The following is a 144,179-nucleotide window of genomic DNA, read 5'->3' as shown; positions in this document are numbered from 1 at the left end:
GGGTAGAAACATCAAGCAGTGGGAAATCAATTCATGGAGTCATAATGAGCATTTTCTAAATGAAATATGAACTACAACACCCTAGAATGTATCAGAGTGCATCCAAGTTACCAGGATATGAAATTAGAGTAAGTATTCTTTAGGGTAAATACTATGAATACACACAGATTATTACATGAAATATATATGTTAACAAATAAAATATGTTTGTATGTGTGTGTATATATCATATAGTGATTATGAGATATTTATGATATCATGAGACACATATATTTTACAGTCAGTATGTATTTTTCCCATGTCAATAAGCTACAGCCTTCCCTATGGGCTGCTTTCTTCACTTGGTTTTTATTGAACTCTGAGCAGCAGAGTCGAAGTCCATCTGGGAGAAGTAGGTCTTCTGTATTCTAACCTGTCAGCCCAGCTAGAACAGGAGTGACTCACATTTGTGAGAAGAGTGAAACAAAAACCAGAAGCTGAGCATAAGGTCAAAGACTTCAATAAGCTACCTAAAGACCTGCCCAAGAAGCCCCCTAAAAATAGATTTGGGGGTCCACCTAACACAGACATGAAATGAATAAGTATGGGTTCACCTCTGAACTGAGCAGTTCCTCTCCACTGAACACTTTCTCCCTCTCTTCCTCAACTCTACCTCCCCACCTGCTCAGGAACAAGCTGATCTTTGTGAACCCAGGGCCTGACAGCTGAGGCATCTATTCCCTGCCTTCTCCACCTAAGAAATGCCAATGTCTTAAGGCCAATCTGAATTTCTACCTCCTCCATGAAAACTTCCCAAAAGCACAGTGGAAGCTCCCTTATACATTTTGTTCTTTTCTACATTTTTTAGTTCATTATCATGATTTATCTTTTATGAATTCATGCATTCACTCAAAACAAATATTTACTAAGCACCTATTGTGTGTACATACTGTGATGGAAATTCATATGACTTAGAACTGCCAACACCACTTGGACGAATGACTTATATTGTTGGGCTAGAAGTCAAACAAAAACTGATAACTAATTGGCTATTAATATGCTTTTTACTGCCTAGCTATTTTTTTCCTTTTCTTTTTTTAACTTCAGTAATAATAGATGAGGTGACAGAACATGAAAGTTAAGAGCAAGCAGCAGTGTTCATTATCTTATAGCTTTACAATATAAGGTTGCTCTTGTGTAGATGTGGCCTTCTTAAATAATATTAAATCCAATTAAAAACACATCAGAAATGTTTCCAAGCATCACTTACCCTAAAAAAGCAAGTCCATTGAATAAATTATAAACTTTCATTTGTCTCAATTTGATCAACCTGACATTCTTAAATGAATACATAATACACTCATCTCCCTAGGAAATTCTTAAACCAAAAGAAAAGATTACTAGGTCCTTTCTTTGGTAAACAAGCTTTATGAATGACAATGTTGCCTTTGTGCATTTTCAAGCAATGAAATAAAAATTTTTTAAATCTTCATGGGATCAAAAAAAATTGTACTACGTTTCTGTGCTTGACTAGTTTGAAATAACTAGGAAGCTGGATCCATTAGCCCTCTGAACTACACAATGACACATATATTAGTGGCTGTAAAATTTCAAAACACAGCATGGAGAAAAAAAATATTTTGGCAGTGCTAAGGCCCAAACCCAAGGCCTTGTACATGCTAAGCAAGTGCTCTACCACTGAGCTACATGCTCAGCCCCTTAAGAAAAAAAAAATTTAATCACCTATAATCCTGTCACTTATGGAATAACATTTAGAATATATCCTTCTAGGTCTGACTTAAGAAGCATCTAGTCTATCCAAAATTTGTGTGAAGTCTTTGAATTTACTAGCCCTAAAGATAGGTCATAACGGTCTTCAAAATAATGGAAAAAATGTAAAATCAAATGGAAAAAAATAATATGGAACAGGCAGTCTGTTCAGAGAAAACTCATTATGTGCCTTTCTTAAATGCAACTATTAAAATGAGGGGAAAAAAGCTGTTAACAAAAGGTAACTTTTTTGCTAGAACAAGATATACTATTATTGCCTTAATAACCAAATTATTCTGTGATATTACTTTCACTCAAGACTGTTCTATGCTTAATAAGAAGTGCCAGGATGGGATGTGCTCAGCATTTTCACACTCATTTACTGCAATACCTCAGAGCATTATAGAATAGTCAATAGAAGTGTAATTTTCCAGCTAAGTTACAGCTCTGCAAAGGGTTAGGGAAACTTATACCAAAGATGTTGTTCTAGAGATTTTGAAATTTAGTTATCGTAACTATCTCACATGCCAAGGTAAACCCAACAGTGTTATATTACACTCATGGGAATGGGGCAAAACTACAACTACCAGCTTACAACTGACTTACAACCAGAAAAACACAGATTTTAACTGCTGCTTTAAAAGAGACATAGCTGATGTTAGGACTGGAAAGAAGAAAGCAACTTGATCCCTTCATATTAATGCCTGTATGCCAGTGCATATCCAACTACGGATGATAATATAAAAATGGGAAGAGGTCAGGATATCTGAGCATGGCTTTACATCTAGACCAAATTCAATCTGGTCGAAGACCAAAGGCAGCGTAACTACCAGTCTAACCGCTTTCCGTTTAGTTTAATTACATGTGTACTCAATTTATTTCCAAGAGCTCCAAGACAGCCTGGCTAATATACTGAAGATATTTTAAGAATCTAAGCCTATAATGGCATATTTGTAAGTAATTATATGCTGTGGGGTATATAACATGATTCTCTGATCTTTTGATAACACTAGGACCTGTTAAATGAGAACCTGAGTGAAAGCAGTAATTCAAAATTTCCTTCCTTTGTGATTTTTTTTGTCTTGATCTCACCATTACTTTTTCATTGTTTGGGCCTTATTGTATTAAAGGGCAGGGCTAGCCTGATAAGAGCAAAGGAAAGGCTTAACACAGTTTGGAGAAGGCAGCATGGATTTCCTCCAAAGTCAGCACAGGGACCCACCCTGAGGGCCTGGAACCATGGGAATTTCCTACTGAAAGATATACCAGCCTATAACTTAATTTACATCAAAAGATTGATGGAACCTGGACTATAGATCATTCTTGGACTCTAGGTAAAAATCAGATCCCATAAGTTAGAAGTTCAGGTGAATTTCTGTTTTATGGGTATCAACATATTGTCAAGGAGACTCCCAGATACACCAAGGAAGAGAAGAGGTTCTCTCCTGCAACTCCATTGAACTGTGAAGAATTGAAATTCTATGCCTGAGGACAGCAACCATATAAAGGCTCAGAAGGAAAAAAAAAAATCTTTGAAGTCACTTCTGAAAACGGATGAATGTCACATATTATGCTTACAGGATATCCTATCCAAAAGGATTTGCTTCTTTTCACTGTCAACTTGCAGCTGTGACTGTCACATTCTTGGGATGAAACTATGCTCCATGTCCACTTAAGCCTGATCTGCTTATGAAAGCTACCAACCACAAATATGCAGCCATTGGAGCATCCTGACTTCCCATCACTACCATAAACACATTGGATACTGCTTGGTTTGTTTACATGGTGAGTGATTCTACTAGAACAATGATTTTCAACATGGGGGTGGCCTTACCCCCCAGGAGACATTTGACAATGTCTGGAGCTTTTGATTGTCATAACTGGGTGGAGGGGGCAGATTGCTACTGGCATGCAGTGATGGGAAGAGGCCAGATTCATTGCTAAACATCCTACAAAGCATAGAACAGCCTCCCACAGCAAAAAATTGTCTTGCCCAACATTTCAATAGTGCTGAGGTTCAAATACTCTGAATTAGAGTAAATTTTCTTTACAACTGCTCTGTGGAAATGAGCATGTGTGTGGCTGGTTAAGGATGGGGTAGGGATGTACTTATTTGCTCTCATACATCTCTACCCCTCAACACCCGCCTCTCTATTTTTTTAAATAACCGATCTCCATTTTGCTTCCATCTAAATCCAGAAGTTTCTACCAAAATACATAAAGGATGACTTTTAGCACAAAACAACTGTTGCTCTTTTCCAGAGCTAAAATGGTTAAGTGCTAAGTTTTTAAGTGACTCCAACTGTTTTTGATGAACTGGGGTTCTTCTCTAGCTGGTGAGGGAAAACAACCCAGATAATGGTCTCAACAGCTGTCGGGAGGTTTGAGTTGTGTGTGTGTGTTTGTTTTTTGTTTTTTTTTTTTTTTTGGTCTAGATTAGCTGCCCTCACTACATCAGCTCATGCACTTGACCAAACAAAATGTGTCCTTCCTAAAATAGAGTAGTCAGAGAACCAGATCAACCCAGAAGGAAACAAACCATGGGAAAAAAGATAAGGCTGACCACCTAATCATCTTTTTTCAGAAAAATCATAAAATGCTAAGACCACCTGTTATATTCCAAAGGGGTAGAAACTGGATGAAGATGAAAATGCTAATGAAGATGAAAAGATGGGCTACTAGACATAGAGTTGTGGGGCAGAGGAGGCTACAATTCTTTTCCATGCCTACCTCCTAACCATTCCCTAAAATACCGGCATTGCCTGACTTCTTTTAAAAGTGTCAAAGAATAACTCACATCCTCCCTTGGTTGCACATCACTGAACTTGCAGCCCTATTCTAATCAAAAGGTAGCAATTTCCAGAGATGTTTGAGTCTGGAAGCAGGGTGATCTAAATAACCTGATAAGCCCTTATCTGGTGTCATCCTTTAAAACCTTTGACATGTAGACTATTTTCATTCCATATGCCTGTGTTACAGAGAATGTAATGTGAGAGAAAGTGTCAAGCACTAACCAAAAACTATACCCTTATTTGGGGAGGGTATTTGAGCTTATAATTTAGGCAGAGTGACATAAATAAGGGCCTCTTGCTCAAAGTTCTCTACTGCCTATCACAATGCTTGAAGATTCACCATCACAAATCCAGTCCTCCTCGCTCCTTACAATCCAATTGCAATAGGAAGTATGTCAGGATTCTATTCCCTTTATCATGCTGTTCCCTCAGTGGAAAACATTCTGTCCCTCATTCTTATCCTCACTCATGTCTTCCTTTTCATTTGAGATTAGGCTCAGGCGTCAGTTCTAGAAAACTTCCCTTTTGATCCTACCTCCAGTTCTGTGCTTTCTAATAAATAACCAGTTCATAACATCATCACTACCCCTAAGATATTTCCACATTCATTCACATTTCCAGGGATTTCAAAACCTTAATGAGCAAAAGGTTCACTTGAGGAATTTCCTAAAAGTACAGATTTCCTTGCTCTATGCAAATTTGGATTCAGTAATTGTAGGGTGGGTCCAAAAGACTACATCTGTACATAAAATCTTCCCTAGTAATTCTTTTTTAATGATTTTTTTAGCTTCATTGAGGTAAGGTTGACATCTTAAAAACTGTATATACTTAAGGTGTACAATGTGGTATTTAGATATAAGTATACCTTGTGTAATGACTCCCACAATCAAGCTAATTAACACACCTCACATAGTTACTCATCACCTCACATAGTTACCTTTCTGGGTGTGTAATAAGAACATTTAACATCTACTCTGTTAGCAAATTTCTAGCACACAACATACTATTATTCATTATACTTACAAAGCTGTACATTAGGGCTCCAGAACATTTTTATCTTATAACTGCAGGGTGGTACCCTTTGATCAACATCTACCCATTTCCCTACTTCCTAGCCCCTGGTAACCACTATTCTCCTCTAAATTCAACTTTTTTAGAAACACATATAAGTGATATTATACAACATTTATCTTTCTGTGATCCCTAGTGATTCTGATGTTGGTGTCCACTAACTACAATGGAGATTGGCTGTGTCTATATTCCAAGCTCCTTGATGCTTCAGGTTAAAAGCCATCTTTAATTCATCTTCATATCCTCGGTTCTAGTCCAGGACCAAGCACAGAGAAACTCTATGCTTCATGAAAGTTGTTCAGTGAATGAGTCCTGAAAGAATTCTGAATGAAAAACAAACTTCAGAGCTGGAAGCAAGGCTCAGGTGGTAGAATGCCTACCTCACAAGCATGTACCCTTGAAGCCTTGAGTTCAAACCCCAGTACTACCCAAAGAAAGCCAAACTTCAAATTCTTAATGTGAAGTAGCTAAAAGTACATGTGCAGGAAAAGAAATTAGAAAGCAAGGGTGATAGAAAATTCCTGAAGTCAAATCCAGTTGCTTTACTTTTTTCTCCCCTGTACTAGGGTTTGAACTCAGGGCCTTGCACTTGATAGGCAGACACTCTGCCACTTGAGCCATAACCCCAGCCCATCTACATTTTGCTAAGAAATAGTATGCAATTCCCTCCTTCACTTTCCAATACTAAGCTTCCCTCTGCTCACCATGCCTCAGGCTACACCAATCAGCTACCTTTGGGCTTTTATATCCTTTTTATCCTACAGCTCATACCCTTCTAGAATTGCAATCAGGAAGGTGTGCTTTGTGCTTTGTGTTAGATGCCTTCCTGTACTTTATCATCATCCTTTTTTTATATATTTTTAGCTTTGAGACATAATTTATACACAAAAGAAGTGTCTGAATGTCTACTCTTGATGAGTTCGGACATACGCATCTATCTATACGATCACCACAAAGGTACTAAATATATCCAACAAATCCAAAATGTTTCTTGTGTTTTCTTTTTGTTGTTTGTTTAGGTAAGAACACTTAACATGAAATTTATCCTCTTAACCTATTTTAAAGTGCACAATACAGTATTACTAACTGTAGGTACTACTGTATAGCAGAGAGCCCTAGAGACAACTTAGTCCTTAGTCCTTATCTATTCTTGATAATTGATAGTGCTTAGCCTGAAATATCATAGTACTTGTAGACAAAATACAACAGTTCAGACAAATGTAAAGGAAAGTGTGTATTCGTTCACTAATAAAATCAGTAACAGAATACAGAGAGTGAGAGAATGTGTGTGTGTGTGTGTGTGTGTGTGTGTGTGTGTTTAAACGTGAGCTAGCCAAGAATTTTCTGGTTTCCTATTAGAACAAAATGTGTTTGATTCTTTGTCCTGGTGTGTTTCCATCCTGATTCAGTGTAAGCAGAAAAGATTCTTCTTCCCAACCCTCAAGGTCAGAGTTCTGGAATGCTATTTTGTTTCCAGGCTTTGTGATATTAATGGCTTGATTACCAATATAGTGGTATAGCGAGGAGTTTCATTTTAGGAGGTCTTAGTACCATACCTCAACAATACTAAGAAAACAAACATTCCTTCATGTCTCCAACACACACATCAAACTCTGACCTACCCACCTCCCCCATAATAAATCCTTTCCAAACATTCCATCTAAAAAACTTTCCACTTGAATACTTTTTAAAAATAAGCTTTTTATTTTGGAATAATCTTAAGATTTACAGAAAAGTTGCAAGGGGAGTTACACAGAGTTTTTGTATGCCCTTCATCAATTTCTCCTAATGTTACATAACCTTGGTCCATTTGTCCAAACCAAGGGATGAAAAACTGCAGCAGCCTGCAGACCAAATCCAGCCTGTTGTCTGGTTTTGTAGGGCATGAAAGCTAAGGGTACAGTAGTCTCACCTTATCCATACTTTCAATTACTGGTGGTCAACCATAGTGTGAGAATATTAAATGGAAAATTCCAGAAATAAGTAATTCATAAGTTTTACATTGCATACTGGTATATTCTGAGTAGCATGATAAAACCTCAAGCCATCCCAGTCCCATCTTAACCACCACAGGAATTATCCCTTTGTCCAGCATATCTACACTATATAGACAGTCAGCTAATAGCCCTCAAGGGTACCAGATGAACGCATGGTATCAAAGAACTTTTGTTCAAGTGGCACGTATTTTACCTATTAGTGGCCTCCAAGCACACTGGCAATAATTTTGGCAGTTTTATCACAGTATATTGTTAGAACTGTTCTATTTTTTAGTTATTATTAATCTCTTATTGTGCCTAATTTATAAGTGAAACTTTATCATAAGTATGTATTGGAAAAATCAAAGTACAGAGTTTGGTAATCATCCAGACATTACTGGATAAGAAGAAACTACTGTGTTCATATATTTAAATAGTTGAAAAATCAAAAGAAGACTATAATTCAAGACACGTGAGAATTAGACGACATGCAAATTTCAGTTTCCACAAATAAAGTTTTATTGAAACACAATCATGCCCATTCTTTTACATAGTCTGGTTGCCTTAGTTCTATGATGGCAGAGTTGAATAGACACATCAGAGACATCTGGCCCACAAAACTTAAAAGTATTTACCACCTAATCCTAAGCAGAAAATGTGCTGACTCCTGTTGTAAACTAACAAATGAACATTGTTACATTACTGTTAACCAAACTATTGGCTTCGTCTAACTAGTTTTTCCACTAATGTTCACAATGAGATCCCAGAACCACATTGCATTTAACAACTGCTTTTGTATAGTAAGCCTGTTTACCCACCAGGTGCATTAGTCCTCCTTTGGAAAATATTCCTGCCTGACAAATGAATTTCAGCTGGCCACCTGAACTGCATATGATTTTGTTGTTTGTTAGGGGTTGTTTACAAGCTTTACACAATAGGCAGACAATGGAATACAACATCTGGGCTAAGAACGCCGTGACTGAAGTGGAGAAAGGGCTATATTTGTTCAAGGAGTCTTCAACGCTGGGCCAGGGCAAGGTACCAACTCAGAACCTTGAGAAAAGGGGGCTCCCAAGGCCTCTCCTCGTAGGGTGCGAGGCCTTCCTTTGGCCCCACGCAGTCCCTGCTGCAGTGTCCCTGTCCTTTGTTTCCTTCCGCCCCAGCCTGGCCTGTGAACGCCGCGCCCGGGCTTTCACGCGGCCACTCGGCTTTCAGTGGGCTCTGCGGGCGCGGGCGGGCGGCGTCCGGTTGCCGGGCAACGGCCTGACAGGCAGCTCGCAGTGCCGCCAGCGCCGAGACACATCCGCACCAGCCAGTCTGCGCCGCGAGCCTGTAGCCTGGTTTCTCCCGTTCTATTGTTGCAACTAACACAAAAGGCTGCGCGGCCCGTGTGCCACCGCGCCTGCGCTGGAATACTCAGCAGGCCATTCTTTGCGCCTTTGTGAGCTGGATGCACAGCCCACCCCCATCCCCGGACCAGAACTCCCCGCCTGTCACTTGCGTTGGGAGTGACCTCCCTCCTACATCCATCTACCGCCTGTGTTCCTTTCAGCTGGCGACCAGGTCTCGCTTGCCTTTTGGCTGGTATGAGATCACTCTAATGGCAGGCTCCCCATTCAAGTCCTTGACTCTCAAATTAAGCGTCCACATCAAATCCCAAATCCATTCAGTCATCTTTTCTTACCTCTTTCTCAACCATTTCCCCTCCCCGCCCGCATCCCTCTCAAGTTTCCTAGGCTGCCGTTGCCATGAAACTCAAAACAACTCGAGGGCTGAAGGAAGGTTTTCTATGGCGTCTGCCAACCCCCCAAAACTCACTCAGAGGATGAAGTCTGTGCCAGGTCCTTGGGATTCTCCAACGTCTCCTTAACTCTCAGTCTGTAGAGAGAGTTACATTTAACTTGTCACCCTCAATTCCATGACCCAGTATTCGACATCGTGTTTGGATTCTGGGAAGTTCAGTGGTGAATTGAGAAAAGGGCTTTTTAAAGTCATGCCTAAAAGCAATTGCATGTAAAACCTGAAAGGGTCTTTCCTCCAAAAGAAAATCATCCCCAGGTGTGAGTTCATTTTTCTTCAACAGTGTAACCTGGACAAGGGCATTGTTACTTCAGCTATTTAAAATCACTTCTTATTGCTGAGGGAGAAGTGCATGCAGGTAACACTGTTACCTGGCCTTTTTCCATACAATTATTAATGTGAAATGCCTGTTCATCTAGGGTTCCCAAGTGTGGGCTTTGGCCACAGAGCCATCTGCAGACCAGGGGTGGGAGCATAGGTTTGCCCTACATCTCAGCACCGGTTACTGCCAGGGTGGGAACCCATGTGTACCACTCTTTGCAACTGTACTGCCATCTCTGTTTCTCATTATTCCCACTACCCTCCCCAGAACACGCTGTTAAACCCTTAGCTCAATGAAGTTAGGCAGGTCACAAGTGAGATTCAAAGTGTACAGTCGTAACTTAATAAATACCAAACCCATATTATAGAGGAGACAGGGTGAGAGCAAAAGGCGTTCATCTGTTTTAACTTTTTTTTAACTGGTCTACATGAAACTCCAGTTGCCATAAATCAGTCAAGCAGGGATAATGTGCAAATATTTGTTAGAGATATGGTACGCACTCCATCAGAACAGCTACCCTTCCTTTGGGAATGAACCCTGGCCAGTAGCCTGCAGGAGAGTGAATGGGTACATCACTGCTCCAAGCCCATTGGGATCACAGCCCCATGCTAGGCAAGGGAGCCCCAGAAAACAAAGTATTCTTTCCTCATGACATTTACTATTACTATTTAAATAAAAAATAGCATACATGAAATGATCCAAGTAATAGAAGACAACAAAATTAACTCTCCTATAGCTTGGAATTTTTCTCAATAATAACAGCTAAACTTTCACAGCAATCCTATAAAATTATTGATATCATTATTAGTACTATTATCATTCCTGTTTTACCTAATAAGAAACTGAATCATTAGATACTTCTTTGTCCATCTTTTTAATTAGTATATTATAGTTGTACAGGAGGGTACATTGTGACATTTACATAAGTGGTTACAATATATTTTAATTAGCTTCACCCCCTCCACCTTCTCCTTTATCCTTCTTATCCCCTTTATTCAGCTTTTTTTTTTTTTTTTTGGTTTGTTTGTTTTGGTTTAGTGTTTGAGGCAGGGTCTCATTACAATGGCCCAGGCTGGCCTCAAGCTCACCATCCTCCTGCCTCAGCCTCTCAAGTGCTGAAACTATACATATGAACCACCACACCCAGCATCATCCAGCTTTTATATGTGTAGGATAGACAGAAAAAGAAGGAGGCATTTATTAATTGCCCATAGTGTTTCAGGTGTAGTTCCAGGCAAACTGGGTCATGCATGCAAATGATCACACTTTAGAAACAGGGATTGATTGAGTAGCCATGTTTAGCCAAATAGGAAGAAGAGAAGCTGTAACAAAGAGCACTGATTTGAGTCTAGGCCATAGTTTATAGGAAGGCACTAGAGTAATGATAGAACTAGCTTCAGTTACCTAGCAAACTTGGAGAAGCAAAATCAGAATAATGGTGTGTTGCAGAAAAAGGAAAAAGAAGCTGGTCACAGTGGCTCATGCCCGTAATCCTAGCTGCTGGGGAGGCTCAGATGAGGAGATCCAGAGGATGTCAGTTCAAGACCAGCCCAGGCAAAAAGTTCATGAGACCCCCATTTCAATTAATAAAAGCTGGATGTGCCAGACCATCCCAGCTACAGGAGAGGCACAAATAGGAGGATCCAGGTTCAAGCCAACCTAAGCATAAACGGTGAGAACCTATTAAAAAAATACCTAAAGCAAAAGGGCTAGGGTTGTAGCTCAAGTGGTAAAGCACCTGCCTAGCAAGCACAAGGTCCTGAGTTCAAACCACAGAACCGCCAAGAAAAAGAGAAAAGAATGTCAAGGTTATGGGGGATCTTTAGGAGGAAGGGCTCCAAGTCTTAACCACAGACCAGAGGTTGGCAATTGAGTAATAGGGCCTTTCAGACAAGCAGATGAAGAAAGAAAAGAAGTGATGTAAGAGGCACTTAGGAAAGAATCTTGGCCACCATTGTATGTGGGGAATGTGAAACAGCAGAGTCAAAAGTGATGGAGGTTTCAAATGTGCAAAGGTTTGTCATAATAAAAAATTTTCAAGTGGTCTTCAAGGGTTATCTTAACAGTACAAATGCCTAACTCACCCCTGAGTAGTTTACTGACAGAGAATCTAAACAAATAAATAAATATTAAATTACTTTACATTATGTAAAGCAATAGGCACACAGTAGAAGCTAATTGAGTATTCATTGATTTACTAAAGATCTGCGCAAATCCTAAGCTGTCCTTCAAATTGCTGTTTTCAGCTTCTGCCCTGGTGATTACAGATATTCACTGCATGGAGGAATATTAGCAAGAAGCAAGAGACTTGGGTTTGTATCCTGGTTCTGTCTGTAACTTGGATGTCATGCTTTAAGGTCATTTAGTTCCCCTATACTTGGGCATCTTTGTCTGTTAATTGTAGAGATTAGACTAAATAATCTAAACAACAAAAGTACAAGTTTTATAAATATATATCAACCCAAAGTACTTAAAGAAAACTAAACAAAGCATTTTTTACTGAACTCAACTTGACAATTTTCTCCAAAGGTAATAGAAATGCATCCTGCTAAATGGTAAAGGAGATCTCATGGTATTTCTAGGCCCTCTTCCTATAAGAATCCTGGCAATTTGCACAAGTCTGGAGGGACTTTCCCATCAATTTTGATTCCCATGATTTCACACTCATGGAAATTTCTTCAGAAAAGCAGTTTCTTTGGCAACTTCATGCTCACGATCATCTCAATATCAATAGGAGTTACATGTCAGCAGGAGAAAAGGCCTCTTCTGGGCAAAGGGGAAAAGAAGCTGTCTCCTTTTATTACTGCAAAATAAATACAGGAAACACAAAAGATTTTTACTACACTTGTCACATATGGTAGAATAAATTGAAGATAAAACTGAACTCTCCATAAAACAAAAGGTTTTGTGTACATTTCAAAGGCATTTAGTGATGCATGTTACAGAATTAGCTCCAGCTCTTTGAGTATTACATATATATTCTAAAATGACATATATTCAATTCTTCCAGAAAAATAGAATACCATTTTAAAAAGAAGAAGGAGGAGGAGGACGAGGAGGAGGAGGAGAAGGAGAAGGAGAAGAAGAAAGGCTAAAAGGAGACACTGTGGAGATCTTAGAAACAATGAAATGCCTTAAGTAATGAACAGTCCCTAGCAAGTTGGACCAGTGGTCAAACTCCTTGTGATTCAGCTTAGTATCTGTTGTACTTCTAAAATCTAGACTTAGCTTTGGTTCACCATGCCCTTTTGGGTATAGTCCATGGGTCAGTAGCAACAGCATCACCTAGGAATTAGGTAACATGCATAATCTCCAGCCCTACCCAGACCCACAGCACCAGACCTGCATTTTAACATGATCCCCAGGTAACTTTTACATTACCACTGGAGAAAGTCTGCTCCAATCTATAGCATCCATCCTGTAGAATTTGATGTTCAGAAGTGATTTGCTTATCTTGAAATGGCAATTTTCCTTTCAGGGAAAAAAATTGTAGAGATTAATAGCTACATCTGTCAAAAATGGACTACATTCTCTCAAATGAGAAGGAATAATAAAATACAGCATGAGAAGATGCCAGGGGAGGCCTATAATCAGTGAGGCTTGCATTTGGGGGCAAATTTAGAAATCCTCCTACCACATTCTCTTGACCTATCCTTCTTGTGACCAAACTCTCATTTCTGCAAGATGGCTGAGGTTAAGAGTGCAATCTGGTCACAGAAAGGAAAAAAGCTCACTGACCCATGCTGATCTCTAACACTGGCCTCATTAGCTAACCAAATGGGTTAACCAGCCATGGACATCAGATAACATTATATGCTGATCAAGCCAAGGCATAAGAAGAACCAGCAAAAGATCAGTTGTACAGGTGGCTCTACAATGATCGCCCTTATTTATTAAACATAACATGAGCAGAACTTACATTCTCTTCCACCTTCCATCTCTTTTTCCCATTACACTGAGATCAGGGACTTGAAGACGACAAAAGGGTCTTCTTTTTCATAGCTCTCTGGTCTTTCCTTTCTAAGTAAGATATATTGTTACTATAAATTTATTTGGGGGTTATTATTTTATGATAATCTCTACTACAAAACTCCCTAAAGGCAGAGAACTTCTCTCTCTGGTTTGCTATCTATACCCAACATTTAGTGAGATCCCCAGTGCCTAGTAGAAGGTCAAGAAACATTTGTTGAGTTGGTGGTCATGGTGGCACACACCTATAATCCCAAGAACTGGGAAAGATGATGCAAAAAGATCACAAGTTCAAAGCCAGCCTGGGATACACAGTGAGACCCCGTCAATGAAAGAAAGAGAGAGAGAGAGAGAGAGAGAGAGAGAGAGAGAGGGAGAGAGAGAGAGAGAGAAAAGAAACCAAGACTTGTTGAGTGGCTGACTACATGGATGTTTAGAGGACCATAGCTCTAAATCAAAGCTATGTAAACAATTATGTCACATTCAATGGACATTGACTCTTCTATTATTATTAGAGATTTGATAGAAAATTTTGCCCCACCCTTTAGAATCTCACATTCTATGGAAAAGATAGACTTACAATAATACTAATTGCTAACATAATTAATAGTCACTTTTCTGGGTATATTACCCATATTATCACATTAAGTTCAACAGTCACTCTCAGAGGTAGATATTATGAGCATATCCATTGTGAAGATGTGGAAATTGAGGCACAGAGAAGTGAAGTAACTTGTCCAAGGCCACAAGTCTACTACCAGGTAGACCTGTATATGAGCACAAGCAGTCTGATTCCAGAAGCCATACTTTTTAAAAAATTTTGTGGTCCAGAGATCAAACCCAGGGCCTTGCATGTGCTAGGAAAGCACTCTACCACTCAACTATATCCAGCCCAGGCTGTTCTTGAATTCATGATCTTCCCAGATCCACCTCTCAAGTGCTGAGCAGAAGCCATCATCTTAATATAGCACTTTGGTAACTTGCCCTCTGATAAACCAGCATGAACCTGATGCTATGAAAAGTGATCAGATAGGTCTACACAGGATTGAAGGAAGCAGGGAGGGAACAACTGGTCCCAGACCCATCCTATGCTCACTTCAAACAAATAGCCAAAAGTCAGCGCTGGCTACTGGTGGAGAATTCCCTGGGAAGGTCGGTATAGCAGTTACAGAGAACAACACAGTGGTTCCCTGTGGATTAGAATCAATCTCATCTTCCCTAAGATTGCTTTTTTCAACTCCGGTAGCAATAGACATCCCAGTCTAATAAAAACACATATTAACCTTCACTGTGAGCTTGATGCAGGAACCAAGCTCTGACTTCAATGGTTTTATAGATTCAGAGGAAGTTGGAACAGGATATCAATGACATCCAGATTCAGAATATAGGATCAACAGGATAATCACTTACCCAGGCACAATACACACAACTGTTTCCCATCTTGTTCATCTCTCTATTCTCCCTTTCTCCCCGCTCCAGGGAGGAAGGGACCCATCTCATCCAGTTTTGACATACATTAGGGTCTTTTAAGTGGAATCACTTCCTTTAACTCCTGATAGGTTATGAGTGTGACCTCTGGTTCCGCTTCATGTGTTTCAAGCTGAGATACCAGCACAACTCACATTTCCCTTACAGGGCTCCATAAATTACTCTAATGTGTACATTACATTAAAAATGTACTCTCAGTTCCTTGAGGTAGTTCAATAGGACTTGGAATTGAAGGGAAATTGTACATTCTGGAGCAATATTTAAATGACTTGATTAGACCAGTTAAGTTTGAAAGGAGAAGATGACATTTAATTTAAGTCTTCTCAGAAGAGGTTATCTTTAGTCAATAAACCTGGGATCTTTTTCTAAGAGATAAGTTATAAGAAGTAAAATCAATGAAACCTTCCACTAAATTAAAAGTTACTTGATAGGAGCTTTATACATTTTGTCTTTTTCATCTTTCTGCTACCACTTCTAGATAACTATGCCTTTCAACATGTGTTCTTTTGTTTCTCCCTCCTTGTTCCTTTTGTAGTTAGGAGGTTCCTGATTTTTTTTTATTTAAAAGAAAATCACTTCTTACGGGGATTCCACTTATCCCTTGAGGATTGGTTGCACTTCCCTCTTCCCACTTTTTTCCTCCGATCCCTCCCAAATTCTTTTTTTCCTATTTGCTTGCATCTCCCTTCACCACAGTTGATTCTCATTCTCTCTCTCTCTAAAAACAAGTAGCACAAGGTGAAGATATTTTTGTATGTGCCATTACATTTATTTGAATTCTTTCCTTTCTATGGATACTATAGAACTTGGTCATTCTTTGGAAAATTGCAACTCAATATTAATAATCTCCTCAATCCCCATTTGTAGCTATATCAAATGGAACTGATGGTCAGTGTGAAGGCTAGAAAGTGCTAAATGTCCTCTCTTCCTTGTCTAGCACCATTCCTTGGAGTAGCCTGGGTGAAAGCAGTCATGTAAGGGCCCACTGAGTAGGAATGGACTAGAGGTGCCATTCTTATTAAAAACCATTTAGCTTCTCTCATTTGCTCTAAATGGCCTATCAGCAGAAACTTAGAGCTTTACACTGATGTGAATAAACATTTACTTATGATTTCCTATCTATGTCTACTTTCTGCGTAACTGAAATACTTTTCTGTTCCTGGTTTCAGTACACACACACACAAAAATGTGCAAGCTTAATGAAGTTTGGTAGGAATATAAGTGCAGTTACATAATGTTTCATTGTTAACTTCGTGTCCTATGACACGGTTCAAATGCACTTAATACTTGGGCAGCCACTTCTTAAATTTAACATTTAACTAGTGCTTGCTAATAAGAATAATCCTAAATTAACTGAAAGTTTCATGACCTTCCTAATTTACACTCTTGTCACCATGGCTTAATTCTTCAGCTCACAAAAGTTATAAACAAGAGTATCTAGCAATTTTACTTTCAGTGTGAAATATTAAGTTCATTTACATTCAAAGGAAGTATGGATGAAATAAGTACAATTGAATGATTGGACTGAAATGGTATGTAGCTTATTACATCAAGTTTTTCCTACTAATAGTGCTTCTAAACCTATTACCTTATTAATACAAAATATGATTGATGATTTGCTATGCATGTTGTAACAATAGAAATCAAAGTAGAAGCTCATTTCTTTCACAGTTCTTCTGCACTGTCACTGTTCAAAACAAAGTCTCTTTCAACAAAATGCCCACATCCGAGGAGTGATGTTGAAATGCTAAGTGATTTGTAATTCCTAATAACTTTTGTTTTGCTAAATCCCTTTCTAATGCTAATGGTAGCATCCTTCAAAGCCTTAATGATCCTTCTAATTAAATTACAACTCAGAATGAGAACACTCTAAGATATATAATAATAGAAATATAGACTTTGTTTTACAATCAAAACAATAAAATTTAAAGACAAATGGCTAGAGACATTGATTGGGGAGCCTGGGACTGAAACAAAAAGTGTTCCTTATAAAAGTGAGTTGAAGATGTGTGAGAGGCAGAGAGCCACACCCCAGGGGCCAAAGTCAAGATTAATTCACTTTTTAACTAAGACAGATGAGAATCATTGCACAGGAGCCCAAGGAGATGAGGGCCATGCATCAAGTCCTGATGCCTATGGATCTCAAATGCTAGGAACCACTCCTGAAAACTCATCAATTCTGTTTCAGAGGGGCAGTTTTAATGACCAGGGATTCAGGCTTCATGCAATCACATAGTTTAGACTGGGGGCAATATCTGCCCAAGGAGTAAGAGCTGCTAGATTCCTGCTAGAAAAAGAACTATAAAGGAAACAGGAAAAAAAAAAAAAGTAAAGCTGGGATTCATCATCATAGCAAACAAGTTGCTATTTTGTTGCTTAAAAGCAAAATGGCACAACTGCCTTTTGATAAGGTCCCACTGTCCTCAGAGAAAAAAGGGAATGTCAGACAGAAGCACGACAATTTTCTCAATCTGGGTTCACCACTGTCATATTTTTTAAAAGGTGAAGAAAATGTTAAGGTCTGAAGTGAGTGTAAGTATGTGTGTGTGTGCGCACTCAACTCCATGCTAAATATATTTTGAGATTTCTTATTGCTCAACAAAGCAAATGAGCCATACTCTTCTAGATGGTCAGAGGACAAAGGAAAGACCTCACCCTCGTCCCACTCCACCTCTCACACAGGCAAGGAGAAAATGTCTTCTAGCTGTTGTGGCTCAGGAGGCATGGGAGAGGATGCTAAGCCTGGTCAGACCCTTGCTAGCACAGCACATCTCTTAGAATTTCTAGACTAATCCTCAACGTTTGCTCCCCAGACACTTAATTTAACATACCTACCAACAGCACTCAGAATCTATTGATATTACATGTTATCCACAAATCAAAATAGTTGGCCATACAACATATGGCCATATATAAACTGCTAGCTCCACCTAGCAGTTTCTACTATAGCTCAATCTAGTCCATTATCTGCAATGCAAAGAATGCATATTATTTTGGAATTATAAATAGATAGCCAAAATTCAGATTAAACAGGGATTGCCATTCAGGTTTCTCTTTCTACCCCTGAGAGATACTTACCATATCTTTCTTATACTCTTTTAATCCTAACATCTGTAATGACAACAGTTCATATACTATGGCACTTACAAATTATTAGAGACCTGATACCTACCACCTTCGGTGAATTGGGAGAATCCATAAGGGGGATAAGTAACAATTCACAAATACCAGCTCCATTTTGTTTGATTTATGTTACCCTTGATTACCTGCATTTAAGCCATATGAGGTCATCTCTCTTTGACTAAAAGCCCAGTCTAAATTATGTGGTTTTTTTTTTTTCTTATGATGATAGTGCTGCTCTCAAATGGTCTTCCAAGATGAGCTATGTACTAGACTTTCTGAGAATTCCTAAAAGCCAGGACCCTGAAATTGCAGACCTATCTGTTGTCTAATTCTTTGGCATCCAAACCTTTCAGTGCTTTTTCTATACACCTCCTACATGTCTTCCCTCACTTCAATAGGGAGACATTCAACTTCATGTTAAATATTTTTTAGCATTCAAAAGGAAGAGCTGGAAACAAGAGTGTGGGATAAGGTAGGAAAGCCTTGCTGGATGTGCCTAAAGGAGCCTGGAAAAAAAGAAAAATCTTTCTGTAAAGCAGAACCCCAGGGCAGGACTACCCTGCGTTCACAATACCTACTGAACAGGATCCTAAGTAGAAAGGCTTTTTAAAATAACAGTTTTGTATGTATGAGACCACCATGTGATACTTACTGTAGGGAAAAGTCAAGTGCATAGACAAATATTCTGTATATTCTAAATGCTCCAATTAAAGATTCCCAATGCAACTTGTTTGTCTTATATTTTATACACAGGAATTGGGGACAATATAACTCCTTCCTTTAAAAACAAGCAGTTTTCCCTTCTGGCCACCACAACATAACACAATTGTAACCCTGGCGTGCCTGATGGGTCCTTTTGAGTCTGCAGCCTCCCCTTCCTCACTGCTCTGGGAGCTTCCTCCCCACATGGTGTCTGCTCTAAGAGTTCACTTTGACTCTGCCTGTTTATAGCACTGGGGAGGAAGAAACAAAGCAATTGTAAAGCTTGTTAAGAGGCTGTTCATATGATATTAAAGGTGACCTTGCCACTTCCAGTTCTATTTATTCCACTTCCTTCCAAACCGGGGCAAATCCTTCCTTTCAAGGCAAGAGCACCGCTCTGTGGATACATTCTGTGGGAACGGAGAAAAGTTCAAGCCCTCAGAGGTTACCCGAGCCTGGAAATATAGCATTTCCCATTCACTCACATGTTGAGTCTGTAAATCTCTGCTACTTGGCAGAAGGAGAGGAACTTTAGTAAAAAGCAGTTTTTATTGTTGTTTCCTACAAAAAAAAAAATTGCTTTTCAATGTGGTTTAATTTTACCATACTAGAGAACTTAAAAAAAAAAAAAAAAACCTAGAAATCCCCAAACCTCCCAGTAATGATGTATATTTGGAGGAATTTACAATACAAACATAGAAGAATCCATTCTCCATGTTTCCGTAAAAATTTCTTTTATGAACTTGGCCATAACACTGCCTGGAGTATTATTAATTACCCAAGTACCCAACCCTGTCACGAAGGAGGCCGCAGGTCACAGTTTGGTATCAGGTGGTGGTGGTTGCTGTTGTAATGTGTTGCATTCTTCAGGAAGCAAAGGCATTTCCTGAAGGACCTCAAAAGCCAGCAGGTGCATTGGTAAGTATAATAGGATATACAGGTAGGGGTCGTGCCAGGTGGGGACAGAAAATGCCTTAGTAAGACTTACCCTTGATTATTTTGAACAGCAGTTCAGCTGTTCAGCTTAATAACTTCCTCATTGACAGGGTTAAGGCATCTGCACCATTAACATGAATGGTGTGTTTGCTGTATATTGATTCTGGCAAAGTATAAGTCATTGTGCGTTGTTAAAACTCTTTCAAATTCTTTTTTTTTTTTTTTTTTCTCCACTGAAATCATTGTATGTTGCCCCTCACACTTTCTGGATAATTTTCATCTCTTCATTTTGTGAATAAATGTGCTGTATTTTACACTTGCTGATTAAAATGGATGTTGCTGAGACAGTAAAAGGACTGAAAACTGATCATCAGTGCTTACTTCTTTGCAAAGGTTTTCATCAAGCCCCTTTTTGGGGGGCAAGGGCACCTTTAATATATGGACAGCTGGGGTGTTTTTGTTTTTGTTTTTGGCAGTCCTGGGTTTTGATCTTAGGGTCTCACACTTTCTAGGCAGGCGCTTTACCTCTTGAGCCACTCTGCCAGCCCTTTTTTGTGTTGGGTATTTTTGAGAGAGGATCTTCTCAAACTATTTGCCAGGGCTGGCTTTGAATCACAGTCCTGATCTCTGCCTCCCAAGTAGCTAGGATTGCAGGCATGAGCCACCGATGGCGAGCATATGGTCAGCTCTTAACAAGCTTTATAATTGCTTTGTTTCTTCCTCCCAAGTGTTGATTACAACTCTAATCTAGCTAGAAGGAATAGGTTCTAATGTTCCATTGCACAGTGGGGTGATTATAGTTAATAAAAATCTATTATATATTTTATCAAGAACTAGAAGAGGGGAGCACAAAGACTCCAAACATAAAGAAATAATAAGGAAATGGGAATGCTAAACTGATTTGATCAATGCATGTGTTGAAATATCACCCTATAAATATGTATAATTATTACATTAATAAAAAAATTCTAATCTCCCTTCTTCCACTAAATGTTTGAGATAAGAAGGATGAAAATTATCTAGACTACACTAATCTTCCCCTCTCAGATCCACTCCCTCTCAGTCTTGGTCTTCCCAATTCCCTTCTCCAGGCATGGCTCAGATGAGAAGTTTCAGCCTGAGTCCTCATGCCACACAAACATCAAAGAGCATCCTTAGCATTTTTCCAGTTCATTCTCTGTCTGCAGAATATAAGCATTCAAATGCACTTCTGCATTTACTTGCTCATTCATTCATTCAGTTAACAACCATTTAACTCACATGTTTCATAACTATGGGGATATAAATCTGAACAAGATTGGTTCTGGCTCTTAAGTTGTTCAGAATAGGGAACATAAAAATATATTCAAATAATTCTGATACAGGACAGAGGGTGAGAAAAGTCACAGAAGATAAACAAATTGCTATGGTGGTACAGAGAAGTGGGCAAGCACGTTTGATTGAGTGATGAAGAAAACATGATAACAACATGTATAGTGGCTTAAAAAATCTGAATCCTGAAGAGGTGAGACCCCAGTAATCCCAGTGGTAAAGGAAAGGCATTCAGACAATGGAGAAAGCATAAGAAAAGGCAGAAAAGCAAGAAAGTATCAGCTCAAGGCACAAATAAAAAGGGATCCTATTTGGCAGGAGCACACATGATCTGAAGAGAAGAAAATAGGAAGAAGGGGTGATTAGCCCTGAGAAGAAGTGACTAACTTACACTTAAACACTCAGGAAGACTTGTTTTTCCACATTGCCAAGCATTGTTTCTAGGTATAGTGGACCATGACAGTTCCCTTCCTGGTAGAACATCTTTTTTATTTGTTAATCTATTGTTGGGCGTTTATTTCTTTACTCATTCTTCCCAAGAATAAAGCTAATTTCTAAAGAACATTTTGTACAGAATTTTTTGCACATATCCATACTATTTCCTTGGAATATATTCCTAGAAGGAGACTTGATTACCTAGATATGATGGCACTTAGTAGTAATCACAGCTACTAGGAAGACTGAGGCAGGAGGATCAAGAGTTTAAGGAAGGCCAAGCAAAGATAGTGGTGAGAACAAATAAAAACAAAAGGTCTGGGGGCACAAAGCAAGTGGTAGAGCACTTGCCTAGCATGTGCAAGGCCCTGAGTTCAATCCCCGGCACAGCAAAAAAATAAGTGGTGGGGGGTGCTGGCAGAGTGCCTCAAGTGATAGAACACCTGCCTAGCAAGTGTTAAATAAAAAAAGAAGACTTGGTAAGCCATGGTGAAACAAGGGATACTTCCTAGGCAGAAGGCCTGCTCCTCCTAACCTCCCCAACACTTGGATCATTTTAAATATTTATCTATCTGATGGACCAAAAACAATGATTGCATTCTTATTCTGTTATTTATTTGATTACTAATGGGCTAAACATTTTAAACCAAATATAAGTAGCTATTTAGCCAACATACAAGAGCCTTTAAATTGGGTTTTATTAGTAAGAAGTGAACTAAAAAGAACATATCAGATTCATTCTCATTTTGCTTCCTGAAATGAGATTGTAAAACTATTGATCCCAAAACCACATCTCCAGGAAAATGGGAAAGAGTGTCCTGATTTGCCTATTGATTGCACCTACCCTCGTCTTTGGTCTTCATTTGACTGGGAACAGCTGGCCTTTGAAAATTGGCCATGCAGTAATGTATTGTACCAGAACTCCAGTTCTACGCATTATCTTGAGGTCTTTGAACCTTGACCTGTTCTTCTTTCTGCTCTTTGAAGCCTCATTAAAATTTATTCCTCTCTGAAGGCATGTGTAATATTTTTGCTTTAAATAGGTATTTATCCTTCCTTTCTACTAAGTTTCTTTGAGAGCACTTTGTCACACCAAGTTATCTCCTATGGCTAATATGAGGCCTCCAGTATTTTTTAGTGGAAATAAGTGTTTTTAAAAGTCTTTCTTTTTTCTTCTTTAAAACAATTCTATTTTGTCATCATTAGCATCTCTCATTCTTAGAAGAACTCCCCAAAATGAAAACAAAATCTCAAAAAAAATAACCCAATTAGCACAATGAATTAAATACTGCCCTTCCTAGATGGGAAACACACAAAGAGGATATTTTCTTCCCTTCCAGAAACTCTCCCCTCACAGGCCAGCTGTTGTCGAATAATTACATTATTTGTATTCTACTACTAGAACACAAATAAGAACATGCTTTCAGCACAGTATAGGTATTATGGAAATACCACAATGAAACCCATTAGTGTGTACAATTAATATGATTGAGTAATTAGAATTTAAAAAATAACATGTCAAAGTAAATTAAATGTGGTTTGATTCTTAGACATATTTTTTCTTTTGATTCACACATAAATTCAGATCTTTTACATATTTAAGGAATATTTATTGTAAAACCTCAGATTAAAGTATTTTCTAATTTGTATTTCTCCATTGAAAAGCTTCATCTCTATTGAGCACAGGACTTCTGAAACAAAACCTTAATAGCATACTTAGCAAAGGAATAGTTGCCAGCTGACTAGCTATTGATTTAATGTTCCATCATTTCCGTGGTTCAATCATACCTACCATGGTGAATCAGTTGGAGCATCCTCAATGAACCAATAAATGAGCAATTTCCCCCACTGAAGGGACATGTTTCATGTGTGGCAGAGGCACACATAACTTATCACAAACAATGTGAGGACCCAGTGCTGCATTGATTTACTCTGAGTCATCTAGCCTTCTGTTTTCAGTAATGGTTTATTCCTGTAATTGGTACGCACCACACACCAGCTTTTGTTTAAATATTTGGGTATGTGATCTATCTCTGCCTGAGGTCAGGAACCATTTTTTATAAATGTACTTTATCATTTTCGAGGACATCTATTAGGTGGTCAACATACATTTGTCAAATGAAAAGCATATGCTAACACAGAACAGGGCTAGAGTTTGTTACATGCCCTTGGCTCTCAATCCTGGATGGCCATCATCTGGGAATCTTTGTTAAACACACCCAGGCCTCATCCCCAGAACCGCAGACTTAATTGGGTCTGAGGTAGGATCTGGGCATTCCACTGAGACTCCATGTTTTAAAAGCTTCACAGGTAAATCTAATGGACATACACTGATGAAAATGACAGACAAGCAGATGTTCATAAGTACTATCATTTTGCTTTCTCTAAGAACAGAGGTTCTCAGAGTGTGATCCCTTGATCAGCAGTATCAGCATCAACCAGCCTCTTGTTAGAAACGCAATTCTTATACCCCTCACCAACCTAGAGAATCAAAAACTGTAGGTGAGGTCCAAAAATCTGTATTTGAACAAATGAATCTGATGTCTGCTAAAATTTAGGAACCATTTCAGTAGAGAAATCTATATTGAACTCTAAATGGCAAGGCTGTGAATATCTTATAGAAACTAACTTGAAGTATTTTGAACTCAAAACATAAAATAGGTTATGCTTCATGAAACAACTCTCAAGACCTAGTCATTCTTAGTGCTATCTTTTTGGCACTTGATAGAAAGCAAATTTCAGCATATAAAAAATGACCCTGTTAAGTGTTAAGAACAGGCAGTGACTGACTGCAGTTGGCATTCCCTGCTCAGAAAAATTTGGTCTAGAGGAGGGACCAACCACAAGTCATCAGCTCCTGCTCTATGCTTTGTGGTAGCCCTTACTGCTTGGGCAAGAGACTTGTTACTCAACTTTACTCTCCACTCATTGTAAAATCAAACGTGGCAGGAACTTCAAACCACGAGCCCAACTTTCTAACCTGCTTTGCAGACATTCTTAAGAAACCAGAGTCAGGATTGGGTGCTCCTTTGCTGTGAGATATGGAATTGTGACTGTAGAGTGGGGACACTTTCATCCATCTTCCTAAATGGCTTCTTCCTTAAGTGCTCAACGCTAGATCTGACTCAGCTTTGATGGGTGAGGACAGCAGGGTAGTGGCAGTTGGTGGTGGCAAGGAGGAAGTGATAAAGGGAAACTTGGAGGTTGGTGGCAACAGCAGAAGTGGTGACTGGCAACACATTATGTGGAGAGGGTGAGATACCGTGACTGTCATACCCAGAGTGACAGGCGCCGTGTTCACCACACCTTTATTTGGGATCCATTCAAGAGACAGCTGGTTTAAATATGATCGAACGCTTAACATAAAGTAAGATTGGTAATGAAGACCTGAGAACAAATTTCTCCAAGTTCAGCCCCTGTACTACCTGCATTAGAATCACCAGGGTACTTGCTAAGGCTGCAGCCTCCTGGACCCCACCCCAAATCTACTGAATCAGCATTTCTGAAGGTGGAAGGTACAGTGTGCACCTTCCAAGGTGCTGATACAGATGGCCCTTAAGGTCTTACTTTTAGAAATCTGCACCAAATCTATTGATTTGGAATTATTTGTCATTCAACATTGACTTAATTCAAGGAACTGTAAAGGATGCAGACGTTTTTAGCTATAGTCCCTTACAAAGAGATATTGGCTATAGGTAAGTGTAGTAACAGGGAAGCAGCGATAAATAAATACAGGTCAAACTGTAACGAATTAGAAGACGTAGGAAAGACAGCAAGGGAGGTTTGTGGGCAAATAAGGATGGTTAAATCTCTGGGTTTAGGACAGGCCTTAGAAAGGAGATGGCACTTCAGAGTTTTTAAATAACCTTTTTCTTAAAAACAAGAATACATGTACAGCAGTAGCTTATGTTCCTTGTAAGTATGTGAGATCGTTCTTGGAGGAATTCAAAAGGTGGAATGGAGAGGGAAAGAGCAGGATTCCAGGAAGAGGGAACAGCACGAGCAATGATGTGTGTTGACCAGGATTCCTGCCATCTCTGGAGTTTGCTCTTGGTAAGAATCCTCAAGAGCCTTGGAGGCAGGACCTAAGAAAACTGGGTCCTCTTTCAGGCCAATTGGTGCCAATTTATAATTATTGGGTCCAGTGATTTCCTCTGTAATCTTTTAGTGTTCCATAATATATATGTAAAAATGAGGTATTAAATAATCAAACAAACACTGCTGCTTTAAGGGAAGAAATACAAACATCAGCAGTTTGCTCTGAAACGCATCCAAAACTTAAGGTAGAATATAATATAGAGAAGACTAGATAGATGAATAGATAAATGAGTCTACTGAAATGTTCACAGTAGAATCCAGGAATTGGGTATGTGGATCATCCATTAAAATTCTTTCAACTTTGCTGTATATTTGAGTTTCTCCATAATAAAATGGAAGAGAAATGTTCTGCTTCTACAGGTCCTGTGGCCTTAAGCGAGTTACCACTTACCTTGTCTGGGTTTCGTTTTGCTCAGCTATTAAGGGAGTGGAACTAGCTAATTGCCAAGGTCCCTTCTGGTTTCCAAATGCTCTTACTCCCTCTTCTTCTCTGACAGGGAACACAAGGGTGACCACCAGAGAGAGCAGTCATCTAACCCCCCCGTGATTTAGCTCTGCTAACAGAGGTAGTTAATCTTCCTTTCAGTTGGCCAGGGATGACCCAACTCAGACCAGACAGAATTACACTGCTGTCTGTGGCTCTAGAGCAGGTGCCGGCGAGTCAGACCTTGAAATTTGTTTTGAAACCCACCACCTGTTGCTGTAATTGTGTGGCTGTTTTCCTGGCTTATGGGATTTTACTTCAGCTGTTGTTCTCAGGCAAGAGTTTGTTTCCTCTAGGAATCACCCAATACACTCGCCCTAAACTTAGCATTTGTGGGTAGGGATCTTCCGGACACTGAGTCAACTATGCAAATCTGAATAAGTCTGTCAAAGATCTTGAAGTTGCCTACAGATCTGAGTAATAGATTTTTTAAAGGGAACAGTGATTATCCTCTTTGAAGGCTTTTGTTACAGATAATCATCTCTTTGAATTTTTGCTTCAGGAGAAAGAGCTAAAGGATCAGATTCATAGCTGCTCCTATGTATTTTTTTTTTTAAAAAAAACTCTACTTAAAGAGATTGTGAGTCAGTTCTGGGCATTGTGCTGAGTCAGCACTTCCCTGGCATTTGCTGCTTCTCTTAAAATTCTGCCCAAGGGAGGGACAGTGAATATGATCAAAGTATGTTACATACAAATATGAAAATGTCACAATGAAACCCACTATTTTGTACAATTAATAAAATGTATGCTAATAAAAATGTTTTAAAAATTTTTTGTGCCTACAAAATTTTATTGCAAGTTAAAACTAACCAGGCAAAGACTCAATTTTTTTCCCTAATAGTTTGAAAGGAATGTGAGATTTTGTAAGTAGAATGGACATTAGTGATTAACTAGTCCAACCTTTCATTTTAGCATTGAAGCAAGTAAAGCTCAGTGACATTATTATAAAGAGACTTGAGCAAGGTCATAAACCTTGTCAAGTACTGACCTAGAAATCTTTTTGTATTGCAAAGTGTGCTCATATAAAGGGAAAATAATAAAAGAAGCCTCAAAAAGTATAGGAACATCAGGTCATTTTCTTTTTAAAAGAAGAAAAGTCACAGTGTTCTAGTTTCCTATTGCTGCCTAACAAAAACTTAGAGGCTTAAAACAACCATTTATTGGGCTGCAGGAGTGACTCAAGAGGTGGAGCGCCTGCCTAACAAGCATAAGGTCTGTTGTAGCCCTGTGAGAGCGAATAATACTAGATTCCCCTGGGTGAGCCTCATTTGGGGTTTCTTATTCAGTTGCTGTCACATGGTACTGGGGCTGGACATCAAAGATGGCTCTTCATTCACACATCTAGTGCCTGAGCTGGGATGGCTGGGACAGTCAGAGGCTAGCCAGATGTCTCTCTATGTGGACGACCTGGGTTTCTTCACAATATGATGGTGCCAGAGGCAGCTGTCTTCCTCCACAGCAACTGTCTCAGGTGGACATTGTAAGGCTTTTTAGGACTCAGCTTCGAAGTTCAGCAGCATTACCTCTGCTACATGCTATTGGCTGCACAGAACCAGCCTGGGTAGGAGGGAGAAGGATTATTAAAAAAAAAAAAAGGCATGAATACTAGGAAGCATGGCTCAATTGGGGACCATCTTTGGAAACTACCTACCATTCATATCATCATTACTCTTTAGAGATTAACTATTTTAGCACTTTGCACAGTAAGTATGGGCAATGATTCTAAAACCTATGACTTCTGCTAGGAGTCAACATGGATTGAAGAGAAGAATGTGGAATTTGGAGGGTAAAAAGGAAATCCCATCTAAGAAAGAACATTTCTTTACAGAGTTGTGTCATATCATTCCTTGGGCCCTCTGCTAGAAAAGTAGAATCAAGTCTCAAATAATGCTTCTTTAATTGTATTCTCTAATGTTATAGTTGCAAGACAGTACTGAATCACAGCTCTGTGAATGCAAAATATCTTGAACCTGCTTGATGATCACGCAGCAACCATGCTTTGTCAGTGCTGTTTTTAATGATGTTACTCTAGATTTTCTTTCCAGATGATGATGGAGAAGCTAATTTTAAAAAATGGGATCATTGTGGACTTCCCTTTCTGAGATGACCCATTTCACCCCTGAAAGTGTCTCTAGTGTAATAAACCTTACTATGATATTGTCAATCTCATCCTAATGATGATCTGCTTTCAGTCTATTGAAAGTGTACTCCTTTCTAGTAAACCTGGGTTCAATCTCCAACACCACAAAAATAAGTAAATAAAAATAGCAATGCGCCATAGTTGTGGAGAGAGAAAAATTAACAGAGCCAAATTAGTATATGTAAAAGCACAGCAACATAAATCATCATTAAGAAGTTAAAGCAGCTGGCAAAGTGGCTCAAGTGGTAGAGTGCCTGCCTCACAAGTCTGAGGCCTGAGTTCAAACCCCAATACCCCCCACACACACATGCACATGCACACATGAAGTTAAAGCAGATTTAGATCAAAAAATTCCAAAATTGGGGGTGGGATGCAGTGGGGTGATAGAGTTAATCCTGACTAAGAGGAAAATATCATTGACAATTTTAAGGGAAATAATGCTCCTAAAAGGATACCGTCATTGAATGAACTTCCCCTTCATTGTTTGAAATGTAACAGTTCTGGAAGATTTTATGTTTGAACCTGAGTTTTGCATAAATGTTTATAAATGGTTAACTAAAACACAAAAGCATGTATTCTTCATTTTGGAAAATATAGAGATGTAGCAGGATATGAACCATAGGAAGTTTCACTTTGAATGAACTCCTCCACACATTACTACCGTGGAAAGATAGACTCTCTATGGTGTTCCGGTATCCAGGGAATCTACATGAGTTAAAGTCTCTGTTAATGCAGAACAATCTCTCTCGAGGCAGACCCTCAACATCCTACCTCTCCACAAGAGGGGTTATAAAGATGAGAAAGGTATGAATTCAAAGCCCAAATAAACAGAAAGACCAATATGCAAGTGCCAGACAAGCAGGGAGTATTAGAGGTCTCCAATGATGTGGGAGCCAAAATATTTACAGACTGAAGCTTCCACTGGGCAACAACTTAACTTCATGAAGCTCTCTTCTCCTTTTGATCTGAACTTTGCACTTCTAAGAGAAAGTACACCTTACAAAGATAATGGAAACTCACAGAACAGGTATTGATATAGATATGGGTGTTCGCAGCCGCCGCCGCCGCTCTCTAACGCCAGCGCCGCCTCTCGCTCGCTGAGCTCCAGCCGAAGGAGAAGGGGGGGTAAGTAAGGAGCGCTCTGTGCCATGGCTCGTACTAAGCAGACCGCCCGCAAATCCACCGGTGGTAAAGCGCCCAGGAAACAACTGGCTACAAAAGCCGCTCGCAAGAGCGCGCCCTCTACCGGAGGGGTGAAGAAACCTCATCGTTACAGGCCTGGTACTGTGGCACTCCGTGAAATTAGACGCTATCAGAAGTCCACCGAACTTCTGATTCGCAAACTCCCCTTCCAACGTCTGGTGCGAGAAATTGCTCAGGACTTCAAAACAGATCTGCGCTTCCAGAGTGCAGCTATTGGTGCTTTGCAGGAGGCAAGTGAGGCCTATCTGGTTGGCCTTTTTGAAGATACCAACCTGTGTGCTATCCATGCCAAACGTGTGACAATTATGCCAAAAGACATCCAGCTAGCACGCCGCATACGTGGAGAGCGTGCTTAAGAACCACCAGGGTGGGAAACATTTCATTCTTTAAACAATTTTTTTTTTCTCTTCTTCCTGTTACTGGTAGTTTTGAATGTTAGATCTTTTTTTCCCATGGGGTCAAAAGGTACCTAAGTATATGATTGCAAGTGGAAAAATAGGGGACAGAAATCAGGTATTGGCAGTTTTTCCATTTTCATTTGTGTGTGGATTTTTAATATAAATGCGGGGATGTGTAAAGCATTAATGCAAGTCAAATGTTTCAGTGAACAAGTTTCAGCAGTTCAACTTTATAACAATTATAAATAAACCTGTTAAATTTAAAAAAAAAAATAGATATGTAATAGGTCTCAGAAATTAAAAATGGAAAACTTTTTAGAAGAAGTAAATGCACTTTGGTAGAGCTGAAGCATAGGGTGAGAAGCAAGGAAGCATGAATGAAGTCATCCAGAAGCACAAACATGTGTCACTTTGGAACCCATTGTTGTGTCCTAAAGCAAGAGATGATGAGGGCTTGAGGTAGACCTGAGGAGTGGTGAAGAGCAGGGAAGGGAGCAGAGAGAGATATAAGGAGTAAAGTGAAAGGATGAGTTGGCTTGCCAGAGGAAGAATGGAAAGAATCCAAAGACAATGCTTATATTTCTGGCTAAGATGATGTGGTAGATGGTACATTCATTAGCTTATAGAATTAATTCAGAAGGAAGAATGGATGGGACTGGAGAAGAGGGTGATGAATTGGGTTTGGAAACAGCAAAATTAAGATGTCTGCAGAACTTCTAGAAGGTTGTTCTACATACAATTAAATTTATACATCTGGAGTTTGGGGGAGTTGGTTGGCAAGAAAGAGATTTGGGGGTTACCTGCCAATTTGGAGCAGTCTTTTTTATTAAAAGTTAATATTTTAATTGATATTACTTTACCTGGCTACAGATCTTGCAGGCCTTGGGGACCACATCTGTGTCCCCAAGGGACATAGGCAGTGGATTTAAAGATTTTTTCTCTTTTTCTAAAATTTTCTTTTTAATTAGAAGATGTAAGCAAAGTAAAGCAAGTACAGCAGCTAGAAAGGGACTGTCAGGATACAGCAAACAGACCAAATATCTCACAGTTCCTTGCAGGAAAAATTAAAATTCCTGTATCAAAAACTAAGACACAGAACCTCCCAAAGCTTAGTTGATGGCTTCTATGGTTTGGATCATGAGTGTCCCTCAAAGACTCATGTGTTAAAGCCTTGATCCCCAGGTTGGTGCTATTGGAAGGTGGTAGAAACTAGGTGGTGGGACCTACTGGGGGTCCTTGGGAATGTACCCTTGAAGGGAATTGTGGGACCCTAGTCCCTTCCTCTTCTTCTCTTTCACTTCCTAGACATAAGATGAGCAGTTGTGTTCCAACTTGCACTCCTGCCATGATGTGCTGCCTCACCATAGGCCCAAAGCAATAGGGTCAATCAATCACGGACTGAAACCTCTAAAACTGTGAGCCAAAATAAACCACTTCTATTTATAAGTTGATTATTTGTCATACTGATGGAAAACTGATTAATACCTTGCCCGTGTAGTTAATGCCACAATAATCACAACTAAATTATATACAAAAACCAGCCAATTGTTAAGGAACTTGGTTCTAGTTAGCAAATAGAGTTAGTATCTAATACAGGTGATGAAACTACTGAGAGTTTGACTGTTTTCATTAACGATCATTTGTACCTTAAGCTTCTCAAGAGCTTCTACAAGCGTGCATTAAGAATGAGGGGCCATGAGTTCTTTCTTATTCCTTTCCATCGTCGAACTTTTAGAAGTTTCAAAATCTCCTAGGAAACTTTTTTTAATCTAAATTTAGAGCACCAGCCCTAATGATTCTGATTCAGTAAGTCTGTGGTAGATCTCTGATATCTGTAATTTTGACAAGAATCCCAAATAATTCTAATAAAACTGTATGACATAGGCCAACCAAATCATTTCTTTATCTATAAAGTGGGAATAATGACACTTACTTTGCTTACTTCTCACGGTGTTTTTTAAGTCCAGACTACAGTGATACATGTGTAAGGACTTTGAATACTATAAGTTCTCTATACAGCTAAGATGGAAGGCTCATTAAAACACAGACTGCTGAGGGCTGGGTGGAGTGGCTTAAGTGGTAGAGCACCTGCCTAGCAAGTGCAAGGCCATAAAAAAAAAAAAAAAAAACCCACAGACTGTTAAAATCCATTGCCAGGGTTTCTGATTCAGTGAGTTTCAAGTGGGACCTGAGAATTTGCCTTTCTATCAAGTTTCCAGGGGATCCTGAGGCTGCAGGTCAGGGGATCAGGCTTTGAAGACTACTGATCTGAGGTTCAAATGCATTGACCTTTTTAAGTCAGTTAACAGAAAGCTGCTGGGTTAGTCCAGAGGGCACCAGTTCTTACCTTAGAATTGCCTGGACTAGGTGCTCATAGTTCCTGATCTCCAAACCTGATTTATTTATTTAATAAATATTTGCTGATCACCTTTGACCTGTCAGGTAGTGTTCTGTGGACTGAAAATACAACCCTGAATAAAACAGACCCCTCCAAATGAAATAATAAAATGATTTCAGATAATAATAAGTGTCATAAAAACTAGAAATCAGAGCAATGGGATAGAGAGGCTGGGTTGGGAGTGGTTCTTCATATAGAACGGTCAGGAAAGGTTCCTTTAAGGAAGTAACATTTAAGCTGAAACCACAAGAAAGCAAAGGAGCACTACAGGAGGAGTACAAAGCTTCGGAGGCTGGAACAAGCAAGGTAAGCGGGGCTGGAACTAGTAAAGAAGTAGAGAAGTGAGGTATGAGGCTAAAGAAGTGGGCAGGCCAGGAAATGTAGGGTCTGGAGGCCTAGGGATCATGGCTTATGAGTCTGATCTATAGATCATGTCTGTGTGCAACAGCTCTTACCAAACCTTAACGTGCATACAAATCACCAAGGATCCTCTTCAAATGCCAATTCTTATTCAGTAGTAATAGGGTGGGACCTGCAACATTTCTCACAAGCAAGAAGCTGGGATCTGGGCCACACTTTGAGTAAGAAAAGCCATAGAAGAAAATGCTAGGAGATAGATCCTACCTGCCTTCAATTAAAGAGACATGTGCATGGAAGTTAAAGAGAATGAGGGAAGATCAGGATTAAGGAGAAATCATGATGGCGGGGAATCATGGGAAAAATATTATTCCGGATGACATGGAATGTTTATTTTAGCATACAGACCAAAAAATTAAAAGATTGTCACAAAAAACAAAAAAGGAATCTAAACTAAGTAACAATTCTGTTGGTAATTTATTTAGAAATAGCTGGTACAGATTTCCAAGGTAAGTTTTCTTGCAGATTAGTGCTGTTGCTTTATCACTGTACTCCAGTGACCTTGCTCGCAAAAGTAACATCAATTTCTACAGCCTCTTTAATCTTCTATGGCTCCCTATGGCTATTGCCTTCCATTGACCCCCCCCTTAACTATTCTCTCCAATCCTACTAACCAGTGCTTCAGGTCTTTCTCCCTCCCCTATCTTAAATAAGGGCCCAGGACTTGGGCAGCTGAAAGGAGAAACAGAGGCCTGAGGATAGCAGGAGGAGATTTACAGTTCTGCCTGGAATGCAGCCATGAAAATATAGCCAGAATCTGATTCCCTTCCTCCATGCTCTTCTGGAGGGGGGTGGAGGGCAGGAATGGAGTAGTTAGGTTAGAAGCCATATGGCTTTTTCTTTTAAGGAATGGTCTTCCTAGAATGCCTCCAGAAGCCCAGCACAGTCCAAAAAAATCTTAAATAAAATGCGGTGCCTCTTTGCATAAACTTCTAGACCACACGACAGATCCCTTGTTTGTTATCATGAGCACGTGTTTCCCCAAAATTTCCTGTTTTTTTAGATAATTGGTGAATTGAAAATTTTGTCAGTGGAAGGAAAGTCACATTATTGAAGCTGTAAACAATAGAATGACTATGGCTTTAATCCTTTGAATAAGGCTTTGTTTCCCATTGACTGAAAACTTCCTCAAGGAAGGAAAGCAAGCTAGAAACATTCAGGAAAGACTTGTATTTTATTTTACAACAGCTTTGTGAGAGGGAAAATCATTTGGAAGCCTTAGATTCCCTTTCCGGGTTGATGAGCATCAGAACACGAAGCCAGCTGCAGGCAGTGGCTCCCAGCACCCCTCCACCCACCAAAGACTTCCATACCCCAATGCCAGCTTGTTTTGTTAGTGTCACACTGACGATCTTCCTGTGCTGGAGAGTCACATGTTCTTGGACATGACTAGGAACAGGTGCACCCACGGTTTATCTCAATTATTTCCATGAGTCAAATATACCCCATGAGGCTTATATTGTATTCTCCTTAATTCATGAATTATCTATTAATTAAAGAGATGTAATAATAATAATTGCAAAAAATAGTCATTATCCATTGAACTATTAAATTGCTTTCAATCACACTTTCTTCCTTTGCTCCTAGTGAATTTTTATTTACTTTACACAGCAACAATAATTTTCTTTAAAAATCAGATGAAGTCAATGAGCTGAATCCTCCTTACAATTTGGGGGAAGGGGCTTGTGGCTAAGAGAAGCTGGCTTTAAATCCCCAAATGCTGAGGTAGCCATTCCTGCTTTGGGTAGATTCTGTCAGCACAGGCATAAGTTAAGGGGCTGCCAGGCCCCACTGCAGAAGTCAAAAGGGCCTCTTGGACACCTGCTCCTTCCAAGATCCTGAGTGATATCCTCCTCGTTTATTAATCCCCAATGAATGGAGAATACCACATGCACACCCTTCTAGCCATGAACCCTTAGGGCCTTGCCTCAGGTACATGTCTGGGGACATAATTTAGATATTCGTCATTCTGAGAGTTATGTTTCAGGTACAAATCCTAATTACTCCATAAGTGACTTCCCAGAGACAGAAGGTGCAGCTGAGCTTGGGCTTTGGTCTTTGTTAGCCATAATTAAAGCAGGCAGCACCTCTTCACCCACGTGACTCCATCTTTACAGCATTACCTGTTCCAGCGGAGGCTACCAGACTTCCCAGTTCGTTAGGGATGCACTGGGAGAAAGAGACAGGTCCTTGGCTAAAACTGACAGGATCCATTTCCAAGGTTTTCTAAAACTGGGTCTGCTTGATCTTAAGTCAGGGAAGTTCTCCAAATTACTTTCAGTAGAAGAAGAATTAAAAGGATGTTTTTATATTAGGGATTTTAGCATTTTGACCAAACATGTTGCCTTTGAGAGTCTATTGATAATTATGGATCATCTCCTCTCAAAAATGCACGTACATGTAGACACAAACTTTGCTGCATGAACCCCTGGAAATTTTAACCTCAGGTTAAGAGTATTTGGTCTTGGTAGTTTTTAGACTTATAAAAGTCCATATCATACCATATCTCCAAAGCATTTAAAGAGTGAAACTAATATAAGAAGTGCAAAGAGTTAAAAATATAGTAGTTTTCTAAAATAAATTGTGATGGCTGTCTTTTTTCTGAGGAAACATTGTATAAGTGGAACAGGAAACACCAGCTTTGCCCTTGGCAGCTTACAGTCTAAGGCCTTAGTAATCCTATAGATACAGAATATACGCTGTATATGTAAATAATAGCTACCCTGATGGTTGCTTGGTATATATGAGGCCAAGGGCTTTTTATTTGTCCATAGGATTTTTTTGTTCTCCAAAACAAGCACACAAAGTAAACATCGCTAAAGACATTGAGGCTCAGAGAAGAAAGCAACTTTTCCAAAGCCACACTGCAATTAAGCAGAAGTGCTGTGGCTCTGACTCAGGGCTGTCCATCGCCAAAGGCCTTGATCTTAATACACCTTGAGGATGCAGGCCTACTGATGTTATAATTAACCCTTTTATGGCCTTCAAAGTCCTTGAGCTAGTTGTCAGGCAGATAGGAAGCATGCTTACTGGAAGCAGCGCAGGCTCTAGAACCTTGAAGGCTAGTACCATTGGGAAGTGTTGAATGCCCACTTAGAACTGCAATCGTGTAGCAAGTACAGAGACTGTGCCGCAGATCTGACTGACATGGCTTTGACTGCATGGCCCTTGTTACATTTAAAAAGAAAAATTTTTTTTAAACAGCTGCCTCCTTCAGTGGTGGGACTTGGAACTAGCTCCTCCCTGGCTGCTGGAGCTCCTCCCATTCTGCACCTCAGAAGCTGCACCCCTGTACCCTTACTGCCTGCTGTCACTCTGCTGCTCTCTGTGGTGGCCAGGTACCATAAATTAAAGAAGTAGCATTCCACTCACCTAAACCTCTTTAGGACTAACCTGTTCAGCCTGCGGAAGTCAGTGACTACTCATGTGGCTTTGGGGTGTGATGTCTGGGTTCTGATTTTCTTCTTTTTTGTTGTTTTTTGTTTTCTGACAGGGTATTGAGAGTCCAGACTGGCCTTGAACTCACAATCCTTCTGCCATCACCTCCCAAGTATTGAAATTATAGGTATGCACCACTGTGCTTGACCTGTACAAGTTATTTCTGACTCTCTGTACCTTAGTGTTCTCATCTGTAAAATGGGGGTAATAATAGTACCTATTTCAAAAAGTTGTTCTAGCTGGGGATGTAGCTCAGTGGTAGAGCATTCACAGGCTCTGAGTTCAATCCCTAGCACCACAAAAGAGTTAATAAATATAATACACTGATAATAGTGGCTGGTTGATTACAAGCATTAAAATCGTGTTAACTAGTATTCTGATTGTTATTTGGCCATTGTCATGTCACTGGAGGATGAGTCACTTTGTGCATACAGCCAAAGGTGATTTCAAAGATCCAGAAAGTAGGTTTTTCCTCCTTACAGAGGTCTGAGGGTGATGAGGTGAGCGGGTGAACTTGGTACACAACCTCAAGAACAAGAAGTGTGAAGCCCCAGTGTTCTACTCACAAATGACTGCATTGCAAATCATGTCAAAATGTAGTGGCTTAAAACAACAACAATTTGTTATTTCTTATGATTCTACAGGTTGATCAGTTCTTTCACATGGGGTATTGGTTAAGGCTCTGAGTCAGCTGGAATATCAAGTGACCTTATTCACATTTCATCTAGGAGCTCCGCTGAGATTGTTAGCCAAGCTCCTTGGTTATCCTCCATGAAGTCTTTTCATGTAGCTTGTTGAGCTTCCTCACAGCAGGACGGCTTGTTTCAAGAAAAAATATTCCATGACATAAAGGCCCAGCCTTTGTGATTGCATTGTGTCAATCAAAAGGTCATGGACCAGTCTGGAGTCAAAGGGAGTGAAAATAGACTCTGCTTGTTGATAAGGGAATGGCACAGTCACACTGCAAAGGAACATATGGGACGGGAGCTATTGTTGCAGCCATCTTTGGAAACACGATCTATCACAGCTAAGGGATTAGTTAGTAACTAGATTTTCTTAACAATGTTTACATGAGTGACTCAATTAGGAAGAACAACCTGAATTAGAATCATAGAGTTAACTACTAATGAAGAAGTAAATGGAAGGAAATGTTTTTAATTTAGCATAACATACTTATACATTACTTATATAAGACTATTCTTTTTCCCCCATCTTTCAGGAGCATCAATTTTATTATGAGATACATGAGAAACAAATTTATTAAGAGCCATCTCATTTATCCCCAAAAACATGAAAGAAAGGATAAGCAGCAGGAAAGGAGGAAGTGTCCCAAGAAAAACAGTCTGAGGGAGTGAAGGAAGGAGGGGAGGGGATGGGGGTCTCCTCTCCAAGCAGCTTTTGGTGACCTATCAGCTCACCCTGCCTCCTGCACAGGATGCTTTGCAGAGGTCTGAGGGTGATGAGGTGAGCAAGTGAACTTGGTACACGACCTGAAGAACAAGAAGTGTGAAGCCCCAGTGTTCTAGTCACAAATGGCTGTATTGCAAACCACCTCAGTGAGGTACCAATGCCCCTTGACTAGAATCCAGTGTGGAGGGGCCCATGGTGGTTTGTACAACTCCCTCCTGTGCTGGACAGAGGCCTCTGGTCTGGGCATGCTGGGCACAGAGCAGTGTGAACTTTCTGCCTGGCTTCCTCCTAGCTATTTCAGCCCACACCTGGCTAACCTCCCCACACCATGCTGTCAGTATCTGCAAAGCCCAGGGCCTCTGGCTCCCCACTGATTTTGTCTCCTTCTCTGCTATCCACCACTCTCATTGGAGCCACTTTGAATCCTGGGCATGTGTTTTGGGCCAGCAGACAGCAGCATATTCTTAAAACACAGGTGACAAACCTCTTAGTCACCTTCTTCCAAACCCAGCTTGTCACAGATAGAGCCTGTGGTCACACTACCTGGTTGCCCAGTAGGAAGTACATTTTATTCTAAGGACAAACCCTCAGAGAACTTGCTGCTCTCTGTTTCTGCAGTGCTGCTCTTGCAGGAGGAACAGCAGGGGGCACCCACAGGAACATGCTGGGGAGCTGTGCTGGGAGTGGGGGTCCTCCTCTGCAGGCTGCCCAGGAGAATGGAAAACACAAGGCTCCTCTGCCACCCTCTGCTTAAATTGCTCATCATCCTTGGACAGCTGATGTTCAGAAGGAAAGAGGGTGAAGGAGTGAAGAAAAGCAGATGCACCAGCTTTTCTCTGTGTTGGGGAGAAGAAAAATGGAAGGATCCGTGGGGGATGGGCAAGGTGTCACCCCTAGATGCACAGGCTTAACTTGGACTGTTCAGCAAAAATGTCATGTGGGTTGTAACTCATGTCAGGGTGGGTGGTTGGTGAATGTCTCGCTAGAAGACTTGATGAATTTTCCCGACCTTGGTTGAGTCAAAAGTGTCCCATGATGTGCTCTAGCATGGGACCCTGGGGTCCATGGTTGGTAACTGAATGATGTTTCCCCTTCTGCAGAATCTGAGATAAATGTCATACCTGGCATTCAGGACATGCTGCTATTCCTGCAGAAAGGTCCTCCCCTTATGGAACTAGAGGACATCATTCCGAGTGAGGTTAGCCAGGCTCAGAAGACCAAAAGTCACATGTTCTCCCTCATGTGTGGACTTTAGGTCTAGGGAAAATACAGCAATGTGATTGGACTTGGGTCACATGACAAGGGGAGAGCAGACACGGGAGGTATGGGGATAGGTAGAAAACCCTAAAAACATGATAGTATTTGAGGTCCTCACTGCCGAGGAACTAATACAGAAGCTTTAACGCAACAGAGATCAATATGAGAAGGGGATCAGGAACTAGAGAAAAGGTCAGTTCCAGAAGAATCAACTTAGAACTTAACACATTTGTACATGGAAGCAATGCTAGGAATCTCCCTGTATAGATATCCTTATCTCAACTAGCAAAAATGCTTTGTCTTTCTTATTATTCTTTATGCTCTCTCTTCGACAAAATTAGAGATAAGGGCAGAACAGATTCTGCCTGAAAGTGAGGGAGCCGGGGTGGGGGGGAAGTGGGAGAAATGGCCCAAACAATGTATGCACATATGAATAAATGAGAAAAAAAAAAAAAAAGGTCCTCCCCTTAAATGGGAAGGTTCTTATGACCATGAAATACAGAAGGACACCAAGGTACCAGGTGTCCACCTTGGGGCTGTCGTATTTTTTGCACTGGAAGATTTGGAGGACACAGAATGAGAAAGTGCTACACACCTCCCATCAACTCCTGCCCTGCCATGAACATGGGGCTCAAGCCAAAGCTGAGCTTGATGTTGCCTCGGGCACCCAGGAGGATATAACTGGGCTTTAGATCCCTTTGTGTGATACCAGTGGTGCATGGCACAGAGGTCTGCTTGAGTACTCTCTGGGCTCATCCTCCCACAGGTGGCAGGCCTGTTGAGTATATTGCAGGAACTTCCCCTTCTCTCATGTAGACATTGTCCACTGTTTTGATCACATGGACACTCGATGGTGTTCGGGTGAACAATCTTCATTATATCTACTTCACATGGAGTGTGGGAGTTCTCCCTCTTCTGCAGCGCTTTCACCCACCTGGATCACCACGAGGTGGCCTATGGTCCCTAGGACCTTATGCTGAGCCATGAAAATTTCATCAGAGGAGCTGGCCGCCAGCAGTGCTGTGCTGCCAGCTCCTTGATATGCTCACTGCACTTTGGACGGCAAAATTAAATTTGGGTCAGGCACTGGTGGCTCATGCTTGTAATCTTAGCTACTCAGCATGCAGTGGGCAGAAAGGTTGAGATTCAAAGCCTGAAGCAAGGTTTTTCTCGCTCCCTTGTTACTACTGAACCTAATTGGGCCTAACTGAGGGCGACAGGAGATGCAGAAAGTACAAACAATAGATAGACAGACAGACTTGCAGAAAGTTGAGGCCAGGTGTGTTGGGCACTCGGGTGGAGATGCACAACACCCTCACTGCTTCTTATCTCTATTATTCTCTTCATTTACCCTGCTTCTTTTCTCTGTCTTTATTCTTTAAGGCCTTACTCCTTTATAGTTCTTTAAAACCTTTCTTCTAAAGTCTTCTTTAAAACCTTACTTCACTATTCTTTAAAACCTCTTTTCTTAGACTCACCGTGTCCCGTGTTTTCTCTTAGCTGTTCTTTAGCATAATCTCTCTTAAAGTCTTTGCCCCCAGACTTGCACTGTCCCATGCTCTCTCTTTAGCTTTAGCAATTCCCCTTTAGCAGTTCCCCTTCAGCAATTCTTTTCCCTTCAGCAATCCTCCCTTCAGCAATTCATTTTCTCCCATCAGCAATCTCCCTCCAGCAATTTCTCTTCAGCCAAAAAAAACCCATCAAAAAGCCTCCCCTTCATATAAAAAGCCTCCCATCCAAAAGCCTCCTATCATCAAAAAGCCTCCCTTCATCAAAAGCCTTGCTTCATCCAAAATCCTCCTTTTACCCAAAATCCTGCCCTTCATAAAAAAGTCTCACGTCCTTCTTCAGCAATTCTTTTATACCCAGTGGTAAACAAGGAGGAGAAGCAGAGTTCTCAGAGAGGGGTGTGACATTGTAACAAGAGGAACCTACATTCCTGCTTCTCTGAACAACTTAGGAAAAGCAGCTGAGCTACATCTCACCTTCTCACTCTCTTCTGTGGCTGTGGCTGTGCCAAATCTCAGCCTACAGATTATTTGACATAAACATCTTAGGAAAAGCATCTGCTCTGCCTCTTATGTCCTCATAGGCTTCTCCTACTCCACTCTCCACAAAAGCCAGCCTGGGCAAATAGTTCAAGAGACTATCTCAAAAAAACTCATCACAAAAAAGGAATAGTGGAGTGGCTCTGAGTTCAAACCCCAGTACTGCAAGAAAAAGGGGGGGGGAGGAAGGGAGGGAAGGTAGAATAAATTAGAAAAAAAAGAAGAAAAATTTAAAAATAAACAAAAGTAAAACCAAGCAAATGCTAATAAAAAGAGAAATAAGTTAGAAAACAAAAAAAATAGAAGGAAAAAAGTAAAGAAATCAGAACCTGTGGGGCACTGCAAATGTAGTCCTAAGAGGAAAGTTTATAGCCATGAGTGCATATATTAAAAGGACAGAAAGATTTCAAACAAACAACCTAATACTACATCTCAAACTCCTAGGAAAAAAGGAACAAGCAAATTCCAAAACAAACAAAAGGAGAGAAATAATAAAAATAAGGCCCAAAATTAATGAAATAGAAACCAAAAAAAAAACATACAAAGCATTAATGAAACAAAGAGCTGGTTCTTTGAAAAAATAAACAAGATTGACAAGCCCCTGGCAAATCTGACTAAAATGAGGACGGAAAAGACCCAAAATAGCAAAATCAGAAATGAAAAAGGAGCGATAACATCAAACACCAAAGAAATCCAGGGAATCATCATAGACTACTTTGAGAACCTATATTCCAATAAATTGGAAAATCTTAAAGAAATGGACAAATTTCTAGATACTTAATGACCATCCAAAACTGAACCAAAAAGATATTAACCACTTAAACAAGTAACACATAAAGAAATTGAAGCAGCAATAAAGAGTCTCCCCAAAAAGAAAAGTACAGGACATGATGGATTCTCTGCTAAATTCTACCAGAACTTTAAAGAAGAACTAATACCAACTTTTCCATGAAATAGAAAGGGAAGGAACACTGCCAAACTTATTCTATGAAGCCAGTATTATTACACTCCTCCCAAAACCAGACAAGGACACATCCAAAATGGAGAACTATAGGCCAATCTCCTTAATGAACATTCATGCAAAAATCCTAAATAAAATAATGGCAAACCGAATCCAACAACATATCAGAAAGATCATTCATCACAATAAAGTCAGCTTCATCCCAGGGTTGCAGGGGTGGTTCAACATACACAAATCTATAACTGTAACACAGCACATTAATAGAAGCAAAGACCAAAAACACTTGATCATCTCAATAGATGCAGAAAAAGCCTTTGATAAGATTCAACACCACTTCATGATAAAAGGGCTAAGAAAACTAGGAACAGAAGGAATGTACCTCAACATTATAAAGGCTCTATGTGACAAACCTATAGCCAACATCATACTTAATGGAAAAAAACTGAAACAATTTCCCCTAAAATCAGGAACCAGGCAAGGATGCCCACTCTCCCCACTCTTATTCAATAGTCTGGGAATTCCTAGCTAGAGCAATAAGGAAAGAAGAAGAAATAAAAGAAATACAAATAAGTAAAGAAATAGTCAAAGTATCCCTATTTGCAGATGATCCTATACCTCAAAGACCTGAAAAACTCCTAGACACTACAAACAGCTTCAGCAATGTAGCAGGCTACAAAATCAATTTACAAAAATCAGTAGCCTTTCTATACACCAACAATGAACAAATTGAGAAAGAATATAGGAAAACAATTCCATTTACAGTACCCTCAAAAAAAATCAAATGCCTAGGAATAAGCTTAAGAAAGGATGTGAATGACCTCTACAAGGAAAACTACAAACCACTGAAGAAAGAGATCGAAGAAGACAACCAAAGGTGGAAAGATCTCCCATGCTCATGGATTGGCAGAATCAACATAGTAAAAATGGCTATCCCACCACACGCAAGCCACATGTTCAACACAATTCCTATCAAAATCTCAATGACATTTATCAGAGATTGAAAACTCTACCCTAAAGTTCATTTGGAAACATGAAAGACCGCAATAACCAAGGCAATACTGAGCAAAAAGGGCAATACTGAGCAAAAAGGGCAATGTTGGAGGTATCACAATACCTGAATTCAATCTATATTACAAAGCAATAGCAACAAAAATAGACATGAAGACCAGTGGAACAGAATAGAGGACTCAGATATGAATCCACACAACTATGCCCACCTTATTTTTGACAAAGGTGCCAAAAGCATACAATGGAGAAAAGACAGCCTCTTTAACAAATGTTGCCGGGAAAAGTGGTTATCTGCCTGCAGAAAACTGAAACTAGATCCATGCCTATCACCCTGTACTAGTATCAACTCAAAGTGGATTTAGTACCTTAATATCAGATCCAAAACCTTGCAGTTAGTATAGGAAAGAGCAGGGAATACTCTGGAAACAATAGGTATAGGCAAGAACTTCCTCAGTAGAACTCCAGAAGCCCAGCAACTAAGAGAAAGGATGGACAAATTGGGACTAAATGAAATTAAAAAGCTTTTGCACATCAAAAAAAAATGGTCTCTAAACTGAAGAGACCACACACAGAGTGGGAGAAAATATTTGCCAGCTATACATCAGACAAAGGACTGATAACCAGAATACACAGGGAGCTCAAAAAACTAAACTCCCCAAAAATCAATGAACCAATAAAGAAGTGAGCAACTGAATTAAACAGAACTTTTTCAAAGGAAGACATCCAAATGACCCAAAAACACATGAAAAAATGCTCACCATGCCTGGCCATAAAGGAAATGCAAATCAAAACCACACTAAGATTGCACCTCACTCCTGTTAGAATGGCTAGCATCAAGAACACCACCAACAACAAAAATTGGCAAGGATGCGGGGGAAGAAGGAACCCTCATACACTGTTGGTAGAAATGTAAGCTAGTACAACCACTTTGGAAAACAACATGGAGGCTTAAAAAACTAAACATAGGTCTGTCATATGATCCAGCAATACCACTCCTAGTGATATTCCCGAAGGAATGTGACCCAGGTTACTGCAAAGGCACCTGTACACCCATGTTTATTGCAGCACTATTCACAATTGCCAAACTATGGAAACAGCCAAGCTGCTCCACTACCGATGAATGGATTAATAAAATGTGGTATTTATACACAATGGAATTTTATTCAGCCACAAAGAAGAATGAAATTTTGTCATTCACAAGTAAATGGGTAGAACTGGAGAACATCTTCTTAAGCAAAGTTAGCCAGGCTCAGAAGGCCAAAAATCGCATGTTCTCCCTTATATCCAGATTATAGACCTAAAACAAATGCAGTAATATTATTGGACATGGGTCACACACTAAGGGGATAAGACGCATGGGAGAAATAGGAAAAGAAAAGGAAACCTAAAACTGTGGTTGATATGAAACTAGAGAGGAGCAAAGTAATCTTAAATTGGCAGAGGCCACTATGGGAAGGGGATTAGGAAGTAGTGGAGAGGTCTGGTAGAGTGACCCAATGTGGGTTGCAATTCACAAGTGCATGGAAGGAGATTCCAAGATGGCGGCTAGAGGTAGGAAGCAGAAAGCGACCCTCCTATAGTGAAATCTTGGAGAGACGCTGGAGACACACTTTGCAGGCATAATCACTGAGAAAAGGCATAACTTTGACCCCTCCACATCTCCAGCCGGTGCAGAGAATCTCCACTTCACGTTAAACGGAGAAACGAGGAGGGCCCCCGGGGCCGCCAGTGGCCGGCGCCCATACGGCTTGGGAAGACACGGACCAGGTGAGCTTTGCAGTACCGTGGTACCCCACAGACAAGCCTGGGCCAGAGCAGCATAGCCCCCTGGACAGACTGACCTCCACCCGGGATAAAAAGAGAAACGGAGTAATAATCAATAAGAACAGTTAAGACACGCTGGAAAGAGGGTGGGGCACCCTGAGCACTGAAGATTGGGGGAAGGGAATCCTTCCCGGGACTGTAAATAAACAAGCCAGGTGGGCCGGAGAGCCTCTGGCGGTCGCAGGGCGCGCACCCAGCAACCAGGAGCGGGGAAGCTTGTGAGAGGAGGGAAGACCCACTTCCCACGTGAACTGTAAACAAACATGGTGGCCAGCAGGAGCAGCAGCACCGCCCAGTAAGCAGGAGCAGGAAAGCTGCTGAAAGTGGCAGTGGGAGGAAAACTTCAGAGGAGAGGGGCTCCCACATGAACTGTAAATAAACACGCAGGCCTGACAACGCGGGGCAGTGTCACCTTTCCCAGTGCTTGGAAAGGGGAAAGCCTGTAGCAGAGGCTCCCGCACAGGAGAACTCTGAGCAAACAAAGCCTGTGGGACCAGGTGAGTGCTAGCTCACCCCAGAGATCTGCATAAATAATGCAGCCAGCTACAGGCTGAGAGCAGCAGGCAGGGAAGCCACAGTTGCAGATACCACTCTCAGAACTGTCTCCAGATGCTTTTTTTTCTTTTTCTCCCTACCTTTGATGAGAGAACAACCGAATTACACCTGCAAGCCGAAAAACTTACTGAAACTGTATTGCATTTGAACTGGGGACACTTGGTGGGGCTTTTTGTGTGTGTGTGTGTGTGTGTGTGTGTGTGTGTGTGTAGTTTTGTTCTACTTTATGCATACCCTTTGATGAGACAACTACAGAACAACATCTGAGGCACCAACTCCAGGACTGGAGATTGAGACGGACACCCAAATTATTAAGACTGAAACTGCATTGCATATAAACTTGGAAGTTTTTTGGTTTTGTTTTTTTTTTTTTTAATTTTCTATTTTACATTTTATTTTAATTCATTTTTATATAGAGATATTACTTTCATTTACTTATTTTTTATTTTTTTAATCTTTGATTTTCAATCCTCTCTCTGTCTCTCTAATGTCTGTTCAGCTTACTGTCGATTAGTACACTAACACTCCCTGTTTATACCTTTGAAACTCTCTTGTCAGATACCTTGTTCTGCTTTCTCCCTCTTGTCTGTATATTTGTTTTCCCCTTTTCTTTAACTTCTTGCTTTCCATCTCAGCTCACTCTTCCATTCTAAATATTACCATTGTTATTATTACAAGCTGGAAAATACTTAATTACACACAGTACAGGGACAGTAACAACACCAAGGACAATGACGGGAAGACAGAAAAAACAGGGAAACCAGTTTCCCCACAGCAAAAAATTAGTACAGGAACCAGAGGGGAATGAAGAGAACAGAAACTCAGATCCAGACTCCAACAAAATGAAGATAAACTATGCCAAAGGACCCAATGAAGCCCACAAGAATAATTTAAAAGAAGACATACTACAGGTACTCAATGAGAATTTTATAGAGATGATACTGGATAGGGTCAACCAAAATGTACAGGAGACACTCAAGAAATTCCAAGACAATAAAAATAGAGAATTTGAAAAAGCAAAAGAAGAAATAAAGAAAACCATAGAAGCACTGTATAAACACCAAAGTGAAAGAGAGAACACAATGAATTAATGGATAAATGAACTCAGGACAAAAATAGACAACAATAAAGAAGAAAACAGCCAGGATATGGAAAACCTCAGAAAAAAGAACGAAACAGAACTGCAAAACAAAATGGAAGGCCAATCCAGCAGAATAGAACAAACAGAAGACAGAATCTCAGAACTTGAAGATGAAATGGTAATTAAAGGAAAAACCGAAGAACTATTAATTAAACAACTCAAGACCTGTGAAAAGAAAATGCAAGAACTCACTGACTCCATCAAAAAACCAAACTTGAGAATCATGGGCATCGAAGAAGGAGAAGAGGTGCAAGCGAAGGGAATGTGTAATATATTCAACAAAATAATAATGGAAAATTTCCCAAATCTAGAGAAAGATATTCCCATACAGATGCAAGAGGCCTCCAGGACACCAAACAGACCAGATCAAAATAGAACTACCCCACGACATATCATCATTAAAACAACAAGTTCAGAAACTAAGGAAAGAATATTGAAGGCTGTAAGAGAGAAAGAACAAGTAACATACAAAGGTAAACCCATCAAAATCACAGCAGACTTCTCAACAGAAACATTAAAAGCAAGAAGAGCGTGGGGCGAGATCTTCCAGGCACTGAATGAAAATAACTTCAACTCCAGGATACTCTACCCAGCAAAACTATCATTCAAAATAAATGGAGCAATAAAAGTCTTCCATGATAAACAGAAACTAAAACAGTATGTGACCACAAAGTCACCACTACAAAAGATTCTGCAAGGGATTCTGCACACAGAAAGTGAAACCCAACATAACCATGAAAGGACAGGCAGCACCAAACCACAGGAAAAGAAAAAGCAAGACAGTAGAGAGTAACATCAAGTTAGGTACACACAATCAAACCTTCAAACAACTAAGACAACTAAATGACAGGAATCACCACATACCTATCAGTACTAATGCTTAATGTTAACAGACTTAATTCACCCATCAAAAGGCACCGCTTAATGAAATGGATTAAAAAGGAAGATCCAAAAATTTGTTGCTTACAGGAGACCCCCATCTCACCGACAGAAATAAGCATAGGCTAAGGATGAAAGGCTGGAAGAAGATTTACCAAGCCAATGGCCCCCGAAAACAGGCAGGAGTAGCAATACTTATCTCTGACAAAGTAGACTTCAAACCTACATTGATCAAATGAGATAAAGAAGGACATTCCATACTAATAAAAGGGGAAATAGACCAAAAGGAAATAACAATTATCAACCTGTATGCACCCAATGTCAACGCACCCAATTTCATCAAACATACCCTGAAAGACTAAAAGCATATATAAACGCAAACACAGTGGTTGTGGGAGACTTTAACACCCATTATCATCAATAGATAGGTCATCCAACAAAAAATCAATAAAGAAATCCAAGATCTAAAATATGCAATAGATCAAGTGGACCTAGTAGATGTCTACAGAACATTTCATCCAACTTCTACACAATATACATTCTTCTCAGCAGCCCATGGAACCTTCTCCAAAATAGATCATATCCTAGGGCACAAAGCAAGTCTCAGCAAATACAAGAAAATAGAAATTATACCGTGCATACTATCTGATCACAATGCAGTAAAAGTAGAACTCAACAACAAAAGTAAAGACAAAAAACATGCAAACAGATGGAAATTAAATAACTCATTACTTAATGAAGAATGGATCATTGATGAAATAAAAGAGGAAATTAAAAAGTTCCTGGAAGTCAATGAAAATGAAAACACAACCTACCGGAACCTATGGGACACAGCTAAGGCAGTCCTGAGAGGAAAGTTTATAGCCATGAGTGCATATATTAAAAAGATTGAAAGATCCCAAATCAATGACCTAATGATACATCTCAAACTCATAGAAAAACAAGAACAAGCAAATCCCAAAACAATCAGAAGGAGAGAAATAATAAAAATAAGACCTGAAATCAATGAAATAGAAACCAAAAAAACCATACAAAGAATTAATGAAACAAAAAGTTGGTTCTTTGAAAAAATAAACAAGATCGATAGATCCCTGGCAAACCTCACTAAAATGAGTAGAGAAAAAACCCAAATTAGTAGAATCAGGAATGCAAAAGTGGAAATAACAACAAACACCATGGAAGTCCAGGAAATCATCAGAGACTATTTTGAGAACCTTGATTCAAATAAATTTGAAAATTTTAATGAAATGGACAGATTTCTAGATACATATGATCATCCAAAACTGAACCAAGAGGAAAGTAATCACCTGAATAGATCTATAACAAAAATGAAATTGAAGCAGCAATCAAGAGTCTCCCAAAAAGAAAAGTCCAGGACCTGATGGATTCTCTGCTGAATTCTATCAGACCTTTAAAGAAGAACTGATACCAACCCTCCTTAAACTGTTCCATGAAATAGAAAGGGAAGGAAAACTGCCAAAAACATTTCATGAAGCCAGTATTACACTTATCCCAAAACCAGGCAAAGACACCTCCAAAAAGGAGAACTATAGGCCAATCTCCTTAATGAACATTGATGCAAAAATCCTCAACAAAATAATGGCAAACCGAATTCAACAACACATCAAAAAGATTATTCACCACGATCAAGTAGGCTTCATCTCAGGGATGCAGGGGTGGTTCAACATACGGAAATCAATAAACGTAATAAACCACATTAACAGAAGCAAAGACAAAAACCACTTGATCATCTCAATAGATGCAGAAAAAGCCTTTGATAAGATCCAACATCATTTCATGATAAAAGCTCTAAGAAAGCTAGGAATAGAAGGAAAGTACCTCAACATTATAAAAGCTATATATGACAAATGTACAGCCAGCATTATACTTAACAGAGAAAAACTGAAACCATTCCCTGTAAAATCAGGAACCAGACAAGGATGCCCACTATCTCCACTCCTATTCAACATAGTACTGGAATTCCTAGCCAGAGCAATTAGGCAAGAAGAAGGAATAAAAGGAATACAAATAGGTAAAGAAACTGTCAAAATATCCCTATTTGCAGACGACAGGATCCTATACCTTAAAGACCCAAAACACTCTACTCAGAAGCTTCTAGACATCATCAATAGCTATAGCAAGGTAGCAGGATATAAAATCAACATAGAAAAATCATTAGTATTTCTATACACTAATAATGAGCAAACTGAAAAAGAAATCATGAAAACAATTCCATTTACAATAGCCTCAAAAAAAATCAAATACCTAGGTGTAAACCTAACAAAAGATGTGAAAGACCTCTACAAGGAAAACTATACACTTCTGAAGAAAGAGATTGAGGAAGACTATAGAAAGTGGAGAGATCTCCCATGCTCATGGATTGGTAGAATCAACATAGTAAAAATGTCGATACTCCCTAAAGTAATCTACATGTTTAATGCAATTCCCATCAAAATTCCAATGACATTCATTAAAGATTGAAAAATCTACTGTTAAATTTATATGGAAACACAAGAGGCCACGAATAGCCAAGGCAATACTCAGTCAAAAGAACAATGCAGGAGGTATCACAATACCTGACTTCAAACTATATTACAAAGCAATAACAATAAAAACAGCATGGTACTGGCACAAAAACAGACATGAAGACCAGTGGAACAGAATAGAGGACCCAGATATATGAAGCCACACAACTATAACCAACTTGTCTTTGACAAAGGAGCTAAAAATATACGATGGAGAAATAGCAGCCTCTTCAACAAAAACTGCTGGGAAAACTGGTTAGCAGTCTGCAAAAAACTGAAACTAGATCCATGTATATCACCCTATACCAAGATTAACTCAAAATGGATCAAGGATCTTAATATCAGACCACAAACTCTAAAGTTGATACAGGAAAAAGTAGGAAATATTCTGGAGTTAGTAGGTATAGGTAAGAACTTTTTCAACGAAACCCCAGCAGCACAGCAACTAAGAGACAGCATAGATAAATGGGACCTCATAAAGCTAAAAAGCTTCTGTTCATCAAAAGAAATGGTCTCTAAACTGAAGAGAACACCCACAGAGTGGGAGAAAATATTTGCCAACTATAGATCAGACAAAGGACTGATAACCAGAATATATAGGGAACTTAAAAAACTAAATTCTCCCAAAACTAATGAACCAATAAAGAAATGGGTAAGTGAACTAAACAGAACTTTCTCAAAAGAAGAAATTCAAATGGCCAGAAAACACATGAAAAAATGCTCACCATCTCTAGCAATAAAGGAAATGCAAATTAAAACCACACTAGGATTCCACCTCACCCCTGTTAGAATAGCCATCATCAGCAACACCACCAACAGGTGTTGGAGAGGATGCGGGGGAAAAAGGAACCCTCTTACACTGTTGGTGGGAATGTAAACTAGTACAACCACTCTGGACATTGATCTACCATTTGATCCAGCAATACCACTCTTGGGGATATACTCAAAAGACTGTGACACGGGTTACTCCAGAGGCACCTGCACACCCATGTTTATTGCGGTACTATTCACAATAGCCTAGTTATGGAAACAGCCAAGATGCCCCACCACTGATGAATGGATTAAGAAAATGTGGTATCTATACACAATGGAATTTTATGCAGCCATGAAGAAGAACGAAATGTTATCATTCACTGGTAAATGGATGGAATTGGAGAACATCATTCTGAGTGAGGTTAGCCTGGCCCAAAAGACCAAAAATCGTATGTTCTCCCTCATATGTGGACATTAGATCAAGGGCAAACACAACAATGGGATTGGACTTTGAGCACATGATAAAAGCGAGAGCACACAAGGGAGGGGTGAAGATAGGTAAGACACCTAAAAAACTAGCTAGCATTTGTTGTCCTTAACGCAGAGAAACTAAAGCAGATACCTTAAAAGCAGCTGAGGCCAATAGGAAAAGGGGACCAGGAACTAGAGAAAAGGTTAGATCAAAAAGAATTAACCTAGAAGGTAACACACACGCACAGGAAATCAATGTGAGTCAATGCCCTGTATAGCTATCCTTATCTCAACCAGCAAAAACCCTTGTTCCTTCCTATTATTGCTTATACTCTCTCTACAACAAAATTAGAGATAAGGGCAAAATAGTTTCTGCTGGGTATTGAAGGGGTGAGGGGGAGAGGTAGGGGGCGGAGTGGGTGGTAAGGGAGGGGGTGAGGGCAGGGGAGAGAAATGACCCAAGCCTTGTATGCACATATGAATAATAAAATTTAAAAAAATAATTAAAAAAATACCATAATGTCCCCCCACCCACCACAACAATAAGAAGAAGAAAATAATGTGGTGTAATGTCCTTCACCCATGCTATTATAACAGAAAATTCCCTAAGACATCATGGGGCATGTTATTAATATCTATGGGGCTGAGAGAAAGAAAGCTTCACCATAATTTTCCCATAAGGTCTCCATCAGATTTCTCATCAGAAACCTTGGAACCCAGAAGGCAATAGGGTGATATATTCAAAGTGATAAAGGACAAAAACATCAGCTAAGAATCCTATAGCCTGAGAAAGTGTCCTTCTAATAGGAGTGAAAAATGGAGGCATTTCTGGGTGCCTCAGTCTCTTTGTGCTGCTGTAACAAAATACCTTAGACAGGGTAATTTGCAAACAACAGGATTTTACTTCCCACAGTTCTGTAGGCTGGCAAGTCCAAGATGAAACCATCAGGAAATTCGGTATGTGGTGAGAGCTTTCTTTCTGCCTCTAATGTACTACTTCATTACTGAGTCCTCACATGGTGGGAGGGTTAGAGACAGTCTTTAAAAGAAACCAATATAGACAAAGGGAGAAAGCCATCAGAAGAACAGATACAGAGATTGGAGTGATCCTCAAGTCTATGAACACCAAGGACTGCCACCAACCATCAGAATCAAGGAAGAGTAAACTAAGTAATGGCCACCTGGCCACCCAAGGTATCAAGTCCTAATCCCTGGAACCTTGAGCCAGAGTCAGACTTCCATGGAGTTTGAACATGCCCATGTCTGGAGAAGGGAAGAAAAATGTTCTCCTGCAGGAGGCCGCTGCTCTAACTGCCTAGGGACTACAGGAGCCTGGGGAGATGAACAGAGCAGTCATTTGCCTTATGTGTTGCAGGCATGAAGACAGTGCTTCTACCTGTGATCTTACATCAGAGTGTAAGCTTAAAATCATATATATATATGGGATGACAGACATTGTACCACCTCTGCCTTTTACCAACAGTACTGTTCAATAAATATTTATTGACTTAGAAAAAAAAGAAAACAATATAGCAGACACGTTATCATCTACCATCCAGATTTTAAAGATGGTATTTTACTTAATTTGCTTCAGATTTTTTCTTCTTTCCTCTTCCTCCCTTCTCCTCCTCCTCCTTCTCCTTCTCCTTCTTCTTTTCTTCCTTCTCGCCCTCCTCCTCCTCTCTCTCCTCCTTCCTCCTCTTCTTCTTCATCTTCTTCACCTTCTTCACTTTCTTTACCTTCTTCTGTTTTTATTTCTTTCCTTGGAGTGTTTTGTTTGTTTTTGTTTTTGAGACGTCTTACTGTGTAGCCCAGGCTGGCCTGGAACTCACTGTAATCCAGGGCCTGAAATTCACTGTATAGCCCACAGCCCAGGCTAGCCTTGAACTCAGCAATCCTACCTCAGCTTCTTGAGTGCTGGGGTTATGAGCATGTGATACTGTACCCAGCTCCATACCCCTCTTTTCTGATAACTTTTTTTTTTCTGTTAGAGATAAACATTTATGAATAGACACTTCTCTTTTTTTTTTAAGATTTTGAAGTATTCAGGGCAGGTGTGAAGGTTCATGCTTGTAATCCCAGAATCAAGGTCTGAGGCTAGCCATGGCAAAAGCATGCAAGCCTATCTTAAAACAAACTGAAGAAAAAGGGCTGGGGGTGTGACTCAGCTGGTAGAACACCAGTCTACAAAGTACAAAGCTCTGAATTAAAGCTCCAATACCACCAATAGGAAAAAAGATTTTGAAGTACCAAACATAAAGAATATTACAAAAAAATATGACAGGACTGGTGGTCCTCACCTGTAATCCCAACACTCAGGAGACTGAGGGAGGAGGATCATGAGGTTAAGGCCAGCCTACACTACACAGTGAGACTCTATCTCCAAGAATAATAAAAAAAATGATAAATCAAACTATGTTTTTTAAAATTGAGGGCTAGAGTGTGGTGCAGTAATAAAGTGCTTGCCTAGCATGTTCAAGGCCCTGGGTTTGATTCAACACCAAAAATTAAAAAGCACTTATGCCTGCAACATTCAGGATAGGGCTGGCAAACAAAGTGAGGCAGGACAGATAGATAAGGTGACTAGGAAATTAAAATAAAAAATTATGCATATCATAACTAAGCCAGGCTCAGGAATTAAAACAGAACAGGAAGTTGGGGCTGTTCTTTAGAATTTGGAGAATAGTTCCTTTGGGCCTAAATCATATCCAGAACCATTAATGAAAACAGATAAAGGATATTAGGTTAGAGAAAATAATTACTTGTTAAGTGCATTCCTAAAAGTAACAACTTTTCCTTAAAGTAAAGGTCAGTGTTAAAAATCACATACTCCCTGGTCAGTGACAATGGTGTTACAGTGAAAAACTGAAGGGTTCTCTGTTAAAATAAGCAAAGGAAAAAACAATAAAAAGGGAACCTGAATGATGAATAGGAAGAATCAGACCAGAGGCCATAGGGTTTTATAATTGGCTATTACCAAATTTTTTTATTTTTCCCTGCCTCCTCAGCCATGTACAATTCTTTCAAAAGTGTGATATACTTTATATTTGGCTTTCTATCTTAATTTACTAAGTGGACTTTTAAAGGCCTTTATGGAATTTCTGGATATGGTTGCAGCTGTTTATGAAATTACAAAATAATCTAGTCCAAGAAATTATTTTTACCCTCAATTCTCCAGTTCCCCACGAATCTAGAAGCTCTGGTCTTTGAGATAAGCTAGAGATGATAACATTGAAAAGGAAAAATGAGAAAGATTTTGATAGATAGTTGAATGTTGGAGAAAAGAGAAAGCAACAAGAAATTACTCCCAAGATTTGGGGCCTGGATGATAAATAAATGGCTTCCAAGAGTGATTAAAAAGTTAAGTGGGGGCTGGCAGAGTGGCTCAAGTAGTAGAGTGCCTGCCTAGCAATCCTAGCAAGTATTGAGGCCCTGAGTTCAAGCCCCAGTACCTCTAAAAAAAAAAAAAAAAAGGTAAGTGGAAGAGAAAAAGAATTATATACTGCAGGAGAAGATTACAAAAACAACAAATTTGGAACTGAAAGAATATTATAAGAGAAAGCCACAGTCATCCAGCATTTTCAGACATCCTGATATCCCTGGCTTACTTCTACTTGGGAAAGGGACCCCCTCATTCTCATTTTATGAGACTATAACTTTTTATTATTCATTTTACTCTTTGTCATTTATGGAGTTGTTTCTACCCAGTGTGTTTACAACTCACATTAAATACTGAAGACAATCAAATATGCAGAAACAAGGCTGGGAAATGCAACTTGCCCAGTGAAAATGTCATTAGTAGCTAGTGGCAGCTGCATACTGTAAAACAATTGGAGTCGCCTCAGATAGAAGACAGATGAAAAACAAGGAAAATGAGTATCTAGATGTCATGATGGAAAACTTTCTTAAATAGAAGATGGATTTAAATGGACCATCAGAGAGGGATGACAAGTTGTCCAAGTGAGAAACCAGGCAATCTATCAAGAATAGAATGCAAAAAGGAAACTAGTGGTATAGCTCAGTGTGTAGAATGAATGCCTAGTATGTGCAAGACCTGGGGTTCATCCCCAGTACCACAAAACAAAACAAAAAACCTGAATGCAAAGAGGAGAAAAAGGTGAAGTTCTCATGGGAACAGGATACAAAATTGATGACAATAGGCCTTCCTGGAGGATGAAGAGCAACATAACAATGTGTGCTATGTATTATTTGCATAAACTCCAAAGAACTTGGCACCATCTACATTTTTCAATCACAATCATAAACCAGGAAGTTAAAAAAATTATTTTAAGCTGCCAAAATAGAGATTGGAATAGTCAATGTTACTCCAGGGTCTCCTTGATTCCTCATTTACACAAATTCCAGTAGGCTTGGTGATCTGTTTTTACAAACTCAAACTCAAAACACTTAAGAGTTTCAGATTCAATATTTATATATTATCTACTATAATAAGATCTCAAACTTGTGGAGCATTCACTATGCACCAAGCTCTGTTGTACAATCCATCTAGATGATACATTTATTACTATAGCAACCTAAGAGGTAAGGATTAAAATTATCCTCCATTTTACAAATGAGGAAGCTGAAACACAGAAAGGTTTTTGAAGTACCCAATATTTACACAGCTAGTAATAGAGTCAGAATATGAACCCAAGTTGGTCAGGTTCCTACAGCCTTGACAACCAGACCAGCTCTTTGCAAACTTGAGTATTCATAAGAATCACATTATTGGGTAGTAGCCTGTACTCATAGTGGGACCCTGCCTCAAATAAAACAAAACAAAACAGTTAAAGGCCTTTTAAAACCCAGATTGCTGGGTTTCCCCCTCAGAATTTCTGACTCATTAGGTCTGGAATTGATCTAACAACTACATTTCTAACAAATTTCCCAAAGTATAAATTTACTAGAGTTGCCATAACAAAATACCACATTCTGGATAGCTTAAACAACAGAAATTTTTTCACAGTTCTGGAAGATAAAAGTCCAAGATCAAGGTATTGATAAGGTTTATTTCTTCTGAAGCCTCTCTCATTGTCTTATAGATAGCTGACTTCTTTTGTGTCTTCACGTTTTCCCTTCTGTGTGTATCTGTGTCCTAATTTCTTCTTGTTATAAGGACGTCAGTCATACTGGATTAAGTCCCACATCAATTATTTCATTTAATATAATTACCTCTTTTAAGAACCTATCTCTAAATACAGTCACATTCTGAGGTAGAGGGGTGGGAGAGAGACGGAGAGGACAACACATTCAACCCATAACACCAGTCAATGCTGGCATTGACACTGTTGGTCCAGGGACCATAATTTGAAACTGAACAATAAGCCATGGATTGTCCAGGATGTTTTTAATGTATATTTTCTTATTTCATAATATTTTTAAACTCTTACATAAAACAATACAGTAGACTCTTGGCATCCGCAGATGTGCGGTGCTGAAGATGCTTGATTCATTTTTCCCACAATGCTGCCCAACTTCTGCTAAAGACATGCCACCTTTCACTTTATCACTTAAAATAAGCACATTAACTTTCACCTTGCTTTTGGGACACCATTTGCTTTGGGGGAGGCAGATTTTCACAATATTAAGGGCAGGGAAACACTTTGCAGTTCACACAGTGATTTAAACATAACTGACAACACATAACTGACACAGCTTCTCTGCATCAACTAAGCTGTATAATGCATGTGTAGAAATTGAAAAGTTTTGTTTTTGAAATTTTTGATATTGATTTGACTGTGCTTGGTCAAAGCTGCAAGTAATAAGTCTACAAATAAGATGGACTTACTGTACCATTATCCTCACTTTCTTGAAAAAACCTGATTAGAGATGTTAAAGCGACTTTCCTCAAATCATACAGCTAATGTAGTAGCTGTGTTGCCCATCTACTCAGTATTCATTCTCTTCTTCCACTTTCTTAATAGAATCTGATTTTATTTAGGTGTCCATCCCATTTCCAATGCACCCATGTGTTGCAGAGGAGGCAAGAGCCTTATCCCATTGCCCCAGATCTTGGAGTAGGCCTGCTTAGCTTACTGATGCCATGTGATCCAATTCTGGCCAATGAGATGTAAAGGAAAGCTTGCTGCAGGGACTTTGAGGCAATGTTTCTTTGTCTAAGAGAGAGGCACAAGAGGGTAGAGGGTCCTTCGCCTTCCCTGATGTTGCCGTGACTGGATGTGATGCCTGAATTAACTGTAGCCACAAGAGGAGAAAAAAAAAATAGCTAAATTCAGCATGACAGCAAGGCTGGAGCCAGAATAAATTGGTAAGGCAAGTACTCAAAAAGCTTGGTGATTTAAAACAAATTAAAAACAGGACAAAATGCTATATGATTCCACTTATATGAAATGTCCAGAGCAGTCAAAATCATGAAAACAAAGTAGAATGGTGGCTGGGAGAAGGGGAAGTGAGGAGTTGTTCTATGATGTCTTAGTCTGTTTTGTTTTGTTAGACCTAAATGTCTGAGGCTGGGTGCTTTCTAAAGAAAAGAGGTTTACTTGGCTCATAATTTTGATAGTTGGAAAGTCCAAACACCATGGTATTTAATGTCTGGCTGCATCATTACATAACAGAGAAGAAGAAAGAAAATAGGCTGTGACAAAAGTAGAAACAAGGAAACAAGAAATGGGAAGGGGCCAGGTTCACTATTTATATATCTATTTTTGGCAGTACTGGGGTTTGAACTCAGGGCCTTATGCTTATTAGGCAGGCGCTCTACCACTCGAGCCATACCCCTGGCTTGCTCCTTTTTTTTTTTTTTTTTTTGGTGATGGTGGTGGTAATGAGGTTTGAACTCAGGAATTCATGTTTGCTAGGCAGGTGCTACTGCTTCAGCCATATCTCCAGCCCTATAACACCCTCTTCTTGAAGGAACTAACCCTGTCCTGTGAGAACTACTGAATCCTCCCTAGAGTGGTGCCCTCATAACCTAATTACTTTCCAGTAGGCCCCACCTCTCATAGGTTCCACCACTTAGACACACAACACTAGGACTAGCTTCCAACATGAGAATCTTTGGGGACAAACCAAATCCAAACCACAGCACATGAATATAAAATTTTAGCTTCCCAAGATGAAAAAGTTCTAGACATCTGTTACTCAACAATGTGAACAGAGTGAACACCACTGAACTGTACACTTGAAAGAGGTCAAGAGAGACCAGGTACGTATGGCTCACACCTGTAATCCCAGCTACTTGGAAGGCAGAGACCAAGGATCATGATCCAGGGTCAGCCCTGGCAAAAGTTAGTGAGACTCTATCTCAAAAACAAGCCGGGTATGGTGGCACACACCATAATCCTAGCTACTTGGGAGGGGGAGGTAGGAGAACTGTGGTTAGAGGCCATCCCAGGCAAAGTTACCAAGAGACCCTATTTGAAAAACAAATTAAAAGCAAAGGAACTAGCTAGAGCACTTGCCTAGCAAGTGTGAGGCTCTGAGTTCTAGTTCAATCCCCAGTACCACAAAAAAAAATGAATTTTGTTTTGCATGTTTTTTTAACCACATTTTTTTAGAGGCTTGGGAAAATGGAGTCATTTAAGATGGAGACCAAGAATCATGCACACTGCAGATGACTTGAAGACTTTATATGTAGAACATTGGCATCCTTATTCCTCCTACCTTACAGCCTTTGTATTGGCTATTCCCCTACCAATATATGTATACATGGCTACATCTTTCACTCCTTCAACTCTTCAAATGCCATCTTCTCAGCAAGGCCTACCCAGACCACCATATTTAATATTGCACCCCACCCTACTACTCCCAGTATTCCCCACCCCCTTGCCTCTCTACTTTTTCTCCCTATTTTATCATCACTTTCTAACATGTTTTGTAATTTACTTATTATTTATTATCTGCCTCCATCCTCTAGAACATAAGATCCACAAGAACAAGGATCCTCATTACTTTGTTCTCTGCTACACCCCGAATGCCTAGATTAATGCCTAGCACATACTTAGCATGCACTAAATCCTCACCAAGTAAATGAGGAATGGTGTTTATTATGATAAGAATTATCTGTTAGAAACCTGTATACACTGATATTATAAAATAAAACATAAAAACTCAGTTCTGCACCCACGCACAGGAAATCAATGTGAGTCAATGCCCTGTATAGCTATCCTTATCTCAACCAGCAAAAACCCTTGTTCCTTCCTATTATTGCTTATACTCTCTCTACAACAAAATTAGAAATAAGGGCAAAATAGTTTCTGCTGGGTATTGAGGGGGTGGGGGGGAGAGGGAGGGGGCGGAGTGGGTAGTAGGGAGGGGGTGGGGGCAGGGGGGAGAAATGACCCAAGCCTTGTATGCACATATGAATAATAAAAGAAAAAAGGAAAAAAAAGAAATATAATATGAGCCAGAAAAAAAAAAAAAACTCAGTTCTGTACTAAGATAGCAGATTTAATTCCCATTCCAAATCCCCTAAGAAGTACAACCAAAAGGATGGGAGAACAAGAGAAGAGACAGCATCTCCTGTCTTGTAGATAGACCAATGGTAACCTGCTTAGCAGGTGTGAAAAGCTAAATCCTAAGGTAGCCATCAGGAAGACTGAGAAGCAACCAAACTTACCACAGTATAGAATTCTCAAAAGACTCAGGACAAGCAGCACCAATTACTTCTGAAAATGGAGACAGGGAGCGAGTGTGATAATAGGAAATCTGGGGGGAAGTATTCATGAGAAGATGGATCTGCATTCTTCCCTACTCCACTCTTTTGGCAAGAGTCCTCTCCCACCTTTATCCTCTAAAGAGGATAAAGTGGCAAGTCCATTGACTTTAGGAACTAGGTACCATAACAAAACTAGGGAAATTCAGGGACCAAACACATGTTGAATTCTGAGTATTCCTGGAACACTGGCAATCAGAACTTTACTCATAAGACAGGAGATCAGAAGAGGTTTTGTTCCTAAACATTTTGACCAGCCAAACAGAAAGATCTAATGATACTGACACCTGAGATTGCTCATCAAATAGCTCAATTATATCATCATACAGTAAAACTCAAAATTGACAAACCCCATGCAAGTGTTCAGAGCTTCTAATCAGCTATTTATTTATTTATTTTATTGTTTATTTATTGGCAGTATAGCATTTGAACTTAGGGCTTTATGCTTGCTAGATAGGTGCTCTACTGCTTGAGCCATGCCTAACCAGCTCTTTTTGCTCTAGTTATTTTGGAAATAGGGTCTCACTTTTTGTCCAGGCTGGCCTGAACCACAATCCTCCTAATCTCAGTCTCCCAAGTAGCTTGGGATGATTGGAACACAACACCATGCCCAGCTGTTAGTTGAGATGGAATCTTGCTTTTTGCCCAAATTGGCCTTGAACCATGATCCTCCAACTCTCAGCTGATAGTGTGGCTCAAGTGGTAGAGTGCCTGCCTAGCAAGCATGAGTTCCGAGTTCAAACTCCAGTACCAAGAAAACAACAACAAAAACAAAATTATAAACCTGATGGCAGAAATGAGAAAACCTCAGCCTGGTGTGGTGGTACACACCTGCAATCCCAGCACTAGGAAGGCTAAGGCAGGAGGGTTGACAGTTCAAGGTCAACCTGAACTACCTAGCAAGACCCTGTACCCCAAAAGAGAGAAAGAGAACTTGGATGTAGCTCAGTGGTACAGTGCTTGTCTATCATGTGTAAGAACCTGGGTTTGATCTTCAGCAGAGAAAGAGAAAGAGAGAGAGAAAGAGAGAGAGAAAGGAAAAACTCAACTGAGAGATTAGAAGATAAAGTTGAAGAAATGTCCCAAAACCAGATCAAAAAGGCAGTAAATAGAAAATGGAGGGAAATGATATGAAAATTAGCAGGCCAGCTCAGAAAGGCCAATACTTGAATAATAAGACTTCAAGAAATGGAGGAGAGAGAGATGTGAGGGAAAGGGTCATCAAGAAAGTTTTTTCAAGAAAATACCCCCAAACTAAATTAGTTTCCAGGTTCAAAAGTCCACTGAAGGCCAGCACACTAATGAATTTAGACCCATAGGACAACATGAACTTCCAGAGCATGAAAAACAAAAAAAGAGACCAGTGGTAACCTACTTAGCAGATATCCTGTGAGCTTTTTTTCCAGAAAGAAAATAACTATATACAAAGAACTGAGAATCACAATGGTACTTCAAATCTCTCAATAGCAACATGTATAATAATGCACACAGAAGGTCATTTCCCTGGTCTGTAAAATGTGCAGTTTGGAATAGACCTATTGACAATTGACAGAACCCACATTGTTCCTGTCAAGACAGGAACACACAAAACAAGCAAGGCCAAGGTCAAAGTCTGACTAACTTGATCAGTAAAGCCACTTTTAGATGTAGACAGTTTATTACTTACACAGACAGTGAAAAGAAGCCTAAGAAGGGGCCAGTTCCCTTTGATCTTTGTTTCACACATCAAGAAAAAACAAAATGAGCTAAATGACTCTAACATGAGCTGTGGGACACCCTGCTGCTGATAAGTCACTTCTAGACTCCTGCTAAATAGTTTTATATTCTGCAGTCACATCAGGGAAAGAGGCAAGAAGTCCTACATCTCATTAGAACCCTGTTGCTGACTGGAAACATCCCATGACAGCCTCCCTGGGAGATTGCAAAATAAGTGGGAGATGGCCTCCTATCCTCCTATGTTCCAGAAGCATCACAAGGTGTTCTCTGAAGACTTAGATTACCTGCAAATCCTTCAAGTCCTTGCCTACCTGTAAGGTGGCAGGGGCAATATGGCAGGGCTATTCCCATATAGATCCTTGGTCTGTGGGATAAGGCTACCATTCTGCACAAGGCTATAAGGAAATCTCTAAAATCACTTCCCTAGCCCCAAGTAGGAAAACAAATCATAAACACAGTCATACCCCCAGGAGAAATGACAGAGATTAGTGCAACCCTTAAGGACCTGATGGGTTGATAAACTCTGTCATATTCCTATTTTTACCAGAATGGTGCATGCAAAGATCAGACAGATCGAGGAGGCTGGCAGTAGATTATTGCAAGGTCAACCAAATCATAGCCTCAGTTACTGATTCACAAGCCCTGGAAAACATAGTTATGTGGCCACTGATCTGGCAAATGCTTCTTTTCTATTACTATAAAGAAAGAGGGTCAGTAGCAATAGTATACATTTGCAGTGCTACTCCAAGGCTTTGACCTAAATAAAAATGCTCTATCAAGACAAAGGAACCAAAGTAAGGAAAAAGTACATGAAAAGGCCTCATGGACAAATGGAAAGATAAGATTCCCTACTCTAGCAAAGAGACAACAAATGGGATTTGTTTTCAGATTTCTGTCAATCAGTTCATATATTTGTACCATATCTAATTGAGGGAACTAAAGCTTTCAAAACTACCAAAATGAGGGCTGACAGAATGGCTCAAGTGGTAGAGCACCTGCCTGGCAAGTATGAAGCCCTGAGTTCAAACTCCAAACCAAAATGAAGCAATTTTACAGACTCTATCTGTGTTGGAATCCCATGAGCATAATGGAATACATTTTTAATGGAATGTATTATTATTTTTTTTGGTGGTACTAGAGTTTTAATTTAGGGCCTCACACTTGCTAGGCAGGCACTGTACAACTTGAAACACTCTACCAGCCCTATTTTCTTTTACATATTTTTGAGATAGGGTCTTGCCAACTATTTGCCTGATCTGGCTTTGAACTGCAATCCTCCTAATCTCTGCCTCCTAAATAGCTAGGATTACAGGTGTAAGCCACTGGCATCCAGCTTATTATTGGAATGTATTATTGATTACAAATATTCAATGTCACTTCCTAAGAAAAGAGTAAATTCTTCTGCCCTGTGGAATAAGGAGTGCCCACATGACTTATTTTGTTCAAATAGGAGCAAAATGTGAAATGTGGCCAGCATGTATCAGTATGTAACAACTAGTGCTGGAGATGTAGCTCAAGTGGTACAGCACCTGCCTAGCAAGTGCAAACTCCTGAATTCAAACCCCAATACCACCAAAACAAATTTAACACCTAAACATCTATCAACTTCAGTCCCAGTGCACTATTATGAATGGGAATCATCTTGAGGGCACAGTGGCTCACACCTGTAATCCTAACTATTTAGGAGGCTGAGATCTGGAGGATCACGGTTTGAGACCACCCTGGGCAAACAGTTTGAGATCCTCATCTCCAAAAATAACCAGAGCAATAAGAAAAGGCAGTGTGTTGGAGTGATGTGGCCATGAATTAAACAACACTAATAACTGGTAGATGTTAAAAGAGGCAAAGAATAAATTCTCCCCTAGAACATCCAGACAGAATCAGTCCTGCCAACACTTTGACTTGAGGCTAGTAAGACTGATTTGGACTTTTGACCTCCAAAACTATAATAAATTTATGATGTTTTGAGCCACTATTTTTTTAACAGCAGCAATAGGAAATGCAGGAGTTACATGCATTACCTAAAGGCCTACACAGTAACTAGAAATAAGCTGCAAATGGTGGATGATAGTCAAAGGTGGAATGCTTTCTTGTTTTCTTAAAATATGCAATGAAACTATTTCTCATTATTCAACTGTAAGGTTTTGGTGATACCCAACGTTTAGAATTGTTTCATATTACTGTTTAAAGTTCTGCAGATACACAAGTGCGCAATTGTTTCATATTACTGTTAAAGGTCATGAATACACGAGTGGGAAATTCTTCATAATCCTCTACTACATAAATTAATTTTAATAATGCCCCTGATGTAATTACATCTTATTGTCTTTATAAAATAAACTCCCATAATTGCAAAAAAACCAAAAATAACCAGAGGAAGTATAGCTCAAGCAGTAGAGAGCCTGCTTTGCAAGAGTGAAGCTCTGAATTCAAACCCCAGTCCCTTCACCCCCCAAAAGGGGATAGGTATCATTACTAATTATTTTTTTGCCAATACCTGATATAATTCTTAGCATAAAGTTGATGTTTATAATCATTGATCAATTAAATGGGGAACAAAATTTCAACCCACCTGCAATTAGATATTAAGCAGCACTAAGGCAGACACCATGTTTTTCCTCTCAGTACTGTATCCCAAGACCTGAATGAAGGTGCCACCAAAGATCTTTCCTTTGCACTGGGGTCTACCTGAATCCCATATATGACTGTGCCACTTTGTGCCAGGCTAAGACACTACAATGACAGTTAAAATCTTTTTTATCCTTTTTTGGCAGTCAAACTCAGGGCCTCCTGCTTGCTAGCAGGTGCTCTACCACTTATACCCACTCTGCCAGCCCTTTTTACCTTGGTTATTTTTGAGACAGGGTCCAGGTTTAGGCCATAGCCAGCCTGGATGGTGATCCTCCTACCCTGTGTAGCTGGGATTACAGGCTTGAGCCACCACGCTCAGTTAAGACAGCTGAAAAGTGATGGAATGCAAGTCTAGCGTAATTCTTCAAATTAGATTCGATGTCAATAATACTTAATGACTTTTTTTAAGAAAAAGCGTAACTTGAGAGATTCTTCCATTGACAAGCAGCACTATGCACTGCCTCTAGCAACGCAACAAGTCGAGGCAATCAGTGCAAATGTATGGGTTTTGTTACCATTGTGTCCCCATTTTACTTATCACTTAAGTACCCACACCCCATCCTGCCTTGGCAAGCCAACTGCCTGTAACCCAGCACTCTGTGTCCCAAAGATTTAACCAGAGGCCTCCTCTGCCTCAGAAGCACATCTCCCGCACCCCATCCTCATCCAAGTGAATGCGGCAATGTTTAAAAGAGGAAAAAACGAGGCCTAAGCTTGGGTAGGTGTTGATGACTACTGTGCGGTTAAAGCTGGGAGGAGCTGGAAGGACTGGAACGCGAACAATGCAGAGGTGACCATTGGGATCAAACCCAAGAAGAACGAATGAAGCTGGACCACCTGAGCAGCCCAACAGAGCACCGTAGGACGGGCTCGATCAGAGAAATCCCGCGATACTATATTCAATTCTCCGAGATTTAACTTTTTCAAGGGCGGGGCGAGGGGAGGAGCAGGCAACTGCGAGCCGCCGTTCGCTCTCAGCGCTCCGGGATCTCGAGAGAGTCGCGGCTCTCGCGATCTTTCGGAAGCCAACATTCCACGCGGAGCACGGGCGCCTGTGCAGAGACTAGAGGGTCGGGAGGGCGAAGGCTAAGCGGGAGGTTGCAACCCCTTGGCTCGTTCTACCGAAAACCTGCGAGGGAGGGTGGTGGCCACTCACCAATTCAGTCCCGATGCCCAGCGCCAGCGCCGGCCGCAAGAGTCAGGAGAAGCCGCGGGAGATCATGGACGCGGCGGAAGTGGGTCTCCTTCCCCGGGACTGGGAGGGCCGATCCGCGCTGAGGGAGGGAGTGGACCCTGCTCTTCGGGTCTCTTGTCAGCACTTTTCAGGCCGCGGGTCTGGGTTACGGGCGTCGAGGGGGCTTCTGGGGCCACGGCCAGACCAACTCTGGACCGCTTTTCCCAGGTGACCTGGGAGTTCTGGCCTAAAAGAAGCGAGCCCCGGGGATCGGATGGCACCGAAGCTCTTGACTGCGGCGGGATCACACTAATCCTATCTGGGTTGGGCATGTACTGCACACCCCCTACTCCATCCAGAACTGTTTTGACAACCACTAGTAATCGATAGGTTGCCACGCTTGTGTTCCTAATGTTCTGGCAAGTAATGACGGTACTTAACAAAACCATCTGCCAATATGTTTAGTGATCTTTTTGCATGTGTTAAGCCACATGTGTCATTTTAATTTCCTTTCTCTGACTCAATGACCCAGTGAAGTAGGTAAAAGTTTGCAGAGGATGAATTGAGATAAACACCCAGTGAACCTTCAATGCTTTTCAGAAATCAAAGTTTGAAACCTGCAGTAATAAGTAATACTGAGCCTTAATGTATGTCTGTTTTTCTGTTGAGGAATTCTGCATTTGTGGTAAGCTACACAAACCATCTCAGAATATTAAATGGAATAAGGGTTGATGTTCAAAAGTATTGGTAAACACGTAAAGGTCTTATTTTGGTATAGACAAAAAAATCCACTGTTTTACGTATCTGAAAGAGAATTACAACAGGTAGCTGTAGAGTGACAAAGTAATTGTTTCATACAGATCTTAAGTTACCTTGTAAAAAACTGGAGAAATTATTTTTGTGCATTGATAGCCCAGTTTACCTTTGCAAATAGCATAGGTCTAGCTGTAAGATAAACACTGGCAGTTACATTGTTTTATAGCTAGGAGCTTAAAAGATCATTTAGAGGTAAGGTAAGCCTCTTACCTTTTTGGTGAGTATTGTTTGTTAATAGCCTCGACCCTAGGTCTCCAATTTCTTGCTCCTAACTTTAGATCTATAATAGAAATTTGATAGTACTACATTGTCACTGTCTTCCCCTTGTAACCTGTTACCCTGAAGCTGGTTTTTTAGAAACAGGAAGCTGGTGGATTTTTTGGTGATGTTTTACAGAAAGAAAGTTGTAGTTAGCTTATATCCAACATCTCCAATTTCTGAAGACTGGACATCTGGTGTTCAGAAAGCTTACCCAAAGATACATTTCTCTTTGAACATCTCTTCCTGTAATAGGAAGTTAATATAAAACTGTGGTACTTCATCCTACTCCCTTCCCAGAGGAAATTTATACCCTTGCTTTGAAGTAGTTTAATCTTTTTGAGGAAGTTAGTTAAGATGTGTTGTACATGTACATAAATTTCTGAGAGCACTATTATGTATGGTATATCCATCCAGAATTGATCTGCAAAACAGCTACCAGTGCTTTACTTTTTTTTCTATAAATAACATATAAGTGCTAAATTTTCGTACTTTGAAACTTCTGACTGAGTTAATGACATGATCCTGAAAGTTGTTCATTTTTTGTCTAGTTATTTGTTTGAGTAAAAAGTCATAATGCAAAAACTTTTTTTCTAGGATTATGCTAAAGAGAGATATGGAGTATCTTCAATGATACAATCACAAGAAAAACCAGGTTAGTGATTACGTGATTATAAAAGCACTTTTTTTTTCTTTATAATTCACATTTTCATTTGACAGTGCTGGGGATCTAACCCAGGGCCTTGGGGATGCTAAACAAGTGCTCAACCACTGAGATATATCCCCAGCCCTTCCTGAAGTTTTAAGTAGGGGGACTAAGGCATAACTTTGAAAAGCTTAAATGACATTCATAACCCAAGTAGATACCATCATCCTATGTAAACATTGTCAGTGTAAGGTTTCTAATCTGGAAAAGAAAGAAAATATTTAAATGAGTATTAAAGGTTGAGTAGTGTTCTTTTTTAATCTCTAGATTACTAGGTAGGATTTAACTCTGGTTTAGAGATAAAAGAGGGGCTAGGAACTGCATCACATGCAGCCTTTTTGCATGCTTTCATGAAGCTGCCTCTTACAATTTTTCCTCTTAAACTTACTTCTGTTTTTGGCTATTATTAATTAAGCTTCTATTCTGTTTGACTCTTTCCAAATATTTTCTCGTTTCATTCTCACAACATCCTTAAAAATCCAAGTTGGAAGATAAAAGAAACTTGCCTCATGCAGCCAGAATCTGCCGGGCCTGGGATTAGAACCAAGGCCATCTGACCCTGGTGCCCGTGGGTCTTTCCATTCTCTGAGTTCCTCTGACACTGCTGTAATTTGAGTTTTAACACCCCTGCATAGATCCTAATACTTTGCTTTAAATAGTTTCTTTTCCTCTGTGCTTCCATTGGTCCAGATTCCTTCACTCTAATGCCATAACTCTTGTGGGACAGGTAGCAGTTTTTCAAACTGAAACCCTACTACTGGTGATCATTGCCTCACTAATGAAGTATGACTTGTGATGCCTCAAGTATGTTGGGATATATTAAAGGTTGAAGACCTCTATGCTAATTAAAAAGGATGCCATAAGATAGATAGGTCATTACCCTTTCTCTTTTCCAAAATACTATTAAAACTATCCTAATCATCACATATATTTATACACACTCTTTTAGACTCATGCTGTTTTGTTTTTTTGAGTTTTCACTGCATCATTAGAACAGTTTGACTTTTCTTTTTTTTCAGTTTGACTTTTCAATCTTAGCATTTTTAAATCTGCCTTTTAAAATCTTATGCTATTTTGTCTTTTCCCTGAGTTTACACAGCAGACTTGAAAGTTGGCTTGACTCATGACGTCTGTGAGCATATCTTACAGAAATTCTCTTATGCCCCATAGGTTTGAAATTCCTCTTTCATTCTCTGCTTTTGGTCATGAGAATCATAAATGTTTTCATATAGATCAAATCTCTTCACTGCTGTGTCTTCACTTTAAGAGAGAAGATTATTAATGTATTCAGAAAAAATCGGTAAAATACATTTATAATTTCATTTTATTATAATATTCCAAAAGGTATCATTTTTGGTATTATAATGTCTATTTTTGCTATTTTTACTTAATGCCTCGAATTTTTCCCAAATCAAATTAGTACATACTTAGAACAATAAAAATGATTTCTGAATGCTGTCTCTACATAATAGCTGTTTTGTTGCCAGTTTTTTTTTGGGGGGGGGGAGGTTATTTGGGTTTTTTTTGTTTGTTTGTTTGTTTTTGGTGGTACTTACTAGGTTTAAACTCAAGGCTTCGGGCTTGCAAAGCACACACTCTTTGTTACCATTTTTGTATTGATAGGTATCTTACTTAGTATTAGGGGGCATAATAGTTGGGCCTCACGTGTAAACCAAAAGGCTCACATAACTATAGGAAACAAAGAATGAGATTACCATCAAGCATGATTGGATTTAGGGACTCACTCATAGTTGGAGCTTTCATTACCCATTGTCACTGCTTCCTTTCAGATGTTGGCTTCATTCTCTCCTAAAAACACATGCTAGTAAAAAGGTGGTGATTATAGCCCCAGCTCTACACCATCTCAGCTCAGAAAATACATTTCAAGAGCTTTTTCCTGGCATGTGTATATTAGTTCCAGAAAAGAACTTTGATTAGCCCAGTTTCTTCCCTGGATCAGTCACTGTCCTGGGGAATGAGCTACCATGGCTATGGTAGAAAATCTGCCCTGTAGTTATCCCACTTATATTCTATGGCAGACAGGCAAAATGCCATTTTTTACTTAGGCATAGGCAGGTGAGGAGAGGCTGTATTGGCCTTTTAAGTCATTGAAGTGTTCAACAGGTTTGCATTTTGAAAAAGTCTCTTTGACTACAATGTAGGCTGAATTAAAAGGGAACCAATTAGGAAGGTATTACTATTTAGGCAGGAGATAATAGTAGCATGATCTAGGATGGTGGCCATGAAGATGGTAGAGAATTATATTTAGAAAGTATAGTCCACAAAACTTGAGACACATTGCATATTGAAGGTTGTAGAGAAGAAAGTATTATCAAAGACTGAGAATTATTTAAAATGATGCCAAGTTTTTAGGTTAGCTGTCAGACAGAAATAGTTATCTTTTTGTAAATTCTGAATTAAAAAATTGTTTTACCATGTGTTGCAGATCGAGTTTTGGTCCGGGTTAGAGACTTGACAATACAAAAGGCTGATGAAGTTGTTTGGGTGCGTGCAAGAGTTCATACAAGCAGAGCTAAAGGTAAAATTAATTTAATGATTATGGCCTTTTTGATAATGATACTGAATTTTTTGTCTTATAAATTGGTTACAGACCAAAATAAATCTCTAAAATCAAAACAAAAACATGTAACTCTTCTTCCTTAAATCACTGTAAAGTATCAGTCCATGATTGATCAGTTTTAGGTTCCCGTAGACATCCTTAAAAAGAATTTGACCCTAAAGATTTCAATGAAATCTAAGTCTTCAGTGTCTTTTCTAGCATCTCTGAGAAGTCTGATTATTTAAGTGTTTGTGAAATGCTTCTCATTCGTTAATACTCATATCTTTATTTAGATGGGGAGAGAAGTCGAAGGGAGGTAAGGCTAAGAATGCTGTCCAGTAAGGTAGCCACTGGCCACAGGTAGCTATTTAAATTAAAATTCAGTAACTCAGTCACACTAGCTATATTTTGAGTGCTTAATAACCCTGGCTTTCCTTTTGCACAGATAGCACAGATATATCTAGGACAGATATGTAGAATATTTTCATCATTAAGTTCTTTAGGATAGTGCTAAGAATTTAACATTCACAACAGCAGAAACATTAGGGTAGTTTAAACAAACCCCACTTTCTTATGAAGTATTGGCCTGGCCTAGTGTTCACCATTGTCTAGAAGTATTAGTGACATTCATATTAGTTTTTAACTTTATACTTTATACTTTCCACATGCTTTTCATATTTAATCATCCCTACAGATATGTGATATAAATATAACAGGCATTGCTATTCTACTTTATAAATGAGAAAATAAATTCAAAATGATAAAGCTACTTCCCAAAGTCTCATAGTAATTGACAGAATGTGAACAGGATCCAGAAGCTTTCTACTATACCTCTCTCTTTAGCAGTGTTCTCTGCTTCTGTAGTATTTAATGCACCCCATGTTATAGCATTTCTTAATTTTTAAGAAATATTTTTATTACAGAATTAGTCTATTCCCATTATTTAAAAAATTCTGGCATTTTTATGCATACCTTCACTCAGGATTATTACTATTAGGAGTTTATCTATACTTCCAATATCCTACCCCTAAATAAATGAATATTCATGAACTTTAAGAAGAGTACTGGTATAGTTTTAAAATTTCGAATAATGTCAATTTGCCTTAGTGAAAGTTTGGGCCATTTATTCTACCAACAGATAGTTACATTATAATTTTTCATTTTCTTGTCTGTATCCCATTAGACTGAGAGCCTTTGTTCTGCCTAAATTGGGCATTTTGTTTCCTAAAGGTAGTTACTTAGCAAATGAAAAGATAGAAGTGGTGCACACTTGTAATCCCAGCACTTGGGAGGCTCAGGCAAGAAGAGTGCAAGCCTAGGCTACATAGTGAGACTCTGTCTCAAAAACAGAAAGATACTGTAATAAAAGTTTGAGATTATATTTAAAAATAAGTTGTTTTAAACTAAACCTAATACTTTTTTCTTTTAAAAAATGGATTCATAATATGTATCAGTGTTTTATGTAGTTTTGTATCATCGCTTACAAAATTTTTAATTTGTATAATAGAAACATTTGTTATTTTGGATTGCAAAGGTAGTAATAGTTCATTTTGAAATAAATAGTATGGAATTAAATCAGAAATAAAAGTAGAAAGACTTTTTCAGATTTGTTTTCATGAGGTAAAGTAGAGAGAGAGTATGGATGTGTTTGAGTCAAAAGTTTTGTAACACTTAGTTTTATAACTGGCACTTTCTTTTTCATTTTATCTTGGACATCTTTCCCTGTCCTGCTTCATTGTTTTTGGGTTTGTTTGTTTGTTTGGCATTATTGGGATTTGAACTTTTCATCTCGAGTCATTCCTCCCCCACCCCCCCAGCCTTTTTATATTTTAGCTGTTTTTCAAGTAGGATCCCATGTTATTGCCTTGGGCCACACTTAGACCACCATATTTCCTGTACCATCTTCCCCATGTCTGCCTAAATCAAACCAAACCTTGCAGGCTTCTGCCTCATTGGATTTTTTTTTTTTTTCTCATTTGTAAAAGGTTTAGATTTACCCATTGAGGTTTTAATTTGCATTTTACTCATTGATTACATTAGACTTCATGGTATATTACCTATTTGAAATTTCTTTTGTATATATTTTTAGCTTGTTCATATTTTTTATACAAGAACAAATATTTTTATGTAAGTCTTGTATGTGATTTCATTTTTTGAGGGGAGAAAACTGCCTGCTATAGAATTTCATATTGCATGTGTTCTTGTACAAGTTGTTATCTATTGAAAGTTTCTCACATTGTTAAATATTCCATTGTATGGCTATATATGGCAAATCTGTTTATCCAGACACATATTGATGGACATTCCAATTGAACATTTCCCATTTTTGGCTGTTCTGAATAAAGCTGCTGTTAACATTCATGTGAAAATCTTTATCTACACCATGCTTTTTATTTCTCTTGGACAGAATTGCAGTCATAGAGTAGGTACATGTTTAACTTACTTAAAAAAAAAAAAAAAAACTGCCACACTTCTCCAAAGAAGTTTTATCACACTGTGATTTTAAGATGCCATCTTTGCCTAAAGGGAACTAAAGCTACTATGAGAAGTAGCAGATTTTAGGTTTGGGGCAGGAATTATACAGGAAGAGTTTGGAAGATCTATCATAATAAGTAGCATAGAAGACAGAAAAGACTGAGTCATAGGAAAGGGACTCAGAGCTACCAGAGGCCAAAAATAGAACATTTTGAGTATCAGCAAGGATCACTTTGTAGAATGAAACATATTAGATACGTTTAAATATGTATGTTTATAATAATGCTGAGACATGCAAACAAAAAACCTACTTGTTCACTGATGGAACAAATTTATTATTTTAAAAGTTAGTAAATAAAAGAAAATTATGTGTGTATGAGTTGTATATTACTAGCTATATATGACACGTGGAATGAAGTATCATTCAGAATAGTCCAGTGAAAAAGACGACAAAAGAGTTAAGAATATTCCCATTTTTATCCCTAGTATATGATCTCTAGGCATTGGTCATTAGTGATTTCTAACATTGCAAAAGTGATGCAGCCAGAAATATTTAATGTCTACTCATGGAAGAACACATTACCTATGAAGCAGTCTTGCCCAAAAAATTTTACACAAATTTCAATAAGCCTTTAGGTCTAATTATCCGCATGGGAAAAACACAGGGCAAAGAAACATGTTAAAGGGTGATGGAATGCAATTAGTGAAACTTACTCTATAAGAAACAGCAAAACCAACCTGTTTTCTTCAGTAAATAAGTCGAAAAGGGAGGGAGAGCCTGTGATTATAAACAGACTTTATGCCTCTGAAACAGTGAGGTGGTTCACACACCTGTAATCTTAACTACTCAGGAGGCAGAGATCAGGAGGATTGCAGTTTGAAGCCAGCCCAAGCAAATAGTTTGAGAAACCCTATCTTGAAAGTATCCAATACACACACCAAAAAAAAGGACTGGTACGATGGCCCAAGTGGAAGAGCACCTGCCTAGCAAGTGTAAAGCACTGAGTTCAAACCCCGGTACCCCCAGAAAAAAGAAAAAAAAAAAAGAACTCTCAGTAATCACTAATTTAGGTCCTAATTTAAATACTCAGTTAAAAAAATGTAAGACCTGAAACTTTGGCACTACTATAGGAAAAACTCTGGAAGATAAAGGCCTAGGTATAATTATTTTCTGAATAGAATACCAATGGCCCAAGAAACATGAGCAAGAATGGACAAATGGGACTGCATCAAATTAAAAGGTTTCTGTACATCAAAAAAAAATAGTTACAGCTGGGTGCTGGTGGCTACTCAGGAGGCAGAGATCAGGAAGAGCAAGGTTCAAAGCCAGCCCAAGCAAATAGTTCATAAAACCCTATCTCAAAAAAACCCACCACAAAAAAAAAAAAAAAAGGACTGGCGGAGTCAGTAGGCCCTGAGTTAAAACCCCAGTACTGCAAAAAAGAAAAAGAAACAATTACTTGAATCAAGAGACAACCCACAGAATAGCAGAAAATCTTTGCCAGCTATTCAACAGATAAAGGATTAGTACTCAGAATATACAAAGAGCTTAAAAAACTAAACAGCAAAAGAATCCACTTAGTAAATGGGCAAATGAATTGGACAGTTCTCAGAAGAAATTCAAATAGCTAATAAATATATAAAGAAATATTCAACTTCCTTAGCCGTGAAGGAAACGTAAATCAAAGCTATACTAAGATTCCATCTCATTCCAGTCAGATTGACTATCATCAAGAAAACAACAGCAGGCAGGTGGAGTGGTTCAAGCAGTAAGAGTGCCTGCCTAACAAGCATGAGACCCTGAGTTCAAACCCCAGTACTACTAGGGGGGGGGAAAATGCTGATGGGGGGAGTAGGGAACCCTCATACACTGCTGGTGGAAAAGTAAACTAGTGTAGCCAATATAGAACTCAGTATGGAGTTTCCTCAAAAGACTTAAAATAGACATACCTTCCTGATCCTGCCATACAACTCTTGGGTGTATCTGAAGGAGTATAAATCAACATGCAGGAAAGATACCTGCATACCCATGTTTATTGTAGCTCAGTTCCCAGTAGCTAAACTGTGGATCAGCCGAGGTGCCCAACAACCAACAAAAAATATGGTGTATGTATGTATACCATAGAATATTACTCAGCCATAAAGAAAAATGAAATTATGTCATTTGCTGGAAAATGGATGGAAGTGAAATCATCATGTTGAGTGAGATAAGCTAAGCTAAAAAAGCCAAATATTTCATGTTCTCACTCATTTGTGGAATCTAGACCTAAAATGATGATGATGATGATGGGATATGAATGTGAAAGGGGGTTGGACTGAGGGGGAATCAAATCACTTATTTTGATCCTGATTTAAATATACAGAAAGGAAAGGACACTGAGAGGGGAAAGAGGATTGAAGTGCACTACACGTATATGTTCAAACACAGCACAATGAAACCAAACACCAGAAGAGGAGGGAATGGGAATATAATGGAGGAACTGAACTTGTTCAAAGTACCTTGTGCACATGTATGGAATTACCAAAATGAACCCCCTTGTATTAATGTATACTAATTCAAAACATAAAAACTATTAAATATGTGGTAAAAAGAAAAAATAGAACATTTGAGATTTAAAATTGTGAACATTGACTTCTTCTAAAGATCTTGTCTTTTAAAGAACCATACCAAAATATGAATAGATGAAACAGTAAGACTAGGGTTTGCTTCAGAATAGAACAGGAGTTGAGGGATAGTGGGTTGGGCTGAAGGTAACACATGAATGGCCATAAATAATCAGTGAAGTACATGGGGTTGTAGTTATATAGTAGTTATAACTAATAATTTTGTTACTTTCTTTCAAATGCTTATATTTCATTTCTTGTTGTTTCTTTTTGCAGTAATTAGATTGTCCAGTAGTGCAGGGATTCCCCACAATGAAAACTTTTTCAAGTAATGGAAATTTAAACTCTTGATGAGTTATTTCAAGATTTTTAGGGATTCTGCATAAAATACTATATAATTTTTAAAAAGTCAAAGGTTTCTTTGGGGTTTTTGTGATTTCAATCTTTTTTTGAATCAGGGTGTCTATATATAGCCCAGGCTGACCTCAAAGTCATGATCCTCCTCTCTCAGCCTCCTGATGCTGGGATTAAAAGTATGTACCACCACGCCTGGCTTTTCAGAGTATGAAAAGATTAGAAGTACTTCTAGTCCAAGTTTTCCATTTATTATGAACAGATGTTGAATTCTACCCTACCTTTTTGCAACATTTTTGCCCTCAAAATATAATTGTGTTGAGATGTATAAACACTGAGCCCTTCATGTCTGTGAGTTTTGCATCAGTGAATTCAATCAAGCATGAATTGAAAATATTTTTTAAAAATTCCATCTGTCCTAAACATGTGCAGACTTCCCCCTTATTATTTCCTAAACAAAACAGTGTAAGGTGTTTGGATAACATTTATATTGTATTAGGAATTGTAAATACTATAGAGATGATTTAAAATTCATGGGAGGATGTGTGTAGGTTCTCTGCAAATAATGTGCCATTATATGTATAGGACTTGAGCATCCTTAGATTTGGGTGTCCATGGGAGTCCCAGAATCAGTCCTTTACAGGTACTGAGGTGTGGAGAGCAGATTATGAAAAGCCTATGAGAACTGGACATAAGCAAGGTGAGATGCAGCTTAATTGCTTTAGTCTATAGGCTAAGATAGGCAACAGTCCCGGCCACAAACAGGGAAAAGCAGAACTGCCTTGTCTCCTAAATTGTTTACATTCAGAGAAGCAGGAATCAGATTTCTCGTGTTAAAATGTCACACCCCTCCCCAAGAGTCACTGCTCCACCCTGCTTACCACTGGGTATTAGGCCCACTGAAGGAGGGCTTGAGGCTTTTGCTTTCTGCCTTAGGCTTTTACTTTGGGCTTTTGGCTTTGGCTTGGGTTTTTCTCTTTGGGCTTTTTGGTATGGGAAGCTTTTGGAGGGGAAAAGAATTGCTAAAGAAAGGTTGATAGAAAGGCTGCATGAGAACTTTAACATAGGCTTTAGAAAAGCTAGGCCAAAGAAAAAACTTTATGCATAGGCCTTAGAAAAGCTAAGCTAAAGAAAAGCCAAAGAAAGAACTTTACAATGCAAGTCTAAGGACCAAGACTTTAAGAGTTATGCATATGCAGTTTGTAGTTGGGGCTGTTGTTTGCAAGTCTGAGCACCAAGCCTAAAAGAAAGCTAAAGAAAGATAGGACAGTGCAAGCTTGGGGGCAAAAGACTTTAAGAGAGATTAAGTTAAAGATAAGCTAAGAGAAAACATGGGACAATGCTAGTCTAAGGCAAAAAGGTTAAGCAAGTTTTTAAAGAAGACTTTAGAAGCAAGGTTTTAAAGAACTGCAAAGGAGTAAGACCTTAATGAGGGTTGGGCGTTTCCACCCGAGGGCTCAACACACCTGACCCCACTTTCTGTCTGTCTATCCTGTGTCTTTTCTGAATCTCCAGTCACCCCCAGTTAGCTCCAGTTAGGTTCAGTAATAACCAGGAGCGAGAGAAAGCTCATGTAACAAAAGAGGGAGTGAGAAAACAGCGCTCCCTCCATTGAGGGATGACTATATAGAGGTTCATTATACTACTCTCTCAGCTTTTATGTTTGTGAAATTTTCCATATAATACAAATTTTTTGATGACGTTGATTCTCATATAAATAATTACATACTTGCAAATTTACCTACTGGCTAAGATGTATTTATAATACTAAAGTCAGTACTTCCAACCCTTTCATGGTCCTTCTCAGATATGCTACACATGGCAGAGCAGCCAAATATTTGAGTTACCCAGTGCAGAGTTCCCATCTAAAATCCAATTCAGTCATGGTGAGCCTTCTTGTTTCAGCTCTCATACTACAAACAAGTGTCCTTTTGGAAATTTTTTAATGCCATGAATGTTTTTTACATTCTTTTGCTTTTTGCTGGTTTTTTCGCTTTTAAAAATAATCCCCAAGTATCCAAGTATGCTGCTGAAGTTGGAAGGAGGGTTTTTTTTGAGACAATAATAGTGAAGTTTATTAAGATAGGAATACACTTTTTAAAAAAGAAAAAAAATCTGGCTTCTTTTGCTCAACATACTGGCTTTATTTATTTATTTATTTATTTTTTATTTTATTTATTTAGACTGGGTCTTGTTTTGTAGTCCAGGCTGCCCTCCAACTCAAGATCTTCCTGTCTCAGCCTCTGAAGTGCTAAGATTACAGGTGTGCCTCACCATGTGACTTTGAGATTAAGCCATGTTGTTTGTTTCATGTATTAGTTTTTCTGCTTTTACATTCTGTTATACAGTATTCCGCTGTGTAAATATATGATGTATTCATTCTGCTGATGGACTTTTGCTTGGTTTTAGTTGTTGGTGATTGTGGGTAAAGCTGCCAGGGGCATTCTAGTACATTCTTTTGCTGGGCACATGTTTGCTTCTCTGGGGGTAAATACTTAGGAGCAGGATGGCTAGTACATTTTGTCCAACATATTTTTATTCATGGTATAAGGATTTGAACTTGGCCTCACACTTGCTAGGCAGGCAGTATTAACACTTGAGCCACTCTACCATCTGTTTTGTGTGTGTTATTTTGTTTGGTTTCGTTTGTTTGTTTGTTTGTTTTTGAGATAGTGTCTGCTGCTGTCCAGGCTGATTTTGAACAGCAGTTGTCCTGATCTCTTTTTCCCAAGTAGCTAGGATTACAGGCATGAGCCACCAGTGCCCAGCAGTAATCCACTTTGAATAGACTGAAAGTGAGTAGTCTAGAGTGAAAATGAAAATGTCCTGTTGATGTTTTTTAGTGTCTGAGCATAAGAAGATTGTGCTGAGCCAGGTGCCTGTGGCTCATACCTATAATCCTAGCTACTTGGGAGATCAGGAGAATCGTAGTTAGAGGCCAGCCTGGGCAAATGATTGGCAAGACCCCATATCCAAACTAACCACAGCAAAATGGACTGGAGGCATAGCTCGAGCAGTACAGTGTCTGTTTTGCAAACACAAATCCCTGAATTTAAACCCAGTCCCACCCAAGTAATACATTAATACTTTCATGTGAATTTTTTAAAGAATACAGAATAGTGATAGTCCCTTTGTTCTCTACTACATATCTTCTGTCCCAGTCCTTTCCATTCATTCTTAATATTTGTCCAGGGGCTTTCCAGATCTTCTTTTAATGTGTGTACACACAGTTTTGTTTTACTTATTTTGTATGTGTGATTTTTGTTTGTCTTGTACTTTATATATTATTTTCAATTTTAATATTCAATTAATCATGTTTCTTGAAACTTCTGTCATGATACTTATTATGGATTGCCATAGGACAGTATTTCTCCAGGATGGATATCTAGAAGTGAAATTGCAGGACTGTAAGATAATGTGAATACCAGATAACACAAGTATGTCACGGTACCACTTTTCCATATCCTTGCCAATAATGATTGTCAGTATTTTTTTATTTCTGCCAATGCGGATTACATATATACACACACACACACATATATTCTGGTTAGAATTTGTAAAGCCTTGGTTACTACTGTTCCTTTCCTCCTATATTTTACACAGGAAAAATTATATCAGCAAATATGACTTACTTGGAATCATTTATGTGCTTTAATTCCAGAAGTTACAGACACATTAAAGCTAAACTTAGAAAAACAATCCATGTTGGAAATTTTGAGTAAAGCAAAATTCTGAGAAACCACATATAAAGAAATGGAAGTGCCAAAATTATAGTGCAAAAATAGGACAATTAGAATCCTATTATGCGAGGGGAAAAAAGGCTTGTAACATGTCTGTATATGTTTTTCTTAAATTAAGGGCAATGTTTTAAACATTTTTAAAAATTAAAATCAGATTTCTTACAGCAGGTTTATCCCTAACGTGACATGTTTTAGACAGGAGCAAGAAGAAATTTTTCATCTTAATGGTATGCTTAAAATCAGTTTCTTTCTAACATGAAGGCTTATGAGATTAAGTCTGCATATTGAAAGAATAATTGGAATGTGTGTGGTTTCTTTCACATTTCATACATGCTACATGAAAGTCATTAGCACAAAGTAATTTTCTTCTAGTACTGTTCTTAGTATAAATAACTTATACTTCTAAAATAACTAGCTTTTTTGGTAATCAGGTAGCTTAAGATTTTTAACTTCAGTTATATTCATGTGAGAACATTTCAGGGGAAACAATAAATGGAAAGTACTTTAAAATGTTTAAGTCTTTGTTGCTTTGTTCCCTAATTGATTAATATAAGTGGTACAGGAGAATATTAATGTTGAGTATTATCTAAATAATGAATTCAGGAACTTAGCAAACAAAGACTGGGAAGAGATGAAAACATAGGATTGCCTCATATCTTAGATAACTTAGTATTCCCATGAAAGCCCACTTCACTGCTGAGCCAGCACCAAAACAGAGATGGTAGTGAACCTTTTGTCCTGGGTACCTACTATATTTGTTCAGCTCCGAAGACTGAACTTATGCATGTGCCATGCAGTACATTGAACGAAGCAGATCAGGTAGTGCAGTGTGTCACCAGCCAGAGCCCAAGAAAAAACAGTGTTTACTAGCACATGGCAAGAACTTGGTCTTGAATACTTGATAGAGGTGGCTTAAGTAGACAGTTCTGTACCAGGAAACCAGTACTGATTTTTTTTTTTGAGTCTTAAAAATCCTCTTAAGGGGACAATTAAAGCTCAAGTATTTGAAAACACTTTAAAAAAGAAAACTTGGAGGTCATTGTATTGGAGTCTCCTGTAGATCTTTTCAGCTAATAAAGATTACCTAAATATGAAGTGAGAGATAACAGAACTTCCATTTTTTATATGAATAGTTATGTTGTATATATGTGTTATAAGACTTTTTCCATATTTAAATCCTATCATACATTCTAATATATTGAGTCAAGAGACAATTTTAAGCCTTTTAATGCCTGTTGCAAGATAAGATGGAACATTTTTACTTAATTCTACCAAGCACTGCATGTTATATTTTTTAAATCTTTATTCATTTGAGAGGTGAATGTGCCATCACTGTTTTGTCTCAACTTACATTACTTTCATTATCAGCAACATTTTGTCCCTTATGTTTACTTACTATGATTTGTTTTTTCTTCAAATTATCTGTTCTGATTTATTGCCTGTTTATTTACTGGTATCTTATCATAAATCTTTAAGATCTTTATTAAACATACTAACTTTTATATAGGTTGTCTTTAAGCAAATTTTTCTATGTGTTTTCCCTTTTTTTTATGTATATACATGTTCTCCCATATTTTCAGTTAGAAAAGTCTTTTCTTCTACAGTTCAGGTAATGCATAATTCCTTTTTTTTTTGCTGGTTTGTTTTGCAGTGGGGAGGACTTGAACTCAGATCCTCAAGCATGCTAAGCACATGTCTAGCATTGAGCTGCTTCTCCAGCCCTTTTGTTTTATGTTTTAAATCTCCTGAATTCCATCTAGAATTAGAATCTCTTTTATCTAAGTTTTTTCTTATGTTCCATTGATCTGACTATTTTTGTGCTTGTACATTCTGCATACTATAGTTTTACAATATAATATGTTCATGTGACTAGTCTCACTACTTCATCCCTTCCTCCCATCTGCTGCCTTTTTTTTAAAGAAGAGATTTCATTTTTTAGAATTACATCTGATAAATACATCAAACGTGAACAGTGAACATTCTTCACTTCATCCATAGCTACTGATTTCATAATCTTCTCTAGCAGGCATGTCAGATTTTAGAGTTCATTTCCTTCTGTGTTAAGCCTCCTAGAGTTTCCCAGGTATTACTTATTTACTGCTTCTGTTGAATCTTGAATGTGGCTAAATTTCCTTTCAACCCTTAATTTTCTTTTATACCTAGGTCTTTGTGTAACTAAAAAAGTTAACTTTTTCTGATTAGAAAAGTTCATGTTTATTGCAGAAAGTTAAAAAAAAAATACAAAGAACAGAATAACTTCCTGTAATTTCACCATCCATTACTAGCCATGTTTTGGTATTTTTCCCCATATACAATCAATCTTAATGTGCTTATATAAACAAAACTGAGATTATGCTCTATGTAAAAGGTTTTATCACTTTTTTAATGTAATAGAATGTCTGCCAAATATTTACCTTTGTGTTCTCAGCACCCAGTATAACCCATCTCTAGTAAGTAGCCATGCTATTAATAATAATACAACTTAATAGTTAACATTAATGTTTATCTGTCTTGACTTTAAACATATGTAATTCTGAACATTATAAAAGAAAACCCTGAGCTATTGCTTTCTCCGCTGTGCAGATGAAAAACAAAGACATAAAGTGGTTTAATAATTTTCCCACAGGCCTCTTCATAAGAAAGTGATAGGACACCATCCCAAGCCTTTTGATTTCAAAGCCTTTATTCTCTGCCAAACCATTAAACTAAATGTTACCCCCTAGTGCTGACCCATAGACATTGTCCTGTGCTCACCCCTTGTAAGTCCTTTAAAGCTCTCCATTCTCTCTCAGGGTCTTTTGTGCATTACTGGAGTCCAGCATCACTGGGTTACATCACTGGATAGTTTTATAATGCAGCGAGGTCCATACTGTCTAAACAACTAGAGTAACTAAAATTCTCTTGACTAAATCCTGGGTTAGCCTAGCACTCATGAATACACATTTCCTTCCATTTCTCACTAACGTTCTGTTTAGGACAGTGTCTGCCTGTGGTTTCAATAGTAGTTCTTAAGATAATGTAATTTTGATCTACCTGCAGGTTTTACTGTAATAAATTTTACCCTTCTGTATCTTAAAATCCCTCTGTATTTGTTCAGTCTAAACAACTTTCTTTAAGATTGTACTTTGTGACTCATTGGATCATATTCCATAGCAAAAGAGAAAATTAGTGTCTTTTTAATGATTAAAAAACTGTCAATCATATGTGACTCCAGAGTCCATAGATTGTATCTGTGTTGACACTTTGTTTGCAGGCTTTTTTTATTCATGAATATCTAATTTGCATTTCAAAATGCCATGTGTTGAAAGTAATAACTGTAAGTCTGCTTGCATTTTTGATTTTTTGGGAAGGGCAAGGCTAATTCTTAATGTAAGAAAGAATGCTCAGTTTTAAAATGAAACCCTTCTTTTGAGGTTTCTCAAGGCAATCTGGTGAGAAAGTGTTCTTAAAGATATTTAACTCACTTTTATTAAGGAAGTAGTTTTCCTTATAAAAGGGACTTTAAAAGAATCCATTTTGGAGGAAAAGGAGTGTCAGAGATACACAATGACTGACATCTATTATGAGTAATGTTTTTTCAGAAGGTTATGAATAAGGAATGACAGCTGTTTATGAAAGAGGAGAAATCAAGAAGCCCACGATATATAAAAATTTAACTGGTTATAGGGCTCAAAGAGAATAGTCTTTTACAGACAAAAGTAAATTATTTGGACTTTAAAAAATATGGATCTATTATAAAGGATGAAGGATTGGGAAAATGTTAAAATTGAGCATGAAAGGAACCTGTCAATGTAAATGCTCTTTAAAATGCCCTTTGGTAAGAACTCTGTAGATGGACCACCCCCATAGTATGCCTGGGAAGTTCTTATTATTAAGCACTTTATTAGCACTTTTATGGTTGCATAATTGAAGTTTCCATGCAAATTACTACATTGTCTTTGCCTGTAGAATATAGCAGCTATTGACTGACTGTTGAAAGTGGTTTGAAATTAGTTTGTTTAATAAGACAAAATAGTCTTCTGATTTTATATATATATATATATACACACATATTTGAAATTAGTGGTTTGCCTATGTTCTCATAATGAACATATTAAAAGCATTTTTTTGTAACTCATCATAGGAACTTGAGTGTCTTTAAAGCTTATAAATTGAGTGTATTTAGGCTGTGGAAGCCATATGGATAAACTCGCATGTATATGCTTAATGAATATAGTAAATTTTGGTCCAAATTTAAAGTACAGAAGCATCTTCCTTCTTTGTAAAACCTGAAGTAGTATGTATTCTTTCTGTCTTGTTCAGGGAAGCAGTGCTTCTTAGTCCTACGTCAGCAGCAGTTTAATGTCCAGGCTCTTGTGGCAGTGGGAGACCATGCAAGCAAACAGATGGTTAAATTTGCTGCCAAGTAAGTAAGCAATTATATCCTGTTGTCAGAATAAACAATGGTGGGAACCAAGACTCCCAGGGGTTTGGACCATTTTCATACATTAACATCAATGCCTCGTTTGTTTAAAAATGTAGTTATTTAAATTGTCAGTTCAGTGTTGCTTGAATACATTAAACTCACAAAAGAGAAAATATGGAGCACAGGCTTGAAATTCATTTGGAACTGCTGAAGCAGCACTCTTTACAGACAAATCACATTTACTTTCAAGTAGAGTAACAAAAAGCCTGGCATCCTCAACATAGCAGAGCAACTTTATTTTGTTGTGTTTGTTGAGCTTCATTTCCTCCCCTCCTTCCCCCTCACCCCGAGATTAACATATTGAGCAAAAAGTTTTCTAACTGAATAGTAAAAGTATATGAAATAAAAGAATGTTTTGTAAATGATTTCCTTCTGAAGGAAGTAAAATGTATATTATAACAGGTTACAACTTTTAACTTTGACACCAAAACAAGTCTAAGGGAAAAAAGGCAAGACTTGCTTTTTCACACAGCTCTAAAGTCTTGCTGCCTGACTCAGAGTTCCTGCAGAAGCACATTGTTTTGTTTAGCTTGCAAGAGACAAGATATAGTGATAGAAAAGAAGGGTGGCTATACATGCGTTGAGGTAGTGAGTAGTTTTACCTGGTAGTTGGTGACATGGCTAGTTTTGTTTGTGTGTTTTTTTCAATTTAAGTGTAATTTTACCCCACAACAGTGATCAAAGAAGACATGGAAAAATGGATGGACTTTACATTTTAAGTAATGGAATACTTTAAAAGAAAGAAATTAAATCTAGAGTAAATGCTGTATTTTTTCTTTTAATCTATTCTTTAGATGGTACACTTTCACTAGTGGGTTAATATGGGTAGAATTATGAACTCTAGAATTAGAAGTAACAAAAATTTAATATCCTAATTTATTTTTGGGCCCTCCCTAACCCTCTAGTACCTCCATAACCCTGTAGTATAGTGTTTTACCTATAGTGGTTTTGGTTTAGAGATTGAGTTATCAAATTCAGTTTTATTATTTCATAGCAATGCCTGTTTTCAGGTTTAAAATTTTCAGTCCCATGAATTCCATCAACTCACTGATGAATTTGGTAGTTTTGGTACTATGAGTATGGTAGCCCTACCTATATCTGCTGCCCAGACACTGCCACTTTGTATCTTCTGCTTGACTCTTATGGTAATCCGGTTTGTTTGTTTTCAGAGACAGCAAGTGTGCTTGTGAAAAACGTTTGTCATCCATCTTAAGTCAGTGTGTTTCCTGTGAGGGAAAACATAAATGAGTATGGCCCCTAGAAATACCTACACAGAGAACTTTCTGTACAAAGGAAAAAGGATGACCATGGAAATATATGTTAAACTGCATGTTAAATATTGGAAAAATTCAACCTTGAACAATTTTTATGGGCTCTATCTTTTATATTTTATATTATTTGGTTCTGAAAACTAATATATCAAACTGACAGCTCTACACAGCATTTATTTTTCCATTAAGTAGTAGTATATCCTCAGTGTTACATTCCTAAAGAAAAGATCCTAATCTAAAAGTATTTTGAAAATGCCATTTACCCTTAAGTATTCAACTGAGAAGCCTTCTACTGACAAGTGAACAATCAATCCATGTAATGTCTTTAGAAGAAGACACATTAAAGTAGTTCACAAATGAAGTTATTCCCATTATTTTGGATTTTCTCAGGAATTCCTGGGGCTTAAGTAAATAACATCAATTGATCATGACAGATGTCAACCAAAACTTACTAGCTAGAAGAACTACTTGCAAATGGTCTCTCAAACAGAACTCAAATTCACCGATGTCTTCATAATAAATAAAGGCCAGGCTTTCATCTAAGTGGGATGGTCTAAGAGTGATCTTTCTTTTAGACAAAGGAAGAATTTAGATAATTCTTGATTTCATAATTTCTGAAGTAGAACAAAGCATTGATGTTAATGTATGAAAATGGTCCAAACCCCTGGGAATCTTGGTTCTAGATGTCTCTTGATCTGGATGTAATTCACATTTACAATGAAGTTGTAAGTTGGGGTTTTTTTTTAATTAAACTTTATAAAGTTAGCAATGTATGGGAAAGGTCAAGGTATTGTAAATTATAAAGCTTTTGACTGGTTATATACAAGCAAGTGTATACAACCAATTTTATACAATAGGTTTAACATATGGTACTTAGATTATAGTTATGTAACTTTTGCCACCAAAAGGCTAAGGAATCAAGCCAGAGTAATTAAAAGGTGTGTAAATGGATTTTTGTTACCTTGTGAGAAAGGAAAATTCTCATGATTAAGACTCTTGATGATAAATGATGAGTCTGTAGTTATTTGGGTTGGTTAATAAGATAATTTTTTTTAGGAATAATTGGTTCAGGGTACAGATTAGTCAGTCACCTTGTCTTTTTAATGTGATTTTAGATACTAAGGTAGCTCAGAAATCCTGACCCATGGTTGTAGAGGTGTAAGACACATATCCTTTCTGACATAAAGCTGGCCAGTCATATGATCTTTATATTCAAAGTACCAATTTTGTGTGTGGGTGTGTTACTGGGGTTTGAACTCAAGGCCTCATACTTGCTAGGGAGGCACCACTTGAGCCACTCAGTTAGCCCCACTCCAAAGTACCACAGTTTTAAAGAAGGAAATTGTTACAGGGTGGGGGAGGGGGTAGGAGGATGAATATGGTGCAAACAACGTGTACACATGTATGTAAATGCAAAAATGATGCTTGTTGAAACTATTCCAGGAATCAGGGGAGGGGAATGGGGGAGAGTAGTGGAGGGGGGGAATTCAAGTATGATATATTTGATAACATTGTAAGAACCTTTATAAACACTATAATGTACCCACATCCAGCACAATAAAGAAAATAGACACACACACACAAAAGAAAATTGTTACCTGTTTTCTTCATGAAATAAATCAAGTGAAACTGTAAATTCTAAAGAACTTTTAAAACTTATTAAGGAAAAAGATGTATGAGGTTTTGTTTGGTTTTTTTTATCTTTCAAAGTCCTTTTCCTAAAAATTAGCCTTACTGGCTAGATATAACCTAACCAATAGGTTTTATTTAAAATGGCTATACATTGGCTCCATTGTGAAATTAAAGATTAAGGTAGCTTTTCTATACATTTATCTTTGAGGTCACATGCTTTTCTGATGGGACTGTTTGGTAAACTGGCAATTTTGCAAAAAAAAGACTCTTAGCCAGGTGCCAGTGGCTCACGCCTGTAATCCTATCTACTCAGGAGGCAGACATCAGGAGAATCGCAGTTCAAAGCTGGTCTAGGCAAATAGTTCATGAGACCCTATCTCAAAAACACCTATCACAAAAAGGGCTGGCAAAGTGGCTCAGGTGAAGGCCCTGAGTTCAAACTCTAGTACAAGTTTATTGTTGAATCTTAAATAGTGAAGTTTCCTAGATATTAACAGAAAATAAAGATGTTTGGCCACCTTTTGTGGTGTAATGATACTCACTTGTTGTCTTACAATACTGCAAAAATCATCTTTTTATTTTCCTTGGGTTTGAACTCAGGCCCTTGCTCTACCACTTGAGCCATGCTCTCCTCCCTCCCCCCCAGCCCTTTTTTCTTTAGTCATATTTGGATCAGGATTTTGTGGTTTTGCCTGAGTGGACTTGACCACCAACTTTCTATTTAAGCCTCCCTCATAGCTGGGTTGGCAGGCTTTATTGGTTGAGATGGGATCTCACCAACTTTTTGCCTGGGCTGTCTTCAAATTGCAATCTTCCCAATCTCTGCCTTCTGGGTAGCTGGGATTACAGGCATGGGTCAGTGATCCTGTCTGTCAAAAGTTTCTGACTCAGTGCTTGCTTTATCTAAAATCTTTACTGGCTCCTTTTTCAACCATGTCATTCTTCCCACTGGTTTCCTCTCTGTGGTATCATTTCCCACTATTTCCAGTACACACTCTTCAGATTGGTTAGGCTCTCTCTCCCTGCAGTGACCTCTTACATCACTTCATATTTTTTTCACTTTATATATTAAATCCTCATTCTTTGTCACTTTGCATAGCACCATATCCTTCATGATTCTTATTGATTGGTTTCTCTCCTCATTTCCTAGGGGTCCATATAGGTTAGAAATATTATATATATATATGCTTTTTAAATTTTAGTATACATTAAGATTATATTATTCCATGTTGTCTTTCAGGACAGTTAACAACTGAGAACTGCTATGTGAATTTAGTGCTTCCACTAGTACTTACTCTCCAGTTTATAATTGTGTTCATGAATTTAAATCTAGATAATATCTGCATTCTGTACAAATTAAGATTTCTCAGTGGACTGAGTAGACTGAACAAGCTGGGTTACCATGGTACTTGGTAGTAAAGAGACATTCTGAACTCAAGAAAGCCTATACCATTCAAGCAGAGTATTGAATCCTATTTTGGTCTGTACAGGGGCAGCAGATTACTAATAGGAGAGTTGTTTTCATGCAAGAAGTGTTTCTATATCCAGTTCCTACAGTTAATAGATTAGATGTATTGGTAACCCATTGGATATACATTTCAATCAGCAGTACTACATTATTAATGTTCACATGAGCAATAGTTCTATAAAATTATCAACTGATACTTATTTTGTCATTGTATTGTTCCTTGTGGAGTTTTGGTTAATTATGAGGCCAAATTATCCTGAACCAACCTCAGAGTTAATGTTTTATCTTCACATTACTAGCATTGAAGCCAAATACAGAAACAATTAAATATAGGACTAGTATTGAAGCTACAGCTTTACATAGTAAAACATGTCAGCAATTTAGTTTTAGTAAAATTTTAATATTGTAAATTTGAATTTTCTTTTTATTTTCTTTAAAAATTCATTTGACCTGTAAGTTAAGGGCTATAATCGTAATAATTTGTACTAGTTCTTTATTTGTAGGTATTCAGATAACTAATTTACATGATCACTGAAGGCCCCAGGAATTTTTGTTCCATTAAAGAAAGTCCATAGACTGGTTTCAGAGTACCTGGTCTGTGCCATCTTGAATAAGGCATATTTCTCACCTAGTTTATTTTAGACTGAAAATTCTTACATTTTTGTTGAAGAAAAACAAGTTCATAAAATTCGGTAACATAGAACTACTAGGATGACTTAAACCTTTTAAGTTTTGCCAAGTACCATGAGCAGCTGGTTCCAGTAGAGAGCCAGAGAACCCAAAGACTTACCTCCTTACTAACTGGTGACACAGAGTCTCTCATTGACAAACTCAGACTCCTTCTGAACTCTTTCTCTGACCGTGCCTCAGCTTTGGTGTTTGTGTTGTATGTGAAATGTTCTTGATATTTAATAAACTTAATCTACAATTTAAATTTAGTATAATGACTGCCATTGCTTTATCTTGCCAGGTTTCCAAAGTCTAAAATGAATTGTTATACTTATGCTCTTCTTTATTAGGCCCTGTATTCAGTCTGAAAGGCATAGTGTAGCAGTCACCAGCATTTTCTAGATCTAATCTACAGGGAAATAACAGGCTTGCTTATAATAGTAGCAGTAATTGCTAGCTATTCCTGTAGAGCTGTGAAATGCCATACTTCATTTTCTTGCCTGATCCTATGAGTTGTAGGGACTGTTTTGTTTTAGTTGTAGGTTTTCTTTTTTGTTTATCTGGTTTTTGAGTTTGGGTTTTTTGGTTTGCTTTGTCTGTTCTCTTTCACAGATGAGGAAATGGAAATTTGAAGTATTAAGTGTTTTGACTGATCTCTGAAGCTAGGGCTCATACTGTAGCCTCTCTAACATCCTATTTCTCTGAGATAGTATAACATGTTCAATAACAGTTACTTTTCCAGAATAATTTCAGTTTAAAAAAATGGTTAGTTACAAACATGAAACCTAAACTTCAATAGGCAGATTTAATAACTAATTGTATCACTTTTGATTTGGCTTCTGCTCTTTTTTTTTAAATCAGCACTGCCATTATAATAGTACATCTTATACATTTCTTATCACTCATTGTTGTGAGGAATAAGGTGCAAAGTCATCGAGCAAAGCAGTAGTATGGTATATGCAATTGTGAAAAATACCCCAGACTCAGAATTTTAGGATTTATCTTCTGCCAGGATTTTGGAAAGAAATGAAAGAATTTGGCTTGATAACTAAAATTGTTCCTTACTACATCAGATTGCAGGCTCTTTGTTAGACAATTGTACAAACTAAAATCCTCTCCTAGAAGTGCTCTATCTTTAGCAAGGGAGACCTTGGTGCATTCAGGTATGGGTATCCTTTTAGATTGCATTTTGTAGTGTGGTGCTAATATACCATTGATTTTGCTGTTATGTGACATACATTGCTTAAAAAAAATTGTGCTGTGAAAACTTCATACAATAAAAATGTCAGGATTTGTGGAGAAAATGAGGTTAATCAGATAGCACTCGAAAATCCATGGCATATTTTTTAAATGTAAAAGTCTAACTTTTTAAAGGTAGGTTGAATAGTTTTGTACATGTTGAATAGCTGAAAATACATAAATATGGCAACTTACCTTGAAAAAGATCTGTAATTTGCTTGAGGAAGTGAACATCAAAAGAAATACAGCTTGCCAGGTGTGGTAGCATATTCCTGGAATCCCAGTATGTGGTAGGTGGAGGCAGGAGGATTCTAAGTTCATAAATGAGATCATGTCTCAAAAACAAAAAATAGAGATGCAGCTTGTGAATTATTGTGAAGTAGTAGAACGAAGACTGTCTGAAATTGGAGGAAAAGTTGTAACACCAGATGGGAAGGGTATGGTTCATAACACGGGTCACAGGGAGATGTTTGAGATGTGTGTAGTTTAAATACTCCTTTGTTGAGTTCATCTGCATACTATTTTCTGCATTGACCTAGTGTTCCTCATTGATGAAATCTGGTATAGGCAGTTATTTTGCTCACATTGTTCCTACTCTTTGGATTGTGTTGGAACAAATTCACGTTTTCAAAATAAACATTAGATCAAAATTGATAGTCCTCTTGGAAGAGATAATGATGTTTACTCAATGACTGGCTAAGAACATGAGTCTTACCTGTTTGCCTTCTTCTGCTCATGTGTGGGAATGAGGAAAATTAATGTAGTGAAGGTGACATCACACTTTCTAGCTTAAGAAGCTAAGTGGAAAATGACACCATTAATCTGAGGTGAATTGCAGGAATGGAGTAGGACTAAACACTCTCCAAAAAATGATGAGCTTGTCTTCCATTAGAGCACTTGGCCAAATAATGGGTGGACACAGAACAAATGTGGGACTCTGATTGGATTAGGCAGCCAGCAGGGACTCCAAAGCTTATTTTTGTTGAGTAAACAGAAGAGAAGTTCATGAAAAGCCCAAACTGAAATAAGTTGTTTTACTAAAAACCATCTTATTTTACTGGCTGTTAGAATTCTGCTCCTCCCATCCCGAGTCTTCCCCTTATTCTAAATATTTCCAAATGCTACTTTTCCTTCACTTTCTTTACTATCACACCATTTAACAAAGTACTCCTCTGGCCACAGCTTGGAGTTTGCCCGTTAGAACTTCAATGTTTTAAATTCCAGGGGCCAGTCTCTGACTTCAGTTTCTACCAGCTCACCTTTCCTAGGCTTCCTAATCTTCTAATGAACTTCATCAAGACTGCTGTTCATCAACACAGCAACTAAGAGATATCATGGATAAATGGGACTTCATAAAACTAAAAAGCTTCTGCTCAACAAAAGAAATGGTCTCTAAACTGAAGAGAACAGAGTGGGAGAAAATATTTACCAGCTACACATCAGACAAAGAACTGATAACCAGAATATATAGGGAACTTAAAAAACTAAATTCTCCCAAAACTAATGAACCAATAAAGAAATGGGCAAGTGAATTAAACAGAACTTTCTCAAAAGAAGAAATTCAAATGGCCAAAAAACACATGAAAAAATGCTCACCATCTCTAGCAATAAAGGAAATGCAAATTAAAACCACACGAAGATTCCACCTCACCCCTGTTAGAATAGCCATCATTAGCAACACCACCAACAACAGGTGTTGGCGAGGATGCGGGGAGAAAGGAACCCTCTTACACTGTTGGTGGGAATGTAAACTAGTACAACCACTCTGGAAAAAAATTTGGAGGCTGCTTAAAAAGCTAAACATTGATCTGCCATTTGATCCAGCAATACCACTCTTGGGGATATACCCAAAAGACTATGACACAGGTTACTCCAGAGGCACCTGCACACCCATGTTTATTGCAGCACTATTCACAATAGCCAAGTTATGGAAACAGCCAAGATGCCCCACTACTGACAAGTGGATCAAGAAAATGTGGTATCTATACTCAATGGAATTTTATGCAGCCACGAAGAAGAACGAAATGTTATCATTCACTGGTAAATGGATGGAATTGGAGAACATCATTCTGAGTGAGGTTAGCCTGGCCCAAAAGACCAAAAATCGTATGTTCTCCCTCATATGTGGACATTAGATCAAGGGCAAACACAACAAGGGGATTGAACTTTGATCACAAGATAAAAGCGAGAACCCGAAAGAGATGTGAGGATGGGTGAGACACCTAAAAAATTAGCTAGCATTTGTTACCCTTAACGCAGAGAAACTAAAGCAGATACCTTAAAAGCAACTGAGGCCAATAGGAGAAGGGGACCAGGAACTAGAGAAAAGGTTAGATCAAGAAGAATTAACCTAGAAGGTAACACATGCACAGGAAATTAATGTGAGTCAACTCCCTGTATAGCTATCCTTATCTCAACTAGCAAAAACCCTTGTTCCTTCCTATTATTGCTTGTACTCTCTCTTCAACAAAATTAGAGATAAGGGCAAAATATTTTCTGCCGGGTATCGAGGGGGTGGGAGGGAGAGGGAGGGGGCTGGGTGGGTGGTAAGGGAGGGGGTGGGAGCAGGGGGGAGAAATGACCCAAGCATTGTATGCACATATGAATAATAAAAAAATTAAAAATAAATTTAAAAAAAGACTGCTGTTCATTTAGACTTTTTATCATTTTTCCCCCTTTCACCCAGTGTTTTTGGCCTCCTTCTGACCTCGTGCCAACCCCATGTTCCATTGCTAGAACTACTCCTTCTGCACCCTTATCCACTATTATCCTTCTCTTTGTTTCTCTTGCCCAGCAAACATCTATAAATTTCTAATGCCATAATCTCACACTGAAATAATGATTGATTCCCATCCCTTAGCTGCGCCTAGTAGTATATATTGTATTTTACAATGAAAATAAAGGTTTATGCACTTGCTGTATTTTCATTGTTTCATTTAACTCTTCAGGATGTTTACTCTCTATCCTTTAGGGGTGTTTTGTTTTGTTTTGTTTTGTTGGAGGGTGGTAACTGGGAGTTGTGCTCAGGGCCTTATACTTGCTGGGCAGGCAAATCATAGCCCTTTTTCCTTTAGTTGTTTTTGAGATAGGGTCTCAAATTTATGACCAGCCTGGGCCACAGTCTTCTTATGCTTTCTGCTTAGTTGGGATGACAGACACACACCACCATGCCCAGCTTTTTATTGGTTAAATGGAGTCTTGCTAGCTCCCCTTAATAGCCTCAAACAAGCAGTGACCTTCCTGATCTCCACCTTCCAAGTAGCTAAGATTACAGGTTGAGCCACCACACTTGATCTTTTAGTTTCTAAGTATAATTACACAGGGAAAATTTGGAAAGCTCTAGGAGTTCCATTGGCTAATATTCTGGCAGCCTACCATTAGAATTAAAAATAGCACATAGCCAACATCCAAACCAATTCTGATGGATTTTGTTGCTTAAATAAATGAGAATCCTTACTTATAAATGTTTTTAGCTTATTTTAGAAATGTGAGGACCAATGAAGCATGAAGTGATTCAGAAGAATCTTTTGTAATACCTTCTCTTCTAGCTGCTTACTAACCATTCTGTGAGAATCTGGTTTGGAAAATAGCATAGATAGAAATATGTCCATGAGGAAAAGGCTATTTCTAATCCCCACTTACTTTTCATTCCGTCTTGGATCAATTTTTATATGTGAAATGCTTGCAGCCATAAGCACTGTTTATTCTCAACATGTTTCCATTTTGAATAGTGCCACCTAAAGACAAATGGACATTGAAACATGTAAACTTGTACACAACAAAGTGGGAGAAGTAATAATATTTACATGTTAATTCCATGAGGCCCTGCATTTAACTCTATTCCCTCGGCCATATACCAGATGGAAAAAAGCTAGGACGTCACTGTTAAAAATATCAGATAGTTGCAGCTGGGGTTTCCTAATCATTTAAAAGGAAGAATATGAGGTCACTTTTAATGTCTTAAGTAAATAGCAATCTTAGCATTTACTTTAGATATTAAATCTGAGGTGCTTATTTTTTGCGTTACTAACTAGAAAATACTGCTAGCAGGTTTTAGCTTTTGAGATTTTTCCTTAAAAAGAAACATTGAAGTTTAATATGGGAGAAAACATCTGTCCTAGAATATCCAATTTGTCAATATACTTATCCAAAAGTTGACTCACTAATTGGAGGTAAGTGCCACAAGACTGTTCAACACGTTATTTTATCCAATTTGTTGGAAAATTCAATTTTCTCATGGCTGAATGCACATAAAAGTGAAGTAACTGAGTGAATTTCATAGGAGATTGGCACATCTAATTTCCTGGAGATGTTAAGGTTTTTAATTGTATATATAAATTGGAGGTATTTAAATGAAATTTTTCTGAGATACCTAAGCAAGTTTATATTTCTGGATCCTCATCTTATATTGACACTAATTGCCTGGTTTAGTAGCTAATACTAGAGTTAAGGCAAAAAGTTACCCCTTTTTCTTTTGAAAATTATTTTTATTTAGTGCCATTTAAAAGTCACCAAGTGGTTTGTGTTAGTTATGGTTGAATATTAAGGCTAAAGTTATGGTGACTACCATAAAGTACTGCAGTTAATGTGGATAGCAGTTTTTAAAGTTAAAAATGACATATTGCTATTTGTGCTTGTTCATATAAATAACCCTCCCTCCAACTTCACACATAGAGATGTTTGGATCCTGAAATTAAGGCTCATTCAGTACTATTATTTGTATACATATATTTTAAAATTTTATTTCATACCATACTAGTCATTGTGGTTAAGTGATTTATTGGTAACTAGTGAGTCACAAGTATGTTTCTCTTCTCTTATGAGTCACCTAGCTACATACTTGTTTTGTTTTCTTTCCTTTCTAGACGTTGCACCAAAAAATAAGTATTTCATTAGTTGGTAGGTTAGATTTTCAGTTTGCTGTATTAGCTATTAAGGCTGAAAAATAGCAAAAACAATACTCAGAAATCTCATTGATATCAAACACTGGTCCAGACAAATCTGTTGGGCTTGGGTATACATGTAAAACACTTGTATTATATGAAAAACTTAATTTTGGGGCCAGGGAAAGGGAGATTTAAAAAAAAAAAAACTATGCAGAGACGTGGTACAAGTTCTATGGCAGGAATAGATTTTTCTGTAGAGTTGAGGCCCAAAGGAAGGTGGAGTCCATGTGGATAAGTTGGTGAACATGCCTACACCATTATACTGTAGTATATTGCAACTCCTTAAACAAATACTCCTACATGAGTTATACCTCTTTGTTGAAACAGGATATTAATCCAAAAGATAAATAACTGTATATAGCCTTGTCCAGTTCAGTATTGAAAACCTGGATAAAGATAAAGATGTGCTTTAAAAAAAATTCTAAAATCTAATGTCAAATTCCCAGATAGTTTATGGGATTAATTCTTCTAGGATAAATATAACTTTAAATAATGACTTCTTTTTATCTACAAAATTCTACCAAATTTCTACTGAGGCTGGCAACAGCAGGACATCAAAATACAGTGACTGGGGAAGTTAACACAATTCTTGGACTACTGAAGTCTGTAACAGAACTGTCTGCTGCAGTAATCAGCAAGTAATCTTATTAGCTGTATGATGGTAGGCTAATTAATCTCTGAGAGACTCAGTTTCCTGCTCTGTAAAATGGTGATAACACCTACTACTATGCTGGGTATAATGTGGCACTGCTGCTTATCTGTTCTGTGTTTGTGTGGATATATATTTTTCCACTTCAGCAGTCATCTGATCCTTAACCCAACAGTTGTGCCTACTTCTGATAATTTCAACAGACCTTTTTAAAAAAAGTTTCTTCACAAGAGGCCACGAATAGCCAAGGCAATACTCAGTCAAAAGAACAATGCTGGAGGTATCACGATACCTGACTTCAAACTTTATTACAAAGCAATAACAATAAAAACAGCATGGTACTGGCACAAAAACAGACATCAAGATGAGTGGAACAGAATAGAGGACCCAGATATAAAGCCACACAACTATAACCAACTTGTCTTTGACAAAGGCGCTAAAAATATATGATGGAGAAAAAAGCAGCCTCTTCAATGAAAACTGGTTAGCAGTCTGCAAAAAACTGAAGCTAGATCCATGTATATCACCCTATACCAAGATTAACTCAAAATGGATCAAGGATCTTAATACCAGACCACAAACTCTAAAGTTGATACAGGAAAAAGTAGGAAATACTCTGGAGTTAGTAGGTATAGGTAAGAACTTTCTCAACAGAACCCCAGCAGCATAGCAACTAAGAGATAGCATAGATAAATGGGACCTAAAAAGCTTCTGTTCATCAAAAGAAATGGTCTCTAAACTGAAGAGAACACTCACAGAGTGGGAGAAAATATTTACCAGCTACACATCAGACAAAGAACTGATAACCAAAATATATAGGGAACTTAAAAAACTAAATTCTCCCAAAATTAATGAACCAATAAAGAAATGGGCATGTGAACTAAACAGAACTTTCTCAAAAGAAGAAATTCAAATGGTCAAAAAATGACATAAAAAAATGCTCACCATCTCTAGCAATAAAGGAAATGCAAATTAAAACCACACGAAGATTCCACCTCACCCCTGTTAGAATAGCCATCATTAGCAACACCACAAACAACAGGTGTTGGCGAGGATGCGGGGAGAAAGGAACCCTCTTACACTGTTGGTGGGAATGTAAACTAGTACAACCACTCTGGAAAAAAATTTGGAGGCTGCTTAAAAAGCTAAACATTAATCTACCATTTGATCCAGCAATACTACTCTTGGGGATATACCCAAAAGACTGTGACACAGGTTACTCCAGAGGCACCTGCACACCCATGTTTATTGCAGCACTATTCACAATAGGCAAGTTATGGAAACAGCGAAGATGCCCCACTACTGACAAGTGGATCAAGAAAATGTGGTATCTATACACAGTGGAATTTTATGCAGCCAAGAAGAAGAACGAAGTGTTATCATTCGCTGGTAAATGGATGGAACTGGAGAACATCATTCTGAGTGAGGTTAGCCTGGCCCAAAAGACCAAAAATCGTATGTTGTCCCTCATATGCGGACATTAGATCAAGGGCAAACACAACAAGGGGATTGTATTTTGATCACAAGATAAACGTGAGAGCACACAAGGCAGTTGTGAGGATAGGTAAGACACCTAAAAAATTAGCTAGCATTTGTTACCCTCAACGCAGAGAAACTAAAGCAGATACCTTAAAAGCAACTGAGGCCAACTGGAGAAGGGGACCAGGAGCTAGAGAAAAGGTTAGATCAAGAAGAATTAACCTAAAAGGTAATACACATGCACAGGAAATTAATATGAGTCAACTCCCTGTATAGCTATCCTTATCTCAACTAGCAAAAACCCTTGTTCCTTCCTATTATTGCTTGTACTCTCTCTTCAACAAAATTAGAGATAAGGGCAAAATATTTTCTGCTGGGTATCAAGGGGTGGGGGGAGAGGGCAGGGGCGGTGTGGGTGGTAAGGGAGGGGGTGGGGGCACGGGGGGAGAAATGACCCAAGCATTGTATGCACATATGAATAATTAAAAAATTAGAATTAAAAAAATAATTAAAAAATGACGTTTCTTGCTTCTTACGTGATAAGATACAAAAACTGATAATGAAGACTGATAAAATTACAGATAATGAAAGTGTCATTGAACTTAAGTAGTGAAGCCATAAGGAGTAAAGTATATGTCATTACTATTAGAAAGATGAAATTATTTTCCTTCAGATAATTGAGTAGTTCATTTTCCCCCAAGTTTTATGTTTTATAATTTTTGATTAGCTATACATTATATTAACACTTGATAGCTAACTCAATATATTTTTATAAAATATTTTATATGAAAAATGGTACTTTTTGCAACTTATTCTATAAAGACATTTTTAGTTAGAACTAAACTATTAAATTGGTGGTTGACAGTTCCAAATGGATGACAGGAAATCTGTTGTGCCTGTTAGCTAGGGCATTTTCATATTAAGGCTATACTAATTTGTTCTGTTAAGTGATTAATTATATGGAGATTGAAAGGGGTGGTTGGGAAATGAAAGAGGTATGAAACAATGCAGTGATAGTGTATTTCAGCAGGGTGGTAATAATAAAAATAGCTGACTTAGCTCTTGAAAAGATGTGTTTACTTTGCTTCATCTATTTCTCCTGAAATAAAATAATTCCCAGGAGTTCCTCTACTTTCTACCATGGACTTTTTTTTTCCCCTGCCACCTCCTCTTTAAAACCCTAACCCTTCTAATTGCCTGTTAGATACAACCCTTTTTCATAATATAGATGTAGTAGCATATTAGTTTGAAAATGTAAAACTGAAACCTTAATAGTCTTTTTATGACAGTCAAACTATAGCCTGTGTGCACTATTGTGCCATCTTCACATACAAATCAATAAAAATCATTAATTAGACTATTTCTGTAATGAAAGTGAAATTTTATCCTTCTGTCAGAAGCATATTCAAGTATTCCTATCCTTGTGATTCTAATTGTGTATAGGGGGCTATGCATACGCACATACACAGGAACACAAGTAAAACCTTCAGATAACCTTTTACTAGTTCTAGCTAGCAAGTTTTAGTATAACCCAAATCTCTTGTGGTTTTAATGTTTTTCTTCTGAATTCACTCATTTCTACAAAGAGGGATAAAGACATAGATTTGGATGTATAAAGATATTGTAACTAAATTATACAAAATTTAAAAAGTAAAAAAGGTCATCTGGTACTTTTGAGGGAGAAAGAAGAGAAAATTTTGTTTTCTTTCATTGGATCTCCAGACAGCCCTGGGCAAGAGGTAACTTTTAACCACATTCCAGCTTCTTTCTGGAAGGAAACTAGCATGAAACTCAGTCCTTAAGAGTAGATATATATCTATAACTTGAAATGGCTTGAAGAAAACTATCTGGTAATGGAAGATCCAGAGGACCATCAGCTGCCTTCTACAAGAGAGTCATACAGGGTAAGGTAAGGTATGGGATCATAGCAGAAGCTCTAGTTAGGCTAGGGCAAGCTACTTGATGAAGCAGTACTACATATTGATCAGTGAGGAGAAAAACCTTCCTCTTGGAGACGTGAAACAGGCAGTAGAATTTTCACAAGACCTGAAGCATATACCAGAAATTAGGTTTACTCTTGTAAACACGTGAGGCAACTGCTAGGTGGCAGTCACACTGAAGACACTAGATTGCCAGTGTTAGAAAGCGCTATTAGCAGTACAGTAAAGCCTCTTGATCCCTTCAGGTCTCAGAAGAGCCTTATCTTGGCCAATTGTTTTTGCCATAACAAGTTGTGAGTTTAGCTAGACATTAGGTGATAGCTTTAGTGCAGACTTAAGAGAATGAAAAGATACATACTGTTAAATTTTTTGTTATGAGATAGTTGGTGACAAGCAAAGGATTGATTCTTGACAGACAACAAAGTGAAGTCAGAATTTTTCTTTCTTACTTCACAGCTCTTTATCTAATGTCCTCATTTTGACCCCTTTGTAACCCTGAGTAAGTGTTCACTGAAATGGATGTGGTAGCCTCTTATGTAAGATAAGCACTGGTGAGTTTCTGGAATGTCTAATAGCACTACAACTACTAAAGACCCAGTTCCTCATCAGAATGAATAGAATTTTTCCATTAGAAGTCGAATCTCCTTTTCATCAACTATATTCTAACACATTCTGTCAATATAAGAATATACACAAGAATAGCTGGACACCCATAGCTCCAGCCTATAATCCTTGCTACTCAGAAGGCAGAGATCAAGAAGATCTCTGTTTTGAAGCCGGCCCAGGCAAATAATTTGAGAGATCCTGACTCAAAAATACCCAATACATAAAAGGACTGGTGGAGTGGCTCAAGTGGTAAAGCACCTACCTAGCAAGCATGAGGCCCTGAGTTCAAACCCCAGTACCACCACCAAAAAAAAGAATATACACAAAAGTAAAACTAGTACAATTTGTATGGAAATCACCATTTTAGATTATACCTTTTTTACCTTGGTTATATACCAGCGATCAAATAATAATATTTTTATATTTCAGAATTTGAGTGTCTGGTGTTCAAAATTTAAGTTTGTTAAAGAATAAGCTGCCCAGGAGATGTATTTATTTTTCACTCATGAGATATTAAGCTCCATCTAGGCATTCTTTTAAGTGAGAGTGAGGCTGTTACAAATCCAGTGGCAAAGTACACTCAGAAACTACAGGCAATGAAGATTTAATTGTAAAGCAGCACCCTAATCCCTTCTTATTACCTTGAAATCTTTTCAGTTGACCTTCTATTATTTAATTCCATTACATACCAGTAATTGCATTTATTGAAGCCGGTGTTTCTCGCTATATGAAATGCTGATCCTAGTGAATCTCAAGTATAGTGAGGAAAATGTTCTTCAATAAATAATTCAGACTTTACTACTTTTCACAATTCAGTTGATCCTATTACCTTTTATGTTCTGAGTATCTATCATACATGGTTACTATGATCATCTCTTCAAGGAATCTCAAAAGGGTATGTTATATAATAGGTTATTATAAGTAAGTTGAGTTGTGACTACTGTATTAAAAAGAATTTTAACATATTCAACCTGCCTGTTTAAACACCAAATGAGTTCTGACACCTCTAATGAGATGATTACAGTTGCAGATTTTTTTCTCTTGACAGCATCAACAAAGAAAGCATCATAGATGTAGAAGGCGTTGTGAGAAAAGTAAATCAGAAAGTTGGAAGCTGTACGCAGCAAGATGTTGAGTTACATGTTCAGAAGGTAACTTTTCAAAATATAAAATTTGAGGGCTGGGAATACAACTTGGCAGTAGAGTGTGTGTTTAGTATGCATGAGGCCCTGGGTTTGAGGCATGTCACCAGAACCACTGTGTGTGTGTGTGTGTGTGTGTGTGTGTGTGTGTGTGTGTGTGTGTGTAACCTATGTGTTCTTAACAGTTTGAGTTCGTGTAAAATATTAAACTTTATTAGTTGATTAATGAACCAATTACCTTTTGTTATATAGCAGATCACCTCAATATTTAGTGACTTAGAACGATAAACATTTATTTTCTCATGATTCTGAGAACAGGTGGGCCCTTCTGGAATGTCTTACCTGCTCTACATGGTGTTGACTGGGCTCGCTAATATATGAGGGATCTTTCCCATGGCTTTTCCTTATCCAGCAGGCTAACTCAAGATGTCGATAGGGTACCAGGACAGCTCCCAGAGGCAAATAAGGAAAGCACTAGTACACAAGCACTTTGCAGACTTCTTCCTATGTCATGTTTGCCACATGTGGTCAAAGCCACATGGCAAAACTTAGATTTGAAGGGTGGAGAAATAGATTGCAGGTCTTAATAGGACAAGAGGTAACATCATTTACTAAGGAGTAGGAGAAATTTTGCAGCCATTTTTGTAGTCCACTATGGTCACATAAGGAAAAAGTATAAAACACATCCAAAAAGCTTTACTCACTGTTAGGAACTATTCTTCCTATGAACTTTCTTCTGATGGCATGCTTCAAAGGTTAATTATAGTTTTAAGTCATGTTTTATTACAATCCTAATATTTCTAATATTTTTATAACATGGGGAATTCAAAAGAGACAATCCCATATTGGTCTCACATGCCAACAGTTTTTTTTTTTTTTTTTTTTAACAAGACTGTCCCTTATCTCTTTTCTTCTCAGGCATAAAAATAGGGGGTTCATTATCATTGACTTAATATACCATGAGTAAATTCACACCAGTTTAATACTGTTGATAAAACCATGCAGCTTTGAACCTGTAGATCTCAGTTTTATATTTTAATTATGTCTACAATATGCATCATTAAATTTCTCTTAAGAAGTAGTCTTCTGTATGTGTGCATAAGTATACATAAAAGTGTCAGGTAGACTGACAGGTGTATAGATTCAGACACTGGCCCATATATGAAGTTATATTTAACAAATCAATTATCATGGACTACGAAACATAGAAAGTCTCATCTTTTTACTGAGCTAACTTGAGAGATACTTTGTCCTCTGTCTTATTTTGAAGTGACCCCACCAGCAAGTGTACAGCCTTGTAAAGAAGCCCGTTTATGTTGACCAAGAAAGACACTCTTCTCCCCATCTTCCAGCTAATCTCTTTTTTCAGCACTTTAATAAAGAAAATTTTAGTGATTAAAATAGTGTGCTTCACAAGGGAGGTATGAGGATAGGCAAGAAACCCCAAAAAAACCAAGATAGTATTTGATGTCCTCAATGCAAAGGAACAAATGCAGAAAACTTAAAGCGACAGAGGCCAGGGAGAAGGGAACCAGGAACTAGAGAAAAGGTTAGTTCAAGAAGAATTAATTTAGATGGTAACACACATGCACAGGAAATCAATACGAGCCAACTCCCTGTATAGCCATCCTTATCTCAAGTAGCAAAAACCCTTGGTCCTTCCTATTATTGCTTATACTCTCTCTTCAACAAAATTAGAGATAAGGGCAAAATTGTTTCTGCCTGGTAGCGAGAGGTTGTGGGGGAGAGGGAGAGGGCGGGGGGAAGGGAGGAGAAATGACCCAAACATTTTATGCACATACGAAAAAAAAAACCAGTGTGCTTTTAAGATACTCTTATTGGGCTGGGGATGTAACCCAAAGGTAGAATACTTGTTTCATGTGCACAAGGCCCTGGGTTTAAACCCCAGCACAAGAAAAACAAAGAACGTTCTTATACTCTTGTAATCTAGCATGCAACACACCCTTGATAATTATCAATAATTAATATAAAGCCTACAGAGCTTACAAGTTTTGCCACAATAAAAATAAAAGTATTTCATAAAGTATAAGCCTTAAAGAGAAAGTAGAACCTTATGAGCAGTGACTTTTTCTAACATTTATTCAACCAGCAGTTACTGGTTATATATATTTTGTGCTAAGCACTAATAAAGGAGATGGTGAATTTCTACTAGTTATAAGTAGACAAAATAGCTCTTCATTTCTCCTCATTTGGATTGAAGATCAAGTTTCTGTTATCAGAGGGAGTCCTACAACTTGGGTATAGTGCATGGTGACAAATAATTCTGTTTTACTATAAGGAAGACTGAAGTATCCTTCTGACACTCTATGATGTGTCTGAGTTAAATGCTAAATATGATATGCAAACTGGAAGAATACAGTCCCTTTTCCAATTTAAATAAAGCATATTTCCCTTTTGTACTTTAGCAAATTTTCCAGCCATAGTTGTGGGTACAAGTTATACAGTAACATGTTTGGGTTTCTTTTTTTGTTTAGCAGTACTGGTGTTTGAACTCAGGTCCTCTTGATCCATGCCCCCAGCCCTTTCATGCTTTAGTTATTTTTCAGTTAAAAGTGTTGAGTTTTTGCCCAGGGCTGGCCTCAGACTGATTCTCTTACTTATGCCTCCCATATTGCTGGGAGGTGTGCATGCCCAGCTGGTAACGTGTTGTTTAAGAATAGTCAGAAAAACCCTAGCTCAGTCTTTGTGATCTAATTGATTTTTAATCACTAAAATATGAAATTAATGTGTGTGAATATTGAGAGATTTTCACAACGTAAAAGAAACATCTTGTATAGCAGTCCTCAACCAGAAGAGCAGGAGGAAATAAGATGTAACATTTGATGAAGAAGTGGGATGAAGGGATACATGAAAAAGGAAAGAATGAGAAAAGGAAGGAAGAATGTAGCAGAGCTGGACTGAATTTGGTCCTACAGTGGCCAAAGGCTGTAGTCACAACTCATATGTTAATGGTTTGATTTTACAGCAGAACTTATTATCTCCATTTTATAAGTGAAAAATGTGTTTTTTTTTTATTTCAACAAGTAGTTTAAAGATGTATGCAAACATTGCTTCATAATTAAGTCAACCGTAGATTGTTTTTAAGGAAAAGATACTAGGTTTTGTGTGCTTCCTGCTATTTTGGGCATTTTTCTCACTTTCAGATTTATGTGATCAGTTTGGCTGAACCTCGCCTGCCCCTGCAGCTGGATGATGCCATTCGGCCTGAGGTTGAAGGAGACGAGGTAAAATTTATGTTCACGAAATATGCTTCCTCTGTATATTTAGTTTGTGAAACATTGAGAACCTGATGTTCTACTTTTGTATTAAACATGCCTGTGAATTGATTTGAGCTTCATTTCTATTTAAATTTACTCTTTCAGAGGCTAGGGATGTAGCTAAGTGGTAGAGTGCTTGCCTAGTAATATTCAGCTTTGCAAAAATAAATAAGTAAATAATTTCCACCGGCATGTCTCAGACTTTGGTTTCAAGATTCCTTTTACACTCTTAAAAATATTGAAGACCCCACCCCCTCCAAGCCTTCGTTTTGTTCGTGTGTCATCAATATTTAAAATACAGGAGTTAAATTTTATTTATTAAAAATAACAGTTTGAAACTTATAAGTTTGTATATATCTTCTACAAATAAAAATAACATATTTTCCAAAACAAGAAATAATGTCATATCAACCAATGTTTGTGATTGATGTCTAGCTTAATATACAACTAGATTCTCATTTTGCCTGTGAATTTACTCTGCTGTGGTAGTACCCATTGTGTAGCCTTTGGAAAGCTCCTCAGTATCCTCATGTAGAATGAGTGAAAAGTATTACTATGAAAATAGAGGTTTGACTTTAGGGACCCCCTGAAATAGTCTCAGGCACCTTTTGTGGTTCCCAGACCACACTTTTGAGAAGCACTATTCTATGTCACCTTTTGTCTGTTCCATCTACCTAGGTCTAGCAGGTTAAATCCAGGAACAGTAAAGGTACAGGTAGTTAATTCTTCTGATGTCCCAATAATGAGGCAAGGATTTGGGGGGTGTAAAAGAGAGGGAAAAGCAGTAGCATCTGTTCATTCTCATTGCTGTTAGTAAACATGGCTTCTAAAAATGTTGTGTGTGCATGAAAAAATGCTCACCATCTCTAGCAATAAAGGAAATGCAAATTAAAACCACGCTAAGATTCCACCTCACCCCTGTTAGAATAGCCATCATTAGCAACACCACCACCAGCAGGTGTTGGCGAGGATGCAGGGAAAAAGGAACCCTCTTACACTGTTGGTGGGAATGTAGACTAGTACAACCACTCTGGAAAAAAATTTGGAGGCTACTTAAAAAGCTAAACATTGATCTACCATTTGATCCAGCAATACCACTCTTGGGGATATACCCAAAAGACTGTGACACAGGTTACTCCAGAGGCACCTGCACACCCATGTATATTGCAGCACTATTCACAATAGCCAAGTTACGGAAACAGCCAAGATGCCCCACCACTGACGAATGGATTAAGAAAATGTGGTATCTATACACAGTGGAATTTTATGCAGCCATGAAGAAGAACAAAATGTTATCATTCGCTGGTAAATGGATAGAATTGGAGAACATCATTCTGAGTGAGGTTAGCCTGGCCCAAAAGACCAAAAATCGTATGTTCTCCCTCATATGTGGACATTAGATCAAGGGCAAACACAACAATGGGATTAGACTATGAGCACATGATAAAAGTGAGAGCACACAGGGAGGGGTGAGGATAGGTAAGACACCTAAAAAACTAGCTAGCATTTGTTGCCCTTAATGCAGAGAAACTAAAGCAGATACCTTAAATGCAACTGAGGCCAATAGGAAAAGGGGACCAGGAACTAGAGAAAAGGTTAGATCAAAAAGAATTAACCTAGAAGGTAGCACCCATGCACAGGAAATCAAATGTGAGTCAATACCCTGTATAGCTATCCTTATCAACTAGCAAAAACCCTTGTTCCTTCCTGTTATTGCTTATACTCTCTCTACAACAAAATTAGAAATAAGGGCAAAATAGTTTCTGCTGGGTATTGAGGGGGTGGGGGGGAGAGGGAGGGGGTGGAGTGGGTGGTAAGGGAGGGGGTGGGGGCAGGGGGGAGAAATGAACCAAGCCTTGTATGCACATATGAATAATAAAAGAAAAAGAAAAAAAAATAATAAACTCCAGAACCACAAAAAAATAAATAAATAAAAATAAAAAGTAAATAAAATAAAATAAAAATAAAAATGTTGTGTGTGTATATGTGTATGTGTTCAAAAGAATAGTAAAATCTGTTTTGTTGTGTTTTGTTTTTAGGAAGGAAGAGCTACTGTTAACCAGGATACAAGATTAGACAACAGAGTCATTGATCTTAGGGTATGTCTGATTTACTTATTAGTGATATAGTTATGCCAAAATTGAGATGGGCAGGAATACCATAAAGCTAATTGGCATTTCCCTATAGAAGTATAATAATATAAGAAACAATATACGCTTTTGACTGACCTTTCTCCTAAAAAGAGCTCCTAACAAGCTGACTTGCTTTGTTTTAAAATGACCAATGATCATAATGCCAATAAATGGGTCACTTCCAGGTGATGTCTGTTTTGGACAAGTTTAGTCAACAAGTGGAAATGTAACCATTAATATCACTGCAAAATGTAGAAGAAATTATGAGCATGTTTTAGAACAACCAGGTACAGATGAGTAATACCTCAACCCTTTGAATTTGATCTGAGCACAGAATTAATAATAAAGAAGTCCCTGGTGGTTTATACAATAGTCTCATGGGTCTTCTCTTTCCTTTTTAGTTTGGTTGCAAGTAAAAGATTTCAGTGGTTTCATCATTTTAGTAAAACCAATGTCATCTTTCTTTCTTTCTTAATGCTTGACCACATCTTCCTTGTTTACATTTTCTACCTAACTCTCAAATTCCATATCACCTTAAGAGTTCTTTCCAACTCTTCTGCCCTTACAATACTCTCCGTGTTTCTCAGATTCTTTGCTTTTTGTCTGTTTTTACCTTCTCCATTTTAATTTATGTAGAAAAGTGAGAAGTAATTAAAAGGGTTTTTTTGTCATTGTTTTTATGTTTTGTTTTGTTTCTGGGGGTACTTGGGTTTGAACTTAGGGGGCCTCATGCTTGCTAGGCATTCACTCTACCACTTGAGCCACTCTACCAGCCGTTTTGTCTGGTGTTTTTGAGATAGGATCTTGAGAACTATTTGCCCAGGCGTTTTTGAGATAGGATCTTAAGAACTATTTGCCCAGGCTGGCTTCAAAATACAATCCTCCTGATCTGTGCTTCCTGAGTAGCCAGGATTACAGGCATGAATTACTACCACCCAGCCTTAAAAATTTCTTGATACTGCTAGAAACCTCATGTTTTTCATATGTTTTGGCCATAAGAGCTAGAAATCATACTGTTTGCCTTTGCTATTTGTTCACGTAATTGTTACTGGTTTGTGCCTCTAGAATTTGGTCCAGAGAAGTTTTGGTTGGCTCTTGTTGTTACTGTTTTAATTTAAATTCATTTGCTACCATTGAAAACTTAAGAGTTTTGCCAGGTGTGGTAGAATACACCTGTATTCCCAGCTTTTGTGTAGGTTAAAGCCTACCCTAGTAGGAGGATTAGTTAAAAACCCAGGAGTTGTAGGCCATCCTGGGCAACCTAGTAAGACCCTGTCTCAAGAAAAAAGTGAAAAGGGTAAGGAGGGAAAGAGAAATGAAGGAAACTAGATGAGAATTTTCACATTAGAATCTAGATGGCTTCTTTTGGGGGGTCGGGGAGTTGAATTTAGGCCTTTGTGCTTGCCAGATATGTGTTCTACCGCTTGAGCCACTCCCAGCCCTGCTTTAGCTATTGTTGAATTAGGGTCTTGAGCTTTTTTACCCCCAGAGCTGGCTCTCAGACTGCAATCTTTCTACCTGTGCCTCCTGTGTAGCTGTGATTACAAGTGTGTACCACAACATCTAGCTTGTTGGTTGAGATGGGATATTGCTAACTCTTTACCTTGCTGGCCTAAACTGCTATCTTCCTGGCCTCTGCTATGAAAATAACTGGAATTGCAGGTATATACCACATGTCCAGCCCAGCATGCATTTTTGATCCCTGCTTTGAATATGCATTTTGGGAAGCATTGTACCATTGTACTTTAAATCTTTAAGCAATTTAATTTACAAAAACAGCTCTTTGTTTTCATCTTAACCAAAGTCAAAGGTTGGAAAATTTGCAAGTAAAAGGCAAAATTACTATTCTTCTATAATATGAAACATTCTAAGATATATCTTCATGTGTAGTTTAGTATAACCTAACTTCTGCTTTCTATATGAACTTTTTAGGTAGGTGGCCTGATTAAAAAGTATTTCATTCCTGGAAAAATTAGGTTAAATAACTTTATCTTACAGAGCACTCAACTTGCTCATATTCTGGATTTCTGTGGCAAATTAGCTTCACCTATATAAGAATAGTAGATTATTATGAGGGTTTTCTGGGACCCTGTTCAGGGGAGTTTTATTAAAATCAGAATTATTCTTTATTTCTCCTTACTCTTAGGTACAGCTAAAGGTTGTCAGAGTAGTGGTAGATACTGACTTTTCCCTCTTGGGAAATCATTCTTTAAATAAATACTTTCCCAAGAAGAAAATGAATTACTGTAGTTGGTTCAGAACTACAGTCTACTTCTTTATCTAAACTCCATACTGAACCTGTTCATCAACAAAATACTTTGTTTATTCCCAATTTCATGCTGCATAAAGCCTGTAGAGTATATAATGATTACCTTCAAAGAACTCTTAAGTTTTCTTGGGGAGGTAAGAGTATCCTATGAGGCCTTAGTATAGTTATGCCATCCCTTGGGTTGCCACCAATATATCATATTAGCTCTTTTTTCGCCACTTGGTTTATCATGACCAAAGGGTAGGTAATTTGGGACTCACAGCAATTTAACCCTTAAGAACCCCATGGAAGACTAGATGCATGGCTCAAGTAGTAGAGCACCTGTTTTGCAAGCACGAAGCCCTGAGTTCAAACCCCAGTTCTACCCAGGAAGGTAGGAAACCCATGGAGCAGGCATGGTGAGGCAGGCCAGCAATCCCATCTATTCAGGAGGTTTAGATTGGGAGGATCACAGTTCAGAGCCAGCCCAGGCAAAAGAAAAATAAGTTAGTGAGACCCCCATGTCAATAAACAGGCTGGACGTGGTAGTGCATGTCTCTAATCCCAGCTAGATGAGAGGCATAGGTAAGAAGATTTGGGCCCAAGGCTGGCCTCAGGCAAGAAGCATGAGAGCCTGTCTCAAAAACAACTAACATGAGAAAGGGCTGGGGGCATGGTCAAAGTGGTAGTGCACCTCCCTAAAAAGCACAAGGCCCTAATTTCAGAACCCATTACCACTAGAGAGAGAAAGAGAGAGAGTGACTGAATGACTGACTGACTAACAGATTCATGGAATTTCCATGGCTAGAAACCAGCTATATCCCATGGCTCTCCACCAATATAACACATTACCCTCAGTATGCTATCTGAAACCACACTACCAGTAGCCCATACTATATATTTCTGTAGCGTATTCCTTTCTGTATGTGCAATTATATTCAGGGGGCAAAGGGAGTAGTTAAGCGTGTGTATCATTGCTTATTAAGAACCCCACTTTTACCTGAAGGTTAATGCATGGTCAGTATCTGCTATTATGGCTGAAGTTTCTTCTTACCAGTTACATATACTTTCTGCTTTGAAATTACTTATCTTTATCTTCTTTGTAAGTTCTACCATTCTTTTCTCTTGAACAAACCATGAGCCCCTTAAATCAAGGCAAGTACATGAAATAAGTTTCCTCCCATGTCCATGCAAAAACAAAACCTTTAGTCAACAGGATACCTCATACTATTCCTGATGAGCTTAGAATAGCCACCAGAGCTCCACACAGCCCCCACTAATTGATTGGAAATAAGCCTGTTCACCATCCCTCTCTATAAGTCCATTAACAAAGCCATAAAATTCTGAAACAACCATAGAACAATTAGATGATTTATAATAAAGTGCCTAGTTTTTAACTCATTGCCTAGATCATTACTTTAAATAATTTTTTTCCAAATAGCAAATCAAAATCTACACTCCTAAGGAATTTTTGCAGTCTTGTAGTATAAGAGATTATATTGACAGTATAGTTTTGATGCCAGTATATTGAAATTTATATAACATTTCATGGTTTTTCAATGATTTCTGAGTGTTACACAGAAAGAAGCACATTTTATATTTCAATAGCTGTGTAATATAACCAGCAAATAAAATCCATGCTTTCCTAGGTATTATTGCTTAGGATGAGACAAGTTTTAAGTTGTGATTTTAAAAAAGAATAATAACAGTACAAATGGAACAGTAAGACAGAAATGGTAGTAGAAGGCAAAAGATAAGTTTAAGCAGTGCTGGTTTATGCATGCAGTGGACAGAATATTGGGAACTTGGGACTGCTGTAAAAATCATAGGTGTATAATGACCACCGCTATTGCTGTTCTATGAAAGTGGATCTAGGGGGTTTGGAATAGTCAGGGGAAGTGTCCTATGGATGTTGTAACTGTTAGCCTACATCAATAAAAACAGTCTTTGAGGTATGCTCAGCACTGCTGTGTGTACCGCAGGCCAATCCCTGGGAAATGCATGCTTTACCTGTGGAATCTGTCACACAGTAGAATGGATAAATGTTGGAGTGTCTTGGCCAGATTTAACCTGAACACTGCTGGAATCCTGTGTTGGAGGAATCTGATCACCTTTACTGTGGTGCCCTCTATATAATACTATAATGATAATACTGTGTGAAGGAGGAACAAATGTTGAAAGATGAACCTGCAGAAGGTACAGAAAGTTTTCCATACAGATTCAGTCTGCTGAGCACTATTCCTCTGCTAAATTAACTGACCAATCTGGACTTGAGGACAGTCTTCTCCTTTGGGCAAATGTCCATGCAGAGATATTTAAGCCTCCTAATAAGTAAGGGTTATTTTTGGGTTTTGGTTTTGGTTTTGGTTTTTTTTGCCATGCTGGGGCTTGAACTCAGGACCTTGTGCTTGTTAAGCAAGGGCTCTACCACTTGCACTACAATCCAACCTTTTTTGCTTTAGTTTATTTTCAAATAGAGTCTCAATCTTGCCCCTTCCTTACCCCTAAGAGCCTACCTCAGATGGTGATTCTCCTACCTGTGCCTCCATGTGGCTGGTATTACAGGCATGTACCACCATGCCCAGCTTGGTGGTAGAGGTCTTACTAACTTTTTGCCAGGACTGGCCTTAAGCCACAATCCTCTCAATCTCTGCCTTCCCAAGTAGCTGGGATTACAGCTGTGAACCACTACACCCAGCTCTAATAATAACTTTTTATCTTCTAGACTAATTCATTAACAAACTTGATTCTCTTTGCAATCATTCTTGTTAATATGTATAATCAAAATAGTTGATTTACTTTGAAATATTTTGTTTTTCTTAATTACTTTTAAAGAACATATATTTACTAACTCCCTTTTGTTTAACTTGATACCTATCCTCATTCTTTATGATTAACAATTCTAAAACCTTATTTTGTTTGTTTTTTGAGACAGTCTCACTGTGTAGCCTAGGCTGGCCTTGAACTCACGGTACTCCAGCCTCAACTTCTCCAGTGCTGGGATTAATAGGTTTGCACCACCATACAAAGTTTAAATTAAACCATGTAAAAGATTGAATGTGCTAGAGAATATTCTCTGGCATGTAAACACTAGATAGAAATTAGGATGTATTGGAATGTCCTAATAACCGTATTCACTGTCTATTCAAGTATGTTCCTGTCTTTATACCAGTTAACAAGTGCCTTGAAGAACGTAATGAGGAAAAAAAAAATACTTGATATGACACATTCATTTTTCACAAATGTTACACATTAACGTACTTGGTTTTTGTTTTTGCAGTACTAGAGATTGAACTCAGGGCCTACACCTTGAGCTACTCCACCAGCTCTTTTTCTGTGATGGGTTTTTTCGAGATAGGGTCTGGCAAACTATTTGCCCAGTCTGGCTTCAAACTGCGATTCTCTTAATCTCTGCCTCCTGAGTAGCAGGGATTTCAGGTGTGAGCCACTGGCACATGGCAGCATACTTGTTTATACAATTGCAAAGTAAAAATGAGAGCGTGGTTTGGTGGGGGGGGGGGTTGTTTTTTCACAGCATGTCTTTTTAAAAATGTAATCAGTGAAACTAATGTAACATAAGCTATGACAATCAACTCAAATTTAATTTCCCATTGCTAAGAAGTTGAAGTGAGTTTAGCTAAAAGAGGCAAGTAGCAGTAAAATATATCCAGTGCCCTTCTCAGAATATATTGAATTGAAGTGAAATTGTCTCTCTATGTGCATCACTGTCAGTGAAACAGCTTTTTGTTTTAAATAAGTGCTGGGTTTTTGAAAGCATAACATGTAGTTTGTTGTGATTAGATGAACTGATTGTTTCCCTAAACCACATAGTGTTTTTAAAAAAAAAAAAAAAAGAAGAAGACTGCAAGTCTTACTATTTAAATGTTGACATCTTGAAAATGAGTAAGTACTTTAACAAATTACATACATCTTTTAAATAATCTCCATTGTTTTGGAGAAATTATTGATTTGTATCTTCAGATTTGAATTATAAATAATATTATTAAGTATGTCCCAGTTTACATGAATAATTCATTTAAATCTGATCTCCAGAAATTCAAGATTGCCAGGTGCTGGTGCCTTATGCCTGCAATCCTAGCTACTCAGGAGGCAGAGATTAGGAGAAATGCAACTAAAAGCCAGCCCAGGTGGTTCAAGAGATCCTACCTCAAAAAACCCATCACAAAAAAGTGTAGTGGCTCAAGGTGTGGACCCTGAGTTCAAACCCCAGTACTGAAAAAAAAAAAAAAAAGAAAGAAATTCAAGATTATTAAGATTATTATGTAGCATCTTTACGGTGAAAGAAATAACACAGAATTTTCAAAGAGTGCTACTGTCTAAACTCAGAATGCTGTGTGCACTGAATCAGGAATGAGCCCTTTGACATGGGCAAGTAATTCAAGTTCCTAAATACTAACTTAGCTATATCCTCAGCTAACTTAGTGGTTTGAGGTCAGGTATTTTACTAAACACCTCTGTAGTCATAACTAATTTTTTAAATGCTGTTAGGCATGACCTACAGATAAGAAGCCACTTCTTTTGATCAGATGGTCTATAGTTAGTATAAAACAAAGATAATTACTAGAGCTTACTGACTGATTGAGGCCGAAGGTAAAATAGTGGGACCTGATTGAAGCTGAGGTAAAATAGTGGGACCAGAGAACTGAGAATGAAAGGAGAGAAAGGGAGAGAAAATAGAAAAGGTGACTGTGGTGCAGAAGAGTTTCATTGCTATTGCTTTGTGTACCATTTGGGAATCAGTGTCATAAGATACCTACCCCTTTTATTGTTTTGTCTTCTTGAGATAATTAGAACAAACACATGATTGTCTGTAATTAAAGTATTATTGATAATGATTAATATAAAGTACATGGTGGTTTTATTCATTCATTATTCATTGCTAAAATCTTACTTTCCTTAGGAGAGCATTTGTGTGCTGTACAGACATTGATACATCTCTCTTAATGAGTTGCCTTTAAAAAAAAACACACTTAAGGGAATTCATAAGTAAGTTTTTTCATTAATTGTTAAGAAATATTTTTCTTTTATGGAATTCTTACAAATTAAAACATCTGCTTAGTAGGCATTTCTAGTGAGAATAACTTTATGTAGTCATAGGTAGTCATTACTTCCCAGCATGTTTTATCACCTTCTGACTTGTGTTATATTTGTGTGCTGTTGTCTTCTCCCCTACTACTAGACTTAAAAAATGTTGAAAGCAAGAATAGTTCTGTTTGCCTTTAGGTTTCCAACAGTGCAAGCATACGTGGTGAGTGCTCAGTAAATGTGTCAAATTGATTTAATTAGATTTTGTTATTGCCTTACAGACATCAACTAGTCAGGCAGTTTTCCATCTCCAGTCTGGCATCTGCCATCTCTTCCGAGAAACTTTAATTAACAAAGGTTTTGTGGAAATCCAAACTCCTAAAATTATTTCAGGTATGCTTCAAAAATACCTTTAATTAATGTCCTTTAATTTTTTAAAAATAAAAGTTGTTTATAGATTTTTGTTTAAACTGGAGAATCCTAAAAGTCCCATACCTATGAAACTATTTCAGAGACCATGCAAATCAACAGTGACATATCACCACTATAAGTTTCTTTCAAAATTGGTATTGCAATTATGTTTTGTACAAACTGCATTGTAAAATCACTGAATACCTACCAATGGGAAAAATCACATTGTCATACTATTTTTTGGTGGGACTGGAGTTTAAACTCTCAGGGTGTCACACTTGCAAAGCAGATGCTTTACCACTTGAACCATGCCCCTAGTCCATTTTGCTCTGGTTGTTTTCGAGATGGGTTCTTTGTTAACTTTTTGCCCTGACTGGCCTTGAACTGCTTTCTTCCCAGTCTCAGCCTGTCAAGTAGCTAGGATTATAGGTGTGAGCCACCGGTGCTCAGCTTAATTGTCCTTCTTGCATGAGACGCTTAATCATTTTATCCTTTTAGATAAGTTGCTTAAATAATACTAAAAAAAGAATGTGTTACTTATGGCATTCAATTACATATAAAAAACTAAGAATTAACATTCTTGATAATTAGGAAAATGGTTAAGAACACCTCTTTTCCTCTCTTTTTGTTTTGTTCTGTTTTTTTAATTTTTACAGCTCCAAAGTAGCTTTAGTAGATTTGAAATTAGTGCAGGAAAGAGAACACTTATATCTATAAATATAAATCTAGCTTAAAGATAAACCATATAGAATCTTATACAGGAATATAGAAAGAGAGAGACTGATTTACCTGCAAGTCTTGATTTTCCAGTTTTTCTTTTTCCTTTAAGTTTTTCTTAGGTTTTTCTTTTTCCTTTACTCAAATCAGAAGTATAAATTGTTTTTATTAAAAGCTTACACTGATAAACATATAATGATTATATTTTTAGCTGTAATAATATAAATGTTTCCATTTCAGCTGCCAGTGAAGGAGGAGCCAATGTATTTACTGTGTCATATTTTAAAAATAATGCGTACCTAGCTCAGTCCCCACAGCTGTATAAGCAAATGTGCATTTGTGCTGATTTTGAGAAGGTTTTCTGCATTGGACCAGGTAAGATTTTGTCAGTTATGGTTTTTTTCTAAGTTCATTAATCATGGAGTATTATGGTAGTAGAAACACATTTTACACAAGTAAGGTACAGACATTTTGAAAGCTTAACTCCTTTTATGTGCTGACTATGCAAACACTAGACTTTGAGGACTTGGACAAACTCAGTGGAAAAGCACTTGCTTAGATGCAAAGGCTGCTCTGGGTTTGATTCTCAGCACCAAGGGAAAAACAAAAAGTTAACTTTTCAGTAGAAATGGACAAACATTTAAGCATCACCCATATGAATAGAATCATAAGTGTTATATAGTCTCACAGAAGAATGCTGAAGAAAATTTTTATCTTGAGATACCTCATTTTAAAAATACATGCTTTGAAAATATACACCCTCTGAAATACATACAACCATATTATTTATTGTACCTAAGTATGGTTAGAACAGAACTAGTTCCAAATACTATATTTTGTTGGCCTTTATAAGCTCTAACTATTGTTAGAAATTTACAGTGTACCTGTCTACTTTACTAACAGGCTGTTCTGTTTCCTTATTATTGTTTGTACTGTCCTTTGTATTATGCTAAAGTCCATTAGAAAATCAAAGAAATGTCTTACATTTATTTAATAGATTATATTAACATAGTTTTTAAGGTATATTTTTGAAAGCCAAGTACAAGCCCATATTCATGTGGCATATTTTTTGTGAAGCTAGGGGGGCAATACTGGGATTTTAACTCAGGACCTTATACTTGCTAGGCAAATGCTCTACCTCTTAAGCCATACCTCTAGCCCTGATGAAGCTGATTATAAGCAAAAAACCAGCCTTACTTCATTCTTTAAAACTTACCAAGTTATTTTACATATTTTGGTAGCTTAATAAGAAATTAAGTAATTGCTAATAGAGAAACTGGCAAGATCATTAAGTGTCTTAATTTCTGAATTTATTAACCAATTATTTGAACACCTGCTGCATATATATTCTTATGTTAGATACCTTGTACATAAAGAAGAGTCAGCCAGCACTTCTCAAATGTTAATACACGCAAATCATCAGGGAATCTTACTCTAATGCAGACTCTAGGCAGTAAATCTGGAATGAGCTGAGATCGTGAAGTTCTCATAAGCATCCCAGATACTGTTGTTGCTCCCAATTTGCAGGTCATGTTTTGAATGTCAAGGGAATGCATATTGCTCCTGCTTCCAAGACTGAATAAGACATGAATACACTTAGCAGTAACAGGCAATAATCAAATGATTTTCAGAGCAAATAATCAGATTGTGCTGTACAAGTCAACAGATTGTTGTTAGTTATGTAGTAAGTGTTAAAAGAAGAAGAAGATGGAGTATACTAGAGTCACCATAAAAGAAAGAAGAAGATGGAGTATACTAGAGTCACCATAAAAGAAAAGCCAAACTGAAAAGAGCTTTTATATAAACAATAGAGATGATATCCTAGTCAGAAGAACCAGGATAAGTGAAGAACATGAACTACCACAAAAAAACAAAAGTAAGATAATATCAAGAAGACCTGGGAACTAAGGTTAGGATTAAATTGTGAAAGCATAGAGGTTTTGGACTTCCTGTCATTTTATGTCTTATTGCAGTGGTCATTTGAAAACCATTGTAAGTTATAGGAATATTAATCTGGCAGTGATGTGAAAGATGAGCCAAGCTAGAGGCAGAAAGACTGGAAAGGAGGAAATGCAGTAAGCATAAGAGCTGGACTGAGGTAATGGCTAGAATGTATATAATGTTACTTCATTTGTACAGAGTTTGATTTAGCTTGAGTCACGTTTTAATGAAATTGAGAAAAACTCACTATAATGGTCATAATTAAGTTAATTTTTAATTATTGAGAAGGTACCACAGCATAATCCCTTGGGGATCTCATAGCCTCAATTATCAATTTACATTTGGTATAGTTTTTACTGTATGGCTGTAGAAGTTCGTAATGAACTCTCTGTTTAGCCCTATAGTAATAAGAAAATAGTACCACTACTAAATGGAAATTTGTATTTAAATCGCAATTTCACTAAAATTTAAATAATTTGCTGTTTATTTCTCCTGTTAACTTCAGTTTTCAGAGCTGAAGACTCCAACACCCACAGGCATCTAACTGAATTTGTTGGTTTGGACATTGAAATGGCTTTTAATTATCATTACCATGAAGTTGTAGAAGAAATTGCTGACACCTTGGTCCAGATGTTCAAAGGACTTCAAGAAAGGTAAAAAAAATTTAAAAGTTTTAAATCTCTAGATGGACTTAAATCAGTTTGGGTTCTTTTTAAGTTCAAAGTTTTGTTTGTTTGTTTGTTTGTCTTTGAGATGGGGTCTTGCTGTGTAGCCTACCCAACTTTAAAAAAAATAATAATCTTGAGTTGGAACATGTAAGCTTAATTTCTATTGGGCATACTTGCTAGTTAAATAATCATTTTAAATATCTTCATGTCCTCCATAAAGATGTTTGGATTAGATAGGCATGGTAATACACACTTGTAAATCCAGCTTGGGATGCTGAGGCAGGAAGATCAGGAATTCAATGCCAGCCTACCCTGCATAGTAAGACTCTGTCTCCAAAAAGAAAAAAAAAACCAAGATGTTTGGATCAAAAAGGGCCCTCATACACCCCAGAGGACCCATACAATGATATATCACCTAAAGATATCGTAGCTCATATAAGTACACTCTATGATGTTCACACAGTGACAGAATCATAGCCCTGTCGTTAAGTGACACATGACTGTGGTTCGAAAAATATTCACTCAAAATATGCTTCTGGGGCTGGCAGAGTGGCTCAAGCAGTAAGAGCACCTGCCTAGCAAGAATGAAGCTCTGAGTTCAAACTCCAGTGCCTCCAAAACAAATATCCTACATATACACAAAATATGATCCAGACCCAAGTTAATCAACTTGGTCCAGATCGTTTTAGTGGTAAAATTTGCCAGATCTTGAACATCTCAACTATATTTTTTTCCTTAACAGTGACATCCTGAATGTCTAAAAAAGCAGAGCATTACTTTTATAGCTATTTATTATTTGGGAGGTAATATGGAATAATTAAGAACTTGAATTTTGCTACATCTTGCTATATAGCCTAAATTCAAATCCCAGCTCTGCTAAGACACAGAACTATGTGGGTCTTGTGTAATCTAGTTACTTCTGTGCTTCAGTTTCCTCAGATATTAAGCTCAGTGGTAAAATATCCCTTCAGTCTACTAATATTAAATATTCACTGAATCTATCCACATGTAAATTAAGTCTGTCAAGAATGGTTAATTATTGAGTGCTCAGTAAAGATTCTAAACTAATAGACTATGTGAACTTTTTTTCTGTTTGGATCTAGTGTGTTAACATTTATGGAAATACTAGATGTGTTGTAGGTGTTCAGGAAATTGGTCCCTTTAGGTACACACTCTAAACTCGCAAATACTTTTTCCCTTAAAGGTCACAGAAAGTTCTTTACTTGTGATGATGTTTAACATGAAAAAAGTACAAAAAGAAAATGGGAAGCAAGTTGATCAAGAGTCTTTTCTTTCCATCTCCATCCTCATGAATGTACTTCAAATATTGGACTCTAGCACATTTGTCTAACATTCTAATAAAATCCCATATTTGAGATTTTTATTTGAAGACCACTAATTTAACAATTCGTCATTGACATATTTGATATGCTTCATTAATATTTTTTCAAAGTTCAAAAGTATGAATTTTATCTATGCCCTTGCAAGACTAATGGATAAATTCAAGAATGCAGAAATTAGATGACAGGCTTAAGTGATAGAGCATCTACCTAGCAAGTACAAGACCCTGAGTTTAGATCCCAGTAATGCAAAACAGAGTATTTAAAAAAAAAAACAGAAATTAATCATTGATCTTATATAAGAGTACTACAGCATATGAAGCAGTATTTTCCAAGCATTCTCTACATTGCTATCTTTAATGAGTTACATCCATCACTTTTGGGTTTTTGTTTGTTTTTGTCAGCCCTTTTTTGTGATGGGTTTTTTCAGTATATGGTCACATGAACTATTTGCCCAGGGCTGACTTCGAACCATGATGGCATACAGCCTTTTTGTTTTGTTTCACGTTTGTCTTCTGAAACATTTTTGGTGGAGTTTATTTTAAATAACTGTCATTCAAGTATCCATGGGACTACTAATGTTTCCTTGTAATACAAAATATCCTTTGAGACTATGATGAAAGTAAACATAGCTTTTCTCATTTTCTTTTTACATTTATAATTCAAGAAAGTTTCTGAAACTTGTTTTAGGTATTCATAGCTTTTCTATTTAATGTGAGTGTGAGAAATTTTCACTTTGGTTATAAATAACAGACTAAGCATGAATTGGGCCCTTTAGATTAATCAAATGTCTACTTAATATAGACTCTGACACCATTATTGCTGAGCTTTTTTGGTAAACTTAGATGACAGTTTGAAAATAAAAGCATCTTTATGTCATAGAGGTCATTTAGGAATTTAAGTTTCTATGTTGCTTATAACTTATCAGTTTTGTGTCATGTTCCTCTCATGTTCACTATTAGGTTTTATCTCACACAAGAATAACATGAATGAGTTAATTTAAAGCAGTGATAATCATTTTTATCTACCTTTGATAGACGTGAATGGATGGGTATTCAAAGCAATGAAAAGCCATTTAATCATTCAAAGCAATGAAAAGCTTGCTGTGGTGGCATAGGCTTTTTTTTTTTTTTTTTAATTTGCAGTACTGGAGTTTGAACTCCAGACTTAAACCTTGAGCCCCCGCACCACCTCTTTTTTGTGAAGGATTTTTTTTTTTAAGATAGGGTCTTGGGAACTATTTTCCCTGGGCTGGCTTCGAACTGCTATCCTCCTAATCTCTGCCTCCTGAGTAGCGAGGGTTGCAGGTGTGAGCCACCAGCACCCAGCAGCACAAGCCTTTAATCACAGCAATTGGGAAGCTGAAGCAGTAGAATCACAAGTTTGAGATCAGCCTGCGCTACCTAGAGAAACTCTGACTCCAGAAAACAAATAACAATCAGTGAATTGGGTCTTCCTAACCCTTATATCAAGATTTGAATAAATCCATGGCTAAGTTTTATTGTTCCCATGAGTCTTTAAGAGCAATTAAGGAGTCAATATTTTAATTTCTAGAACACAAATCCTAGGTAGAGTATTGGTATATTTTAGAATATAAGTACAAATTCTACGTGGACGATTCTATGTAGAGAATATACACATTCTTTTTTGTTTGTAATACTGGGGTTTGGACCCAGGACTTTCACATGCTAATCAAGTACTCTACCACTTAAGCCATGTCCACAGGCCAATATAAATATACTTTTAAAAAATCTGTTTAAATTACTGAAATTTTCAAAACACACAAAAGTATAGACATTAGTCTAATGAACCTCAGTGTACTCATCACCCAGTTTTAAATTGTCAACCCATGGCTAATTTTGTTTTAGCCATTTTCCCTAACCCACTCTCATTTCATCTGTAAGTACTTTAACAAAAATATGCTCAAACTCCAGTCCCACCAAAAAAAATAAAAAACCATCCACAGCAGAAATTCTGTTCACTCCAGTTTACATTTGATTGGGGCTACCATATCTATACAGGATAGACTTTATACCATAGGGATTATCAAAATAGGAAACAAATTGACAATTTTGAACTTGCAGCAATAGAATGGGAAGGGGAGAACAAGACAAGTATTCATCAGTTTGGTCTTCCTGAGGGTAAAAAGTGTTATTAAAGAATTACAAAGTTGTATTTTTTAAATGTCTCATAAAATGGGTATTTTATTTTTCTAACAATACTAGCTGATAGGAGTCATAAGGAAAACATGTAACCCGTAATCCTTTAATGCCACTGTGATTACAAACACATGAGACTGAGAAATGGCATTACATACTTTTAAGTATTTAAATTTCATTCTTTAACTTAATAATTTGATGACGCTTTTCCTGGTATGTACCAGGTTGGCTTATAGTGCTTCAAATAACTATTTTGTATATTGCCACAGTGACCTCTTGTGGGGGAAACATTTATCTCACACATTTTACTAACTAAATCATTGTATATACAGGTTTCAGACAGAAATTCAAACAGTGAATAAACAGTTTCCATGTGAACCATTCAAATTTTTGGAGCCAACTTTAAGACTAGAATATTGTGAAGCATTGGCTATGCTTAGAGAAGCTGGAGTTGAAATGGGAGATGAAGAAGATTTAAGGTTTGTCCTTACGATTTTTTAAGCTTTTGTAATTATGAATAAGGTATACAAGAATGAATATGTTAATAATTATTTGTTTCACCTAGGTGAAATTATTAACTTTGGTATATAGCATGATACTTTTTTATGTAATATATGATCTGAAATAAAATTATGCTTAATTTGATTTGTCTAGGCTTCGATAATTTGGTTTATGAACACCATTTTCACTGTCCTTCCCCCCTCATATTCTTAACCCTTTAAAGAGTATAGGAAATTTTGCCTGTGATTTATCACGTAATGTGTTACTTCTCTTTCCAAACCAGAGGTGTTAGAGAGCAGTCTAAATTATCCCCATACAGGATTAAAACATAAAAATGTTAACATCTCCAAAGATTATGAAAATCACTGTTCTTTATTTGATACATAGTATTTCATTATCCAGAATCAGATCATACAACTTATAATTTTGAAACAAATTATATAGTTTAATAAAGATTGAAGGGCTGGTAAAGTAGCTTAAGTGGTAGAGTGCCTGCCTAGGAAACTTGAGTCCCTTGCATTCAAGCCCCACTACTGCAAAAACATTTTTTTTAAAAAGAGAGAATTCCTATCAACTTACATTTAATGCAAAGGTTCCAAGTTAAAATATTTAAGTCATCACAATGATACATATGTATGTGAGAGGGAAAAGGAGGTGACTGTCGTGTTTGGGACATTTTCCAGAAATATATTGTGCTCAAAACCCACTATTTCTGTTTAAGAAAAATATGATTTTGAGTACTTCCTACATGGCCACATGACGCTTTAAGGCAAACCATAACTTTTATAATTACTTCAAGTTGAGCAGTATTTTCTTAAGTATTTTGAAAATTGTTCTTAAATAGCAGAGACTAAAGAAGGTAAGTCTTGATTACAAATACTTAATATGTTTATGTAAATGGTATTACTACATTTTAAAAACTTGGAAATACTGGTTTTTATTTGCAAATCTTTGATAAAACAGTACCAAAAAGGAGAGGCCATTTAAATGGCGAGATTTAACCAATGTTGGTCTAGTGAACTTTTATTATATGTAATTGTAGGAAATTATTTCAACCCTGATGTTTTTGAATCAGTGAATTGCTAAATTCTTTTTGGCTCTAAATATGAGAACAATACCTTCTAAACACCAAGTCATTGTAATAGTCTATTCTTTTTTTTTTATTATTCATATGTGCATACAATGTTTGGGTCATTTCTCCCCCCTTCTCTTACCCCCCCTCACAATGCCCCCTCCCTTTCCCCGCCACCCCCTCGCTACCCAGCAGAAACTATTTTGCCCTTATCTCTAATTTTGTTGAAGAGAGAGTATAAGCAATAATAGGAAGGAACAAGGGTTTTTGCTAGTTGAGATAAGGATAGCTATACAGGGAGTTGACTCACATTAATTTCCTGTGCGTGTGTGTTACCTTCTAGGTTAATTCTTTTTGATCTAACCTTTTCTCTAGTTCCTGGTCCCCTTTTCCTATTGGCCTCAGTTGCTTTTAAGGTATCTGCTTTAGTTTCTCTGCGTTAAGGGCAACAAATGCTACCTAAGTTTTTAGGTGTCTTACCTATCCTCACCCCTCCCTGTGTGCTCTCGCTTTTATCATGTGCTCATAGTCTAATCCCATTGTTGTGTTTGCCCTTGATCTAATTTCCGCATATGAGGGAGAACATACAATTTTTGGTCTTTTGGGCCAGGCTAACCTCACTCAGAATGATGTTCTCCAATTCCATCCATTTACCAGTGAATGATAACATTTCATTCTTCGTGGCTGCATAAAATTCCATTGTGTATAGATACCACATTTTCTTGATCCCCTTGTCAGTAGTGGGGCATCTTGGCTGTTTCCATAACTTGGCTATTGTGAATAGTGCTGCAATAAACATAGGTGTGCAGTTGCCTCTGGAGTAAACTGTGTCACATTCTTTTGGGTATATCCCCAGGAGTGGTATTGCTGGATCAAGTGATAGATCAATGTTTAGCTTTTTAAGCAGCCTCCAAATTTTTTTCCAGAGTGGTTGTACCAGTTTACATTCCCAACAGTAGTGTAAGAGGGTTCCTTTTTCCCTGCATCCTCGCCAACACCTGTTGTTGGTGGTGTTGCTAATGATGGCTATTCTAACAGGTGAGGTGGAATCTTAGTGTGGTTTTAATTTGCATTTCCTTTATTGCTAGAGATGGTGAGCATTTTTTCATGTGTTTTTTGGCCATTTGAATTTCTTCTTTTGAGAAAGTTCTGTTTAGTTCACTTGCCCATTTCTTTATTGGTTCATTAATTTTGGGAGAATTTAGTTTTTTAAGTTCCCTATATATTCTGGGTATCAGTCCTTTGTCTGATGTGTACTTGCAAAAATTTTCTCCCACTCTGTGGGTGTTCTCTTCAGTTTAGAGACCATTTCTTTTGTTGAGCACTCATGGCTATAAACTTTCCTCTGAGGACTGCCTTTGCTGTGTCCCATAGGTTCCGGTAGGTTGTGTTTTCATTTTCATTGACTTCCAGGAACTTTTTAATTTCCCCTTTTATTTCATCAGTGACCCATTGTTCATTAAGCAATGAGTTATTCTGTTTCCAGCTATTTGTGTGTTTTTTGTCTTTACTTTTGTTGTTGAGTTCTAGTTTTATTGCATTGTGATCAGATAGAATGCATGGTATAATTTCTGTTTTCTTATATTTGCTGAGGCTTCCTTTGTGCCCTAGGATATGATCTATTTTGGAGAAGGTTCCATGGGCTGCTGAGAAGAATGTATGTTGTGTAGAAGTTGGATGAAATGTTCTGTGGACATCAAGTAGGTCCATTTGATCTGTTGTGTATTTTAGGTCTAGGATTTCTTTATTGATTTCTTTGTTTGGATGACCTATCTATTGATGATAATGGGGTGTTCAAGTCTCCCACAACCACTGTGTTGGAGTTATTATATGCTTTTTAGGTCCTTCAGGGTATGTTTGATGAAATTGGATGCGTTGACATTGGGTGCATATAGGTTGATAATTATTATTTCTTTTTGGTCTATTTCCCTTTTATTAGTATGGAATGTCCTTCTTTATCTCCTTTGATCAGTGTAGGTTTGAAGTCTACTTTGTCAGAGATAAGTATTGCTACCCTGCCTGTTTTGGGGGGTCATTGGCTTGGTAAATCTTCTTCCAGCCTTTCATCCTAAGCCTATGCTTACTTCTGTCAGTGAGATGGGTCTCCTGTAAGCAACAAATTGTTGGATCTTCCTTTTTAATCCATTTCGTTAAACGGTGCCTTTTGATGGGTGAATTAAGTCTGTTAACATTAAGTGTTAGTACTGATAGGTATGTGGTGATTCCTGTCATTTAGTTGTCTTAGTTGTTTGAAGGTTTGATTGTGTGTACCTAAGTTGAGGTTATGCTCTACTTTCTTGCTTTTTCTTTTCCTGTAGTTTGGTGCTGCCTGCCTTTTCATGGTTATGTTGGGTTTCACTTTCTGTGTGCAGAATCCCTTGAAGAATCTTTTGTAGTGTTGGCTTTGTGGTCACATATTGTTTTAGTTTCTGCTTATCATGGAAGACTTTTATTGCTCCATCTATTTTGAATGACAGTTTTGCTGGGTAGAGTGTCCTGGGGTTGAAGTTATTTTCATTCAGTGCCCGGAAGATCTCACCCCAAGCTCTTCTTGCTTTTAATGTTTCTGTTAAGAAGTCTGCTGTGATTTTGATGGTTTACCTTTGTATGTTATTTGTTTTTTCTCTCTTACAGCCTTCAATATTCTTTCTCTACTTTCTGTACTTGTTGTTTTAATGATGATATCCCGTGGGTAGTTCTATTTTGATCTGGTCTGTTTGGTGTTCTGGAGGCCTCTTGCATCTGTATGGACATAGATTTCTCTAGATTTGGGAAATTTTCTGTTATTATTTTGTTGAATATATTACGCATTCCCTTCGCTTGCACCTTTTCTCCTTCAATGCCCATGATTCTCAGGTTTGGTCTTTTGATGGAGTCGTTGAGTTCTTGTATTTTCTTTTCACAGGTCTTGAGTTGTTTAACTAATAGTTCTTCGGTTTTTCCTTTAATTACCATTTCATCTTCAAGTTCTGAGATTCTGTCTTCTGTTTGTTCTGTTCTGCTGGATTGGCCTTCCATTTTGTTTTGCAGTTCTGTTTCGTTCTTTTTTCTGAGGTTTTCCATATCCTGAGTTGTTTCCGCTTTAATGTTGTCTATTTTTGTCCTGAGTTCATTTATCTCTTTATTAATTGTGTTCTTTGTTTCACTTTGGTGTTTATACAGTGATTCTATGATTTCTTTTATTTCTTCTTTTGTTTTTTCAAATTCTCTATTTTTGTTGTCTTGAAATTTCTTGAGTGTCTCCTATACGTTTTGGTTGACTATATCCAGTATCATTTCTATAAAATACCTGTAGTATTTCTTCTTTTAGATTATTCTTGTGGGCTTCATTGGGTTCTTTGGCATAGTTTATCTTCATTTTGTTGGAGTCTGGATCTGAGTATCTGTTTTCTTCATTTCCCTCTGGTTCCTGTACTAATTTTTTGCTGTGGGGAAACTGGCTTCCCTGTTTTTTCTGTCTTCCCGTCATTGCCCTTGGTGTTGTTACTGTCCCTGTACTGTGTGCAATTAAGTATTTTCTAGCTTGTAATAATAACAATGGTGATATTTAGAATGGAAGGGTGAGAGGAGATGGAAAGCAAAGAAGTTAAAGAAAAAGGGAAAAACAAATAAGTAAAAGAACAAAACAAACAAAAAAAAGTTTCAAAGATATAAACAGGGAGAGATAGTGTACTAATCAACAGTAAGCTGAACAGGCATTAGACAGTGAAAGGATTGAAAAAGAAATGAAAAATGAATTTAAAAAAATCTCCAAGTTCAAATGCAATAAAGTTTCAGTCTTAATAATTTTGGTGTTCGTCCCTCAGCCTCCAATCCTGGAGATGGTGTCTCAGAAGTAGTTCTGTCATTGTCTCATCAAAGGGGGAAAAACCAAACCAAACAAAACAAAACAACAACACAACTCTCCTGTGGAGTTTTCCTCCCACTGCCACTTTTACAAGCTTTCCTGCTCCTGATTGCTGGGCATGTGCTACCACTCCTGCCTACTCCAGACAGCTTGTTTATTTACAGCTCACATGGGAAGTGGGTCTTCCCCCTTCTCCTGTGGAGTTTTTCTCCCACCACCACTTTTACAAGCTTTCCTGCTCCTGGTTGCTGGGTGTGTGCTGCTGCTCCTGCCTTCTCCACCGGCTTGTTGTGAGGGATTTCCCCTCCCCCCCTTTGGCATTCAGGGTGCCCCACCCTCTTTGCTATGTGTCTTTTTTGTTGTTATTGCTTATTATTCAGTTTTTTTTTTTCCCCTGGGTAGGGGTCAGTCTGTCCACAGGGCTATGCTGATCTGGCACAGGGTTGTCTGTGGGAGTACCGCGTGCCGCTTAGCTCACCTTGTGGTCCACATCTTCCCAAGCTGTCTGGGTGCTGCTGTCTGGCAGCGGCGCGAGAGCTCTCCTGGTTTCTCCATTTACCTTGAAGTGGAGATGCTATGCGCAGGCTGGAGGCATGGAGGAGTCAAAGTTTTGCCTCTTCTCGGTGGTTTTTCTTGTAAGGTGTATCTCCAACGTCTCTCCAAAATTTTACTTTAGGAGGCACGCTTTCTGCTTCCTCCCTCTAGTCGCCATCTTGGAATCCCTCATAACAGGTCTACTCATAAGTGGTTTTCTGTAATACTTGCATTTTGAAAACAGAACAGGATAGATAACTGTTTTGGCCAAATTTGAAAACTTCAAATGGAAGAGGTGCCTTCTTAACTGAAAACTCCTTTAAGTTGCTGTTTGATCTTCAAACACCTGATTTTAAAAAATGTTTGGTTTTTTTTTTCAGCACACCAAATGAAAAACTGTTGGGTCGTTTGGTAAAGGAAAAGGTAGGACAATTTTGTACATGTTGCCTCTCTTTTTCTATATCTGAAACGTATCCTGGTTTAAGTGAACAACTGCAGAAAATTCTAGGAATCTCCTTATGATTTCAGAATAAATTAAAAAAGGACAATGTTGTTTTTCATTACTAGAAAAATGAAAACTTTTAGACAGGCTCTGTCCAAACAGTTTGTTTAATTCAGTATTTCATATCTGTGCTAAGTTGTAATGAGGTGCCTCTAAATGATATCACGTTAGTTAGAAGTGACCTCAAAATAACTTGCTATTATTTTTAAGAAAGTCTTCCCTGAATATTCCTGCTGTCTTATGAGACTTGAAAATGAATGAGCTTCCGTTCTGCCACTCTACTATCTCATTTTCTAAAACTAAAACTGCAAAGAAGATAAAAGCTAAACTTAATTTTTTTTTAAAAATTAAGACAGTATGTAATGGAAAGAAGAAAGTCCTTGAGCTCCTCCTAGTGGTTGCACTTGAAATAAATTAATTAACTAGGCAACTCATAATTTTGAAGCCATATACTATTAAACTTGCACCTCTAAAATTCTGTTTCAGCAGAAACAATTCCAGTTTGTCAATTCTCATCTCCAATTTTAGAAAAAATGTTTGAAGTAAAAAAACAATTGAGGTTGGTGGAGTGGCTCAAATAGTAAGTGCCTTCCTAGCAAGCATGAGACCCTGAGTTCAAACCCCATTGCCACACACAAAAAAAAATTAAAATGTAATTGACTTATTTTTAATTAAATATGGCTCACATATTTAACTAAATACTAATATAAGTTAATACTAATATAAATTGTCAGATTTATTTCTTTGTATTGTTGGGTTTTGTTTTTCATTTTTACTAGCAAATACTCATTATACAGGGAAGATTCACTGTGACAATTCTGAATAGACTTTGTAGTTTTCATTTAAAAGAAAACTACCAAATTTTATTTCTGTATCCAAACAAAAATTTAAATTACTGGAAAATTATCAAATATTTTTTGAGCTATTAATATTGTAAAAATGTCAGTTTTCCCAAAATAATTTCTAGATTTAACATAGTTTCTATGAAACCTCACAGGATTTCATGTAATATGAAAAAATAGTTTGTAAAATTAATCTGAAAGACTAGATGAACTAGAATAACAGAGGAAAAAATGGAGCTCAAAGGCATTCATTGCAGCATAATTTATGATGATGAAGAAATTGAAGAGATATTACATATTAAAAGAAATGAGTGAATATTTGAACTCTGCACAAACAGTTAAGAGCTCTCAAAAATTAGGTACTGGAAGAGTTTATAGCATGGCAAAATGTTACACAATACAGATGTTCCTTGAAAAAAAGCAAAATACTCATTGTATGTAATACTGTAATTACAGTAATTTTGAAGAACAAAAATTTATATATTAAAGTTAGCCTTTTTTTAAAAACTGTATTTTAATTGTATTTGTTCTTTTTATAGTATGATACAGATTTTTATATTCTTGATAAATATCCATTGGCTGTAAGACCTTTCTATACCATGCCTGACCCAAGAAATCCTGTAAGTAATTTGATTTTAAATAACCTATTTAGAGGAAAAAGGGAGACTTTATTATTACTGTCTCAAGTCATATAATGGGGTTAATGATTTTCAGTATCAACAGACACATTGTTCTACATGTGGTACTGTATCTGTCACTAGAGATCAAAATGGCATTGTTAAATTTGATTCTGGCAAATTCATTCTGAAAAATCATTTTCCAGAATCATTTTTCTAATGAGTTATGACAAAGAAAGACTATATAGATAGTAAATAGTACTACTAGATTTGCAAATTTTAGTAAATCATCTTATCATTGACTTTAAACTGGGAGTTCACATTGTATTTTTGAAGTAGAAATGAGTTTTACTTCACAGTGGTTCCCAGACATTAGTGTGCATCAGAATCACCTGGAGATCTTTTTTAGACTATTGATTGCTGTGCCTATCTCAGTTTCTGATTAGTTACTACTGGGTGGAGCTTGGAAATTTGCATTTCTAACAAGTTCCCAGTAGTACTGAAGCTACTGGCCCAAGAATCAGACGTTGAGAGCCATTGTTTATTGAAAGGCAGGGGGAAAGTAAGTTAAAACTGATGTTTTTAGGAACAGCTTAAGCACTGGATAACTTTCAGTTTACTTTCTTTAAAAGGGTTTTCTTAATTTAAAAAGGCTAAGTACCTGTTGGTAATTTGAGTTCCAAAAATGACCTAAAATCATATCACAATTGTAATGGAAAAAGAATGATAGCACATAAAGACTCGTGAGTTTTGTTTGTTTGTTTCTGCAGAAACAGTCCAACTCTTATGATATGTTCATGAGAGGGGAAGAAATACTGTCAGGAGCTCAAAGAATACATGATCCTCAGCTACTCACAGAGAGAGCTTTACATCATGGAATTGGTAAACAACTTAAAATACATTTAGGGCAGTGTATATTCTGAAAACAACACTTTGCAAACATTTTAAAGTCTTTTTTTAATCTTCATTAAGCAATAATTGGTTTTGTAATTTTTAAGCTAAATAAAATTATTTTATATATTTACTTTATTTTTTTTTAGATTTGGAGAAAATCAAGGCTTACATTGATTCCTTCCGCTTTGGAGCCCCTCCTCATGCTGGTGGAGGCATTGGTAATACTGTATTGCACAGATTTTAATTACAAGCACTTTTAAATGAAGTATGACTAAGTGAAAATTTTATTTCCAAAGCACAAAATGAATAGCTAACTTGTTTACTCTAAAATATTATAAGAAGATTTCAACCATTCTTTTCCTCTTAAGAGTTTAAAAGCCTAACATCTTACAAGTTGATTCTGGGCACCAGTGGCTCACGTCTGTAATCCTAGCTACTCAGGAGGCAGAAATCAGGAGGATTGTGGCTCAAAGCCAGCCCAGGCAAATAGTTCATGAGACCCTGTCTCGAACAACCCTTCACAAAAAAGGGCTGGTGGAGTGGCAAAAGGTATAAGCCCTGAGTTCAAATCCCGTACTCCCCCCACCCCAAAAAATAAAAAGGTTGAATATCCTATGGTCTGTGTCCTACCTTGAGTCATTCAGGTTAGCCCTAATTAAAAGTCCCCCCTGGAGTTAGCTCAAATTCATTTATTGAAATGTAAAATTTTGTTGACTTTTAGAACTGGAGTATATGTAAGTCACCTTTCTTACAATTTTTTAACTGAGTAAATATTTAATTCATCTTTGAATGTCCATATCAAAAACTCTTAAAAAGAACTCTTTTTGTTTAAGTTTTTGTGTGTTGTTGTTTGGTAGGGTGTTTTTGGGGGTTTGTTTTGGTTTTGGTTTTTGGTTTTGGTTTTTTTGGTGAACAGGTAATAAATACCTTTATGAAAATGTCAAATTAAAAAGGTATAAAGGACAATCGTTTCTTAGTGGGTCTAAGAAAACTAAAGGAATGACATTTGGACCCTTACCTAACACCAGATACAAAACATTACCCAAAATGGACAAAGGACTAAATATGTGACTCATAACTAAACTCTTAGAAGAAAACAGTACAAAAGTGTAATAACATTGGATTTGGCAATGGGTTCTTCTTGGCTATATTAAAAAGGCACATGCAACAAAATTTTTTAAATAGCCAAATTGGGCTTTTAAAAATTTTGTGAATCAATTATCGAACTGGAGGTGTACCTAAGTGGTAGACGGCTTAACCTAGCATGCATAAGGTCCTAATTCAGTACCCAGCAACCAAAAAAACATTTTTTAAGACAATTAATAGTAAAAGGCAAACCACATAATGAGAGCAAATATTTGCATATACTATATCTAACATGTAGATGTATGTAGAGAATGACTAAAACTCAACAATTAAAAAAAAAAGCCAGGTGCAGTGGCTCATGCCTGCAGTCTGAGCTACTTGGGAGGCACAGATAGGAGGACTGCAGTTAAGGCCAGCCTTGGCGAAAAAAAAACAAGTTGGGCATGGTACCATATGTCTGTAATCCCAGGTGGGATTTCCTACTGGTAGGAAAATCAAACCCTGTGGCTCTCTGAAAAATAAGTAAAGCCAATAGGGCTAGAAGCATTATTCCAGTGGTAGAGCCCTTGGCTACAAGTGTAGGGCCTTGGTTAAACTCCAGGATCACCAATAAATACAGAATTTTTAAATGAGCAAAATTAGTGAAATGCAAATCAAAACTTTTGAGATCCTCTTTCACCCCAGTCAGAATGGCTTTCATCAAGAAAACAAACATCCTTGGTACAATTCTACATTGTTGGTGGGAATTAAATTAGTGCAGCCACTATAGAAGTCAGTATGGGAGTTCCTCATATGATCCAGCTATACCACTCCTGTATATATACCCAAAGTATAAGTCATCATACCATAGAGATACCTGCATTCCCAGGTTCATTTTTTGTTTGTTTTGTGTTTGGTTTTTTTGGTTTTGTTTGCGGTACTAAGGTTTGAGCTCAGGGTCTTCACCTTGAGCCACTCCACCAGCCCTATTTTTGTGATGGGTTTTTTCAAGCCCTATTTGCCCCGGCTGGCTTCAAACTGCCATCCTCCTGATCTCTGCCTCCTGAGTGGCTAGGATTATACACTTGAGCCACTGGCCCCTGGCTGCATTCCCAGGTTTTTGCAGCACTATTCACAATAGCCAAGCTGTATAATCAGCCTAAGTTCCCATCAACAGATGAATGGATAAAGAAAATGTGGTCTGTATACACAAAAGAGTGCTCCAACATCAAAAAGAATAAAATTGTTATTTGCAGAAAAGTGGATGGAACTGAAGATCTTCATGTTAAATGAAATAAGCCAGACTCAGAAAGACAAATACCATGTTTTTTCTTACATGCTAAACTAGATTTAAAAAAAAAAAAAAAAAGTTTTAAACTACAAGGGGAACTATTTGGGAAGAGTAGGGGACAAGAGGTCAGAGAGCTTACTAGTACTCTTTCTGCAATCTGAGGATACAACTCTGCAGTCTGCAAACTTGGAAGAGGCCCCTCACCAGAACCTGACATTCTGGCACCCTGATCTTGGACTTCCAGCCTCCAGAGCTGTGTGAACTGATGTGTTAGTACCAGGGCATGTGTTTCTGTTGTAGCTGTGAAGCAGGAAACAATAGGATGGAAAGGACTGCATTCCCAGTAGCAGCATCTTAAAAGACAGGAATCCACATCTAAGAGTAGCAGCATCTTAAGAGACATACACAAATCTAAAAGTAACAGCAATCATGAAAAAGCAAACCACCTGACTTCCATGAGGCTGTCAATAATAAATACACTTGATTTCAAAATAAGTAAATACGGGCAAAGACTTAACACAAATTATATTATACAAATCATTCAGTATTTAGTGTTTTTTTGTTGATTTTGTATGTTTGTTGGCAGTAGTAGGGTTTGAATTCAGGACTTGGTGCTTGCTAGGCAGGTGCTCTACCTCTTGAACCATACCTAACATTTTTTGCTTGTTAATGTTTTTTGTTATTTCGGAGCTAAAATCCCACTTTTTGCCCCAACCAGCCTGGACTGTGATCCTCCTCTATTTTCCACTTTCTGCCATAGCTGCAATGATAGGTGCATGCCACCATACCCAGCTTTTTCTGTTGTGATGTGGTTTTGGGGACTTTTTTGCCCTGGCTGGTCAACCGTGATCTTCCTGATCTCAGTCTCCCATGTAAATAAGTTGACAGGCGCACACCATTGCATCCAACTATTGGTTGAGATGTTGTCTTGTGAACTTCTGTCCTTAGGCCGTCCTCAAACCACAATCCTCCCACGTAGCTAGCATGACAAGCTTCAGCCATCGTACCCAGCTTACTTTGTGGTTTTTATGTAATGTATTTTGTAACTTATGTTATTTGTTTTTAAATCTCTACATGGAATCGATTGAAAAGAATACATAATAATCTTGTCAACTAGTTTTAGTGATGCATTTTCAGATTTTTACTGCTTTTTTTCTTATTACAAACTGCTACATATTAGGGCTATTTTCTCTTAGAATATTCAGCAATGTGCATTTAAATAAATATTATATAAATTTCTGTGATGATTGGCAATGTACATTTTAATTTTAATTATGAAGAGAGAAACTTGAATGGTTATCAAAATAACACCTGTTTTTTAATAATGAATATTTGAGAGAAAGAAGAGATACGGGGTTTTTTTTCCCAGATTAATCTTAGATCACTGTAATACAAGGTTCAAATTTTTATCTGCAAACTGAGGACTGGTGGCTCATATCTGTAATCCCAGCTACTAGAGAGGTGGAGATTGGGAAGATCATGGCTTGAGGTCAGCCCAGGCAAAAAGTTCGTGAAACCCTATCTCAACCAACAGCTGGGCACAATGGTGAAAACCTGTCATCCCAGCTATGTGGGAGATGGGTTGGATCACTGTCCAACCCAGCCAAGTCAAAAAGTTAGTGAGACCCCATCTCAACAGAAAAAGCTGGGCCTGTGTGTGCCTATCAGTCATCTCAGCAGATAAACTCAGAATGACAGAAGTTATTTTTCTTCTTAACAAGGAAAAACATTTTGTTGAACAATAATACTATGTTAATAGTTAATAACTAAGACCCTGAGAGCCTTTCAGAAAAAGAATTAAATATAATGATTGTTTTGTTTTCTCTAGGATTGGAAAGAGTGACTATGCTGTTTTTGGGACTACATAATGTGCGTCAGACCTCCATGTTTCCTCGAGACCCCAAACGACTCACTCCTTGAAGTCATAGTTTTTATTCTTTCTAGTCAACTGCCATTAATCAAGTTGTACCTTAGATATTTAAAATATGTTGTGGAATAAATGTCTTATCTAAAGTACCACAGTTATTTTTCAATTGTTCAGTATAAGTTAATTTAAAAGAAGATTTTTATAACTTTGGACATGCTTCATTAGAAAATGCTTAAACATTTTAACAAAGGGTTCATATGGTTATGTTAATTCATATTCCATTACAATTTTAAAGTTAAGATAGTACAATTTTTGTTCTTTTCTATAATGACAGCCACAGAGTTAATATCTTAAATTTTCAACATTTGAACTTACTTTTTTAACTTTTGACATTTAGATAAGAACAATTGGAGAAAATCTAAAAATTTTAAAAATATGTAATTGGTGTATAATGGAAAATTAGACAAAAGGTATCAGATCTTAAAAGTTATACTCAGAAATCATGTAAAGCGGTGAAAATACTGACTAGAAATAAAAATAATACTGTATTGTTAAATTCTAAACCTGAATTTCAATAAAATTTTAAAGCTAATTATAGTTCGTCTTTTTGTAACTTTATGGCAATCCAACTTATAACTGGTTGTTGGCATTTATACTTTGAGAAAAAAATACATACTAGCTTAACTTGTAAATGACTGAAAACTAATAAATTTTTAACATGTATTTCATGTTAAGGTAGAAGTTCAAACGGGTGTAAAAATGGAGCTCTTAAAGCTAATGGCTTAGGTTTGTTAAGAGTTGGTATCACATGAATTAAAAATACTGCGCAAGAACCTGTTTCATTCTTAATTGATAATAGTACCTAGTGAATGTCGTTAAAATGCACTCCCATCTTCCCCACAAAAAAAGAAATTACTCTAAGAATTGCAATTTTAGTAACACTTCTAGACTATTGACATATTTGATGTTAATGTTAATTACAGTGAACAGGAACAAAACAGTATGATACATATATTTTCTTAAGAAAAATAAGAGCCAGGTGTAGTGGCTCACGTCTGTGATCCCAGCTACAGAGGAGCAATAGATAGAAGCATCTAGGGAGAGGGATCATGGTCCAAGCCAGCTCCATGCAAAAACGCAAGACTACACCTGAAAAAGAACTAAAGCACAAAAGGGCTGGAGATATGGCTCAAGTGGAAAACCACCTGCCTAGTAAGCACAAGGCCCTGAGTTCAAAACTCTGTACTACCGGAAAAAAAAGATTAATATGCAGGAAAATAGGAAGGCCAAAAAATAGGAAGTTACCCCTAACCCATAAATATCTGCCCATTATTTTCAGAAATTAAAGTGAACATTGTTTATTTTATCATCTAGATTGAGTTCTTTGAACATAGAAACTCAATTTTTTTGTTTTTTATACCTTCCAAAGTGTCTTGTATAATAGACATCCCAGAAGTGTTTCATAAATTTAGTCTATACCAAAAGTAAGATGAGCTGCTAACCATCTTTTCTTTACATTATGTAATTTCCATGCCCTGAAATAATACTGTAATAATGGCCTATTCTTGTCAATTTCATATAATTTAGCATCTTTCAAAATAAGTGGATCATAAAGTCTTAGAATGATATAATCTTCTTATTTAATTATTTTTTATTATATACATGCCAACCAGATAAAGTGGAAAATAGAAATCTTTGTACTTACCACTAGCATTATCAAATCTTAGCACTATCATATTTTCTTCCATATTTTAGATTCTTTTTGTTTTTGAGACAGGTTTTCATAACCCAGGCTGGCCTCAAATTCACGATCCCTCTACTTTAGCCTGCCTTCACCTCCAGAATGCTGGTACTACAGATGTGCACCACTGTACCTCGCCAGGCTCTTTTTTCCTTCTTTTTTTTTTTTTTTTGACAGTACTGGGTTTTGAACCAGGGCCTTGTGCTTGCCAGGCAGGGACTTGAGCTACACCCAGCCTTTTGCTTTAGTTATTTTTCAAGTAGGGTCTCAAGTTTGTGCCTGGGTCTGCCTGGACTGTGATCCTCCTATTTACACTTCCCAAGTAGCTGGGGTGACAGGCACAATGCCATCACACCCAGCTCTCTGGCTCTTTTTTAAATTGTAGTAAGGTATATGGGTACTGAATATCCTTGAAAATAGTTTGCTTTGGGTTTTTGTTTGTTTGCTTTTTTACTCCCATAGGGATCTCATTAGCATTTTGTTTTCAAAATCATAAGAGAATTCAGTGCTGTTCATGCTGGAAACACCATCCAACTGAAGCATATTTAATAACTCAAAATGAAGAGCTTGAGGTAAATCTAATTAAGATACATTTAAGCACATAGGTAAATATCAGAATGTATCCCCTGTACAACTATGATAAGCTTGTCAAAAGTTGCACACATGGGAAATGATGCTGAGTTTTGGTCTCAGGCAGGCTGGCTTCAGAGCCTGTGTTCCTAACCCCTGCGAGTGCCCTTGTAAGTATTACTGTTCAAGGACTGGAGGTGTGGCTTAAGTCTCAGAGTGCCAGCTTCGCAAGCATGAGGCCCTGAGTTCAAATCCCAGTCCTACCAAAAAAATGGTCAGACTTTGGGATAAAGGATAAGAGAGAATGATGGGGTAAATTCAACTATGATATATTGTAAGAACTTTTATAAATGTCAGAATGTACTCCCAGTACAACAATAATAAAAAAGTATTACCACTCAATAAGGCATGATTAATCCATTACAGTGCTTTGATGTATTTTACATTTCAGCCCAGAATTAATTCTTTCCCCATGAATTCAGTGTACACATAATTTTGTTTCCTATTGTTTTAGTTTCTGGTTTATGTTAAAAGACAAAACAATTTTTTTCTATTGGAAATGGTACTCTTTTCTATTACACTTTTAAATTGTTTACTAGAGTAAAGAACATTGCCAGTTAACAGTTTATATATGCTGCTTTTATAAATGCAGCAACATTCCAGAGCTCTTAGTAGTTCTCAGTTTGTACTGAGTGTCAATGTATTTTCAAAAGTGGATAGACAGGTGTCAGCATAACATAGCAGTAAAAAGCATGGGTTCAGAAATGTCATTTGCCAGAAAGTGGATGGAACTGGAAATCATCATCATAATTGAAATAAGTCAGACTCAGACACATACTGAATGTTTTCTCTCAAGTGTGGAATGTAGATTTGAAAAGAAAACAAAGTAAGCCTATGCCAGTGGCCCACACCTGTAATCCTCACTAGTTGGGAGGCTGAGATTGAGAGAATCAGGGTTTGAGGCCAGCCCAGGCAAATTATTTGTGAGACCCCAATCTCCAAAATAACCAGAGCAAAATGGACTGGAGGTGTGGCTCAAATGGTAGAGCTGCCTTTACAAGCATGGAGCCCTGAGTTCAAATCCCAGTCCCCCCCCCCCACAAAAAAAAAATAGAATTTTGCATCTGCTGGGCGCCAGTGGCTCAAGCCTATAATCCTAGCTACTCAGGAAGCAGAAATAAGGATTGCAGTTCGAAGCCAGCCTAGGCAAATAGTTCGCAAAACCCTATCTTGGAAAAAACCCCAACATAAAAAAGGACTGGTGGAGTAGCTCACGGTGTAGGCCCTGAATTCAAACCCCAGCACCACAAAAAAAAAAAAAAAATGTTCCAGGTGCCAGTGGTTCATCTGGTAATTGTAGCTACTTGGGAGCCTGAGACCAGGAGGACTGAGGTCGAGGCCAGCCCAGGCAATTAGTTCAGGAGATCCCATCTCCAAAAAATAACCAGAGCAAAATGGAGTGGAGATACAACTCAAGAGGTAGAGTGTTGGAGCCAGCAGTGGGAACTTGCCTGTGTGAGTTGGCATCTGGCCTTGTGAGGAAGCTCCAAGGAACTGAGGCAAAGGCCTCGGAACCAGACCTTGCCCGTGTGATCAGGTATCTGGTCTTCTGAGAAAGCCAGACATCCAGAAAAACAGTATTCAAAGTTCCCAGATGGCTTCATGTCCTTCAGATGTAAATAAGAAAGTTATGCTGACCGTGTGCTTCTCTGTTCCCGTTTTAAAGGAGGCATAACAAAGAGTTAATTTTAACTGTGCTTCCCTGTGCTAATGTAACCTTAACACGTAATACTTGACATGCTTTTTCTAACCAAATGCTGTCTGTGTAAAAGCAGTTTATAAAAAACAATGTATACTTCATTAAAGTGGCTATTGAGCAGACTCAGTAGTCCCCTCACCTTTTATGGGTTTGGTCACCCAGGTTTCAGTAGAACACCTCCTTTGCAAATTCAAATCCCTGAGTTCAAACCCCAGTCCCACCACAAAATTTAAAATGTTGATTATTAGAATAGAAAAAAAAAAAACATATCTTTCAACAAACATAAAATCCTGCAATCTCTGGAAGTATTAGACCACTGTTATACTCTTGCATAGTCAACCTGTTTGCTGGTTTTTTAAAGGATGTAGTTAGTTATGGAGTTATAAGTGACACTGCCTTTGGCATTTTCTTGACTGTGGAGAAAGTACAATGTTCTCTTAATTTCTGTTTCACTTCAGTCTGCTTATGCTTGAGGATTTCTTTAGATTTTGAGTTGTATTTGTTATCTTAAAACTAAGAACCAGGCACTGGTGGCTCATGCCTGTAATCCTAGCAGCTCAAGAGGATTGAGGTTCAAGGTCAGCCTGGGCAAATAGTTCAAGAGACCCATCTCCAAAATAACCAGAACAAAATGGACTGGAGTTGTGGCTCAAGCAGTAGAGCACCTGCTTTGCAAGCACAAGGTCCTGAATTCAAATCCCAGTCCAGCCCACCCCCAAAAAAATAATAACATGGAGGCAGGTGGAGTTTGGGAGGACTGGGGTGCGAGACCAGCCCAGGCAAAAAGTTTGAAAGATGTCATCTCAGCCAATAAAAGGTAGGCCCAGTAGCATGTGCCTGACACCCCACCTAGGCGGGAAGCATGAACAGGAGGATCGCCATCAGCTGGCCCGGGCATAAATTAAGACCTATTCGAAATACAGCTGAAACAAGCTGGCAGAGTGGCTCTCAAGTGACAACAGCACCTGCCTACCAAGCGCGAGGCCCTGAGTTCAAACACCAATGCTTCCCCCCCCCAAAAAAAAAAAAAAGCTAAAGCAAAAAAGGGCTAGGGTCATGGCTCAAGGGGTAGAGCACCTAGCAAGTACAAGGCCCTGACTTCAAACCCTAGTACCACCAAAAAAAAAAACACAAAGGCACCTTTATTTTGCCACTTTCTGGCAAAGGCCAGCCCCTGCACAAGACTGGATGACACACGTGAGGAGCCCTTTGTTCCACTGTGATACCTGGTTCCATCAGCACAGCAGAACCCAGACCAGCAGTCCATGGTTCTGGCTCCTCATGGCCTGTGCCTGTCATCTCTCATCTTTGCTCAGCCATAAACATTTGTCCTTTTACTTCATGAAACCATGGCAAAGCTCCCCGTTCCCCTGGCCTGTTTCAGTCTCTCAGTACTTACAAGACTGACTCTTCTACTCCTGAAAACTGTTCTATATCTTCTAAATTCCCATCTAGCCAATCGACTGTTGACCACCACAGGCTCCTCAGTCTATAAAAGTTCACCATATGTGGGGCTGGGCAGAATGGCTCATACCTATAATCCCACCTACTTGGGAGACTGTGATAAAAGGATTGTGGTTTGAAAACAGCCTGGGTGAGACACTATCTAAAGAGCAAACTTAAAACAAAAGGAAGGGGATGGAGGACTCAAGTATTAAAGCCTGACACCTTGAGTTTAATCCCCAGTCTGGAAAAAAAAAAGTAACATGGCTGATCAAAGATCATGATGCACATCTATTATTCATGGGGTGATTTGTGGCTTGAAGAGCAGCAGTATTATATTAACTGTATATTACATGTATATTACAGTAGTATTTTAACTAATATACAGTAACTAAAACTTGAACTATGTTGAGGAACTGGTGTAATTTAATAGGAATAACTGAAATTTTATACACCAGAGCCATGCAAAGCAAGAACAACCTACCTGTATGTCCATGGTCATCGAAAGCTCTTCTTGAAGGAATAAAAGGAATATAAATAGGTAAAGAAACTGTCAAAATATCCCTATATGCAGATGACATGATCCTATACCTTAAAGACCCAAACAACTCTACTCAGAAGCTTCTAGACATCATCAATAGCCACAGCAAGGTAGCAGGGTATAAAATCAACATAGAAAAATCATTAGCATTTCTATACACTAACAATGAGCAAACGGAAAAAGAATGTATGAAAACAATTCCATTTACAATAGCCTCAAAAAAGTCAAATACCTAGGTGTAAACCTAACAAAGGATGTGAACAATCTCTACAAGGAAAACTACACACTTCTGAAGAAAGAGATTGAGGAAGACTATAGAAAGTAGAGAGATCTCCCATGCTCATAGATTGGTAGAATCAACGTAGTAAAAATGTCTATATTCCCAAAAGTAATCTACATGTTTAATGCAATTCCCATCAAAATTCCAATGACATTCATTAAAGAGATTGAAAATCTACCATTAAATTTATATGGAAACACAAGAGGCCACGAATAGCCAAGGCAATACTCAGTCAAAAGAACAATGCTGCAGGTATCACAATACCTGACTTCAAACTATATTACAAAGCAATAACAATAAAAACAGCATGGTACTGGCACAAAAACAGACATGAAGACCAGTGGAACAGAATAGAGGACCCAGAAATGAAGCCACACAACTATAACCAACTTGTCTTTGACAAAGGAGCTAAAAATATACGATGGAGAAAAAGCAGCCTCTTCAACAAAAACTGCTGGGAAAACTGATTAGCAGTCTGCAAAAAACTGAAACTAGATCCATGTATATCACCCTATACCAATATTAACTCAAAATGGATCAAGGATCTTAATATCAGACCACAAACTCTAAAGCTGATACAGGAAAGAGTAGGAAATACTCTGGAGTTAGTAGGTATAGGTAAGAACTTTCTCAACGGAACCCCAGCAGCACAGCAACTAAGAGATAGCATAGATAAATGGAACTTCATAAAACTAAAAAGCTTCTGCTCATCAAAAGAAATGGTCTCTAAACTGAAGAGAACACCCACAGAGTGGGAGAAAATTTTTGCAAGCTACACATCAGACAAAGGACTGATAACCAGAATACATAGGGAACTTAAAAAACTAAATTCTCCCAAAACTAATGAACCAATAAAGAAATGGGCAAGTGAACTAAACAGAACTTTCTCTAAAGAAGAAGTTCAAATGGCCAAAAAACACATGAAAAAATGCTCACCATCTCTAGCAATAAAGGAAATGCAAATTAAAACCACACGAAGATTCCACCTCACCCGTTAGAATAGCCATCATTAGCAACACCACCAACAACAGGTGTTGGCGAGGATGCGGGGAAAAAGGAACCCTCTTACACTGTTGGTGGGAATGTAAACTAGTACAACCACTCTGGAAAAAAATTTGGAGGCTACTTAAAAAGCTGGACATCGATCTACCATTTGATCCAGCAATACCACTCTTGGGGATATACCCAAAAGACTGTGACACAGGTTACTCCAGAGGCACCTGCACACCCATGTTTATTGCGGCACTATTCACAATAGCCAAGTTATGGAAACAGCCAAGATGCCCCACCACTGACGAATGGATTAAGAAAATGTGGTATCTATACACAATGGAATTTGATGCAGCCATGAAGAAGAACGAAATGTTACCATTCGCTGGTAAATGGATGGAATTGGAGAACATCATTCTGAGTGAGGTTAGCCTGGCCCGAAAGATCAAAAATCGTATGTTCTCCCTTCTATGCAGACATTAGATCAAGGGCAAACTCAACAAGGGGATTGGACTTTGAGCACATGATAAAAGCGAGAGCACACAAGGGAGGGATGAGGATAGGTAAGACACCTAAAAAACTAGCTAGCATTTGTTGCCCTCAACGCAGAGAAACTAACGCAGATACTTTAAAGCAACTGAGGCCAATAGGAGAAGGGGACCAGGAACTAGAGAAAAGGTTAGATCAAGAAGAACACCTGAGGCATCAACATCGACTGCCACAGTTCAGAGTCCCACCTTGCAATACCAAGGGACCTAGTGATTGAGGAGCCCATCTTTCAACTAAACAAATATGTGGTTTTTCAGATTTGACCAAAGATGATTACAAAGCCCTTACTCATGGGGACAGTTGTCTTACCCATACCAGACTTGGTACACAGCAAGTGTATCACAGTCTCTGAAAAGAGTTGCAGTCAAAGACTTAGGACCCCTTAGACAGTCAGGGACATGTATATTCCTAGCACCAGGTCCTTCATTCATGGCTCTCCATTTGATGCTGGGGCAGAGCTCCTTTTTAGGCATTTCTGCTGTAAGTCCTTGTAGAGGAAGAAGAGGGAATTCTGAAGACACTTTTCCTCACTGTGGCTCAGTACCCAGGATGTTCCCTCTCATCCTCCCTATCTCAGGATCCATAGAACTGCCAGAGCATTTTGTCTAAGACCCTACATCTTCGTTCATCTGCCTGACCTTGAGTATTGTGCCATGCCATGGGGAAGATGAAACGAGAGTCAGAGATTCTTCTGGCTTTAGACTCCAGCTTTTACCATGCCAGTAAGTGATTGAAGGCTTCACTCTTTCACTTTCAGTTTGTTGCTTCAATAGGCTACTCTCAGTTTAGCTGACTCCTGACATAGATCCTATTACATACTGTACCACCCAGAATTATCAAGCCTTCTAGAATGATAGAAGGGTCTCTTGAAGGCTTGGCCAGGGTGCCTCCTGGAAGTTACTGCACAAGGAAGGGGCACCTTCTTAAAGGTATATACCTTAACTCTGATCATTTTAGAACACACTGTCACCATTAAGAAGACTACAAGAGCCCAATATTACAGAAGTGGAAGGAGGAACCCTGCTCACCACTTCTTCCAGTGAGTGATCCAACTGGGAAAGTTGTTCTTTCTTCTCACAGCTAGAGACTAAGGATATATATGTCTGGGTTCCTGGAGGTTAGCACTTCTACCAGAAGATGCAAGAAGAGTCTCTGGAAACTTGAAGCTACAGCTGCCATTTTAGGCTGCTCATGCCAAAAACCAGAAGACAAAGAAAAGAATCCACATAATGGCAAGTATAACTGACCTGATCAGCAGAAAAGGGTAGATCCAATAAGAGCAGGAGAAAATGTGTAACACCAAGTAATCTAGTGTAGTAGATGGACCAGTACACTTGTCATGGCCTGAAAAGTTAAAGTAGCCAATGATTCAGGCCTCTCAGGACTGAAAGTCTGTGTTACTCTCCTCCAGGAAAGCCACCTAACAAGCAAAAGGTGCTGCCTGAGAGGAGTCTAGAATGCACCCACAGAGGAGAGAGTCATGATGAGTATCAGTTGTAGCCTCAATATTGGCTCCAGCTGCAAGAACTAGTGCACCCTAACCTTCCTCTTAGACATTTCCCCCAGGAAAAGGGGCCAACCGGGATCATGGATATGCCCGTCTGAGATGCAGTGGAGTAACTCAGGAGATCTGTGCATCTGAGAGTGCAAGGGCGGAATGTAGTGGAGGCTATGATGTGGCAGGATGTTGTCCAGACACCTGCTTCAGGACCTCGTGGGCCGTTGACAGCTCACAGCCACATCCCTCCCTGGGAATTGTCTTTGACCCAAAGAAGCTGCTTTACCCAAAGTGACACTTACTCCCTAAGTGCAGCCTATATCCAATGACAGTTGATACCAGTTCAAGGGCCCAGACCCCTTGCCTCAATTTGCAGCAGCTCTGAAGAGTCATGGGGCTCCAATGCTCCCTGTGGGCTCCCCCTGTGGTCTTTGTAGCTATTGTGTGGCATTCAGTTTTTCCCTCTAAGTGTGCATCCTAAGCACACTCCCCAAGAAATAACCACACAAATCCCTGTCTCAAACTCCATCTCTGAGAACTAAAAGTGTGAAGAAGATGCTGTCTAAGAGTTAGCACTCTTAGTTAATGTGAAATGCAGCTGGAGAGAACCCCATGGACAATCCACTAGGCAACAAACCACTGCTTTACTATGCAAAGCTGGTAAGCAACTCTAGGAAACTATTACAACACAGATGACAATTAAATGTGACCTCTCTTATTCCCTTTTAAGTTGACAAGAAGGGAAGAATTGCAACAGCATTATTATAAGGCTGGTGAGAGGGTTCAGGTTTTCTGGAGGATCGCTAAAATGTTTTTCCTCTCTGACCAGTTGAACAAAATGGCATAGGCCTGTAGTTCCAGTACTCAGAAGGCTGAGGCAGGAAGATTGCAAGTTGAACACCAAACTGGGTTATATGGTGAAACACTGTCTCAAGGAACAAATATGGGGGGGCAGGGGAGAGGTGACACAATGTATACACATGTAAGTAAATGTAAAAACAATAAAATAAAAGGAGAAAAAAATAAATTTTTTGGTTTATTCATTTATTCATATATGCTATACATTGTTTGGGGCATCTCTCCCTCCTGCCCCCTGTCCCCCCTTCCCCCACCCCCGTGGCTTCCAAGCAAAACCTGTTCTGCCTGCTCCTCCAGTTTTATTGAAGAGAAGACATAAGCAATAATAAGAAAGACATAGCGTTTTTACTAGTTGAGATAAAGATAGCTATACAGAGAGATTCCTAGCATTGCTTCCATGCACAAACGTATTACAACCAGAATTGATTCATGTCTACCAGACCTCTTCACTACTTCCTGGTCACCTTCTCATAGTGGCCTCTGTCATTTTAAGGTTACTATATTAGCTCCTCTACAGTGGGGACATCGAACACTTTCAAGCTTTGGGACCCCTACCTTTCCCTATTCTGTATGTGGTCTCCCCTTAGCGTGTGACCCAAGTCTAATAATATTACTGCATTTGTTTTAGGTCTAAAGTCCACATTCGATTCTTGGCCTTCTGAGCCTGACTATCTTCGCTTAT

At 38.0% G+C, this 144,179-nt stretch overlaps 2 protein-coding genes across 2 annotated transcripts; both read left to right on the top strand.

The window, feature by feature from the left end:
• The first annotated feature begins 29,452 nt into the window (after positions 1 to 29,452).
• Positions 29,453 to 30,264, top strand: LOC109694259 (histone H3.3A). Its single transcript, XM_020176086.2, has one exon. It carries the CDS (start codon positions 29,545 to 29,547, stop codon positions 29,953 to 29,955), a length of 411 nt encoding a protein of 136 aa, XP_020031675.2. The 5' UTR covers positions 29,453 to 29,544; the 3' UTR covers positions 29,956 to 30,264.
• Positions 30,265 to 65,085: 34,821 nt separating this feature from the next.
• Positions 65,086 to 133,860, top strand: Dars1 (aspartyl-tRNA synthetase 1). The gene is made up of 16 exons (XM_020156687.2): positions 65,086 to 65,338; positions 66,949 to 67,006; positions 69,504 to 69,596; positions 83,093 to 83,195; positions 100,203 to 100,305; positions 103,461 to 103,541; positions 105,614 to 105,673; positions 113,282 to 113,393; positions 114,369 to 114,503; positions 116,575 to 116,722; positions 120,569 to 120,715; positions 126,571 to 126,613; positions 128,074 to 128,154; positions 128,922 to 129,033; positions 129,192 to 129,263; positions 133,230 to 133,860. The coding sequence occupies exons 1-16, from the start codon at positions 65,273 to 65,275 to the stop codon at positions 133,319 to 133,321; spliced, it is 1,506 nt and encodes a 501-aa protein (XP_020012276.2). The 5' UTR covers positions 65,086 to 65,272; the 3' UTR covers positions 133,322 to 133,860.
• Positions 133,861 to 144,179: the final 10,319 nt, after the last annotated feature.

The sequence above is a fragment of the Castor canadensis genome, chromosome 4 (assembly GCF_047511655.1).
Source record: "Castor canadensis chromosome 4, mCasCan1.hap1v2, whole genome shotgun sequence".
NCBI lineage: Eukaryota > Metazoa > Chordata > Mammalia > Rodentia > Castoridae > Castor > Castor canadensis.
This window is presented reverse-complemented; position numbering and strand designations above follow the sequence as displayed.

Bases quoted from the DNA above. Each gene is read 5' to 3' on its own strand.
- LOC109694259 (XM_020176086.2), top strand. From the start codon at position 29,545: ATGGCTCGTACTAAGCAGACCGCCCGCAAATCCACCGGTGGTAAAGCG.
- Dars1 (XM_020156687.2), top strand. From the start codon at position 65,273: ATGCCCAGCGCCAGCGCCGGCCGCAAGAGTCAGGAGAAGCCGCGGGAG. The intron at 105,674-113,281 runs GTATGTCTGATT...ATTGCCTTACAG, and splicing joins ACAGAGTCATTGATCTTAGG to ACATCAACTAGTCAGGCAGT. The intron at 126,614-128,073 runs GTAGGACAATTT...TTCTTTTTATAG, and splicing joins GTCGTTTGGTAAAGGAAAAG to TATGATACAGATTTTTATAT.